Below are 142,165 nucleotides of genomic sequence, written 5' to 3' on the forward strand. Positions count from 1 at the left end.
GGTACTATTATTGTTCCCATTGGGCGGAAGGAGGAAGCAGAAGAGCAGCCAGTGCAGGGGCCCTGGAAGGTGCAATGAGCCTTGGCACCAGGCGGTGCCTGGCTGTCCCCCACCCTGCCTGACCCCAAATCCCTCCCGTGACTCGTGGTAAAACCATCACGGATGGTTCTGCAGGTCCAGAATTATACACTTATCTTCCAACTTTTCCTCATCAGCTAAAAATAAAGAAAGAAATGTGTCCAGAATCTTAAAGACTTGTGGAGCAGACCCTATGTGTGCTACCGCGGCACTCTCTCATGCCGTGTAGACGTTAGAGGAAATATGGACAAATCTCAGTCCGAGCCTTTATTGCAAGCAGTGGACAAGGGATAGAGAAGGCCTCCAAGTTGTCACCGGAGGCACCTTCCCTATGTCACACTCACCCTCTTCCCTCCTCCTTCTCCAGAACTGCGTCCCATCCTACAAGGCTCATCCCTCCTCCTACTGGACCACCATCTGGGGCTGGGGCTCTTGGAGCTTTTGGCCTCAGCACCACTCACACCTTGGATGGATAATTCTGTGTCGTAGGGACTGTCTCATGCTTACTGGGATGTTTGGCCGCTACTGACTAGAGGGTAAAATATACAGGGACCCTGGGGCAAATGCCCCTTTTGCCACTGAGAGTGTGGCATTTGGTGGGAAGCTTAACTTCTGTAAAGCTTAGTCTTATCATCTGTAAAATGGGGATGATAATGATAAGAAAGGACATGATCTAAGGAGTCCATGAGATAAAGTCTGAGAGGTGCAAACGAGCTGTTTAGCCAACACCTGACTCACATGCTTCACCAAGGAAATGGTCACAGGGAGGAAGAGATATGTCAGGAGATTAGCACCAAGGAGGAAGTCCCCAGCTTCCTCCTGACGTCTTCACCAGCTGGAAACAGCACAGGCTGAAAAGTTACCTGTGGATTTTGAGGCCTGATCCTGAAGGCGCTCGTGGTCACATTGTCAGTCCTTTATCTGAAGACCCCACATCAAGGTTTGCCTCCTTTCATTAGATCATCAGTTTCCAGCCGGGGCAGTTATCATCCCCAGAGGACAGTTGGTAATGTCCGGAGACATTTTTGATTGGTCCCAACTGAGCAGGGGAAGAGGGGGAGGTGTTCTGGTATCTAGTGGACAAAGGCTAGGGAGGTTGCTAAACATCTTACAGTGCATAGGACGCCCTCACAAGAAAGAATTATCCAGCCTAATCTGTCAATGATACCTAAGTTGAGAGACCACCTATCACATTGATTAAACACACTTGCTTTCCCTTTTGCCTTGGCTACTAGGAAGCTCAGAGCAAAGTTTGATAGTCAACTATTACACCTTCTCTCAGCCTAAGTTTCTAATTCAACACCTTCCCCCACTCCCGTAATCAATGACTTTATATATCTTTTTTAAACCTTCCTTCAATAAGCCTATAGGATGTTTGTCTCATTTTAATCATGTTTTATTGTCATAGGGAGAAGAGGGCATATAAACCGAACAAAACCTAACCTCTGTTATTTTGTAAGTGACTTTTAAAATTTTGTATGGTTTGAAGTTTCATTTATAACTTATTTCTTCCTCTCACCGGTCATAAAAAAACGAGCACCTGAGGAAACGGGCTCCGCCGGCCAGGTGACCATGTGAGTAAATAGTGAAGCGGGGACTTGCTCACGAGCTAAATGAAATGTTGAGGATGAAATAAATCACATCGATTTGGTTAGACAGGGAATAGTAACAATTCAATTCATTCTCTGAATTAACCAATTCATACTGACAGCAACCTTTTCAGAAATGACACCATTTCCTTTTTTAAAGATGAGGAAACCCAGAATCCCCAAGCAGCCTGGATGACCCACTTAGATGTCCTCATCCAAAAGCTGATCTAGTTAATTCTGTGGCCAAGTGACCCAGATGATTGACACTTGGGATGCTGTCTGCCCGTTTTCCCGGCAGCTTTCTCATCACAAAACCTCCCTCCCGTTCACCCCACCACTGCCTGATGGGAACACCAGACTCCAAATGTCGGAAGCAAGTCTGTCTATCCACACAATGGAATATCATCCAGCTCTAAAAAGGGATGGAGTCCTGATTCATGCTACAACGTGGATAAACCAGGAAAGCGATATGCTGGCTGGGGGGAGCCAGAGACGAAAGGGCACGTAGTGTATGATTCCATTTATAGGAAAGATTCAGAATAAGCAAATCTATAGAGACAGAGAGGAAATTCGTGGTTGCTTGGGGTTGGGCTCGGGGGAGGAATAGGGACTGACTGCTATGGGTTCGTGGTTTCCTTTTGGCGTGGTGAACATGTTCCAGAGCTAAGAGTCGTGATGGCTGCACAACACTGGGAAGGTACTAAAGACCACTGTTTTGTACAGTTTAAAATGGTTAAAACACGGTATGTTTTATGTATATGTATTTTACCACAAAGTTTTTAAAATGTAAAAAAGTGAAAGAAAGGAAGGGAGGGAGGGAGAGAGGAAGGAAGGGACAAAGGAAGAAAGGAAGGAAGAAAAGAAGGAAGGAAGAAAAGAAGGAAGGAAGGAAGGAAGGAAGGAAGGAAGGAAGGAAGGAAGGAAGGAAGGAAGGAAGAAAGAAAGAAAGAAAGAAAGAAAGAAAGAAAGAAAGAAAGAAAGAAAGAAAGAAAGAAAGAAAGAAAGAAAGAAAGAATGGAAAAAAAGGGTTCCTCTGGGCCCAGAGTATGTGAGCAGCTTTGTCTTTCTTTTCATTCCATCTCTCTAATATTAGGATACTGTTTGTACAACAAACCAACCAGAAGAAGAAGAAGAAAGAAAGAAAGAAACAAAGGCCCAAACCACTGGAACAGCTGACGTCTCCCTGACGGTAGTAAAAATCAACAGGTCCAAAGAGCTGATGCGATCAGTCTGTCAAAGGCTTATTTTGTCTACACGACACTGCACAGCTGGTTCGAAGTTTGGAGTTTTGTTTTCTTTTCCCTCGCTTGGACTGGGTACGTTCACTTGGAGAATAAGCAATTTGAGAATGACTGGGAAAAAATAATATTTTTATTCAAGCCCAGGTTTGCAGATTGCCCAATTAACAGAAGAGGGAACGTCCTTACTTGGAAGGATCTGGCCTCAGGCATTTGGAGCCAAAGTGAGCTTTGGTCCCACTCCAAGCTATAGGAAAATAATGCCTAGTGGGCTTCACTCTTCCCTGGGGCCGAGAGAGGAGGTTTTTACATAAAACGTGTGCTGGAGGGCTCATCAAAGCATCATTTATCCTGGCGAAGGGGAAGGAAACTACAGAAGTCTCAGTTGGGAATGGCTCATGAAACTCTACTCCACCCATACAATGGAATATTATGTAGCCATTGCACATACTGTCTGCAAACAAACAAACAAAAACTAAGGACCTGAAGGTCTATATTTGTATAGATTTGAGTAAAATGGCCCTTGAGCCCATCGTGTCATTGCAAATGTAGGGACGAGGAAAATACTGGCAGCAAATACATGAAAATGCAAGGAATGACTCCGTGGCAGGCAGTCCTTATTTTGTTCTACATACTTTCCAAAGAGTCAGTGTTGCTTTGATAAACCACAAACTTTTTTCTTTCAAATATTTTCAGGGAATATATCAAGGACCAGCCTTCCCTTTGAAATGGCTTCCAGCTTGCAAATGGCCTAAATGCTTCTTTGCTCTATGCCTGTCACTGCGGTGGGGGAAGTTCAGATCACAGGCAGAGAAGCTTGTCCTGCTGCGTGCTGCGTCTGCCCACCTCCCAAAGATGCCGCCTCGGTGGACAGCAGTGGAGAAAGCCAGCCCTCGAGAGGCAATGGGGCTTTTGGAGACACACAGCCTCCCTCTGAAAGACAGCCCTCCCCTCTCTCCGCTGCCTGGTTCCACCCAAGATGGATTTGTCTCAGAGACAGTCAGGAGCGACCTTTTAGACTTAAGTGTAGGCACTTCTCTCCCATGTCTTCTCTCTAATGCTCTGCCCTGTCGCTTCTGCCACTTAACTGGTCATGTGTCCTTGGACATATCATTTGAATCACTCACCAGAAAAGAGATGGTTGTTCCAGTGAGATTCAAATGAGCGAGTCCTCAAGGCCCTGGTCCTGCCTGGGATTTTGTGCCGGCATTTAGGACCCTCTGGTCTGATTATTCGCCTAACTGAACAACCCTCTGAGGCAGATGCAACTCTACCGAGGAGACAGAGACTCAAAGAGGTCAAGACTCCAGTCAAAGTCACACAGCTGGAAAATGGCAGGATTTGAACCCAGATCCCTGGCTGCAGGGCCCAAGCTCCTTTGAATTGTTTCTCATTTTTATGTCCACGTTGTCCCATCTGGTTCAGTAAATATTTTTGGAGAATCTGTAATAACAAACGTTTATTGTGCAATTACTCAGTGTCAGCCACTATGCTAAGTGCTTTTCATATATTACCTCGTTTAATCTTCCATCAGTTCCCTAAGAGGTAGGCATTGTTATTATCCCCTTCTACAGATGAAGAGATGAAGGCACAGAAAGGTAAGTTGAGTCACCCAACAACACACAGCTGGAGAGTCAAGGGATCTGAAGTCCACAGTGTCAGACGTGTGGAAAGTTAAGATTACTACCTCTATGGCTCGGGAATTATTAGCGCTATAGCTCTGTATCAGACCGGGGGAATGGATTGTAAACTGACTGTTTGCCTTGGGCAGATTCAGGCACTGGAAATCATGATCCTGGCTCCAGCGTATCGCTGGGCAGCAATGTCCTGGGCCTAGAACCGTTGCGACCCTGAGTGTCCCTTTACTAGGCAGAGAATGTGGGAGCAGTGAACGGCGGCCAGAATGTGGGAGCAGTGAACGGCGGCCAGCTGTGGACTGGTGTACATCGTGACTCAGCCGTAGGTCAGAGGACATTACTCAGCTGAAAGAGACAAAGCAAGACGCTCTTTTCCTTGCAGACCAGGGATGTGGCCCACTGAGAAAGTATAGGTGCTCACTTCCCGACCTCTTATACATCATGGCATTTGGGATAAACAGACAAGACCACGTGCAGTGGGAGGCAACTGGCTCCGCCCCACACACCCCTGCACTCCTACCCCAGAGGGCAACTGGCTCAGCCCTCTAGACCCCTGCACTCCCACCCCAGGTTTCAGGGGATCCAAATCTTGACACACAAAGTAGAAGGCTTGGCTCAGGTGGATCTCTCCACTGCCTCCCACCCCAACCCTCTAGGATTTACTTTTTTTTTTTTTTTTTTTAAAGATTTTATTGGGGAAGGGGAACAGGACTTTATTGGGGAACAGTGTGTACTTCTAAGACTTTTTTCCAAGTCAAGTTGTCGTTTCAATTTTAGTTGTGGAGGGTGCCATTCAGCTTCCAGTTGTCCTTTCAGTCTTAGTTGTGGAGGGCACAGCTCAGCTCCAGGTTTAGTTGCTGTTGCTAGTTGCAGGGGGCGCAGCCCACCATCCCTTGCGGGAGTCGAACCGGCAACCTTGTGGTTGAGAGGACACGCTCCAACCAATAGAGCCATCCGGGAGCTCAGCGGCAGCTCAACTCAAGGTGCCGTGTTCAATTTTAGTTGCAGGGGTCGCTGCCCACCATCCCTTGTGGGAGTCGAGGAATTGAACTGGCAACCTTATGGTTGAGAGCCCACTGGCCCATGTGGGAATCGAACCAGCAGCCTTCGGAGTTAGGAGCACGGAGCTCCAACTGCTTGAGCCACCGGCCGGCCCTCTAGGATTTACTTTACACTTAAAGGGAGAATAAAGATTTTTACCTCTGAAGGACTCCCTTCATTTAAAGGAAGCTCTGCTTTAATGCAGATTCCTGGCTTGACTGTAAAGCCATCAGAGTCCACGAGTCCACGGGAAACACTTGCCTTTCCAGTGAGTACATTGGAATGGCACATACTTTGCCTTTTGCAGCAACCTCTGCGAATGTATCAGTCAACACATTTTTGTTAATATATCCTTCTGGGAATGAAGGAAACGGAAATCTGCTCTTTTCATATGCATCCGTCTGCATCTTCCTTTCTATGGACTTCAGCCTTTAGGGCACAGACACCCACGTGTGCACACACGCACACACATACAACACACACACACACACATGGTCTCCTACAACTCCATGGATTTCTTCCCTAAAATTTATCAATATATGAAATACACCTCCATGAACCTCCTCAACATGCCCAGCTCTGGAAATTCATAACAGAAGAAAATTTCCAGGTTTGAAATGATGAATATAGGCTTAGGGACCATCTGAGCCCATAATTAAACAGAGAAGTACAGAGTCCACAGGGGAAGTGACTGGCCCAAGGTCATACAATGACTCCGTGCTGGAGCCTAAGTGGGGACCCAGGCCCCCTGGCTCCCAGTCCAGTACTGCCCAGAGTGGCACAGGAATAGAGGTCATTGTCTAAATTGCAAGGCGGCAAATACAACTGCTCCATCCCCAAGGAGAGCCCATGAAGGAAATCTTTGCAAGCACAATTGCGACAAAAAGTTTCAAAGCCTTTCCTAACCTAATATATGTAAAGAAATCTTTGGAGAGTCATTCCCCATTAATCAGCTGTCAGCAGCATTCTGAGAGTGGGGAGGCCAGTGGAGAATGGAGACGACGAACTCATTTCCCAGAGTCTGTCTTCAGGGTTTCAAAAAAATGAGTTTCGGGGTGGCCCGTGAGCTCAGTTGATAAGAGCGTGGTTTGATCCCCTCATGGGTCACTGTGAGCTGTGCCCTCCTTAAAAAAATATATAAAAATAAAAAACCCACGAGTTTAGCGGAGCCAGTCACTTTTGGGGGTGTTGTAGAAAATGAGAAATACCTCTCACCCTCAAATACTCTAAACCTGCACGATGGTCCCTCCAATTTAGTGCCTCTCCCACTTGATCGAGTATCAGAAATCAGCGGGAAGGCTTATTAAAGATTGCTGCCCCTCCCCTCAGGGTTTCTGATTCAGCAGGTCTGCGATGGGGCCCGAGAAGTTGCATGTCTAATACACCCCAGGAGATGCTGAAAATGGCTGGTGCACACTTGGAAAATCAGCATCTTACGCCATCGAAGCTACCTGGATGTTTCAGACAAAGGGGTGAAAAGACAACTTTATTCATCTGGGAGCAGAAGAATGTGGCAGATGAGCTCAGGACTCAAAGTCATGCAGAGAGGGTTGGCACCCGACCTCTACCATGAACTCCAGGAGTGCTGGCCCGGTCCTGCTGTTCCCTGGGACTGGTATGTGGGCGTCCCATGAATGCGTGTTTCTGCAGCTCTCTTTGTTATTGGACGGAGGTAAATCCCACCAGTGCTTCCCCACTCCCCACTCAGTGGAAAGGAAGGGAGACATGGCAGAGTCTACAGGAAGGAACCTGAGGACGGACCCCTGAGTCTTACTGCTTTGCCTTGGTGCTGGGTTGGGGCTAATTAGGGTCTGAGGCACAAACATGAGTCCCAGGTCAGTATCCTTCCATTGTAATAACTTCTACTTGGATGTCCTTATTTTTTTTAAAGTTAGAATTGTCATTATAAAAAGTTTAGAAGATGGCTGGAGGTGAAAAAGAAGAAAATACATATCATCCATAATCTCACGTCTTAGTAGTATCACTCATCATTTGGGTACACCTTCTTCTGGGGTTTTTGCTACACCTCTCTCTCTCTCTCTCTCTCTCTCTCTCTCTCTCTCGCTCTATTTTTTTTTTTTTTTTTTTTAAGTAGGATCTGCTGTTTTGGAAGCTACCTTTTTTCATGAACGTTTTGCCAGGTCATTAAAAATTCTTAGGGACTATAGTTCAGTTAAGAACACAGACTCTGGAGCCAAACTATCTGGGTTCACATGGGTTCGTGCCACTTTCTAAGTAACGGACCGTGGACCAATTACTCAACCTCTCCACGCCTCAGTTTTCCACCAATACAACGGAAATGATAATACTAGTAGTTACTTCCAACAGTTGTCATGACGATTAAGTGAGCTAATGTATGTAAAGCATTTAGGATGACTGCCAGCATGGAGAGAAAGAAACATTACACAAGTGTTACCTCTTATTATGTATCTGTGTGATGGTTCCAGAGTATTCCATTCTAGGGACGTTTCATAATATATTTGTCAATATCCTCTTGGTAGAGGTTTTTTTCAGTTTTCCCTATTATAAAAAAATTGTGATGAACATATATATATCTTTGCACATAAATTCCTAGAAGGACAAAGTGATATCGCAAGGTTGGTTTTAAGCATTTTAGAGCTTTTGAAACATACATTCCAAGTTGCCCTTCAGAAAGCTAGTTCCAATTTACTTTTTCATAAACAGTATATGAGAGTCCCATCTTCCAGAAATGTCAGCAACCCTGGCTATAATTTCCCTTCTCACATCTGCCACTTGGATGGGTGAGTATGGTATCTCATTGTTTTAATTTGCTTTTCTCAGGTACCTGCTAAGACTGACAATTTTTCACATGCTTCTAGCTTTCAGAGCTATCTTTTGTAAATTGCCTGTCCATATCTTTGCTTGGGGGTTGTTCATCATCCTTATTGATTTGCAAGAGCTCTTTATATAGTACAGACATTAACCCTCTGCAACACAGATGTTGAAAATATATTCTCCAGTTTGTCATTGACTTCTCAATTTTATTTTTGGGGGTTTTTCCCCCCTGGTGTGTTATTTTGTTGCCCTCAGATTCATTTGGTAACCAGCCAGAGGAGCCACAGCTTCCTGCCCTATCAGCATCTTCCCTGCCAAGTTCCATCAGCCTGGGGCCCTTTTAAGTTGGTAGCCTGGAGCAGTCCCTTTGATTTACTGCCTCCTACATAATGAAAAACCCCAGATTGGAAAGTGGTCAATCAGGTCTTTCCAGAAGTCCTAGATGACCCCAAATCTGCTGGGTTCCTACCCCTGCTGACTGTATAGGTCACAGGTCATCACGCCCCAATGACCCCCAAAAAGGGATAACTCAAGCCTCCTGGTGATAACAGTTGATGCCAGCCAACTGGTTTGGCTGCTTGTAATTTTGGGTGGAATGTAGGTTATAGCCCAGGACTGCAATAGGGAAAATAATACTCAATTGAGGATAAGTGATAAAAAGTGCTCCTGACTGAGCCCTGCTAAGTGTCAGCTGCTGGTCACGTGCTATCTCTCCAGCAATAACCCACAGCTAAGTGTTCCTGCGCTCATTTCTTAAATGAGCAAATGGAATTTCGGAGAGGTGAAGTAACTTGCCCCAGGAAGCCCAGCTCGTGAGGACTGAAACCAAAATTAAGATGTTGTTCACCAGGTTTCAGCCTGTCCTATCGCAGAGCACCACTCACTGGACCCACCTGCCTTTGACCCCCAGCTTTGCCAGCTGCTTACTCTGTGACACCAGGAAAACCACTTCCCCACCCTAGCGCCCATCTTCCTTCATCTGGGGATAATAGCCTGCTTTATACCACTCACCATTGGGGTGAGACTCAAGGATTTAAAACACAGGCATGGAAACGCTATAAACTGTCAAAGTGTTCAGCAACGATTCCAGTGGCACCTTCTAGACAAATTCACGGAACGTGACCATGTATCCTCTCACGACCTTACAATTTATTTCAACTTATATCAGCTTGTATCAATCATACATAGCCAGATGCTTACAGTCACAAGATAGATCACCAATCCCTTCCCACCTGCACAATCCCACTCATTCTTTCATTCAACCACTAGTCACTGTTTTCCAGGTCCTGAGGGGAAAGGCAGGCTGTGTCTGTGATCTCAAGGAGTTCACACTAATGTGCACACGTACGCACATGGCAAGCACCAAGCACACACGCGCACGCACACACACACACACACACACACACTTGTCTCCATTTGAGTGTCTTTCTCTTCCATGGCTTTGAACCCTTGATTTTCCAAGGTCTCAGAGATATGGAAGCCTGAGTTCCCTGGAAACCAGATCCCCACACCTTCCCCCATGGAGCCCAGCCTTCGCAACGTGTGGCAAATCTGTGTTCTCCTGACTCCCCACACCTGGGAGTGCTGGGAGCGCAAGTGTGGCTCCTTTCAGAACCTGGCAGCCAGAGGCACCTCAACTTCTACCCAGAAGAATATTCTGCAGAGGCAAAATTAGGCCATTCAAGACCCAACTGCATCTGCGTGGCAGGTTAGATTCTTTTTCTTTTTGCCTTTAAACCAACACTACCCATGTCAATAAAGATAAACCTCAAAAACCTTACATTGGGCAAGAAAAGCAAGTTTCCGAATGAAACCCACAGTACATCAACTATATATATATATATATATATATATATATATATATATATCCACAGTATATATACTATATACTTTAATGTAAATATGTATTAGATTGGTGCAAAAGTACTCGTGGTGTTTGCCATTATTAATATTTTTTAACCTTTTAAACTGCAATCATTTTTGCACCAACTTAATAGTACAATTATAAAAGCATATGTATTAGTTTCCTGTGGCTGCTATAAGAAACTACAAACCCGGTAACTGAAAACAACAGAAACGTATTCTCTCACAGTTTTGGAGGTCAGAAATCCTAAGTCACACCATCACTGGGCCAAAATCAAGGTGACAGGGTGTGCTCTCTCCGGAGGCTCTGTGGGACAATCTGTTCCTTCTTCGAGCTCCTGGTGACGGTCAGCCTTGCTTGGCTTACTCGTGTGGCCACCTCACTCCAATCTCTGCATCCGCGGTCACAGCACCTTCTCCTCCTTTGTTAAATTGTTCGTTTCTTCTCTCTGATAATGACACCTGGGATGGCATTTCAAACCCACCCAGATAATCCAGGATAGTCTCCCCATCGCAAGATGCTTAACTTAGTCCCATCTCCAAAGATCCTTTTACATTTTCAGATAACATTCACAGGTTCCAAACATTAGGGCCTGATACCTTTGGAGGTCGTCATGTAGCCGACTACGGCATGTATAGAAATAATACACACCAAATTTGTGATGGTGGTTTCTTGTGGGAGAAAAGAAAGCAAATGAGGCAGGGAAGGGTGTGCCCTGTAAGTGCCCTGCGTCTGTAAGTGCCCGTTCTATTATAATGTCTGTGGGAAATATTTACTAATATTTTTTTTAATTGTGAGTCCTGCCACCTCCTGGCTGTGTGACCCTGGGCAATTTATTTCACATTTCTAGACTTTTGTCTTCTCCTCTGTAATATGAAGATACCTGTAGCTACTTCATGGATGTATGAGAATTTAACAATACGATGTAGGTAAAGTGCCTACTAAGTGTCTGGCTCGTCGTAAGTACTGACTCACCACTGTTATTATTATTATTATTACTGTCGTTGTTGTCTTCCTGAAACTGAGGAAGATTTTCTATAGTGTACACACACACACACACACACACACACACACACACACACACACACCTCTTCCCAAGCAAGAGAAATAAGTTTTTCTGCTCCAAGCCCTGGTTTCTGAAACTCAGCATTGGTGGGAGTGGGGCGGACAGGCGAGCTGAAAATTACAATGGTAGAAGCGGGGTGGGGGGAGACAGGGGGTGGAGGGGAGCCCCTTCGCAAAGGCACTTTTTGATCTGCTGTAACTGCCACTATAGAAAATTAGATGGAATTCATTTTTATGATGAAGGAATTAATGGTTATGGAAAGAATCGGGTTCAGGTGGAAGACTTGAATCCAAAGAAGGGAATAAAGCCTTGAAATTCAAATGAAAAATTATTATATAAGCATAAAGGAAACCTATTTTACACCTGTAAGACTAAATGTATAAATATGAACCAACTGCTCCCTCTGGGAAATGGGGATTGTGCTTTTAATTCACCTAGACAAATATGCAGTGCAGCTTTCCCTCCACCTATACATTTCAATGAAGACCTGGCACCCCCCACACTGGCCACCTCCTCCCTTGGGCTAGACACTTTCTGACCAGGCAAAAGCCCTTCTGGCTTCTCCACAGCCCCTAGGAGGGAGGTGGGCTCCAGGAGCTGGAAACTCCTTGCACAAGGTCATCTAGAAGGCTCCCTCTCAGCTCTCGTATTCTCTGGCCCTGCAGCTCCCCAGCCCCACCACCGGTGGACTCCCTTGTCATCCGACAGCCATTAGAATGTTTCAGCTTCATTTATTCCATCAATGGCACCTTTTGAGCCCCTGCTATGTGACCATCTCTGTGCTCAGTGCTGGAATCATCTGGTTTACAAAAGGGGAACTGAGACAACAAGAAAAGAAATGGGAGCAAGAAAGAGGGCCGACTCTAGACTCAAGGAGGCCTAAGTTAAAATCCCTTCCCTACCACCTCATATTCTTTGACCTTGAACCCGTCTCAGTTTGACCTTGGACCTCCCTGAGTCTCACTTTCCCCCTCTGTAAAACAGAGATGCTGGTATCAACTGTGTGAGGTGGCATTGAGATTAAACAGTCTTGCTGTTAGATGCCAGGCACCGGGTGGGCATTCAAAAAGGCTAGTTAGCAATGTTGGTGCCCGAGGTCAAAGAGTAATATGATCATTCAACTTAGCTCTTTTCTTTTTTAACTTTTATTTATTTTAAGAGTGTTTTTCCAGGACCCATGAGCTCCAAGTCAAGTAGTTGTTTCAATCTAGTTGTGGAGGGCGCAGCTCACAGTGGCCCATGTGGGGATCGAACCGGCAACCTTGTTGTTAAGAGCACTGCGCTCTAACCAACTGAGCTAACCGGCCACCCCTCAACTTAGCTTTTAATTCAGTCATCTTTGTGTTCTTTAGTCTTAGAATTGCAGAAATGAATGCAGAAAGGTCCCAACTCAGAGGAAGCAGGAAGCAAGGGGGCCTACATTCATTGAGTGCTGCCTGCAGACCAAGCACTAGGCTAGATGTTTTCACCCAGCTTATCACTGCTCCTTAAGACAGTCCAGACTGTCCGTGTTTTGCATTCCATTTGAGCATCTTTCATTATATGTGTATGCGCTACATGTAGCACAGCAAAGGTTCAACATCATGCCAAATCGCTGGGCTCACAAGATTCTAGCCCAGGTCTCCCAGCCTTTTCCCAAGGCGAGATATCCTGCTTGTGCCAGAGTCATTCATTCATTCATTCATTCATCCAATGAATATTTATTGAGCATCTATTAGGGAACTTTGGCTGCAGCAGTGACCACACAGAACAAGTACTTCTTTCCAGAAGAGGAAAGACCCTTCCCTACTGAGTGGGCCATGATAGGGAAGGGGGTTTCCCAAGGAGAGGAAAAAGGAAGCGCCCTGGGGACCAAAGGTACCCAATTCCATCAGTTTCCCCTTAGCAACAAGCCCATGTGAGATGGGGACCAGACAACGTTTGATCTTTTCATTCTCATTCCTGTCCCACCTCACCCCCAAAAAATCTGGGGGTCTGGAGGGAAAGTTGTTAGTCTGGGCTTGTGGGCTTCCCTGGAACTCGTTTGTGTATAACCAGAGCTCCAGGCCAGCCAGCGCTGGGCGCCGCTACCCCCCCCACCCCCCTACCCCCCACCCCCGATTTATTTAATGAAAATGTTTTGCTGGTTCTATAGATGCTTGGCTGTGATAAGATAATTGTCCAAGGGCACAGTCGACAACCATTAACGCTGGACTCAGTGCAAATTGAACTTGGAGAAGTGCAATCCAACACTTGGTCTTTTGTTCAGGCAGCTGGGAGCTGGAGCGGAAACTTCCAGTGGTTCCAGGAAACAGGAATTCCCATTGCACACACACCTCCACATTTCTGTGTGTATGCACACGCATCCTGTGTGCACACGTGCATATATGAGCACGTGTACGTATACAGGCACACTCACATGCTCATATACTCTCACACAGGTGCACACGTGCTCTCAGCCTCACGTATTCCTACGTGCACATGCCAGTACACACACAGTCACCTTCATCCCACTGCATTCCCTTTATGACACTGGCATCAGATGGTAGGGACATTCTCCTATTGGGGGGGCATTTTTCCCACCTCAGAAATGGAAAGGAAAGAGGGATTACTAGGCAGAGGAAAAGTTTTTCCAGATATTGGAGAACACACTGTAAAGCCGGCCTTGACTGTATTTCTGAAAGCCAGTGGGAAAGCAGTTAGCAAGAGAGGAAAGTCAAGAGGAGGTACCTCAGCGGTCGGTCACCGTGGCAAGGTGGGCAAGCAAGGAATCTTGGCATCTCCTGGGCCTCCATCTAAGCTTCAGCCTCACGGTGTTTATTTCCAGAACTTCAGGAGGTCAGAGGCTCCCAGGACCAGCCTGTGGAGGGGGAGGGAAAGGAAAAGGAGAGGGGAAAATGAGAAGGAGTAAGAAGAGAGGGAGAAAGAAGGAAAAGGAGGAAGGAGAGGGAGGAGGAAGCAGGGCCAGGAAGAAGGAAAGGAGGAGGTTCACGGAGACCCCATTTAGCAGTGGGCCTGGGAGAAGCTGGATTATTATTACTGTCCTTGTTCTTTACCTTGAGAACTGGAATCCAAGGCACACTATTTTATTTTTCTGGGGAAAAGAAATATGTCAAGCAAGAAAACATTGCAGTTTCCCTTGCCTTTGTATTCAGGTTTGGGCAGATATTTCAATGTCACTCTTGGAAGAGGGCTACTTCTTAAGAGAAAAATAATCATAATAAATTGGGAAAGTGGGGGAAAGGTGTTGTTTTTCAAGGGTGCCTCTTCAAAGGCAGCACTGAGGAATTCTGGCATCCGGAACCTGGAGTGAACCTCCACAGGGTCCTTTGTTCATGGATATTCCATTTCTCTCCCCACCCCCACGCCCACCCCTTCCTCTTTCATTATCAAACATTTGAAGACTGAATAATTCCATTTGTCGATCTCGTTGGCTTGAGCCTCTGAAAATGCAAAAGGCCCCGCCAAAATCAAACCCCCGGGTTTTCAAGGTGGATTTATCACCCTTTAAAGGAAGATTTATTGGGCAATCATTTTCAAAAAAGTGCTCATTGCACGGGGATCTGGAATAAAGAGTGTCCTCTTCCTTGGGCAGGCAGGAGGGACTGCTGGGCCTGTGGGGGCAGGGAAAAGGAGCCCTGGTTGTGGCTGTAAGTTGTCTCACACTTTCCATCGTTCACCATCATCTGGGGTGGAAGTAACCAGAGAAAGGCCAGCTTCTAGAGTTGATGTCAATCTGGGATCTTACTCCTGATCCCTGGGCTTACGTCTTTCTGTCCCGTTTTAATTGAGTTTGCAGGGTTCAGTTTGGGAACTTGGGAGGAAGAATTCCCATTAACAATTGTTGTTGCCTAACAAAAGAACAAGACAAACAAATAAGAAACAAAAACTCATAGTCACAGACAATAGTTTAGTGGTTACCAGAGGGTAAGGGGGGTGGGGGGTGGGAGATGAGGGTAAAGGGGATCAAATATATGGTGATGGAAGGAGAACTGACTCTGGGTGGTGAACACACAAAGGGATTTATAGATGATGTGATACAGAATTGTACACCTGAAACCTATGTAATTTTACTAACAATTGTCACCCCAATAAACTTTAATTTAAAAAACAAAAACAAAAAAAACACAACACATTGTTACCTTTAAAAAGGAGCACGTGGGGGGGGGAACTCAGTCCAGACAGGGAGAGGTGGAGGTAGGGGACAGTTATCCAATCAGAGAGCACCAGGACAGGAGTGATGGGGGGGGGCACTGGAATCCGGTTGGGCTGGGCCTGGAGAAGCCCCTCAAGAGAGACACCCGAGGGAAATGCAAAGTGGGGGGGGGCCTCTCGAAGGTCTTTGCCCCACCCCTTGGGGACCAAAGGGCTCTCCCAGGGATTCAGATCTGAGTTACAGCCCAGAGAGCAACGGGGCCCTGTACATACCTCAGGAAACCATGGAGATGGGGGAGGTGGTGGACGAGATGTACAGACTCAGAGAGGGAAACCGCTGGGAGAAGACAGAAAGGCAAGGAAGGAAGAGAGAGAGAGACAAAAAGAGAGATGGAGGCGCCTATGAGACAGGCTGTGGAGGCACAGAGAGAGGAAAAGTGTGTGTGTGTGTGTGTGTGTGTGAGAGAGAGAGAGAGAGAGAGAGAGAAGAGAGAAGAGAGACTGACAGACACAGAGACAGAGAGAGGAGAGGGAGGAAGGAAGAAGCAGAAAGAGAGACAGATTAGGGTGAGGGGCTGAGACGAAACCTTGCCAGGCCAAGCCCAACCCAACACCCACATGCAGAGGGAGACCCCTTGGCCATTGGAGATCTTAGGTGTTCATTAATGTCTCTAGGGGGAGTGGATTTGGGCAAGGAGGTGAGCAAGGGGAACTGAGAGGAAGGGGAAAGATTTCCCCCTCCCACCTCCAGTTGCAGCCGCCCCAGTTCCCAGGTGAACCCCCCTTTCCTCTGCTGGATGTGAAATCGCCATTTCACCCCGCCACACTTCTTAATTGTTGCAAAACTCATTTGTGAAATTGGTCTCCAACAGGCAAGAACGGCCACGCTCATTCCGACAAACACCCCCCTTCCTCCCCCTCCGCCTGCCCCGCGGGAGCCCACGGAATCCCCAAGCTGCGAAAACGCAGGGTTGGCGTCGCCAGCGCGGGCTTTGGGGGAGCCTGCTCGGGGTCTCCCTTGCGACTGGACCCACCGCTCCGAGTCTGCTGTCAGAGAGGTCAGGAACCCTGCCAGGGGTTAAGTAGCTCCCGCGCGGGACGCTTGCGGTTCCAATGTGCCCAGTAGCAGCCAATTGGTGGACCCTGAACTGAGGGGGCCGGCTGTGCTCTCGCCCCACTCGGTTTGGGAGCCTCGCGGTCTGCAAAGTCCGAGAAGAGGTACGGAGTCTTCCAGCATCCGTGGCCAGATGCGCTCCAACGAGTCTTTTCTCGCCCAGGGGGGATTGACCAAAACACGTACTTGCACCTTCTCGATGGCGCTTGGAGCTATGCTTGGGCAACATGGAAGAGATTCCAAAACACAGACACAGACCCTCACTTAGAAACACTCAGACTGGACCACACTCCGCAGCAGACCTACACACAAACCCACCTTCACCTAGACATACACAGACATGCTGGCGTTCCACCCACAAAGAAGAGGTGTCTTACATTCTTCCAAACCAGGAGGGAAATTGGTGAGGAATGAATGAATGAAATGTATATGTACATATGTATGTATATTATATACATATATCTGTATGTGTGTATCTGCATAATGTACGTGCACTTGAAATATATAGCCACCTCTGGAGGTCAAGGTAGGCCAGACCCTCTAGCAAGAGGAGATGTAAAGGAGACTCAAGTCTAACCCATCTTCCCCAGGCACACACACTGTGGCTTAAAACTTCATTTCCCAATCTCTCCTGGGGGCACTGGATATAGTGGGGTGACACCTCCAATGAAGAAAGGGGCCCCAAAACCGCTATAACTGGCAGCCTGGCATGGCACCCTCGTCTGGCCAAGGCACCCTGGTGTCCCCCTTTTCAATTCCAAAGGTACTTGGCCTCCCCCTCCTCAATTCTGGGGCCACTGGAGGGGTGGGGGTAACAGATTTTCCATAGGCCCTCATTCCCAGGGGTTCCTCCCCCCCAAGAACTGGATGAGCCCCTCCCGCTGGGAGAGAAGGGTGGGGAGGGAATGTGTCCCATGCTGAGAGGGCAAAGGTCACAGGTGAGGAAAAGGGGAGGGGAGAGGGCACAGTGGGGCCAGCCTGAGGAGAGCCCCCAGGCCAAGACGTGGCTGACCCCAGCATCGGGAGAGGGCAGTCAGGGGGCGGGCTGGGAGGATTGGGGGCGAGTTTAAGGGCTGCGTTTATTTTATTGTATTTTGCCTCCAGCTTTGGGGTGGAGACACTCTTTCCCGGGGGAGACAAAAGGCCTGCAGTCTTGGCGTCCTGCCCCGCTGGGAGGGCGTTTTGCCCCTAGGACTCAGTGTCCCAGGCAGGGGCGTCTAGTCACTCTGGTCCGGGAAAGCCCAGTATTACAGACCTCTGATCAACCCACCGCAACTCTCCACTGTTTAATCGGGGCATCGCCCCCTCCAAATTCTGAGCGGAGGAGCTCAGAATTGATAAGCTCAGAGTGGTACCACGTCCTGACCCGCTCCCACCTGCCATCCTTTTGTACCCCCAGACCTGGACACCCACTTGCTATTCAGCCTCAGGGAACTGGACTATCTGCTGGAAAGGGGTTCTGGATGTGGCCTGGGAACCCGAAGAGGAGGACGGGTTTAAACCGGCTGGAGATGAGCAGGATAGGAAAGAAGAGACAAGTCCCTAACACTTGGCAGACCCAGTTTTCCAAGCACTGGAACTCCCGCAGGGTCCACTTTGGGCTTCTCAGAGCTGCGGGAGGTCAGGCAAGAACCGGACACGGGCTCAGACATTATTTCAGAGAAAGTCATAAATCGCTCCCTTGAAGTCACCCCCGGCCATTACCCCCTGGGCCTCACTAACGAAAATTCTAGTGTGTGAGTGAGATGAGGGAGAAGATGTGAAGTACAGCGGACTCTGACTCTGGGAGGCCAGAGAAAAGGCCGGAATCCAGAGGAACCACAAGCCGGAGGCAGACGTTCCCATGCAGCCCGACCGCGGAGAGGGGCCGTGGACGACAGGGGGCCGGGCACTCCGCGGATCTGGCCCATTCGTCAAAAGAAGACACTTGGACAAAGTTGGCCCCCTGCTCTTGCCCCGCTTCCCCAACCCCCGGCCTCTGCTCCCTCTGTTTTAACGGGCAGTTCAAATTCTCCCCCAAAAACCAGGTCGAGCCGGGACTAAAAGAGAAAAAAATATTCGTTGGCGATTTCTTTTCGTTATTGGTCCTCGGCTCCCTTCCGCCCTGGCCCCCTTCCCTCCTCATGAATAAAAGAAAAGTCCGAACCTATCAGATCTCGTTCGCTGCCTCCTCCTCCTCCTTCTCCTCCTCGCACTCCAGTTGAGCACTTTTGCACAACTTACCCAGAGGATCACTCGCCCCCTCGCTTTCCCCGTCACCTCCTGTCGCCTCCCCTCAAGCCCCGAAACCCGAGAGGCACCTTCTTCCCTCCCCAAGCGTTCGGAGGGCGGGGGTGTGAAAGCTAGTGTGTAAGGGAGTAGCGAGTGTTGTCTGCAGAAAGGCGTGGAGAGGAGTGCAGGGGGGTCGGGAGGGAGGGAAAGCGAGAGAATAAATATATAAATAAATACGAAACAGAACCCACTCCGTAGCCTCTCGGCTGGGAAACTTTGGCCCGGAGCGCGAGAGCGCAGCGCTCGCCAGTCCCAGGCTGGGGGCCCTGAACTCGGGCCGCGTTCCCCGGGCTCGGCTCCACCACCCGGCCTCGCCTCCCGGGTCTGCCCGGCGCCTCCGCCCGCACAACTTCTAGCCGAGTGGAGCGGGCAGAAGCGGACTTGGGGTTGGTGTGTTTGTTTGTTTGAACTTCCTCGTCGCCACCTTCCCTCCTCCCAACCTCCGCCCCCACCGCACCCCCCTCCCCAGCTTCTGGAAGCGTAGACTGCAGCCGGGGTTGGGGGGGGGGGGGTTAGGCAGAGAGTGGGGAGGGGAGGGAGAAGAGGTTAAAAAAAGAAGAAGAAAGAAAGAGATCGCAGCAGGGGTGAAGGGAGCGGACTGGAAGCGATTTTTGCCGACTCCGGATTCGTCCCCGGCGCGCGCGAGAATGGCGGCCCTTCCCGGCACCGTTCCGAGGATGATGCGGCCGGCGCCTGGGCAGAACTACCCCCGCACTGGGTTTCCTCTGGAAGGTAAGAGCTCCAGGCTTGCCTCGCCTCACTCCTCCGCCGGGAGCTCGAGGTCCCCCGAGAGGCGGCCATCCCAGGGGGTGGCGGCGGCGCCAGCGATCGCATGCGGTACCCTTCTCTTCTAGGTCCAAGTACGCGCGCGGGACCCAGGAAGTTTCTAGGATCCGCACTTGTCGGGTTTTGCATGGGTTTCACTGACCCAGCGGCCTCAGTTTCATGGGTCTCGGGCTCTGGCCTTTACCCGCAGCGCTGAACTGCGCGTAGATTTCGGCTCCTACTACATTTCAGGTCCTAGTGAATTTCACTGCTTTCAGATACTTTTTCCCAGATACTTTCTCGGCTTTCTTCGTTCCCCGGCTATGGGCTTTCTATTCTTGTTTCGAATTGTTCTTTTCACCTAGGATGATTTTCCAGTCTCTTTTATTTCGAAATACCAACCTGTGATATTTTACATGTCTAAATGAGGAAGGCTATCCGCTTCTTTCAAAGCAACACTCAGAGAAACTCCTGCTGTTTGGTGTGGAAACAAACTAATATGAAAGAATAAATAGTAACGAATTTCCCCCCAAAAAAACTTCTTGCTTGGGTTTGGAACTCTGAAAATCTCCCGGGAGAGAACGTCAAGACGGCGAGAGGGCACCGAAATGTCCAGAGAAGGGGCAAGTGTTCATTTTGTAATGTGTCCTCCCTAAATACCCAGTACCGGGTGAAGAGAGAGGACGGGCGGTGAACGGGTTCCCGGCTGGGCAAAGGGCTGGGAGCACGCTTTCGAGACCCTTTCCTGCGTTTTTGTCTTGTTTTCGTTTTAAACTAATGGAAGGTCTTCGACCTGTCAACTGGGAGGTCATTCAGTTCCTGGGGTTAGGTCGTCCAGGGTGTCACAGAGAAGTGGTTCGAGATAGGTGCGACTTTTATTTTTTAATTACTCTTCTTGTGATTTGTACGAGCCCTTGGTGCGTGAGGCGGGGGGAGAGAAGGCAGGGAGGGGATGGGCGGGCAGGCAGCCTGCGCTCTGGGGAGGGAGGGTCCCTCCGGCAGCGAGACGGCGCGGGTCCCTGAATTAGACAGAGGCAAGGAGAGCGGCTCCGTGATCAAGTGCGCGCGAGCAGCCACGCAGGCGGGAGAGCGCACACGCCCGGGGATTTGCCGTAGCACTCTCCTGTAGCGAATGCAAGTAAAACAGGCGGCCGAGGACGCGCAGCGGATTAGAACAATATTTGCCCAACATGACGGAGAATACTGAGGAGAGCCGAGTGCCGGTCGCTAAAGAGGCTCTTGAATATAAAGTTGGGGGCTCGAGAGCTCTCGAGTGCTAATGGCATATCCCGCCACGGAGACCGAGTGACTCTGACTCGGCGACGCACGATTTCTGATTAAATCCGAGGGTGGCTTCAGATACCTACTTTTACAAAGAGAGGTGGGGAGACCGGGAGAGCAAGGGAGGAGGTGATAGGAACGGCTCAGCAGCCGGCAGCCTCTTCTCGCCTCCTCCCTTCCAATTATACCGGCGGCTCCCTCCACTCGGCGGCTGTGAAATTGTTCTAATCTGCCAGATCTCCGCAGCCGCCGAGTGCTCAAATTGGGGGGATGGAGGCCGGATTAGTGCACCCGGTGTCCCCCAACCTTCTGTGAGCAAATTGTGTAGACTTTGCATCAGGCTTCCAAGGCTGTCCCCTCCCCAGCACACACGGGGGTGCCTGTCTATCGGGTTCCCAAAGTCTCCCACACCCAGGGACCCTGGCCCATCTGTGTACCAGCCTCTCAGAGCCCGCAGGGACAGTTCATGGATTTCTGAGGCCAAGCAGGTATTTGATTTAGGAGACTGCTGACAATGAAGCATGTTGCAAAATCATCCCAAAACGAAATTAGAACTTTGAAAGGGGTTGGACGCAAGGGGAGTCCCTCAAGGGACAGCCAGGTGTCCCCAGAGCCAGCAGCCAACAGCATTATGGGACCCTCAGCTGTGCCTGGGCTGTTCAATTGTGGCTCGAACAGTTCTGCTGTCCAGGCCAGGGCTGTGGATAGTAGTAATCAACCAGCCCCTCTGGTCCCCAACAAAATCAATCAGTCTTGACCATGTAGGGCTCATCCAGTACTGGCCTCTCTTAAGAGGCAGACAGACCTGCAGCCCACGCTGCATCCTGGGTGACAGAAAGCCATTGGACCCGGAGCCTCCAGTTTCCACGAGCCTCATGGCTCTGCCTCTATCTTTCTCCCTTTCTTTCTCAGAGGTATTCAGATCCCCCTGGTATGTCCTCATTCCCCTGAGTGTGGCAGGACCGGGGATATGACGCACCTGGGAAGACTCTAGCAGCCAGCTGTGACCCTTCTCTCAATCCTGCAGGACTCCCTCAGCTTCGTGACAGTGTTTCCTCGCCTCTGAACTGCTGCAGCTCCGAATGTGGGGAACTTGGAGCTGTTGGGGCTCATAAAACACTGGAGGCAAGGGGTATACGCACGCAGTGTCTCTTCCCCATCCTCACCGTGTGCTTCTCTCCTTCATCTCCCTTCCTTTCTCCAGTGTCCACCCCGCTTGGTCAAGGCCGGGTCAATCAGCTTGGTGGGGTCTTCATCAATGGGCGGCCCCTGCCTAACCACATCCGCCACAAGATAGTGGAGATGGCCCACCATGGCATTCGGCCCTGTGTCATCTCCCGCCAGCTGCGTGTCTCCCATGGCTGTGTTTCCAAGATTCTCTGCCGCTACCAGGAGACCGGGTCCATCAGACCTGGGGCCATCGGTGGCAGCAAGCCCAGAGTGAGTGTCTTTGCTGCAGAGCTGGCAGTCAGCCTTCCCATGGCTGGGGGATCCTTTCACTACTATCCTGTGTCATCCAGTAGCGTGACTATATGCTTCCTATGGAAAGTACAGTGGGAGAGTGTCCTCACCTCGATATCCCCCATGGGTCGCCTTTTTCAGGGATGAGGATAACTGAGGTCCAGGTTGTCCAAGACTTTGAGGTGAATAAGTTATTCCTGGGGCTGCACCTACTGTCCTGATCCCCTATCAGCATCCCAGACCAGGGGAAGTCTTCCCTCAGTCTTGCATGAAATAGTGAGGAAGAAGATCCTGGGGGTCCTAATTAGGTTTCTATTTTATGACCTATCACTATCCTATCCCCCTACCCACACCGGCTGCCTTCCTGCGAGACAGGAACAGGTTTCTTGAAAGGGGAAAGCCCATCTCAGAAGGAGGCGGGGGGCTTGGTGACCAGAGCCAGCAGCTTGGCCTGGGGCTCTTGGGCGGTTGATATTAAAAGTATTTCCCTCCCTCCACCCCATCTTTCCACTCCTACTCTCCCACCTCCACCTCTGAAGCAGGTGGCTACTCCGGATGTGGAGAAAAAGATCGAGGAATACAAAAGAGAAAACCCTGGCATGTTCAGCTGGGAGATCCGAGACCGGCTGCTGAAGGATGGGCACTGCGACCGCAGCACCGTGCCCTCAGGTGAGAAGGCAGCTGAGCCAGCAGCGCTTGCCCGAGTCTGGCCAGGGCTCCAGGTGTGCGCGGCTGGGCGTGGGGGAGGAGGGGACATGGTGAATGGCAGGGAACTCAGGGAAAAGTTGAGGGGAGAAAAGAGTGAGGGAACAGGAGGGAAGGGAAACCAAAAGGAAGATGGAAGGAGGGAAGAAGGAAAGAAAAAAGAGGAAGTTAGGAGAGGAGAAGAGAGAAGGAAGAAGGAGAGGAGGAAGGGATAGAGGGGGAGGGAGGAATGAAGGAAGGAAGGAAGGGAGGGAGGAAGGGGCAAAAAGTTAACCTATGAGATTTGGTAATAAGAGAAACTCACTAGGCGCTTTCTCAGGGAGGTGGCCTTGAGGGGGGGGTCTGTCCCCAGGAGGGTTGATCTCCGTGGGCTCCCTGCACCCTCTTCTCCTAGTCACCGTTTCTGTTCTGCTGCTGCCACCAACCACCAGTGGGTCCCATGTGTGGAGGCCCTGAACCATGCTGCCTGAGAGAGGGAAAGTGGCCTGGGGGGTGTATGTGTACATGTGTACGTGGGCATTCAGGCATGCAGTGCTGGGACGCACTTGTGTGTGGGATCGCAGCAACAGGGGCTGCAGGGCCTGCTGTCAAGGAGGACTTGGGGAAGTGGGTTTGGGTGGCAGAGCACCCAGGGCACAGAATAGTGTCAGGCACAAATGTGTGCAGCGATGTGGATAGGCCTGCACAGGTGGGTGCCTCTGCCACAGTCTTACCCCCTGTGAGTGCCCCAGGTGTGAGGCAGGCGTCTCTAGTGGGCGGCTGTACTCCTGCCTCCAAGTCGGTGTGAACACTTAAATGTGGGTGTGACTACCCTTGCAGCGTGTTAGGGGTAAAGGCTCAGGGACTTTCTCCCAGGGGCCCAGGGGCCATAGGCTCCCTTGCCCCAATAACTTATACTTGCTCTTTTGCCTTTGAATTTCTGAGGTTTAGTGAGTTCGATTAGCCGCGTGCTCAGAATCAAGTTCGGGAAGAAAGAGGAGGACGACGAAACGGATAAGAAGGAGGACGACGGTGAGAAGAAAGCCAAACATAGCATCGACGGCATCCTGGGCGACAAAGGTAGGGAACCGTCCCGGGACACGCGACGCCGGAGCCCGCGGTTTCCCACGCCCGAGTGTGCGGGCCATTGGTTCGCTTCCGCCGCTCACACTGGCGGACAAAATTTTAGCGGGAGGACTCGCAGCCCTGGGGCAGACAGCAGCCTCTCGGGATTTGCGGAGGGTGCCCCGGGGTGCGCCCCGGGGCCGAGCAGGGAGCGGAGCCAGGCGCAGACGGCCCCTGCGCCTCCCGGGAGCCCGGCTGCACGTTAGTGGACCGTGCGCCGCTGACCGCGCGCCGACTCTAGCGGACGACGGCGGCCCGTGTGTCCTCCCGGGCTGGCGTTTTGGCTGCAGGTCCCAGTGTCCATCTATTATTTATAGGAAACTTGGGCAAGGAGGCGGGGGGCGAGGAAGGAGGAGCCGGCCGCGGCTCCCTAAATGAATTTGTTAACCAGACCCGCACAAGCTCTCTAAACGGTCCCTTGAAACCCCGCCTGACAGTTGACCGACCGCTGCAATCAATAAAAATTAGCGAGGGCGGCGTGGGCCGCCGCCTAACTCAGTTCCGCGTTGCCAGGGCCCGAACCGCGACAGTAGCGGAGGGGGAGGCAGATGGGTGAGCTAATAAGGTGGTCTCCTCCGGCTGCGCCAGGAGTTGAGGCGAAGTTCCCAGATGCCCGGGTAGCAGGGTCCCAGGGGAGGAGACACCGGGGGCTCTACACGCCCTCTCCCCACTTTCGGCGCGGCTGCCGCGCGGGCTGGAGTCTGAGCCCAGCGCTCTGATTTTTCTCGCGAACAGCTGGGCCAGCGGTTTGTCTTTCAAGCGCCTGCACGCCCGGGAAAGGGGATTGTGTTTTCGTTTATTGGCGCGGGAAGTTTCAGGAGAAGGGAAAGTCCTTCCTCTGTACCCGCAGCCCTCGCAGTTGTCTCTGACACTTGGTAAGTGTGCATTAAGTCAGGACGTGGGGAGAAATAGAAATGGAAACCCAGAGTTAGGACGACTAACCCGGGGAAAGAAGCACGTCCCCAAACACACGCACGGAAGCAGCAGGCAGCAGGAAAGACAGTGGCCATGCGAACCTGCAAAACGGTGGCTTGGGGAAAAGTGGGGGGAAATTGTAAAGAGCACGTTATGTTCGAGTTTCCTTCTAGAGGTTTCTCAAGGACCCCCTCTCCTTGCTTCAAGTGAACTCCTAGCCCAGGTCTCTCCCAACCTTGAAGATGAACTTCACAGACAAAGCCCACTTCAAAGACAACGCCCAGTGAAGCCCAGCCCCCACAGGCCTGGTCCGAGCGGGAAGGGTGGAGGGGGGCAGGGACAGTCCGGTGTGAGCAGCTTGGAGCTGGGGAAGGGGCGGGCTATTGACATTCAGGTCCCCAAGTAGAGCCCAGTCCCGCCGGGGACAAAAGGGAGAGGGAAGAAAGGAATCGAGCTGTGCCTGGCACCCTGCTGTGCCGGGCCAGCCGAGGGGCCTCAGGTCTGCAGCCGCAGGGGCCCTGTGCTGCCAAGCAGCTCCTAGCGTGGCTGAGGCAGCCCAGAGCCCTGGCACCCCTTGGGGGAGACCCAGTCCTTATTTCAGTTCATATTGGAAAGGGACTTTATTGGACTTCTTTTCTTGTAGGGTGGGAGGACCTAAAACTAATCTTTCCCAGCCAAATACTGCACAGCAGATACTGCTTCTGAGCCGTGTCCCTGAGGAAGTGGAAGGAGATTTCATTTTATTTGGAGAGACTTTAGGGGTGTGTGTGTGTGTGGCAGGGGTATGTCCAATTCAGTCTGTGAGGAAGCACAATAGATGAATTTCTTTTGAGAAAGAAGGAAATGACGAGGATGGAAAGGTTGTGTGGTTTGGGGAATCCCTTTGACTCAAGGGAGTTCGGGCCTTCTGGTGCTGGTCTGGGCTTGTAAAACCTGCTAACAGGCGACTTCGCTGGATGGAGGTTTTTCCTGCAACAGAACCAGGAAGCTTCAAGTCTCCAGGGATGAATGAGGAGCCTGGCAGTTCAGATGGGGAAGTTAGGAGTGTAGGTGCTGAGTCTGTGGGAGGAGTTGCAGGAATGAAATGAAAGCAGCAGGCCTGGTGTCGGGAAAGTCCCACGGTTTTTGAATGACAGGGGGCACGTTGGGCATTGTGACTGTGAGTGAAATGGCTGCAGAGGTGCTCGTGTTTCTCAGTGTGACTGTTTGCCCATGGGCCTCTGGATTGGATTGCGTGGTTGTGTTCTGAGCAAGTGTGGGTGTGCAGTGTGATTGTAGATGGGTGTGAATGGACAAATCCTATCAGCTCCCGATGTGGTACCTGGGCCAGTTTGCGGGCACCCGGTGAACTGCCCAGTTGGAAGGTCTCCTCTCTCTCCCAGGCCCCAGACAAGAGTTTCACGGCCAAGTTAAAGATGAAAAGGCCTCTCCACCCCCCAACGTGGCCAGGTGGGGAAAGGCAGAGAGATCCCATGAGCAGAGCAGGGGGAGAGGTGTACATCCACAAACTTTGTTTTGGCTCCTTGCTCTTGACAAATGCTTTCTCTGGGGGTTGCCCCTCTCATGGCGGGAAGCCTCGGAAGAAGGGGTTTAAGAGCTCTCCTCTTTAAGCGCTAAAGAGAGATCCCTCCCTGAGTCCGTTTTTTCCTATCGTCCGCTTGGCATTTAATAATGTTAAGACTTATTAGAGCTGGTAATGAAAACTGGGACTGCTGAATGGGAAACTGTGTAGGAGAGGGGTGTAATAGCTTCCAGGCATGGTAAGAAACTATTTATCCGCAATCAGTCCTCACTCTCAGAGTTTGAAGCACAAACGTTAAGTTGAAGGGTTTTAAAGCAGATTAAATTGAGCTTTTATTTCTGTGCACTTTCATCTCTGAACAGCTCACTCCTGTTCCCCTTGGGCTGATATTCATGAGGCTGTTCATATCTTTTTTTTTTGCTCTTATCCTCGTTAAGACTGAGTTATTAGGATTGTTGGTTGTGAGAATTCGCAGACTGCGGCGGATAGGAACTCCAGGGCTCCAGCCGTGCTCCGCTCACCTGGAGAGGGAAGTGGACAGTTCCTTGCCCTCATCTACTTGGACTCTCTCCTCCTCACCCCTTCTCGGAGGATTAGGGGAGAGACCAGCCAGGGACCCAATGGGAAAGGGTTTGAGGAGGGACGGGAAAGAACAAGATTTTCCCAACCTGAACCCAGGGAGACTCTTGTAGGAAATTTGATAGGGGTTTGAACAGAGTCAAACCATTCTTCTGAGGGAGTGAGTGTGAAGAAATCAGCAATAACAACAACAACAACAATAATAATAATAATAGTAGAAATAACAACAGTAACTAACAATAAGAACACCAAAACCTCATGCATCTGACGAGGCACAAACTTAGGCTGAAGCTGACCAGATCAGACATGGGGCTCCACTTGGTCTCTAGGATAGAAAGCCCACTGGGGTCTCAATTAATATGAAATAAGGGGGGGAAGTCACAAGTTTAAAAAGAAGAGGGGGTTAGTTCAATTGGTTAGAGAATGGTACTGGTAAGCACCAAGGTTGCCGGTTCGATCCCCGCCTGGGCCACTGTGAGTTGCGCCCTCCTTAAAATGAATGAATGAATGAATGAATGAATAAAAAGAAGAATGTTCATTTCCCTTTCAGGGATAAAGTGCCAGTGCGACTGTCCACCCGAGAATGTGCTGACTTCTCTGGTATGAAAGACCCTCTGAGGAGGGGGCGGAAGGGGTGTGTGAGGGATGCAGACTGGTGTTTCTTTGTATTTTTCCTTAATTTATTTTTAAAGCAGCAAACTTATACAGGTGTGGAGTGGGAAATGACGGAGAAGATTCGGAAAGGAGGGAGAGCCCGGAGTGTCGGTTTTAGACACTTGTAAAAGGAGGTGGGAAACAATTTAATTTGGCAGCAGCGATAACTGCTAATGCGGTTTTCGGTCGTTTGCTACACTGGAGGAAGCTGTTTTGATTGTGTGTACAAGGCCCTGCCAAATTTAATTAGGCTCCGGGGGAGCGAATGAATAGGGAAAGGGGGGCACGACTCCCCTCTGCCCACGTCGGTTTTTTTTTTTTTTCCAGCTTCACACCTGGAAGGGGCATTGTTTACCGGATAGGCTGGAACTGGAAAGGGAAGAGGAGGAGGGGGCGCAGAGGGAGAGGGGCCTTGGAAGAGGGAGCAAGGGAGGGGACCAAGATCGTCCATTTATCAAGAAACAATCTGCATTGATTTAAACCAACAAGTTCCCTCCTCTGTAAATGTGTGTTTAGAGAAAGGTAATTGACACTCCACCAAATCAAAGGATTACCCCGGGTTGGCAATCTAATCAAACAGAGTCCAGGCGGGATTTGAAGCTGTTCAAAGTGGGATCAGCTTCGCATAATGGGGGCTCGGAGGAAGATGGGAGGTTGTCAGGCAATTCCCCGGCTTTAGGCAGCGCTCGGCGGTGGATATTCAGTGAGACCGGGGGGGGGGGGGGGGGGGGGGGCGGGGGCGGGGGCGGGGGCTCCGCGGGGCCGGGGGAGGGGGTGGGGGGAGCCTAGAGCGGAGGTGCTTGGGGTGAATATCCCGGGGGCGGGGGCTCCTGGCGCGCCCACACAGGGCACACAAGACTCCCCCTTTCTTCCCTCCATCTGCCCCCCAACCGAGGAGGAGAGAGTGGGAGGAGGGCGCTGAGACTACCGGGGAACAACAATGAGAACTATTACAAAGGGCGAACACTGGCGCTCGCTCGCTCGCAGCCCCAGAACCCGCGGTAAATAAACAAAGTCGGCAAACTGTTTGCCAGATAAACTCGTGCCTAAATCGAGTGTGACGGGCCAGGAGAGAAGAGACAGAAGGAGATAAGGTTGGAGGGGGAATGAACGAACATAATAATCTAATAGAATACATTTAGAGAACAAACTTGAAACAAGGGAGAACAGGCGAGCAGAGGGTAATTATCCGCCCCAGAGAGCCAGGAAAGCCGTTGGAGTGCTGGGGGTGGGGTGGCGGGACCAGAGCCACCGAAACGCTGCGTGTTGGGAGTGGGGGTGCCATTAGTACTCTACAGGGAACCAGGAGAGGGTCCCAGGGGCGCACAAGGGAAGGGCTCGGCTCCCAGATTGAGGTTCCCGCGAAGCCCCTCTCACCATCGCATTGCTAAACAGGGTGGGGTCCCCCGCTGCCAGGGCTTGCGGGTTTTATGTTCACCTCTGGGCACGCACTGCCACACACACTGGCTGTTTCCAGGCGTTTATACCTAAAATACCCCCGTGCATGGCACAGCCGTGAAAGGAATTAGATATTTACCAGTTTGAAATAAGCCTGGCTAAGAAGAAGAGAGAAGAGAGAGAGACCTTGAAAAGATGAGACTGAGGGAGGACTTCAAACGAATTCATCATTTGGAATGGTGGACGGGAGATTTACCAGACAGTATTGGGAAGTTATTTAGATATTAATAACACATTTTCCTGAGGCGCGACCACGGCAGCCATCTGCGCTGCTCTCCGAGCTGTTTGGCTGGGTGAAATATGGGCGTCTCAAATGTTGGGAAGAGATAACGCAATCAGGCTAACCCTGGTCCTAAGACGGCATCGCAGCGTTAAACCCGGATTAACCTCTCCCCCTCCCCGCCGCCCCCTCCCCTTTCACAGCTTTCCAAAATTTTCAGTGGAATTTACATGGAAGGATTTAAAAGCACATATAACAGCAGCCTTAAAGCAGTAAGGTGATTATTTGGGCTTTCTTTTTTTCTTTTTAGTGTCTTCCAGAAAATGAGAGTTGTTACATATTACATTATATATAAATAATATTACTATAGAAAAACATGTTTTGATATAGGGAGAGAGGGCTGAGCAAATGAGATTTCCTTCCAGGTGGCCTCGTTAGAGTTCCTATTTGCCATCATGCAGCAAAGTTGAAGAGGCTTCATTCCTAATGGGAACCTAAGGATATAAATGTGAAAAGTACCAGACCTCAGGCTCTGGCCCTGGAAGGTCTGATCTCAAGCCAAACAACTCACAGCCCAGAACAGACAGAGCGGGCTGCCGGGAGCACAGAATAGAAACCCAAAGGGAGGTTCTCCAGGGGCTTTGGAGCCTTGAAGGCCAGGACAAAGGGGGGCACATTCCAGGAATTCCAGAAAAAAATAGCTCATCTCCCTCTCCCACTCCAGACTAATGAGGTAATTTGGAAACTCAGTTGGGGATGGGGACGGGAGGGAAAATGGAAGGTTGGGGTGCTCCCCTCAGTTTTTGCTGTCCTAAGCCTTCCCTTCCCCCAACTCTGGCTGAAAAGAGGAAAAGGTGGAAATGGGGTCAGCGCTTTCTGACCTGCTCCAGAGCGATTGGCCCCGGCTGGGGTCGGGCAGGGGGAGGGAGGGAACTTGCCTTCCCAAATCGAATCAAGGCAGAACGGTGACCTAAGGGGGAAACTTCGCCATTAGTAGATAGATCTCTCCAAAACTTCAAACAAAGTGGGGTGGGGGGGTGGGGAGGCGAGGCGAGGCAAGGAAGGAGTCCGGAGAGAGCGCTGGGTGGGTGGGTGGGGGGCTAAGAGCATGAGAAGGGGAGGGGCCTGAAGGAGGAAGAGAAGGGGTCGAGGGCAAAGGGGAAGTGGGGGCCAAAGGAAGGGGTGTCGGGACGGGAATGCCAAAGGGGGGTCGGCTGCACTTGGAACTTCAGCTCTGGGGGAGAGAAAAAGTATTGGGGGCCGCAGCAGTCTCGGGTGGGTTGAGGGGAAGTTGTGTGCGCCTCAAATCACGCTGGGAAGAGGCCCCGAGAGCCCTCCCGGGTGCTTTGGGGGCTCGCCTGCTCCTCTGTTGGTCAGCGGAGAGAGGGTGGGTCGCAAAGGGCCGCGGACCTCTGCAAACTTGCTGCGGATGAATTGGTTCGATTTCCCCGAGACTCCTGGCCATCTAATGGCTCTTTCCAGACTTGGTCGCCTGGGCCCTGGGGGTCCGCTGAGTCCAGGTGGAGACCAAGAGAAGGATAGGCAGAGAACAAGGAGACACAGAGCCACAGAGATGGGACGAGAAAGAGTCAGAAAGGAGGAGGAGAGCGTTGGAGGTGGGGGGGGAGCGGGGGGAGGAAGAGGGGAGACAGAGAGAGAGAGAGAGAGACAGAGAGAGAGAGAGAGAGAGAGAGAGAGACAGAGAGACAGAGAGAGAGAGAGAGAGACAGAGAGAGAGAGAGAGAATTCAGAGCGAGAAAGAGCGCGGGAGAAGAGAACCTGCCTAGAGCGTTTGAGACGCTGAAAAATGCAGACGGACCAAGGGAGGCTCCGGGCGTCAGGAAGAAAGACAAAGAGACACAGAGTCACCGAAAGGCTGGCCCTTGGACAGACAGATCTTGAGAGACCGCGGGACCCTGAGACAGCCCGCGGGAGAGCGCGGGCGGAGAGGACGAGCGAGCAAAGCCGGGCTGCGGCAGGAGGCGGGCGAGCCGCTGTCGTCCTTTTGATCCTCCGCGGCTTCTCCTTATCAGAAGCGCTTTCGGTGACACTGGCATAAAGGCAGTTCATCATATTACAGGGCGGCCCGGCGGCTCGCCGCGATCCCGCCGCTTAATTAGAGGCGAGCTAGTCGGGCCGGCAGGCGGGAGGGAGGCCGACCCTTAGGCGGGGGCCCGGGCTCTGGGCGCTGAGAAGGGGCTGGCCCGCGCCCCAGGCCGAGTCCGCACTCGGAGCTAGTGGGGCGGGAACCCCTTTTTTTCGAGAGTCGCTAAACAAACAAGCCAGTGAGAGAGTTTCACTGCCAGGAGAGTGAGGCTCGCCGCCTTCCGGTTTTTAGCAACCGTCCCTCCTAAGTTCTCAGTTTCGGCAGGGATGGCGCACAGGCCAGCAGCCTCACTCCATTGCTTGGGACGCTGCAGACTGGAGGGTGAATAAGGGTGAAGTTACTAGAGGGCCAGCTGAAGGCTTCCTGCTGCTCTGGGTCCAGTTCACAGCCACTAATTCCCAGCGATTGTTAGATTCCCTGTTCCGATGGCCGGCTCTACCTACCTCCATTTAAACCCAGCTGTCCAAAGTAGAAGGGATGGGCAGAAGCTAAATGCATCGTGGTGGGCCCAGGAAGAAGGGTTCTACTGCCCATCCTGCCCCCATCTCACTAGCAATGTAATCTGGGACTCACTCACCCTCTCTGGGTCTCAGTTTCCTCCCGTGAAAAACCAGAGACTTGTACTGAGACAAAGATTCCTATCCTTTTGCGGGAGCCTGAGCCCCTGTGAGAATCGGATCAAACCTAAGAAACTGGTCATTCACACGCTGTTCATACAGGCAGAATTGTGCAGCCAGTAGACAAGGGTTTCTGGGCCTCTGTGGGCCACACCTCATTAAGAGCTCCACATGTGCACGTTTTTGGTGACTCCAGTAATCTTGAGGGAGTTTCTGACTCCAGAAGCAGGAGCCCAGGATGAGGAAATGGATGGTGTGGAGGGGAGGGGCTGTGGGGGGGTGAGGCTGAGAGCCTGCCCTCAGCCTGGTTCTTGCGGCTTCCTCACCTTTCGGAAAAGATAGCACAGTCTAACCCTCCCCATTTGGTTTTTGGAAGGGTCCTTTCTGAGGTTGTTATATGCAGACATAAGCACAAATACTGAGCTCCCCCGTTTGTCCCAAGGGAGGAAGAAAGGAGGGAGGGGGAAAGGAATGCAGGAAGGAGGAGAGAAAAGAAGGAAGGAAGGAAATTTCCTCTTGGGGGGTGAATGTCTTCATTCTGTAACAATTTGTTGAGCACCTACTACGTGTCAGGCATTGTGTTAAATGCCTGAGACAAGAAAGAAGATACCTGCCTTCTGAGTCAGGTGGTTCTGAGTCAGGTGGTTGAGACAGAAAATGAACAAGCCCACGATAAACACACCTGCCTCAGTGCCTGTGTTTGGTGTTTACCTGTATCTCCAAGTGCGCAAGCCTCCTGGCCAGGTTGTCTGTGTCTGTGATTAGTGTGTGTGTGTGTGTGTGTGTGTGTGTGTGTGTGTGTGTGTGCAGCTCTGTGAGCACATCAGGATGTGTTTGGGGCCCGGGCTGAATTTGGCAGACAGCCCCCAACCCGACGTAGGGAGTCGCAGGCGTCAGCCAGGACCTCGCAGCTCCGCGGGTTCGAGCGAGCAAGAGGAGGAGGGAGTACCGGCTGAACCGCGGGTCTCCGGAGCCTCCCGCCTTCACTGCGCTCTTTGTCTGAAGCCGAAAAACTACCGAAGATCAAAGAGGCCCCGGACCCGACAGAAAAAGGGGTGGAGCGTCAGGCGAAAGAAGTAGCTTGGAAAACTCCACCCTGAATATTTCTGGGATCCTTTCGGTGGGACCTAGACCCAGAGGAGCCCCCAAAAGAGTGGGCGGCCACTTTCCGCGGGGCCCTCTCCACGGTCCCAAGCCTCAGCGCGGTGGAGAGGGACCACTATGGTTGTGGGTCTCTAGGTGACTGGGGAAGGTGGAGAGAAGGCAACATTTGCAGGAAGTTTTGTAGGTGTACGAATGTCTGCGAGGTGTGTGGTGTATACTTTGCCGTGGGAATTGTGGGTCTGGGATCAAGTCCTGGAAACTTGTCCTAGAAGCCCACCCTGTATTTATCTGTGCTGCATAAACACGAAAAGCAGGTTCAAGCTCGAGTTCGTCCTCAGAGCGAGAACTTCGGGGTTGGTAGGGGTCCGGGGGAGTCCTAAGGAACCTCCTGGAACTCTCTCGTTCCCCGTGGAAGCCTGCAGAAGCGCCTCATCTCCCGCGCTCTCTTGTGACCACTGACACCACAAACGCCGCTGGTCCAGAGGCAGGACGCAGATCCTGGCGCTTTCCCCTGACTTGGCACTAAGGCCCCACTCCCGCGCTCCTCCTGCTTGCAATTTTCCTCCTGGCCTGCACTTCTAGAGCTTGGATTCACCATAACGAGGGTCCAAAAGTCCGATGATAAAATAAATTCCAACGGACGCGTGTGGGAGAAGAGCGCAGCCAGGAGAAACCCTTTCCCTCTGCTTTTTGCCGGGGCCCCAGTCTATACCCCTTCTTCCATTCTCCTCCCTCCAGCAACCTGAAAATACCAACATTCAAAATAGCTGCCCGCACCCTCCCGTCTTTGGTGGTGGGGAAGATTCTTAATTATTGTGCTGGCATTTACTGGAGGTGCTGGGAGTGAACCTAAGAAAAGAGGCTCTGGAACTTTCTTTAATGAATTCACCTCCTTCGGGGGTCAAATTGTGTCAGGGTTGGGACTTTCCCTTCCTTGGCCTGTACAGGCGACTATCAAGTTTAGCTGGTGCATTCATTTGTGCACCGCGAGCGATTACCACTGTAAATACCCCCTTTTACGGTTCCCCCCTTGAAAACAGAAAAACGAAACACTTTTCCCCTCCAGGCTGCGTGGTAGATGTGAATCCCGGGAGTCCATCTTCTGATGTGGAGCCTTAAGTGACTTCCAGTGCCGGAGCCTCAGTTTCCCCATCTGCTTAGTGGGGATAAGGCCTCCTCCGGTCCCAGCGCAGGAGGAAATAAGGGCCGGGAAGGCACTTTGGAAACTGGTCAGCGGGTCCCAAGAGAGGGAGGGAGGCTCCAAGAGTTTCTCCTCCTCCCCCTGGCCGCCCTCCTCCCTGCCGCTCTCCCGGCGCAGTCCCCGCTCGCGCCTCAATGGCCACTTTAGAAATACAAACAACTTTAGAAATAAAGTAACCAAACCCCCGAAAGAGGCTTTGAAGGGGCGAATGCCTGGTGGCGCTTTACTATGCTGTGGGCCGAGGCCCCGGCCTAATCCTGCTTTCATTTTCACCGACGGCCGCGGGGGGAAGCGCTCCCGGCCTCCCGGCCCCTCAGGAGGCTGATTAGGCCACAAAGAGTCCCCATTATCCCGAAAAGAAAACCGGGGGGCGGCGCGGGGCGGGGGGAGCGGGCCCGCCCGCGCCCGGGCTATTGACTTAGTGGATGAAGTCGAGAGGGGCGCGCTGGGAGCTCCGGGGGGGAGGGCACGGGGGGAGGGGCGGGGCTGGCCCTGCGCGGGAAGGGGCGGGGAGACCGAACAAAACACGACGCACAAAACCCCACAACAAAACCCAGCTCCGGGCGAGGGGAAGCCAGGCCTGTCAGAGGGCTTCGTCTGCTGAGCTTCTGCTGGGTCAGCTGCCCCGGCGGCCCGCCTTTGGGGTAGGGGGGCAGAGGACGCTAGGGTCGCTTCCAGGCTGCCTTGAGTCGGTGGCTTTCTTGGGAGGGGGTGATGGAGGAAAAGGTTACAGCCATGGAAACCGGAGTATCTATTGCTTAGTGCTGTGTGACTTGGGAGCTGCACTCTAGCTCTCAGGCTTTCTCTTCCTCCTCTGTGGACCTGAGGGGTTGGATCCAAAGGTCTCTAAAAGTCATCGCAGCTGTGGCCCCCTGCGGGTCTGTGATCAGTGATGTCTGGTGGGCAGAGGCCACTCCTCTGAGATCCTCTAGAGGAGGTGCCTGGGTGGGTGGCAGAGAGGGGCGATGAAGGAGAAAAAGGAGCCCCACCTCTAGCCTGAAAGATCTGGGTAACTTTGAGTGAGGTGCCCTGAGAGCACAATAGTGTCCCTGTAGTCCCGTGGATGACAAGTCCAAAGTGCTTTGGGAAGAGTCAACAATATAATTACATCAAGTGCAGGGCTAATTGGGAGGCTGGATAAATTTTACTCTCCAATCCCTTCCACCTCCTCTTCTCCCCCAAGGCTACTTTCAATCTAGAGGCCACTCTCCTATGACTTGAGAAATAATGGGGGCTGTAAGTCTGCTGGTGGGGTGGAATGGGGACAGGTACTCAGCCATATGCAAATGAAAAGCATCCTTCCCTGTCTAAAAGAAATAAGTGGCCCCTATGGGCAGCTCCTCATTCAACAGAAGGCCGGGGGAAGAAGGCAGAAACAAACAGAGCTGGTTCTCCTCGACCAACAGCCACTGTTAGACAAGTTCTGTCCCCACCCCGGTAGAAACTGAGCAGCTTTGGTGAGCAGGGTGGGAGGGCAGGGCTGAGCACTATGTGGTGATTGAAGGAGATGGTGGAAACATCTTCCAGGTGTAAAGGAGGCAGGTGAGGGGCCGTGACACAGCCCAGTCACATCCATCCCCTCCCCAGCCATAGCTGTCCTCATCCCCTTGAAATAGGGCAGTTCTCAGCCCTGATGGGATGACTAGGAAGTGCTTTGAAGGTATCTGGTTCTTCATCTGTTCACCCCACAACTGTTTATTAAGCCCTACGTGTGTGGGCTGTGCTGGGGTGATACTGCTGGAGTCCAGGTCATGGCTCTTCTAGGCTGAGTTAAGGAGTTATGATTGATTCCAAGGGCAGTGGGGAGCCAGAGGAGGGGATTTAGGTCAGGGAGTGATGGACTGAGCAGAGAATGCAATGAAAGGTGTGGAGAGACCAGCCAGGAGGTTAATGCTATAACCAGGAGTGAGAGGGGTGCAGAGGGGATAGAAAGCAGAGGATGTGGAGAGAGGTGTAAGGAGAGGGTGACCCCGGCCTGAGATAGAAGGAGGAAGGGGAGTGGCTGTGCCCAGACTCCTCTAAGCCGATGACCAGGTGTGCAAAGCCTCTGGCTGGCTAGGAGGTCAATTAAAGGGACCTTGAATTCCTTTCCAGGCTGAGATCCCAAAGGATGAGTCAGAGTGGAACAAACCTTAGGGGTCATCTGGTCATTTGGCAGATGGAAAAGCTGAGGTCCAGAGGGCATGGCATGAGTGAGCCCAAAGGAGGGAAACGTTGTGTTGCAGAGGAGCAAAATAAGCTGGTTGAAGTCTTGCTTCCAGGAATTCAAAGGCTTGGGGTGAGGGCCGCTTCCCGTCCCTGCAGTCCAGCACCCTTTGTCTTTAATGTGATAATGTTTTTAAGTTTCATTTCACAGAGGGGGAAACTGAGGCACAGAGATTAGCCCAAGGATATAGCGGGAGGAGGGGCCTCTCCTAATAGGGTCTACAGGACTCTGACGCCTTTACCCTAAGTGGCCTGAAGGGCACAAATCCAGCTGCTCTCCTTGCCCCATCTGGACAATTGCAGCCCTGGCACCCTCCCCTGTTCTTCATGAACCCTAGATCCGCAGGCCCAGGGGAGACTGGCTCAAGCCCGTACCACCCACTAACACCCACACTCCCAGCACCCGTGAGCCCTTCCTGGGATCTGGAGAGTTGACAGATGCCACAGAGGAGACCCTTTGAAGGGTTTGTTCATCTCCTGGGAAAAGTCCTTTTAGGAGCAAGAAAAAGAAAGCCCCGAGGGAAAAGAACTGCAGTATGATGACTAGGGCTGGAATTCAGACCTTCCCGTGAATGGCCCTGGCTTTAGCACTAGCTGCTGTGTAACTCTGGACAAGCCACTTAATTTCTCTTGTCCTTGCCCCTTTGTCTGAACAATGGCAAGGCATGAGGAGTCCAGTGGTTTCCAAACTGTGTCCCATGGCACCTTGGGGCTCTGAGCAGGTGGCAATGTGGCAGGTGAGGAAGCTTGGAGCTCTCATCTCAAGGCATGTATGCACTGGCGGAGGAGGAGTCAAAAACCAGCGTGCTCTCCTTTGATAGAGGAGACTCTGGTGAGACAGCGCTTTGTCCTAGGGAGGAGCAGGGACCACCTCCTATCTGAGGCCGCTCTGGAGGAAGGCGAGGAGAGAGCCCTCTGTGGGCGCCTGGAATCAGAGCCCCAGGCTGTGGTTATTGGTCTTCAGAGATAAGCTGATATTGCTTATCTGGTGACAAATGATTCCCCTCCTCATCTGTTTCCCTGATTAGAGAACTTTCTCTCCTGGCTGGGAGGTCTTTTTCGATAATAGGCATGGCTGGTGTCCAGACACTGGGGTCTACCTGCCCAGCTTGCTCTGTGACCAGAGGAAGCACTTAAGCAATCTGTGCTGCAGTGGGGCACTAGTGGTGTGGCTGGATGCTGTGCCATCCTGGCACGGTCCTGAAGGGGGATTCAATGCAGCGTGTGGGAGATGGAGAGACCCATGAGCCAGGAGGGCAGAAGGATGCGCCCGAGTCACTCAGGTGCTTTTGCAAAGCATGCACACCTGGACACTCTCTTGATTTGGGACACCTGAGGGGAGTGGCTTTGGGATAAGCTGCCTCGGTTGAGAGCCACTGGTCTAGTGTAACATCCTGTTTTACAGATGGAGAAACTGAGGCCCAGAGAGGGAAAGGGGCTTGTTCCTTGTTGCACAGCAAACTGAGAGCAGAATCAGAACAAGGACCTGGTCTCCAGACTGGCAAACCAGGCACCATGAATGGAGCATTCTTCCAAAGTCACTGGGTCCCTCACCTTTGATTATTGTCACCTGCCCCGTTGAGGGTCTGATCTGCAAGGGCACCAAGCTAGAAACACGGGACCCCGACAGGGCAAGACCCCCACCTGCCCTGCTACCCCCAACACCTGCCTACACCCTGGGGTTGGCCCCCCCAACAGTCACTTTCATCTCAGCCCTGGGCACTCAGCCCTTCATTCAAAGGGAGCCTCAGGGCCACGAAAAGAGCACTGGGCTCGGAATCAGCGAGACCAGGTACAGCCTCCCTGCTGCGGGTCCCCTGAACAAGTCGCTTTACCTCTCCGAGCCTTAGTTTTGTCATCCATCCAATGCGGATAAAAATCACAAAAGGAGCAAATGAGTTAAAACACAGAAAAGGTGGCTGGCACCTAGGAAGTGCCTGATTAAACTGAGAGAAAAGACCTGAAAGTAATTTGTGAAGAATAGATGATCCCCAGAAGTTTCTAATCTGACAATTCCCCAAGGCAAATGCACACTGTTCGATCAGGGGCTCTAAAACATATATGCATATAGTTTTATCCTATGTCTTTGAAAGATTTATTCCAAAAGGAATATGTCCTTATAAAATTGCAAATCACAAAAAAAATATAATGCTAGAATTGAGAATCCTTCTTCCCCAGAGGTCATCTTGCTGAGTGTGGGAGTATATCTGTCTAGATTTATATATCTCGATCTCTATATCTATTCATTCATCCATGTATCTAGATATAAATATAGATTTAAAGGAAAGTGGCTTCATATCAACTTAACCTGGGGTTGATAGAGGCTTCAGGGGTGAACATGAAGCCTAGGAGTGGAATTCTTAACCATGCATATGTGTAAAGCTGTGTGCATTTCCCTGGGCAGGGATCCTTGGCTTTTCCTGGGTCTCCTAGGACGGGGGTCCCCAAAAGGTTAAGCATCCCATGTCAGGGGATTTGCAGGTGTTTGTCCTCTCTGCGGAGGGGCAGCAGAAGCCCCCTTCCCCCTCCCCCTGGGACTCTCAGTACCCACCCCTTTCCCTCTTGCACCTGCTGGGCTTCCGGCCTCCTCTGCTTCAAAGCGCAGGCTGGGCTTTACCTGCCTCGCCTCTGAGAAAAGCAGCAGGTTTGAAAGGGGAAGTGGCATTTCAGGCACTTAATTAGACCCAGGACAAGAATGGAGGCTGGCTCTAGGGTCAGGCCAGGGGGGATTGTTGGGGGATTAACACCCAGGTAAACCCATCAAGGTTCACCCGCCCCTTGGCAGGAGGCAGGGAGAGAATCCGGGCCACAGTGGAAAGGCTGGTCAACAGCTTGGACTCACATTCCCGAGGGGTGGGTGTGTGTGCAGGGAGGGCAGAGGCAGGAGAAGGGAGGGCCCCTCCACCTGCCACCTCCCTGCCGCCACCAGTGCCTCAGGAAGGTAGAGCTAGAACTTCCACTTTATTCTCACAATATGTGCCAGGCAGTGTTCCAGGGGCTGGGAGTACAGCTGCGAACTGCACAAGGCCCTGGTTTCATGGAGCTTACACACACACACACACACACACACACACACACACACACGGCAGGTGGGCAATGAGCATGTCCACAAATAAGATACTTTCAGAAGGTAGACAACGATTTGAAGAAGACAGAGAATGACTGACCTGGGAAACTGGTAGATGGGTTATCAGGGAGGCCAGCCCATGGGAGGTGATATTTCACCTGAGAATTGGATGGCAGGAAAGAGGAAGTCATTTATTGAATATCTCCTTAGGAGAATAGCCTGTTGAGAGCTGGCTGCATTGGGTTAAGCACTTTACAGGAATGAGTTCATGAAAGCCTCCCAAGAGCACCTTGAAAGAGGGATTATTAAGGTGCTCATTTATAGATACAGAAACTAAGGCATAAGCTCATGCCTCCACCCTCTGAGCACAGACAGGCAGGTACGTCTCATTGGAAGCCTGTGCTCAACTTGGCACCTCTTGCTACGTGTCAGGAACTGTGCCAGGTGCTTTATATGCCTCATCTCACTTAACCTTCCCCCAGCCCTGCCTCTGGGTATCTATTATCCCAATTTTGCAGATGAAAGCGGAGCTCAGAGAGGTTTGCTCAGCTCCCTAGAATCACACAGCCTTCAAGTGTCAGAGCCAGTAATCAAATCCAGGTGCCACAAACTCTTCCTGCTGCTCCGTATACCCCAGCTTTGTGGCCAGTCTCTGACTTTGGAATGCCCTCCACTAATTCATAGGGGTCTGTGCCCCTAGGGAGTGGCTTCCCCTGTCTCTAGAGCCAGGGGCTTGTCCTTCACAGAAGATTCATCAAGAGGACCTACTGATTTGTTTTCTTTCATGGGGTGTTGTGCCCACATGTTTGACTTGCGCCTGGAATTATGAACTGAGAAATCCCAGTAGGCCTTGGGAGTGTGTTGGAAGATAGATATTGGGATATCTGTTAAGGGAACATTCTTTTTTGTGAGTATTTTGTTGTTGCCACTGTACAGTATACACATGGTTGCTGATGAAGCATATACTGGGAGTTAGGAAGGAAGTAGTGGATCCTGGTTATATCAGGTGGTGAGTTTTGTCTTTGGGGGCTGGTGTTTGGGTTTGTCCTTGTGATACCAAGTGTGGATATGTTTAGGGGTGTGTGGTTGTATCAATATGGGTGTGCTTCTGTTGGTGCTAAGGGGTGGATGTCCCTGTGTGTTGCTGGAGAATAAGGGATACGTGCACCAGCCATGTCCATTCCACTATGCATAGGTGAAGGTCAGCGCGTTTGTCTGTGATCTAAATGTAACTGCCCCCATTTTACAGAGAAGAAACTGAAGCTTAGAGAGGTCAAGTCGTTTGCCTGAAGTCACTTAGCCAGTAAGTGGCTGGCTGAGCCAGCAAGGGAAAACAAGGCTGCCTTCAGTATCCAGCCTCTTTTCCCTGCTCCCCAGGAAAGGTTTTAAGTGACAACAAAAGGTTTAAACGCGCCAGCGAGCGGCAATGCCGCCTTTGGTCAGGGGCCTGGCGGACGTGTGTGCGGTCACATGCTCCCCATTCTGGCGTCTCAGCCTCGGTCCATTTCCCCAGCCCCTAGTCCAGCCCTGTCGCACGAGGGCCTTTCTTTCTGGGGATTGCAAATACGCCAAAGATTAACGCCCGCAGCTGGCTGCAGCCTTGAACAATGGCAAGACCTAGGAAGTGAAGAAATCGCCAGAGAGGCACAGCAGCTCTGTCCAGAGAGGCGGGTCACAGGGTCTACGCGCTTGACTCGGAGTGACCCGTCCCCTTCCTGCCCTTGTCTACTCCTGCCCCCTGCCATGCTCAGAGCTAGAAGGGGAAACAGTCTGTAAAGAAATTCTCACTAGAAAGAACACGTCTCACAAGTCCACCGCCTTACACCCGAGATTAGGGGAAAGTTACAGAAGAGGAAGGGGGCACCCCAGTGGCAAATATCCAATACATAATTGAGAGAGAGAGAGAGAGAGAGAGAGAGAGAGAGAGCGCGCAAGCGCTGGGTGGGGGGGGGGGGCTTGAAATCCCAGCTGGACGCTGTGACCCAGCCTAAGATGTCTCCAACTCTGTTCTCCTTAATGGATGACAAAACACGACCTAATAAGGCAAACCAAGGCCCAGCGATGCAATGCCTTTCCCCTTCCCCAATCTCCACTCACCCACTTCCTCCTGGTGAGCGGCAGGGATGGCAGCTGTGAGCTGAAAACATCACGGACTACCCTGGCTAGTGGAGAGAAAAGATGAACCACTTTGGGTGGACTGGAAGATCGCTTATGCTGATCTGCAAGGCTGTAATGATTAGAGAGATCGTACTCGTTTCCAGCTGGGATGCAGCTCTCAGAGCAAACTTGGGATTGTGGAGGACCTACTGTGTGCTGGGCACAGCCCCTTAGGCCTCACAAGACTGGGCACATCACAGGTTTTACTCATCCCATTTCACAGGTGAGGCCCAGGGAGGTTAAATCACTTGCCCACGACCAGGGCTAGAGAAAGAGGCAGAAGGAGTTTGAATGCGAGCCTCTCTGGCTTTGGGTCCAAGACTCAGGTCAGCACCCAGGTGGCTCAAGAGGGGCCAAAGGGAGAGTTAATCTTGCTTTGCTTGTGTCTGCCATGCCACAGGGACATGAGCTTCTAGGCCAGAGCACATATATTCCTTTTTGGGGGGACATAATGATTATGCTTTTAATTTTAACTCTGCCGTTTCATCTGGATGGTCAGGTTTGTGCAAGCTCCTTCCCAATTCATCTTGTTACTGCAAAAAATAAATAACAGTATTTTAAACGAACACGCATGAACCTCCCTGTTGGCAGCCGGAAGCCAGTCTCTTTGGATTCCAGTTTGTACGGTCAGAAACGAGGGCTGTGGCCAGTCCCAGCCCATGACTGGGAAGCTTAGAAATGCAGGTGGCGCGTCCCCTCCGCAGATGAAGCCACTTAATTACCACTTAATCAATATGCAAACAAGTGCCAAACTGGGTTTGAATCAAATTTCTCATTGGGGACCCAGTGGGGGAGGAGAGTCCAGCAGAAGAGGAGCCCACCAGGGGTGGACTGGTAGGACGGGGGGCTGCAGGATGAAGAGATGGGTTTCAAATGGGACCCAGGTACCCCAGGGGCTGCACAGAGGCCCCGGCAGCCCCCCTCCCCTGTGTCTGGCGTGGGGCCCAGCTCCCATTGAGGGGAGCCGGGGTCCGTGGCTCAAGGCTGCAGTCAGCGGGAGGGTTTCCAGGCCTGTCAGCTGAAGTCTGGCGGCCTCCACTAATTCATTTGACTCGGAAATCTCAACTTGACCAGGTCCCCCCTCCCGTCTTTAAAACAAACTCATTAAACTTGTCAACACTCATTAGGCCTGTAAAACATTGAACTAGAGCCACTGGGGAGAGTTGGAGAGGGTGTGTGTGTGTGTGTGTGTGTGTGTGTCTGGAAGTGTGCACTGCAAAGCTGAACCAGGCCCCTGGGAGACCCACCTCTGAGGCTTGGCAGGGGCAGAAGTCAGATTGGTTTGTTCATCGACTTCCTTCTGTATCTGCTTTTCATTGAAGGCAGAACAGTGTGGGGGATGAGGCCAAGCCTCACCGTCAGACTTGAGTTAGAATCTGACTTTGCTCTCCTGCCTCTCTGACGTGGGCCAGTTCCTTCTCGTCTGTGCCTCAGTTACCCCATCTGCAATATGGGTATTCTAATAGTGGGACCCATCTCATTCTGCTGTTGAGAAAACAATGTGCATAAAGCCCTTATAACAATGCCTGGCATATTTTAAGAGTTCAACTACTGGTAGCTATTATTATCTATTATTAATAACTTAAAATGTAAGAGGCAGTTTAGGTTAGAACTTAAAAATTTGCATTTGATGAGACTCAAGTTTGGACCTCAGCTCTTCCTGCTATGAGACTCTGAATCAGGTATCATTTCTCTGAGCCTCAGTTTCCCCAAGTAAAATGAGTACAATAAAATGCGTGTGAAAAAATAGGGTTGTAGTGAGAAGTGAGTTAACACAGAGTCAAAACTAGTGTGATCTCTGGCACTGTAAGAATACGAGGGGTATCCTTGCTTCTGTGTCCCTTCCCCAATTCAACTAGCTCCCCCTAACTTCGTCATGCAGTATAGAAGGCAGTGGGTAGGGGCATGTCTAGCTCTCACTCTTTGGTGAGGAGGTGGGGGTCCTTTCCTACAACCTAAAGCAAAGCTGAAGAGAATATAGGCTTCTGGGAGAGGGGCTGGGGCTTGAAACCCCACCACAGCCTGAGGGTGGAGGTTCCCAAGGTCTTAGAAGCAGAAGTCTCAATTAGAGAAGAAAAACTGCTTAGAGGAGAAAACCAGGCCCCTCTCCTCAATTTAAATAAAACAACACACTTCTAGTTTTTGAAACCATCTGATGGGAAGGAAACCAAAGGACCCCAAATCGAAAAGAGAAGCTGGAGGGAGAGCTCCTGTCTGCTTCCAACGTGTTTCCCTAAAAAGAAGACCTAGCCGCACCATCAGCTCTAATGCGTCTTTTGGAGCAAAAATTAATATAAGACCCGGTGTTATATTATATTGTTATAGTATAGTATAGTATAGTATAGTATAGTATAGTATAGTATATAAGACCGGGTCTTATTTTACTATAAGACCCCGTCTTATATTAATTTTTGCTCCAAAAGACGCATTAGAGCTGATGGTGCGGCTAGGTCTTATTTTCAGGGAAACACAGTAAGCCACACTTTCCTCCTAAAAAATGCTACCTCTCTCCCCTGACTCCCTGCAGCTACCAACTCAACCTTCTGTAACCCCTGCCAAGGGGACCAGCTCCAGTGGCCCAGGGACACTCAGATGACAGCGGACTTCAGGCTCCATGAATAGCGGTTTTGTCTGGGCTCCCATTTAGGATTTGTGGCTGTAGTTGTGATGTGTTCTTTTTCCCTTTAAAGTGGGGTGTCTACGGGCTTTCTCCCTCTCTCCCAGTCCCCTTCTTATTGAGAATGCCTCCAAAAAAAAAAAAAAAAAAAAAGAACCCACGCCGGCCTTCTGCTATTTTTCTTCTCTGAAAATGAGAACATCAGCTATTGAAGCGGATTGATGAACTCTTCCCAAAAGTTTATTAAGGGAAGGTTAGACAAAGGCCCCAAGGCCCGGCAAGCAACTGAGCAGTCAGTATATATACTGGGCCCTTTTGTCCCCCCAGGCCCGACGCATGAATACCTCTCAATGGCCCTCTTTAGAGTGACAAGATCAAGCCAGACAACGGCTTGTTAAAAAGGACTGCGGGCGTTTTCTCTTTCCCCAGCCCGAAGCTCCGCCCCCCACCTCGCCTGCATTAATGTACATCTGCAGCAGGAGGAATAATCAGCTGGAATTCTGTCGGTTTTGTGTGGGTTTTTCTTTTTTCCTAAATACACCCTTCCCGCCTCCTCCTGGTCCCTACCCCCACCTGCCCTCCACACCACCCCCCACCGTCCTTCCCGTCCCCTCCCCCAGAGGCCCTGCAGCCATATGTTGCTGAGCCCAGTCCGCTTGTGCCTTTGAGGGACCCTAGGGTGGGTATTTCTGGAGGAGTGAATGGGGTTCACACCCCTGTCTCTTCCTGTCTGTCCTTAACGTGGCCACCACCTTTACTGAGCACTTACTATGTACAGGGGCTGCAGGAGGAACTTCTGTATGTCATCACTCCTGTGAGCTTTTACATCAAGGTAGGGGTGACTTCCCCCCAAGTTATAGATGGGAAAATGAGGTAAGGAAGGAGAAGTATCTTTCTCAGGGAAGTTTTGAGCAGGGATGGGACTCCAGGCCTGGCTGACTCGAGCCTCACCCTGGTTTTCAGCTCCTGCACTCAGGATGGGTTGAGGTGCAAAGCAAACCTTATCTCTGCTTCTATGCCGGCTGCAACTCGGTCAGCTGAGAGAGAAAGTGTTCAAGAGGCCTGAACCCCAGAACACGGGGCTGGGCGGGGTCGTGTGAGATCTGACTGGCGTGCTGGGACGTGGCCTGGGGAGAATTCTCTCTTGGTGATCACTGCTGCAGGAGAAGGCGCTGGGGCTCAGACAAGCCACAGTAGGTGGGTGGGGGGGGACCCAAAATTCCCTCCAACTGGGATGGGGAGTGTGTGTACATATGTATGTGTGTGCACGTGTAGAAGTGTGCATGCATGCACGTGTGTGCTTGTGTGTATGTGTATACGCGTATGTGTGTAGTGTGTGCATATGTGTATGAGTATGCCTGTGCGTATGTAGTGTGTGGTGTGTGTGTTCGTGTGTGCATGTGGAGTGTGTAGGGGGTGCATGTGTGTGTACGGGTCTGTGTTCTGCAGATTCCCTGTCCTAGTGAGTTTCATTCTGTGCTTCCAGCTCCTGTGCCAGATTAGAACTTTCTTGGAGGCCAAGGACTAGTTATTCGATCTTGATCCCTTCCACTCAGTGTCAGTACAATGCTGTATGCAGATTAGGTACTCACTACATGCTCTCTAAATCTAGAACTTTCCTGAGCAGTGTAGGGGAGAGGGGCAACCAGGCCTCTGCTGAAGGCTCACGCTACCCCTCCCTCCCCTCCTCTTCGCCTTCCCTCCCTCTCTCCCATCCCACACTCCTCTTCATTTGGGTGCTGCAGGAGTCTGAAAAGGGAGTGTCTCTAAAGATCACGGGCTAGAGAATTGGACCTGTATCATTGACCTTCACCTTTAGAACAGCTTTCCTCCGGTACCTGCCGGGTGTGTGTCGGGGGTTGTTAGTGCTTTCCTCCCGGGTGGTTTTTCCCTGGGGCGAAGGGCAGGGAAGGGGGCTTAGGCAAGTAGCAGGTGGAAGAAAATCGCTCCTGCCTTTCTTCCCTGGTGGACGACTCACTGGGACTGTCCTGGTTTTAGCACAGAGTCCCATGTCCCAGAAAACCCTCTGTCCCAGGATGGTTGATTACCCTAATCCCTGGGGCGCAGGGACAAGTCTCTCTGCCCCCTTCCCAGTGAGACATGGGTATGGCATCCTTCAATGGGGTCCTGGACTGGGTGGGAAGGGAAAAGGGGCCACAAAAGGACGTTGAAAAGTACGGCGGGCTCTGCTTTTGCGAGGCTTTTCCTTGGGGAGGACTCTTGGACATCAGCGCTTTGTGCTGGGTGGCTGAATGGGACGTCCTCTCATGGGTGCCTGGAGAACCCATCCTTCCCATGAAGCCTCTGTTGGGGGAGGGGCCCAGGTTCTGATTTTGGGGTGGGCGCTTGGCCCTTTGCTTTAGACTGCCTGGAGTTCCAATCCTGGCTGGGTGGTTTTGGGGAAATCATCACCCTGCCTGTGAAACGGCGGTGATACCACTCAAATCCAAATCTGCTCAGAACAAAGCAGGCCTCCACCAAATGTTCAACTCCTCCCTTCATGTCTGCTCTGCTTGTCCCCCAGACCCCTTAATTTTTTCTGGCTTAAGGACAGAGTTGGAAGACAACGGGAAATCCAGATGCCAAATACATCCAGAGAGACCAAGGTGGGGGTTGGGGAGTGGGGTTTGGGGAGGCGGGGAAGTGCCTGAAGAATCATTATAACTGAGAAATCTGCCTCCTCCCCTCCCCCTGAGATAAGAGTCCCTATTTCATGGGAGATTCCAGTCGAACTTCCCTCCAGAAAGGCCTGTGACCCCTGACTCCTATAACCTGTATTTAGCACCTTCAAAAGCTCCCACTAACCCCAGAGAGGTGACCTGAGCTGGGACCAAGGCAACAGAGCAGGCAGAGCTATAAACAAGCTGGCTCCTTGGGCTCAGGAATCCTGAGTGAAAAAACAGAAGGGCACTCTGAGGTGGGCCGTCCTGGACTGCAAGCACGTGGCTGAGGGGGGATGGGCAGGGGTGGGAGGATGCTCAGGAGGTGGAAAGAGTCAGGGGAGAAGAAGTGGGCAGCCCACCCCGCCATGAGGGTGTATTGCCTCTCTCTGATCCTCAGTTTTCTCACCTGTAAAATGGAGCAAAGCATACCGTCCTCAGGGGTTTTTTTGTAAGGATTTAGTGAAATAATGTAGGTAAAAGCAGCTCCCATGAGCCTGGAACGTAGTAGGGTCTCAACCGTGCTCCAGGGGGACAAGGAAAAGGAAACTGTGCTAAAGCAGGAGGCACAGAATGGGGGATGATAGGGATTTTAAAGAGTTGACATTCTGATATCAGTCCGTCAATGTCTTTGTTGAGCACTAACTAAATGCCAGGCCCTGGGTGACACACAGAACTAAGTGGGAGTGTCCCTGCCCTCAGGACCCCCTTGTTTGGTGGGGGAGACAGACAGGCAAGCAGATCCCCCCCATTCAGTGTGAGAGGTCCCTGGGCTGTGGGGGCACGGGCTGTAGGAGATGCAGGCTCTGGGTGTCATGAGACAGAAACGAATTTGACTTTATTTTTGCAAATCCATTTCCTGTGCATCTTTCCAGACACTTTGTGATCTCTGCTCCCACCACTACCATGGCCCCCCCAAACCTGCGGTGGTGCGCCCACATCTCTTGCACTGACTGCAATTCTCCCCCATCTTCTTGCTGGGAAAGAAGAGGCTCTCCTTCCAGGTCTTCTGGAAGTCTGCATGGAGCTGAATTGTGTCAGTGTAACCCTGTCCCTTGCTCTGTAGCCTCAGGCAAGACATGGCCTCTCTGAGCCTCAGTCTACTCATCTGTAAAGTAGGGTGAATGATACCCACCTCACATTGTTGGAAAAAGCCAAGTGTCTGGTGATGTGTCTGGTCCTCAGAGTGTGGGCACTGGTGCCAGAGGCAGGCCTGCTGCCATGTTGGCTTCCGGCTGCACACAGGGACCAGAGCTCAGGCTCCTGGGGCCCAGCCTGGCCTTTGAAACTCAGTGCAGATCCTTATTACCGCAGTTAATTCCCTGGGACAATGGTGCTCAGGCCTGCCCTCTGTCCGGGCCTTCTAATGGCAGTGGGTAGGCGGAGGGCGGTGTCCAGGATGGGGGTGGTTAAGTGCTGCCTGTTTGTTTATGGGCATAGGAAGCTTTATTGGTTTTACACTGTTTTGAAAACAAAGAACATTTCCAGGGAGGGGTGGAAGCCAGCCTCCTGGAGCTTAGAGAATGGCAATATTTATTTTTTGGTTTTTGATTGAACACAGCCTGGTCTCTGCCTGCTTCTGTGTCTTCAGAGGTCTGCTCTGGGGCTGGACAACAGGATGGCAATTTACTGGGGAGAGGGTGGGCACTTAGGGGCTAGGGCAAACGCTTCTCTTCCGTGAGCTGCTATGGGCTGGACGGATCCCGAGTGTGGGGAGAGGGAGCTGTGGTTTCCCAAAGCCTCAAGTGAGCAAGTCTGAAGCCTGTGACGACAGGGGGCCTGGCAAGCCACTCGTCCTCTCTGGGCTTTGCTGAGCTTGTCTTCAAACCGAGCCTAAAGATGATGAACCCACCCTAGCCACCCTGCAGGATGGGCTAAGTAACAGTCGTGTGAGGACATGAGGCATCCTTTCTGAAGTCATGCAGTTGGCTCCTTTGTTCCTTCGTTAGTTCATTCATTCATTCACTCATTCAATCACTTATTCTCTTGCCCTGTGAGACAGAATGCAGCTTCAGGTCAGACTTCTGCTTGGAATTAGAAAAATAAAAAGGAAAAAAAAAACACAAAAACCCTGGTTTTTAACATCCAAAAACATTTTATTAGCTCTTTATCACACAAGAATGACAGCTTGTTGGGGAAAAAAATAGTCAAATGCTAGAAGAGTATAGAAAGTATTACTAAAAAGTTTGCCATCCCCTCCTTTCTACCCTCCAGAGTTCAATACTGTGAATAACATGGGACGTACATTTCCATACACATGTTTATTTTGACAAACTTCGCTTGTGCAATATGCCTGTTCTAGACTTAAACAGTTAATGTGTCAAGGAAGTCATTTTCTGAAAGCTGATAGAGACTGCTCCCTCCTTGATGCCTCACCAGTGATGGATTGTATCAGCTGTTTTGTCACCTTGATCGGGCAGGTGAGAACTGATAGGCCTGATATACCTGTGCCTGTCACTTTCATCTGTTAGCCCAAGGAGCCACTGCTGACCCTACTTTACAGATGATAAAAACCAAGGACCAGGGAAGTAGAAGGTTCCTTCAGGCCTCCCGCTAGCAAGTCGCTGAGCTGGAATTGGAAGTTGGGTTTTTCCAACTCTTAAGTCCTCTGGAATATTCTTGGGTGTGCGGAGGAATTGGCCCCATCCTAAAATACAACGACTCAATTCGGAAGACAGACTCCAGATAAGAACGCAGCCTGGCCCTGTGGTGAAGGATAAGCAGGGCTGACATCGTCCCGACAGGCCAGCACCTTAACGTGGCCCTGAAGTGAAGGCCAGCTGCTACCAGCCCATCCAAGATTGCTCCCGAGTACCACAGCCTTTCCTTTTCCCTCCTAGTGAGAGAGAAAGGAGAAGAAAGGGAGGCCAAGGAAACCTGCCCCTCATCCCCTGGCATTAAGAATATGGGATCTTGAGGCTGCAATTCCCTTTCCCAATCTAGGGTCCTAAAACTCCCACCGACTCATTGTACTAAGACTGGGACTTAGGGCTGGAAAAAACTTCTGCTACATCAGGCCCTCCTCATATGTCAGCTCTGGAAGCATCTAGTCTGACCCGCTCACTTTCACAGATAGAGGGGCAGAGACCTCAGAAAGGTTAAGTGACTTGCCCAAGGTCACACAGCTAATTAGCGACAGGGCCAGGACAGATTCCATCTTGCTGGAAAGATGATCTCATCCCTCTGAGGCAGTGGTGACCTCTCTCCTGGCCCCCACACAGCCTGTAGCCACATCTGGGTTTCCCCTTCCCAACTGTTGAGTTTTCCAAACCCGGAGGAGGCCAGCAGGCATAACAAATGGGGAGCTAGTGACCTGGAAAAGGGAAGACAAAGCCTGGCATGAGGGAGGGCAGAGGACAGGAGCTGTTCCCAGGGATGAGGGTGAGGCAGCCATACTGGACGTCCGTTACAAAGGTATCGCGGCCCTCTCCTTGGGTCAGCGCTTTACAGTTTACAAAGTTCTTCCGAGGCTGTGATCCTCACCCTTTGCGAAGGAGCTTTGTCACCCCTATTTTACACATGGGGAAATTGAGGCCCAAAGGGTGACAGCAGTAGCTCAGAGTCAAACAGGAAGTGATAGTGGCAGACCTGGGTCAGGGAGAGCTTTGGGCCCATCTAGTTCTCTGCCCCTGTCTTATAGATGAGGAAGATGAGGTCCAAAGGGGGAGAGGCCAGGAGCTCCCTATTCTGGGACCTGTGCCCCTAGACGTATGCTGTCCTCTAAGACGTATGACAGGGGAACCCCAGATCCTGAGGAGAAATAGGATAATGTTTCCTTTCCCAGGGAACATGCCAACCTTTTGACGAGGCCTCGCCGGAGATGCCACCCTTTGTTTCCAGTTATTCTAAACATGACAGTGTCTGGTGCTGGTGGAGCTTCCAGGCTCCAGAGCCTAGAACTTCTAGGCTCCTAGAGCTTCTAGGCTCTAGGTCAGCTGGATCCGATCCCAGTCCTGACTCTGCTGTGTGTCCTTGGGAAAACTACCGCATCTCTCTGGGCCTCAGTTTCCTCACACACAATGTGGAATTCCATTATAGATAGAGTGGGTTTGATGACATAAGGCACACACACAGCTTAGCAGAGAGACTGGTCACAGTGCTCAGCACATGCGGGTGGCTGGTTATTTTTCTCAACAGGGCGGACTGAGAGGGGTTGAGATTAGCCCTGCTCTCAACCCCAGTGGCTGGACAACACACCTGTGACACGTGTCCTTCAGAGGTCTCAGGCCAACGCAGAAGCCCAAGGGACAAGGTGTCCTGTGCCTGGAGTTAGACAGACATGGGTGTGGGCAGGCTCAGTGGCGTTTCAGCCGCAGAAATGGTGACGTTTCCTATAAAAGAAAGAAAGGAGGTGGTTATTTGCACCTTCTCTCCACAGAGACTGTGCCAACTCAACTTATCCTGTCTCAAAATAATAATGTAATTTGGAGGGGGACAAACCCAGCTCTACGGTTCAGGGTTGAAGACCGACTCCAAACCTCTGGCCTGTCCCCACCGCCTCTATACAACAGTGTCCTGGTTGCTGTCTGGGGGAGACCCTGAGTGCCCTCTGGCCTGTGGGGACCTCATGGGCTCTCCAGAGAAGTTGTTGGGTGGGGCGTGGTGTACTCTCTGACCTGCAAGTGCCACATTCTCTCTAATAGCTGCCCAGTATATCCTCAGGACTACGAGGGGGCCTGCACTGCCATCTCAGCCCCAATCTGAGTCAACTCCACGCAAGCCCTGACTGTGGGGAAGGCTGTCGGGTGGGGAAGGGGTTAGTGGGGCCTAGAGTTGGCTACGGGAGGCACCCGGCCAATCATGAAGCCCGGACACCTCCCCATTCATTCCCTGGCAAAGTCCTTGGAGGCTCAGCCCTTCACCCAGGTGGTGCGTGGCAGCATTCCACCTGCAGACAGGCTTTGAAAGTCAGTGATTTGAAACCAGGGAAACCAAGGCCTCATGGGCCTCTCAGAGCAAACAAACTTTTGGCAAGTTCAGAGAAAAGCAAACTGGATCAAATTTCCCCTCCGACTCACCTGGGGAAGAATTCAGACCGCTTGGTGGTGGCATCTGGAAGCTTGGCTCCAGTGGTTGGCTTTTAGGGGTCAGGGGTCACCAAGAAAGACTACTGAGACATTCTACAGCTTCCCCATAGCAGCTGGTTCTAGGACTCAGGACGACTAAAGTTGGGCAGTTCTTCCTTTAGTCTGCCTTCATTTCCACGTGGTGCATGCAGATCAAAAGATGGCAAGACTTCAACCGCTTGCCACAGTTCAGCAGCGGAATGAGGAGTTGCGTTTGAGTCCTGACCCTACCGCAGCTAGCCATCTGTGCTGTGGGGCAAGCTGCCTTATTGCTCCGTGTCTGTTCCCCGCCTGTAAACTGGGGAGAGTGAAAATACTCACTCTGCGGCTCTTGATGAAGTATAAAATCCCACAGAAAGGGGAGGGGTGGGGAGAGGCTTGCTCTGTGGCTGGGCTTCACCAGCATCTTTCCGAGCGTTGCAGGGGAGGGGAGGATGCTTCAGTCGGCACATCCCCTGACTTCGCAGCGGCCTCATAAAGGGAACCCTTTTCCCAGGAAGCCAGACCCTCACGTAATGGAGCACACGGAGGACAAATTCAGCAGATTGATTCTGGAGAATGCAGTTGGAGGGACTGAGATTAGACTTAAGGAATTGTACACCTGTTAGTCTCTACAAGTCATGAGGTCCTGGGGGTGAGGAGGAAGATGAGCTGGGTGGGTGAGAATGTGGTAGAGGCAGGGGGATAGTGTAAATGGCCTCCCCAGCCCAATCCCAGGAGCTCCTGCCCACCTGTCAGCTTCAGCTGGGACCCTGCCCACTAACCCAGCACCAGGAGTGGGGGAGGGTCCAGTCTTTGCTCTTCTCTCCTCCCCTTACCCACCCCCCAAGGCTGATGGGACACATGCCCCTTCCTGTGGTTCCCAATTCTCCCCTTCCCTTAGAAATCGCCAGGACTCCTCCTCCCCCCACCCCGTCTCTTAACTAGCCAGCCTCAGGGGCTGACTAGGAGATGGGAAAATGCAGAGCAAAACCTGGGAGGGCTAGGACTGTTGGTTCTCAGCACTGGCTGCATAGGAGATTCACAGTGGGAAGCTTTTAAAAATCCCAGTGGTCAGCCCCATCCCAGACCATTACATCAGAATGGAGGACAGCATGTCTTAAGGCTCTCCAGGTGATTCTAGTGAGTGGCGCAGGTTGAGAACCCCTGGTCGGAGTTAGAGCTGTGGATGTTCCAGCAGCGCACAGAGGCCTGAGCCACGCCCGTCCGCCTTCAAAATCCTCACCTGCAAAAACCAGGACCGTCAGAACCCTCTCACAGAGCTGTAAGGCAGAGGAGAAGGGAGACCTGTCAGAAAGCCTTGGAACCTAGTAGGTGCTCATTCAATGCTCGTTAAAATTATAATGGCTCCCATTCATGGAGCAGCGGCGCCTTGCCAGCTGTTTTGCATGCATTTGCATAATCTTTTCTCTGGACCTGGAGGATTCCTGGACTGGCACATCTTTCAGGAGGAGGGTTGCCTTTGTCTTGGGTTTGAGCAGGGCGGGTGTGTCTGGACGCCCTGGAGGAGGACCCTGCCTGGTTCTTGTTTGGACACATCTTAGGTAACCTTCGGCAAACAGTGACTGAGCTGTAGCCAAGTCCCGTCCCAGGCTGGCCCAGCTTCAAGTTTCTTCCTGCAACAAGTCAGGGCCCACGAGGATGTGGCAAGCGCCTGTGTCAGTTTTCCTTGGGGGCCCTTGAGAAGGATCAGGGGCCCAGGAACCGGGGTCTCTCCTTTGCCTCCCCTTCCTCAGACCCTCGCTTTACCTGAGCACCCACCTGCCTCTTCTGGGACTCAGAAAGGCTAAGTGATTAGCCTGAGCTCATCCGGGATCCAACCCCCCAGTTCTTGGTCTCCAAGGGCCATATCTTGCTGGTGGCCTGTAGTTCTGCGTCAGGGACAAAGGAATGATGCTTGTGGATACCCAGCCTGGCCAGATACCACTCAGTTTTTGGCATTTGGCCTCATTCTCCTTTCTCCTTTTCCCTCCTCCCAGGGCTGGAGCACCCTCAGCTGGGGCTGGCAGCCATATTGCTTCTAGGCTTGCAGGAGAAGGGCCAGGAGGGATCCAGGGCATCATTACAGTTCCAGAGCTGTATCCTGAGTCAGTGGCCCCAGGACTTAGCTAAAACAGTAGCCGCACTGGCAACACCCTCAGGGGATCCCTGCCTGTGGAGACCTCTTGTCACTACCCTCCACCATTTGCTAATCTATCCTGAGGGTGTCTGCCATGTCTCTGGGACTAGAGAGGGGGGCTGACTCCAGTCCCAGCTCTCCCCCTAACCTGCTGTGTGACCTCTGGCCAGTCACATCCCCTCTCTGGGCTGAGTTTTCATCTAAGACAGTGAGTTGGGACTAAATTCTCTCAGGTTGCTCCAGCTTGAATGGACTGACTCTCGTGACACAGAAGGTCTCAGACATTAGGGACCAAGTCCATTTGGGGAAGCTGTCCTAAACAGGGAGGCTGGTGATCAACCCCACACTCTGTCTCTCTGAGCCTTGGTTTCCTTATCTGTAAATGGAATGAGAGTCACAATATCGATTAAATGAGCTAATCCACAAAAAGCTCACTTTGTAGCAGTGCCTGGCACAGAGGAAGCACTCCTGGGGAGTTGCGCTGGTCGTGGTAACGGGTCCCTGCTCTCCAGAGCCCTTATCTATAATGTGGGGGTAATAGAGCCCACCCAGTGGTGGTATTGCCAGGATTAAATGAGATAATAAATGCCCAGACCTTGGTACCTGGCAAATGGTCCCAGTTATTGTAAAATCAATAATGTGCACAGGTGTGGCTGAGTCTCCCATTTCCAAACCCCACAATGGGAGCAGAGGCAGTAGGAGCTGGGAAGTGGGGTCCGGGTGGGAGCAGGGTGGGGTGGCTTTTGGTTGCCGTGCTGAGGGTGCCTGTCACGCAGGGTGTCAGGCAGGGTCTCTGGTCCCTCTCCCCACACAAGAACGCAGGATATGGTGAGGCCCAAAAGGAACACTCACGGAGCTATAGATAGGGGAGTCATATCACTATATTCTCGCTGGCGGCTGGGTTGGAGACACAGGAGGCAGGAGCCACACGATCTGATCCGCAACCCGCAGTCCACCGTGCTAACTGCAATCCGCTCTTGGTAGCTCAGCCACCATCTTCTTGCTAGCCCCCATTTTCTGCCAGCGTAGCCACGGCAGTTATATTAGTGGCCAATGGCTCACTGGTTACAGCTGACGGCCAACTAGCCACAGCTGATGGCCATCCAATCACAGTTGATGGCCATTTACTACCTGAGCCAGCACCTTTCCACGTGAGGCCGAGAGCCTGGAAACTGCACTCCTGGCTCTGTCCCCACAACCAGAATTTAAGAGCCTGGAAACTGCACTCCTGGCTCTGTCCCCACAGTGCCAAAGATACTCTGTCCCACATACCCTGAGCACCCAGGCCCAGAGACCTGCAGCTCCCCTCCCCACCCTCTTAACCCATGGCAGGGAGCAAGCCAGCCGCCCCCTCTGCCCAGCCCTGGCCCAAGCGTTGTTCTCCACCAAGTACGCCCTCCACCCTCTTACTTCCCCTTGGGCCAGAGCTCTCAAACCCTAATTCATGAAACCTGCTAACGCAGAAGCCAGGTCTGCAGTCCCTTGGGGCCTCTGTCTGTCCATTGGTCCATCCATCACACGTCATCTCTGGTCTGGCTCCAGGGCCTAAAGAGTGGGTGCCAGCCGGCCGGTGAGTGCTGCAAGCCGTTTAAATGACAGCCCAGGCCTATGTGACACTACCCACCTGGCTCCTTGTCCCATCAGGCACCACTTAAGGGGATGTACCCTTAAATGTGGAGGGTGAAGGCAGGGCTGGAGATGCCTTCAGAAATGGAAATTGGACCCATTTGTTTATGATTTACTCCCTGATACTTAACGGGAACCTGATGGGTCCAATAAAGGCTCTGCACTCACCCAGCTCCTACCTCAAAAGTGCTGGAGCCAGTCCACTTCTCTGGAGGCAAATGCATCTCAAAGTGGGGCAAACCGCTCTGCGCCCCCACTGCCTGCCGCCCTCCCTCCTGCCGCTTACCAGCCAAGCTTGTGCAAGACTCCTCACTCTTCCCAAGATCGTTGGGGCTGCCAGCCTTTCCAAGCTGTGGGGTAGGAAGGCTGTGGTCGGGGCGGGCGAGGGTGGAGTTTTGCTTTTGAGGTAGAGAAGGGCCAAAGAGGCAATTTGGGAATGGACTAGAATATTCTGGGCACAAAATACGCAAAGGGGGGGGGGCATTGATGGAGGAGAACTCCAGTTTTCAATTTTCCTCAAGAGAAAAATGAGCACATGGGAGACAGAATAATTTTCCAGTGTGTAGACCATAAGTAAAACCTCCTTGAGACATTGTGAGTTATTAAAGAGGAGGAAAGAAAAGAAATTGTAAAATCAGTTTGCCTTTAGCAGAACTGTACAATGCATTCTTATTTCCAGGGGAATCTAATTAGAGGGCAGGCAGCCGAGCCTGTGAGGGGATGAAAGCTGGAGATTGGGGCTGGGAGGCCCCACGGGCTCTGTGGGAGGATGGCTGGGAGGGTAAAGTTGGGCTTTGGGAGGCATCATGGAAGCCGCAGGTGGCTTGGATTCGAATTCTGAATCTTGGCTCTGTCTTGTGTCTTTGAGTTGGTGGCTTAATCCGAGCATCTGTTTCTTCATTTAAAAATGGGAATAATAAAATTCCTTGTTGGTATAGTTGTCAGGATGAAATGAAGGACTGTATGAGCAGGGGTGGACACACACTGGGCACTGAATATTTGTTGATTTCTATCCTTGTTTATCCACTGCGGTTACCAGCTTCCACGTCTCTCGGAACCCTTGATCACTTCCGTCACTTTCAGAACCTCCCCTCACCATCTCCCCTCTCTTTCACCACTGACCTTCTGAATCTAGCCACCGGGTCCCCTCGCCTCCTGGTATTACGTGTCTAGCTCAGCCTCTGAGACCACCAAGCCATCCTCCCTCTACTCTCCTCCCCTCGACCACTTGCAGGATACTTAAGGTTCTTTTAGTAAAAGAGCAACTCTTTTGTTCAGAAGTATATAACAGAGAGTGAAAGTGCCCGGAACTGTAAGCACACACACACACACACACACACACGTGCACACACCCAGCAGGAGCATGGCTAACCGAAGATGTGTGTCTTTCTACGTCTACCTCACGGGGCGTAGGATCCAGCACCGTCCCCCCATGTCCATCCATAGCTCAAGTGCTGCATCCTCTCCTACCAACTGCAGCCCCCGGCCACAGAGCACTGGGCTGTTCAGCAGTCCCTGTCAGGGCTATTTGGAGGAAGCACAATATGGCATTGGAGGAAGAGAAGGAAAGGTGGCAAAGGGGGATAGAAAAAGAAGCATTGGCAAGTGAACATTTGGCAATTTCCAAGGCCTTTTCACTGTCCTCATTTAGAAAAAGGGAGGTGGAGTGGCAAAGTGGTCTGTATACAATTTCAGACTTCTGATGGACCTGGGTTCAAGTCCTGGCACAGCCACATATAGCTGTGTGACCTTGGGTACATTCCTGCCCCTCTCTGAGCCTCATCCTTAGAATTGCTTTAATGTCAGTTAAACCTGTTTGCCAGGTCTGAGTGTTGTGTGATGCCCCAATTATGCCAAGCACAGTATCTGGTATCAGGTAAGTGTGTCACCAATGCCGTTATCACGGTTTTATCACCCTCTGGTCCTTAAATGAGAACATTTCACTCACTCCGAAACACCTAGAAGCATGATTTGCCCTCTGAGAACCAGTATGTTTTCAGAGTCCACCCCATCCCTGCTAGTTTAATGTAATTAACCTCGGGCTGGCCACATTTGGGGACAAGAACATTATTTATTCTATCAAGATTCAGCAAACTGGGCCCAGAACAATAATTGCCCCAGGGTGCGAGTAAAAGATTTCATTTTTATTGATCAAAAAAATTTTTTTTTTTTATCAAAAACACATCGAACTAGAAAAGGCGTAAGCAGCAGGAGCAAATTGAATTTTAACTCCTTTCAAAACTGGTTCCCTCCAGTAACCCATTTCCAAAGATGTCTGACTCCTTGTGGTGAGATGCACACAGTCCAGGGGCCTGAGCGATTCCAAGGGCAGTGTAGGCTGTTATACCGCTCTCATTAAGACACCACATCTGCATTTGGGCCGCCTCTGAGTGGACCAAACATCTGAGGGCAGACCGGGGAATCCAGTGGACTACCTGTGTGGTGGTTTACAGAGCATCGATCCTCTAGACCTCTTAGAACTGCTCAGCTGGCTAGCTGGGGCTTTCCACATGGGGCAGGTGTCTGGTGTTGCATCAATGCATTTTTAATGAGATGATGGTGCAGGGTGATCCTTACGTACTTACCAATAATCACATTGGCTTGAAGAGCAAACCACTATAGGCATCTGTCGGAACATTGCAAGTTATTGCACAGATCTGGGCGTCTAGGAGGAGGCCATGTATTCATTCAATAAATGCGCCTTCATTCACTCGGTCCTTCATTCGGTACCTGTGTGTTGAGCTCTTCCCCTGGGCCGAGCCCTCTTCTGGGCCTTGGGCATAAAGCAATGAACAGAACAGATCAAGATGCTTATCCTCCTGGAGAGGAAATGTTGCCCCTCCAAGTAAGTCAAGATGGGCGGCTGGAAGATGGGCCATGGGGAAGACAGGTGTCAGACGTGGGGCTTGACGTCAGCCTTTTAAAGGTCATTCTCCTGAGACTGTGACACCTCTTTCCCCTTGTGATGCCTGTGACACATCCGATTGCTGAATGCAAAGGGAAAGATGGTGGGGGAAAGGAAAGAGGACTTAAGTAGGAACCAGGAGGAGAGAAGGGGTAGAAAGAGGTGAGTTCGGAGGCTGGGGGAAGGGCAGGGAACAGGCTGGGTCCTGGTCAGGGATCTACGCCTTCCCAAACATGGTCTGTCAACAATCTGATGACCCAGCCACCATGGAAAGTTGCGAGAGCAGGGAGCAGAGAGGAGCAAATTCACCGGCCAAGCTGCACACCCCTTGGGCCAAGTGTCTTCCCTTCACTCCTCCAGTGTGAAAAAGACCCATAGTTTCAGAGTCATGTGAGGGTGAGCGCTTGGTACTCTCTTTCAGGCCCTCGATTTTCATCTGATATTGGGGGAGAAGCCCTACGGTTCCCTCTTTTCATGGGGCAGCATGGTTTTATTTGGTAGCTGTTGCTTTTTCCCTCCGAGTTCTATAGCACAGCGGCTCCCAGCAGCAGCAGCAGCAGCACTTGGGAACTTGCGGGAAGTCAACTTCTTAGACTCCACCCTCTGATTCGGAAAGTCTCACAGGGGCCCAGCCATCTGTGTTCACCAAGCTCTCCAGGGGATTCTGCTGCCCAGAAGCTTGAGAGCTGCTAGTCTAGAAGATGCTGGGGAGGCCCCTTGATTTACTTAAAACACGTTCATTGGCTTTGGCACTGGACTCACCTGGCTTTGAAGGGAGGCTTTGCCACTTAGCATCTGAGCAAGTCTGCGCACCTTTCTGAGCATACTCCAAAGAGCACCGGCCCGAGACGATTGTGAGGGTACGGTGAAGGACATGACCCCTGTTGAGTCCCTGGCACACAGTAGGCCCACAACAAGCTCTGACTTCTTCCTTCTGTTACTGTATTCCACGGCCCTTTGAAAGCAGACTTAAGTGTTCAAGAGGACAAGTGCCTGAGGAGCTTTGAAAAATCAACCTCACCAACTCCGAGAGCAAGAAAAATCCTAGAACCATAAGATGTTAGACCCAAAAGGGGACTATTTAGTCCCACCCCCTTTTTTTACGGGTGAAGAAATAGAGGCTCATTGAAGCCGTGTACCTGGTGCGGGGTACACGGCACATCAGAACCATCCCTCTTCTGCGCCCCGGTTGTGTAGGTGGTTTCAACTACACAACTACCTCCCTCCGCTTCTGTCTTGCCCTCTGAGTTGTGCAGAGACTCATGGCGAGGAAGCCCCAGATGAGCCTTTAGGTGCCTTTTGCAAATATTTCTTGAAGCTGGACATCACGTCTGTTTCTTTCTCTGCTTTGTCAGCCATAGCTAGCTCAGAACTGACACATGTTCATTACTATGTGTTGAGTGGATGAAGCCATAGTTTGAAGGTGTGGCTCTAAGTTCAAGCCTTTCTTTGTCTGCTTCTCATGGAGGTTTCTCTGGGGTCAGGAGCCTGGGGAGGAGGAAAGGGTAACAGGCCCAGGGGTGGGGTTCCCTGCCCTGGATGAGTGCAGGTGATGACCCCCCTGTTGGCCCAGCACATCTCGGCACCGGGACCTGGCTGCAGCCTGTGTGTGCTTCAGGACCAAGTTTTCCAGGGCTGGGCATCCGCCTGACATAATACGTAACAGTAATTAAGAAATAAGCCGCCTTGCCCAGCTTCACAGTGATCATTTGGCTAAGTAACTACCATGGTCCAGTGCCTCAAAAATCACCATTAGAGTACGCTCCTTATGGCCATAAAATTTCTCGTTTTCTGCCTTTCATCAGCCTCCCCCTGCAATCTTCGCCTTGCTTTATTTATACATTCGTCCTCAAACAATGGCAATAAACTCTTTCCCAGAGTGTTGCAAATCAGAAATTTGTCCACATTTTTCCACCACCTTCCACTGTGGACCTGCTCTGCCTGGGAACGGCCCAGCCAGGCCAGCTGGAGAGACTGGGTTGCAGTAGATTGATGGGGGCACGACAGGAAGGGGTTGCTGGGGAGAGAGGCTGGGGAGGGGGCAGCGGGAGAATGTACCATGAAAGGCCTCTGGCTGCCCAGCGACCAGCCTGAGACATAAGGGGCTGCGCTGGCTGGGAGAGGGGAGGGGAAGGGAGGAGAAGGGAGGGTTAAATATTCCCCACTCCCTTCCCTTAAGAGAGGAGGGGCCTGGGACGATGGGGAAGCGGACTTGGCCCCAGACAGAATATAAGGGTGATAAAATCCCTCCTTCCTGCCCCTACAGGAATCAGATGATCTCAGGGTGTCCTGTAGTCCACACTGCACCCCTAATTGAGAATTCCAGTCCCCTCTGGAGCACTTCACTACTCCCATCGATCAGTCATTCTTTCCTCCGGCCACAGGCGTTTCCTGAAAGCCCTACTGTGTGCCAGGAACTGTACTGGGCTCTGCAGTGTGAAGGAACGAATAAATCAGGTACAACCCAAGCCTCCTTCTCAGGGTTGTTCTTGTCCAGGAGGACCTCTAAAATGGGGCCCAGAGAGGCGTTTAGACTTGCCAAAGGTTGCACAGCAAGTTGGAGGCAAAGTCAGAGGCAAACTTTAGCATTCCAACCTGGAGCCCCTTAGTCTTTCCCACCAGCCCCCAGGTTCCCTGGGGACCCCTCTCTGGGCAAGGTGATAGTCCCATCATCTGGCTGGAGTGCTGGGTGCCTGTAACCAGTTTCTGGGCACTTGGCAGTGACCATTTGCATGTTAATCCGAAATTTCTGGAAGTAACCAAAAGGGGAGAAGTAACTCACGTTGATGGCTTTGGTGTTGGGCTACAGAAGGGAAGACTGCTCTGCTGGGTGTTTCCAGGTAAAGCTTTGCATTTCTAAGGAGGGAGGCTGATCTATCTTCAAGCCACTTGCCTCTGTGGCAGGAAGGTCCGGCTTGCTTTTCCAATGATCCTGCTGTCACCTCCGTGCTCTAGGATCAGCCTGCAGCTGTGCCCCGCTTTAGGAGAGTGGTTGTGTTTTAAAGGGGCAGTGTCTGAGCTATGTGTTCATTTCCGTTGTGGCCGACAGGAATTGCTGTAGCTTTTATCAGTGTGAGTCTGTGGGGCTCCCACTAGGTGCTTAGTCAATCCCTGTTGGGCACACATTTCTCTGTGCACCTTGACCTGCAACACAATATTAGGTTTGGTTTCGGAGTTTTCTGTTTAAAGAGAGATGGAGGTGGGGATAGATGGAAGTTGGATGGACAGAAGTGACCCCCGAGGGAAAGAAGTCAGTGCAGAGTCCTGAGAGAGATGATGACTTTGGGAAAGCTTGAGTCGGTTCTCCTTGTGGTGTCTGTATGACAAGGTCCATGGTTTCTTTGTTTGACTGGTGTCTGCAGTTCCTAGTAGAGATTGTTATTAAGAACACTCTAGAATGAAAACCACAGAGCTGTTCCCAGTCATCCTGCCCTGGGGTAATAACCGGTTGTAATAGAAAAAATATAGTTTTTATCTTCAAGAAACTCCCAGTCTCATTGTAAAGGCACCATTGCTACACTAGGGCGTCCTCAGTTTGATGCGGCAAACCAAGTTCCCACACTCAAGAAGTTCAAGTATAGCTTTTGCCACCTGGATGATAAGGTGCATTTTGTAACAGCATCTGCTTTAAAAGTTAATCTCCAGGGTGGCCGGTTAGCTCAGTTGGTTAGAGCGTGCTGCTGGTAGCACCGAGCTTGTGGGTTGCTTGTGGATTCGATCCCCGCAGGGGCCACTGTGAACTGTGCCCTCAAAAAAAAAAAAAAAGAAAAAATGTGAATCGCTAGTCTCTAGCAGGAGTCTATGCCAAGTGCTGGGAGGGTGGCCCAGGGGGCCAATGCCACAGGGATTCAAGGAGAGCTTGAATCTGGGTGTGGCAGCCTTGGAAAGCTTTGGGGACTAGGTGGACCTCAAGTTCAGATTTGAAGAGTGAGGGAAGTGAGACAGGAGGAAGTAATGTGAAGGCCTCATCCCAAGCCACAGCAGGGAGAAAGGCCTGGAAGTGGCCTGCTGGGAGAGGCACGTTGCGCCAGGGCCAGGAAGGCTTTGAATGCCAGGCTCACAGGTGTCACCGTGGTGATTCAGGGGCCCTCTGGGGCCAGTTGCCTGGGTTTCACTATCACTCCGCCATGGAATTAGTTAACCCCTTTTAGCCTCAGTTTCCTCATCTGTAAAATGTGGCTAATAATACTAATAATAATAATAACAGTACTTACCTCTTAGGGTTATGGTGGGATTACATGACCTGCTATAGGAAAGGCGCATAGTAAGCTCAAAATGCGTCAGCAGCTGTTTTTGTGTATTCCCCAGTGGCCTTCGTGCCCAGTGCTGCTGTATGAGAAAGTGTGTGATCACAGAGTTCAGTCTTTGGGGTACAGCAAGCGCCAGGTTGAAGCCCTTCCCTCAGGGCTGAGCCCAGAGGCAGGGGATTTGCTGGCAGGAAGGAGGCAGGAGCCAGGGGTTCAGAGGCTACTTTCCGTCCTGCCTCCTTTGACAACTTTCCAACTGGCTGCAACCCCCCTGTCTCCCAGGGCTCCAGCACTGAGGAGGGGGCAGAGGGGTTGGGGAGGGGAAGAAGGAGGGTCCGGGCAGGCTTGACTTCTCAGGCATATGGTCCTTTCACAGTGGCTTTGTGGGGCGCTGACGGGTGGCCGAGCTGCCTTTTCCTCGCCAGGCCCGGTGGCTTCATCTGGCCACTGGGGCCCCAGCTGCTGCTGTTTCCCCTTCGCTGATTTTGAGGCCTCACCTCAGGTCTCCCCCAGCCCAGCTTCCTGAGGGTCTGTCTCCCTTTATGGACTCTTAGCATCTGCCAACATTTGTACGCCAGCCACAGACGTACCTGAGACCCCGCACCCTCTCCTGTCCGTGGGCACCATTTGCACCTGGAATGGCTTCCCCTAGGGATGGGATGGAGTGTGGGGTCTGTGGGCGTGGCTGGAATTGTGCAGAGCCCCCACCATAGCAGAGTAAGGAAGGGATGACAAACAGGTATTCATTCGTTTAATCATCTGTTCATTCATTTATTCATACATCCCTTGCCTCTGTTTTGTGCCAGGCAAAAATGAGCTTGCATCTTGGGGATACAGAGGTAAATTAAGTTCTCATTGTGTGCAGGCACCAATCACAACAGCAATGACAATACTAATAGCTAACATCTATTGAGCACCTCCCGTGTACCCGGCACTGTGGTAAGCCCCTGTCTTGCAGTAATTCATTTAATCTTCGTGCGTGACAACTCTATGAGGCGGGCATATTTCCCTCATTTTACAGGTGAGGAAATTGCAGTCTAGAGGAGTGCAGTAACTGAGTTAGTGTGGCAAGCAGGCTGTGATAATTGCATCAAAGTGACCCCTCGGCGTTTTTTGAGGTTCCCATCTATGCAGCCACACTAATACCCTGAGAAGTAGGTGGATGGAAATTCTTATTCCCAGTGGGTGGATAGGGAAATGGAGATTCCAAGAGGACAAGTGATAGGCTCAAGGTCACAGAAAGTCAGGGACTGAGCCTGGAACGCCAGCTCCCCTCCTACTGGGCTTCTGTCTGAGTGAGAGGAGAGATGAGGTCCAGGAGTCAATCTGAGTGCCCTGGCACCCACAGCTCTCGGAGCTCAGCCTCCGGACACAGCTTTCTGCTCTTCTCTTTCTCCCTCTTGGCTCCCATCAGTGTCTGGGTTTTAAAAATGGAGGGAATGAGGCTCGGGAGTTTGAAAACACACCCAGCATTTATAGCTCTGAATTCAGATCCAGAATTCACACGACTTGTAGGTCCATCTGACCCCACAGCTTGTCTTCCCACCTCCCCCCAGTGTCTAACTGTGGCTGCCTGGGCCACACTCCATAAAACATGATCCAGGTGGCAAGCTCCCTTCAGGAACGGACACAGCGAGCTCTGCCATCTGCCAGTAGCCCACTGAAGAAGTGAAGGGAAACGGACTGTTTTCAAGATTGTCTTACAGTCACAGGCAGAATGTAAAAGGAGATGGTGAGCTGAGTTCCTCTTATAGTGGGCTTGCTCCAGCCTCCAAGGGGTCTGCTTAAAATGTCCTGCCATCTTCCCTCTCCAATCCACACCTGCTGTCCCCTTGCAAACCTCCACATTTACGGCATATGATGCCGGCAGGTTAAAGAGACCGGGTTGGAAGCTCCCTCACGACCTTTTCAGCTTCAGCCTCTTGCGGTCAGGGCAGGTGAACCTTAGCTCTGAACTCGGCACTCAGGAAGCCTTCCCTGACTGCGTGCCCTGCCTCCGATGGTTCCAGCCCTCTACACACCCTCTCTTCTCTCCCACTAGTGACTTGTGCTTGATTCACGGTTCGGTGCCAAAAAAGTTCTGGATCCAACATAAGAAAGCTTGGCTCTGAATTCTGGCAATACAACTGCACAGCACCACTTTAAGCAGTACTACTTCCTTCTTCCTAGATCTGCCCCTTCCTGGAAGGAATGTATAAAGAGTGCCCTCTAGTGCTTGAGAACAGTTTTATGCTGTTAGCATCGAAGCCATGATCAGGCCCCACAGTTTGTAATGCAAATTATTCCTGTGGTTCAGAGTAAAACAAACAAACAAAAAAGTTAGCCTGATGGGGTTAGACCTGCCGTCCTGGAGAAGGAAAAGTTTTGTTAAATTGAGGTTGTAAGCAAAGTAAGAGTTCCACGCCGGCTTTCTAAAGACGCTTTCCTCCCCTCCCACCTTTCCTTGGGTTGGGAGAGTGAAGTTGGGTCTGTTGACTGATCTCAGTCACTGAGAAATAGCATAGGATTTGGAGTCAGACAGAACCTATTTGGATCCCCACCTTGCAAGTGACTCCACCACCCTGGGAGGCCTCTCGGAGAGCAGAACTGAAATGAATCAAATGAATCAAACTGTAGTTTTACTGAGTTCTAGCAATGCAGACACCTCAGAGCCAGATGGAGGAGGGTACCCGTGGGGAAGGCTTCCTGGAGGGGTGATACTAAGCTGAGTCAGAAAGGATGAGGATTAATGGAAGAGCCAAGAAATCCAAAGAAGCTGAGACTTGGAAGGTCAGCAACAGAAGAATTAAGAAAGATCACTAAGAGCAAAGATGTGTCATTAGAGACCAAGGCTTTGCTCTTCCACACTCTCGTATTCCTTTGTACGTGATTACTACATACAGATGAGAAAGCTGGACAGTGAAGAAAGCTGATAGGAAAAAAAATGGATTCATTTGAAGTATGGTGTTGGAGGGGAGTTTCTACACATACCCTAGACCGCCAGAGATAAACACATGGGTCCTAGAGAAAAGGGAACTTGAAACATCACTGGAGGCAAAAATGAAAAAACTGAAGTTGTCCTACTTCGGGCACATTATGAGAAAGCAGGGTTTTTTTTTTTTTTTTTTTTTTTTTTTTTGGAAAAGACAATAATGCTGGGAAAATGGAAGGCAGGAGAAAAGAGGAAGACCAAATATGAGATGGACTGACTCCATAAAAGAAGCCATGACGTGAGTCTCCAGGAACTGAGCAGGGCTGTTGAGGACAGGACACTGTTGTCGTCACTCATTCGTAGCGTTTCCAGGAGTTGGAGCTGACTCAATAGCACGTAACACACATACACACTTGATGAACACTCACTTGTCCCTGGCACTGTTTCATGGGTGTAAATATAGTCACTCATACGTTCATTCATTCAACAACTATTTGGGTATCCACTTTGTGCCCAGCATTGGAGATTCAGCAGTGAACAAACAAGACAAAAACACCTACCCTCAGGAAGCTTGTGCTCTAGCGATGGCCAGGACATGGGGGGCCGGGCGTTGAGAACAGTCAATAAAATAGAATATTTAGCATGCCTGACTGCGATCTGCACTGTAGAAAAAATACAAAGCAAGGAGGGTGGGCAGGTGTGTGTGTGTGTATGCTAATATTACCCATACTTTACACACGTGTGGAATCCATAGAACCCAGGCAAACTGCATCAGGAGCCTGTGCTTTTAAAGGCCCCACTCTGCTTCTTCGCCTGGCCAGCTGCAGACTGCAGACCAGGAAGGGTGTGGGGAGGGTACTTCAAGCAGAGGGCACAGCCTATGCAAAGGCCTGCAGTAGCTGGGGTTGCTGGAGACCAGGGAGAGGTGGAGAGGACAGACTCCGGGGCAGGGCCATGGCTGGGGGTCTGGGGTAGGTTCGGAGCTAACAGGTTCTGAATCTCCCAGCTTTGGTGCTGGGCTGGTTGTGTGTGAGGTGTTAAGGGAGAAGGTGGAAAGGGGTCTTAAGGATGAGTGCCAGGTCTGCCATATGGATGCTTGGGTGGGGGTACTGAGATGGGCCCCCAAGAGAAGTTTGGGCAGAAGTCTGGGTGAGTGTCGCTTCCAGGGAGGTTTGACTTGGGGTCCAAGCCCCACCTGTTCATCTGACCCCCTGTTGCCTGGCCCTTGTGTGCTGCTGGCTCCTGCAGACATTTCCTAGATGCACACACCATGCCCTGGTTACAGCTGAGCGGTTCCAGCAGAGGGGCAGGGAGGGTGCTGCCATGGCCCTGGTTCTCTGGGCCCCCAGCTGAGCTGTAAATGACTTTTCCATTTTCTGAGACCTGCGCCCAGGCCTGTTTGGTATTCAGGGATGCTGGGCCCATACTCGCCAGCTCCCAGCTCTGCCCGAATTACTTGATTAAAACGCATATCAACTATTATGTGATTCGTTTCTGTGCCGCAGCTCCTAGCCGTCCTATGTTAAACTGTAATAAAGGTTAGGTTGGGAGGCAGTGGGACGGGAGCCCAGAACAGGAGTGGGAGGGCGTCTCTGCGGAGGTGGGGGTCTAAGAGAAGGACCCCACACCTCAAGGCCACTGCTGGTTTCCCCTCATCTAGAATGGCAAGGATTTGGAGATGGGTCAGCTCCCTCCTGTAGGTCCAGAAATTGTGGCCATCTCATTTGAAGGCTTTTCCTTTGGCAAAAGGGAGAGCAGGGAAGGTTTGGGGGGTGGGGATGGAGAGAACAAGCCATCTTCGTTTTCATGATCAGAAATGGAATTCTCCATCCCCCGGGAATTCACTGTAGCAAAGTTGGCTCTGACGGGGCTGGGAGTCCTGAGTCCTGGGTTTTCTTCCCAGGCTCGCAGCCCTGGGACTCCACTGAACATCTGTAAAATGGGTCTATTACTGCCTGCGTGGCTCCCCAGGGTTATTGGGAGGAACTGTGTTAGAACAATGAATGGGCTTGTAAACTGTAGCGTGCTGTGCACAAGTTTAGACTATTGCAGTGTGTCAGGGTTCAGAAGGAGCTTTGTAATCAGCCTACTAAGCCCTGTTCATCTAAGAAGCCTTTATTGAGCACCTGCTGTGTGCCAGGCATAGTCCCTGTTGCACCCCAGGATCTCCTGGTCCAGTGGGATCCAGAGATCCATGAACAGGCAAGTTTGGTGTCTCCTGATAAGCTCTGAGAGCCCCGAGGATGGGCACTGAAACCAGCCTGGATGGGCCCAGGAAGCCTTGCTGGAGGACACAGCCATGAGCTGGGTTCTGCTGGATGAGCAGGAGTGTACTCAGTGGAAGGGGCAGGGGGTGTTCCAAGCAGAGGAGCCACCCGTTCAAAGGCAAGGAGGTGTAAGATAGCCTGGCTGGGTCACTTAAGGAAGCCGAGGGCTAAACCAGGAACCACATGGAGCGGTTGGCTGAATCTGACATGTGGGCAGGGCCGATGGTGGCGCGGCCTCACTGGCTTAGCTGAGCTTCCCGAGTCAGCAGCTGTGAGAGCAGGCGAGCTTTGAAGGAGGGGGCAAGGCTGGGGTGGAGGCTGTGAGAGCTCTCCCCCCACCCCCAGCAATATTCTGTCCACCTCCATCAGCCTGGCTTGAGCTGGACTCAGCCCTGCGCAGACCTCATTCCTGCCCACTCGGAAGCTCTGACAAACCAAATGGCTTCTGTCACCCTTCCCACCCCTCATTCTATGCTCAGGCTGCTGTCTGGCTCTTTCAAGTCATGCGTTTTCCTCCTCCCCTGGCCCCAGTTTATCTGGAAGCAGTGTTTCCTCCATCGGACTGGGAACTCCCCAGAACAGGGGCGATCTCCTCCATCTAACGGGGAGCGTCCTAAGACGGAGGATGTTTGTTCCTCATAAGGTTAGGAGGGCCCCAAGGCGGGGCTGGGATTCTTCCTTGCTCTGTATTGGATTCCCCACATCCCTAAGCAGAGTGAGGATCCAGGAACCCAGAGACAGGGTCCCTCTCTCGGGGCTATTTCCAGACCAGCACCAGCTCTGTCGCACCCCCACCCTTGGGACCTTTCCATCTCACAGCTGCTTGAGAGCAGGATGGCAGGAGGCTACCCCACCACTGCCACCCCGATCCAGCCTCTGTTTAATGAATGCGCTCCCGTATCCATTCTCCCCACATGTACCCCTCCCTGTGCCAGCTGCTCAGGCTTTCGATGCATGGATGACTCGGCCCCAGCCAGCAGGGCCTCTCTGTGGCCAAGCCCACATAATCCTGTTGATTAATTAAACTCTGAGACTAAAGGGTTCCAGAGGGGGAGGGGAGGGCGTCAGTGGGGAAAGCGCAAGGAGGGAAAGGTGGTGGCATCGGGGTTCTTTGTGAATGAGCCCCCTCGCTCACGCTGCTTTGGTCCTGCACCCCCCACCCTCTTCCCTCTTCTGTCATCATCGTTATCATCAATCTTATCGTCCCTCATGTGCCCTTTACAGGTTCCAGGTCACTCCCACAGCCTTTATTTCATTCCATTCTTAAAGCATTTCAGGGAGGCATGAGAGGGATGTATCATCATCTCCATTTTTACAGGGGAGAAAACAGTTCCAGAGAGGACAATTGACTTGTCCGTGGCCACACAGGGAGGGAGGGACAGAGCCCAGAACCCAGGTGTCAGGCCTCCCAGACCAGGACTCTTGACTAGACCAGAGCTGCCCCAGAGGGCCCCCAAATTCCCTCCCAATCTGTCCTTCCTCCCCACCCCTACCCAGGAATGAGCATAGGCTTACTGGCTGTGTGGCCTCCATCAAGTTACACAACCTCTCTGAGCCTTGTTTTCCTTATTTGTAAAAGAGCCAATAGCCCCAGACCTGTTGTGAGGCTGGCTCAGACCTAGAAGGATCTCTTCCCCTGGACTGGATCGGGGAGGAGGAGAGAGATCTTTTTCAGAGGACTAAAGTTACACACAGACTATAGTCCAGTTTTCTTGCGATCTCTCTCGATCTCCCGGCTAGTGGGACAGAGCCTTGCTCTCCCCACTTAGCATCCAGAGGGTTGTTATGGCAACTGCCAACATCCTAGAGAGGTCATTCCAGATCCTTTCAAACAAAGAACTGTGGGCTCTGACTTGCCTTTTTCACTCCGGGTTTTGGTCTGGGCATCTCTCTGGGCCCAGAGTTCCCAGATCCATGCTGAGTACAGGAGGGACAGAGAGACGAGGAAGAAATAGACTCAGAACTCCACGATGAGTCTAGAAAGCTGCACATCATTTGGAGGGCAAGGGCATCGGAAGCATATGGGGCCTGAGTGGGCATTGAGGCTGGGCGGGGCAGGATCAGATGCACCTTGACTATCTCACGGTCAGTCAGCTGCTAACTGCACTCATGCTTTCGGTTATAGTCCCGTAGTCTGTCCTATTGTTTCCTTAATATTTTACTTTATACATAAAACCGAACTCAAGGAAGCTCTTGTAAATGGAAAATCAGTGTCATGTCCTATAAATAGATGGGAACCATAAAAACAAACAAGGTTTGTTGTTAAATCTACCTGGAGACTATTGCGTGCAGAAAGCTCTGAGCTTGAGGCCGGGCGTCTCCTTGTGAGAAAGGCAGAAGAGGAGTGTTAAAGATACGCTGTCCTGTGTGCTAGCTGCCGGCCGCGTGGGGCTATGTACGTTTCAATTCAAATGAAATAACATGAGAAACTCAGCTCTTCCGTTGCACTGGCCCATTTCAAGTGCTTGTTGCCCCATGGGGCTGATACTACCACACAGAACCACACGGATCTAGAACATTTCCATCACCACAGAAAGTTCTGTTGGACACCCCTGTTGTGGACTGAACTGGGACTTAATGAGAGGGGTTTCTCCCAGGATGGGCTGTATCTTCTCCCCAGTCTGACCTCCCAGCTCTGAGCACAGTCTCTGCCCATAGGTTTTGCCCCCGACAACCCTGATCCCCATTCACTCAGCTCTTGTGTGAACTCGGGGGTCCCCACTGGAGGACCGGAGCCTGGCGTTTCGTTCCCTGTCTGTGGGCTGGCCTCCCTTCCTGCCTGCAGGTGCTGCTGCCTCTTTCTGAGACCCCAAGGGCTCGCTGTCCTTGTCACTGTCAGAAAACTGAGGTTAGGCGGTGAGTTTCAGGAGGTGAATCCTTGACGATTACTCGTCCTTGGCTCTGAGCCCCAGACATGTTGAGGAAGGTGCCCCAGGATGCCAGCTGTGCCCACTGTGGCCCGCTATCAGTGACAGGTTGCTAGGCAGCCAGGAGAGGCTGGATGAGGGGGTTGGATCCAACCCCAGTCTCTGCTCTTAGGGAAGAGGCAGCAACGATGAAGGGCAGTCTCTCGTGCCTCCGGTTCCCTTGTCGTGTGCTGTCACAATCAGGGGCAGCCTGGCAATGACCAATAAAAAGCAGGAACGACTGCCTACTGGCCAAGGCAGCAGGTTGGAGGGAAGGGGACCCAGGACGGAGGGACATTGCCCGTGACTGGCTGACCTCCCAGCTGTGGCTGCAGCCTCACGATGACATGACACATCATGCCCTTTGACACTCATAACATTAGGAGGGCCCCAAGGTGGGGCTGGGATTTGTACATGCTCTTCCCCCTTCCCAGAATGCCTTTCCCTTCATCTCCACTTGACATCTAAGAGGATATTAGGTTATTGGGGGTGGGGGTGGGAAGGTTGTCCCTTGTGAAAGGGGCCTAGCTAGACCTGTTTATGTAACAAACATTTGAAGCAATTGAGTAAAAACAGGGGTCGGGACAGGACACTATTGCATTCCCTCCCTCCATCCCTTTCTTCCTCCCTTCATTTCTTCTTGCCTTCCTCCTTTCCTTAGTTTTTGTAATATATTTTCCCCAAATGCAATTGTGTTGTTCTTTAAATGGTCATCATTTAAAAAATATGAAACAATAAACAAGTATAAAGAAGAAAACAAAATTCCTATCATCCTGGAGGTTAGCATTTGTTAACGTTTGACTGTAATGTTCGTACTGTGTCATACACACTTTTTCCAAAAGTGGGATTGCTCTTTGTACCCTGGTTCGTACCTTGCCCTTTTCTTAAAATATGGTTTATTGAAGTTTAGTTAATATATGGTAAAATTCTCCCTTTTTTGGAGAATATAGTTCTAGGAATTTTGACAAACGTATTTCATCATGAAACCACCCCTGGGTCCTACGTTATGGACATCCGTCTGTGTCAGTGGAAATAACCTAAATGCCCAAATGGAGGGGATTTTTTTATATATTGGAGGTGCCAAAAAATGTGTACAAATGGATACTTCAGTTAACGTTACTCAAGCCATAGTTTGCCGTCATCAGAAGTGTCTGGACACTGATGGGAACCACTTCGAGCACCTCTTGTAATTGCAGAAGTCAAATGTGACTTGTATTCATCTTTTGTTATCGGTATGTATTGAGTATTACAATTTTAATACAGTTTTCCTTTCTTAAAATGTGTATACATTTTTTTGGCACCTTCTGTATATATAAAGGAATGGTAACATCATAAGGCATTTAACCAATCCCCTAGGACTAGGCATGGAGGTTGCTTCCCACCTTTCCCTTTGATAAACGATGCTGTGGGAGCATCCTTCTCCTTGCGTTCAAGGAGGGATCTGATCTCAGTGCAGTGATGGGCCTGGCGGTGGGCACAAAGCACCCCTCCCTCTCACCAGGCCCTGTCCTCTTCCTGCCTCTCACCTGGCTGTAGGGAACCGGCTGGACGAGGGCTCAGATGTGGAGTCGGAACCCGACCTCCCTCTGAAACGTAAGCAGCGCCGCAGTCGGACCACGTTCACAGCCGAGCAGCTGGAGGAGCTGGAGAAGGCCTTCGAGAGGACACACTACCCAGACATCTACACCCGCGAGGAGCTGGCGCAGAGGACCAAGCTGACGGAGGCCCGCGTCCAGGTACGGAGGCGTTTCAGGTGTTCACACGGCAGGCATAACCCACCGACTGGGATTGAGAAGGTGTGGGTGGCCAGGGTCTGAGGGTTCAGTGGACCTCCAGGGGCTTCTGCAGCAGGTGGTTGGGGACCCTAGACAAGTAATGCCACGGGCACTTGATGCAGAGTGAGTAGCAAATGTTGGTTGACTGACTGACTGACGGACTGGTGGAGCAGTGGACAGCCTCATGGAAGCCAGGAGCTGTCATGAGGACTGTTGGTTTGCGTTCACCTCTCCAGGAAACAAGTACTTCAGGAAAAAGAGGGAAGGAGGGATTGAGGGAGAGAAGAAAAGAGCAAGAGAGGGAGGGAGGAAAAAGGAGAGACGGAGGAAGGGCACTAGTTCAGCCAGAAGAGAGGGCCTAGGGAGTATACTGTGTTTCCCCGAAAATCAGACCCAGCCGGGCCATCAGCTCTAATGCGTCTTTTGGAGCAAAAATTAATGTATACCCGGTCTTATATTAATTTTTGCTCCAAAAGACGCATTAGAGCTGATGGCCCGGCTGGTCTGATTTTCAGGGAAACACAGTAAAAGTCTCCAAATCTCTGATGAGGGGAGGAAGTAGTCAGGAGGAAATTTTCTGAACAGTCCGAGCTTCCCAAGATAGGCAATGAGTTTCCTGTTATGAGAAGCATGCAAGAAGACTGAGCAGGCATGTTCCTGGTGGATTAGAAGCATCAGAGGGAGGGTGGGCAGACCTTGAGCAGGCCCTCTACCCCCTCAAGTGTGTAGTTCTTAAGCAGCAGGGCTGGGGGAAGGGAGAGTGCAGAAAGAGCAGAGCCCCGTGTGGAGTTCACGGCCTGCCGTGGGGGAGGGACTGGCCTCCTCTCCCCAGGCTGAGCTCTCAGATTCCAAGGCCTGCAGTTCTTTTCCAAGTGCAGAGAGAGTCTCTGGGGGCCAGGCTGGGAAGGGCTCAGGCTGGGTGGTGAAAGAGGAAGGTCATGATGAATAGCTCCTGTGGGAACCCATTCCTGGTCTGTCGTCTTCTTGAATGGAGGAGGCAGGTCTGCAGAGGGACCCCCCCCAAACGGCTCCCTGAGGGTACTTCCATCCAAGGGGAACTAGCCTTTGCTGGGCACCCATCTTGGACCAGTCACAGGGCTTGAGGCTTCTCCTACATGAGCTGAAGGAATCTCAGACCACCTTGTGAGGTCAGTATGGTGACACCCCATGAGCCACAGGTGCAGAAACTGAGGCTTAGAGAAGTGATGTGCCCAGGGGCACAGAGCCCAACAGGGGCTGAGCTGGGTGGGCCTATGCCAAAGCCCAGGTTCTTTACTATGTCCGGGAGAAAGACGTTGACTCAGAGCCTGGAATTTGAAAGCAAAAGGGAAAATTCTAGAAGCAAAGTGGCATTAAAGCACTCCAGGAACCAGTGCACCTCCCTCCGCCGTTCCCACCCCCACTCCTGGAGTGGGGGGCCCTTGGCTGCCTTTGAGGGAGACCCCAAGGGGCAGGGGGCAGGCAGCAGCAGCCAGCTCATCTCACTCCCTCCCTCCTTTCCAGGGTGATATCTGAGCCTGCCCCCAGCTCGGGCCTCCCTCCCCTCTGATCCTCCTGCAGCTGTTCTCCTGGGCACATTCCTGGGTGCTTTCTCATTCCCATGTCTGGGGGCCAGGCTGCTTCCCACCACCTTGAAGCCTAACTGCTCCTTGTAAAATTTCCTGGCTGTCAGGGCAGTGCTTTTATTGGCCCAGGGGACCCAAAAACAGGTGTCACTCAAGGTCCAAGGAGGGAGGGGGGCTGGGAATAGTGGGAATGGCCAGAGCCCAGGCAAAGCCACAGCGAGGGGGCCAAAGCAGACATCCTCCACATGCTGACTCCCCTGTCAGACTCTGGGCCCCCTCAGCTCAGGGCTGGTTCTTCCCACTGACTGTGGGCTTCCCAGAGCAGTGCTAGGTCTTCCCTCCTTAGCCCGAGAGCTTTCTCTGCAGAGGAGGGAACAATAAATGTTGATTTTTTAAACAAGAATGAACAAAAGCTAACCAAAATAATTGAGACAGGAATGATATAACTTGCGGCCTGCAGAACAGGAGACTTGGGGGACATGGCTGTTCTGAGAGGCTCCAGAGGTTGGGACCAGGGCCAACAGGGAAATGTCCTAAGTCCCATATAAAGGTCTGTGGGGTGAGAGCACAGGACTCAGAGCCCCAAGTCTGGGTTCTCATCGGTCCCTGACTCTGATCAGCTCTGTCACCTTCAAAAGCTCAGATTCCTTTCATGAGACTTAATTTCCCATCTATAAATAAAGGGATCAAACTAAATGGTCACTAAGGCCCCTTAAAGCTCTAGAATCCTTACTTATGACAGTCAGGGCTACCTCCTGAGGTGATGAGATCCCTGTTACCAGAAGCATTCAAGCAAAAGTCCAAAGTCCAGCTGGTCAGAGACCCTGGTGAGAGCGTTCCTGCTGTGGACAGTGTGGCAGGGACCTCGAAGCCCCCGAAGTACTGTTTATTAGATTTTATGGCTCTAGACCTTTGAGGTCCTCACCTCTGGTTCTAAGAGTTCATGGTTAAGGGATTTTGCAGTCCTATACCATCTCATCTCGGTGGCCCTGGGAAATGGGTGGGATAGTGGAGTGGTTCAGCGTAGTCTCAAAGCCAGATGCCTCGGTATGAATTCCGGAGCCATCACTTACCCCTCAACCCTCAGTTTCTTCATCTGCGAAATGGAGATGACAACAGGGTCTGCCTCGTTCTGAAGATTAAATGATGACATGGAAACACACATACGCACAAAGTTAGGAAGTGGCTGGCATACAAAAGCGCCGTAAGTGGGGGAAGGGGGTTGTTCTTATTAAAACTCCACCTGTTCTTGGTGGTTCCAATGCTGGCCATCTTGAAACTCCAGGTTCATTCATCGGGCACTCATTTATTGAGCACCACCTGTGTGCCAGACACTGTTCTAGGTACCCGGGATTCAGCAGACAGAAATCTCTGCTGTCGTGGAGTTGATGTTCAAATAAACAAGTCAGCAGGTAAACATATGTCAGGTGGGGTTCTAGTAACGCAAGTGTGTTACCTCCCTCTGGTTCCCCTCCAGCCCTGCTTTTGAAGCCTGCAGGGTGTTCTATAGCACCCCTGATGTCTGTCAGAGACACCCCTGTCTCAGCCTACAGAAAGCCCAGGCCACCCTGAAGGGCAACAAAATGGGCAGGAAGCAGACTAATAACTTTCTCTGGAGGAAATCTTCATTTCTAAACAGCTGGAGGCTGACCCCAACCTTGCATACCTCTTCCTTGGACGTAAACAAATCCATTGTGTCGCAATGCCAAGATCCCTGAGCCTGCGTTTCTTCTAGAAACAGAGGCCACTTTGAACGGAATCCCCTTTCGGAGGCACTAGAGGGACTCACTAATTAGCAACTTAAACCAAATCTGTTTGTAACACTAGGTAACGTGTATAGTGCACTTCTTATAGGTCAGGCACGATGCTCAACACTTTACATACATTATCTTTATCACCCTCACCATGATCCCAGGAGGTAGGTACAATTAGTCTCTCCATTTTGCAGGTGAGAAATCTGAGATTTAGCAAGAGAAGTAACTTCCTAGAGACACAGTTCATAAGCAACTGTGCTGGGACTTGAGCTCCAGTCTGTCGGTCGTGTTCTTTTCCTCTGTGTTGCATTGAAAAAAGGGCCAGGTGAAATAGTCTGTTTCCAGTACTAGGTGTGGAGGGAAGGATCAAAAATGAAGAATAAAACTCAGCCTCTGTTTTCAAAGACCTCAACCCTGATCAGGGATTCTGCGTGGGGTGCCAGGCTGCCACTGTCCCTTGTGGAGCCCCCATTTCCCCACCTGTAGCTGGGTAGCCTGCACCGGCTGCTGGCTAAGAGCCCTCCCAACTCAGCCATCGGAGAGTTTCCGGTGGAATATTAGTTGTCGATACTGTTCTAAGCACTTTGCCTGTGTTAACTCATTCGAGGTCCAGAACCACTTGGGAGGTGAGTGCTGTTATTAGCCACACTTTATGAAGAGACAGGCACAGAATGACAATGGAATTTCTCCATCTTAGCTAGGAGTCAAAGGCAGGATTCAAACCCAGGCAGTCGGGCTCCAGAGTCACTGCTCTTCACCATCGTGTTGCACTTTGTGAGGAGGGAGTTGCCTGCTGGGGTAGAGGCAGCCCTGGGGAAACAGGACAATGAAGGTGAAAAGAGATGAGAGAATTGAGAGCAAAGGGCATGTCCTCTCCTCCAGGAAGCCCTCCTGGATTCTGAGAGGTGAAGTTGGAAGCCCCTCCTCAGACCTCCTTAGAGCACCTTGCATGCCACCCCATCACTGCACTGAAAAGCAACTGTTCTTTGATGTGACTGTTGTGTGCCCAGGCAGAGGGTAGCTTGCTAGTGCTGTGTCCTGTTCCTCTCTCTCTCTTTCCTTAGTGTCTTGCTTGGCATAGCTCAGAGTCCCAGTAAAGGTTCAAGCTGAGAAGGAGGGAAGTAAGGAAGGCAAGAAGGGGAAGGAACGAAGGGAAAGGAGGAAAGGGGGAAGAATGTCTCCAACTTTATTTAGTACTCTTCATTTGAGGAAGAGATGACCCACCCCGAAGGAACAGTTGCCACGTAACAAAGTAAAGCAGAACATCCCACACTTCAGTGATTCTCTGACCAGCATGAAGATTTTTGCCACATTTGCATTTTCCATATTGTTATTTACTTTTTTTTTAAATATCAATATCTTTTTACATAAAAGTGCATCTCAGTCTCATAAAAGGAAGGCAATTGGAAACACACACACACACACAAGGAAAACAAAAGAATATAATAAAAATCCTGCAGGAAAAGGTCAACTGCAAAGGCTCCTCTCAGTGTGTTAAAAAGGAAGCTTAGCAAGTGCTAGGAAGGCAGGAAGGAGCACTGGAGGAGAAATAAAGCGGCTCAGAGTTATTTAATGTCTGTGTCACACCATCTGGGACATCTCCCCAACGTGGGCAACAGGAGTCCCACCCTTTGAGAAACGCGGAATTAAAACAAAACTGTTCTCCACACCTTCCCGAAGCAGGGAGCAGGAGACACTGCCCACTCCTTCCAGCTTTCAGGCAGCCTCCGTCTGACTGGCAGGCATCCATCCCATCCCAGGACCCCCCCGGGGAAGCCCTGTGTGCCCTGGGGAGGTAGGAAAAAGTCAGGACTTGAATTTTACTTCTGCGCCAGTTTTCCCTCCTGACTGGCTGCCTTTTCCTGTGAATCGTAAAGGCGCCAAAGCTGGCGGTTCTGTTCATCCAGCTTGGATGTTATTTTTCCACGGAACACCGTTTCTCTCTTGGGAGAAAAGACAAATGATATCACGGACACATAAGCACCCTCCACCCAGTTGCGACTCCCCTCCCGCATGTCAGCGGAGAAGATCTAGAGGTGTGGGGGTCTTAAGTGAGCCCATGCCAGGGAAGGGCGGGGTCTTCACCCCACCAGGAGGGGCTGCCAACTGAGCCTTGTGGCCCCTGCTCCAGCAAGACACACCAGCGCCATCTCTGCCTTCCCTGGTTCATTCATTCACTCATTCATTCATTCACTCAAAAAGCATTGGTTGAGAAGCTATGGAGCAGTGAGCAGTGAGCAAAGCAGGCAGGGCCTCTGCCCACGGGGCCTGGAGTCTGAAGGGAGGACAAAGAGAAGCATCACCAAGAAACAAGTAAATAGAATGACGGCTCCTGTGAGGAAGTGTGTGTACACATACTACCTGAGAGAAGGCGGGGACCTGCCTGAACGTACTTCCAAGCAGTGATTAGGGAATCGGAGCAGGAGGACGCATTTCAGCTGAGTCTACAAGCCAACTAGCCAGCTGCAAGGAAGAGTGTTCCAGTTAGAGGGAACAGCATATGCAAAGCCTGAAGGTGGAAAAGAGCCCCCTCAGAGCAGCCCCTGTTTCACACAGTTATTCTCTTTCTGTGGCCCATCCCAGAACTTGTTGCAAATCCAGATAAGTGGACTCTAAAAAGTCAGACTGACTTACGTTTGAACCTCAGATCTAGTACAGACAGCTGTGTGGCCTTGGGCAAGTTACTTGACCTCTGTGAGCCTTGGTTTCCCCATCTGTAAAGTGGGAATGGAAAGGTCTACCCATGGACAGACATGTGAAGCGGCAGCACAGGGCTTGAAGGGAAGGGAAACTCAAAGATGTTAGGTTAGTTGTCCACTGATACTTAACAAACCTCTGTGTCTGTGGGAGGTGGGCTTTCCTAATCAAGGGGGGCTGTGCTGGACAAGCAAAGGAGGGCCTCAGGCTCCAGACAAAGAACTAGCTTTCATATCAGAGTCTGGCAGGTGGGTCTTATTCAGGTGGGTTCTGGATGTGTGGTTTCCTCCTTGCGGGCTTCCTGGAGGAGGTGGGCTGGGTGTGTGTGTTGGAACAAGGACAGTCACCTATTGACATCCCTTGGGGAAGGAACAGCGACAGTGGAAAGAGCACTGGACCAAGAGTCAAACAGCCTGTCATGCGGGCAAGTCAGCCTCTCTCTGGGTCTCAGTATGTTCATCTGTAAAATGGGGATAATGATGATAACCTCCTCACTGGGTCATGGTGAGGACAGAATGGAACCATGCCTATTCAAGTGCTCGGCAAACACTCCAGAGCTGCATGAAGGTGGGGATGTCCTCCTGTCGGGGAAGATGCTGGCTGGGTGGAAGGTGATGGCTGGGGGCCGGGTTCCAGCTGAGTCTCAGCTCTCCTCCAGGAGCCGGGCCGAGGGCTCTCCATTCTCTGTTCTCGATCCCCCAGGTCTGGTTCAGTAACCGCCGTGCCCGTTGGCGTAAGCAAGCAGGAGCCAACCAGCTGGCAGCGTTCAACCACCTCCTGCCAGGGGGCTTCCCACCCACTGGCATGCCCACGCTGCCCCCTTACCAGCTGCCGGACTCCACCTACCCCACCACCACCATCTCCCAAGGTGAGCCCCCGAGCCCCTCCCTGGTATCTCAGCTGTGCCCTTTTGTCCCTTTCCCCTTGCCCCATCCAAGGGTTGTATATTTATGACCATTTGTCTGCTTTTGTGTGGACAGATTAGTAAGACCAAAAAGGTGAGGTCCTGCCTTTGAACTTCTTGGCTTTGCCAAGAGGCCACAGAGCAGCCAGGTGAGGCTCAGCAGGGTCGTCTCCATGGCCATGTTTAGCATAGAGCTCCGCAAACTGTAAAGTCCCGTGAATCTCCTGGGCTCTTATTAAAATGCAGAGGAGATGGTGAGCGTTGGACGGGGAGAAGGCTTTCTCCTGCCCTCCCTCCTGGATCCTGTTTCCGGTTCTGCCCTCTCCCTTCTCTTCCCGCCCCCTTGCCCCCCACAGCACACACCAGGAATCCTGCTACTTGGTATCTGCCTCATGAAGCCCCAATGCCCCCTTTTAAAGGACTGGCAGGCTGGAGCTCTGGAAACTGAGGAGAAGGGCGAGGGCCACTCCCTGGGATACTTGACGAGAAATGGAACCTTTGCCAGCGATGATGTTCCCATCAGCTAAAAGGCTGCATAGAAGGGTCTTGACAGACTGGAATAGCAGCCGAGCAGCTAGGAGCAGATGCAGCTGTTCAACCCCTGGTCCTGTCACTCACTAGCCTTGTCACCTCACACAAGTGCCCCAACCCTTCCAGCCTCAGTCTCTTCATCTATAAAATAGAAACCATATTCTTGCTTCATACCCTTAGATGGTATTTGTGAAAGACCCTGGCCTGTGATCAGTGCTCACAAAATGCTATGCGGACAGGTCTGGGTAGATTAACAGAGTCCCCGAGGATGTCTGAGTTTCAGTCCAGGTAACATTTATTGAGCACCTACTGTGTGCCAAACACTGAGCAACAGGGCCAGCTTGTAGTTGCCTGGAGGTTATCTGGCATGTTAGTTGGCTGTCAAGATTTGGCCAGTCCCTAGTGCCCTGCCCAGAAGCCAGATTGTCCCATCTCAAGTAGGGAGAGAAGGGGGTCCCTTCCCTCTACTGGAAGGGGATTGGGAGAAGGAGGTTCGTGGCTTGCCTTTCAAACGGGAGGTTCTTTCCCTGCCCCAGGAGGCCCGCCCTCCAAGGTGAGGCCCATTGCTCAGGCCGTCTCCTGGGTTTCTCCACAGATGGGAGTAGCACCGTGCACCGACCCCAACCCCTCCCGCCATCCACCATGCACCAGGGGGGGCTAGCGGCTGCCGCTGCAGCCGCTGACACCAGCTCTGCCTATGGAGCCCGCCACAGCTTCTCCAGCTACTCAGACAGTTTCATGAACCCAGCGGCACCCTCCAACCACATGAACCCCGTCAGCAACGGCCTGTCTCCTCAGGTAGGTGGCCTCATGCCCCTGCCCAGAGTCCCATCGCCAGATGCCCACCAGCCCAGCCAACAAGGGCGGGTGACACAGGTTGGCTCTCTTGGGGAAGAAGTTACTGGTCTCCGTGAAACCTCTGGCTGTTGGGTACCATGAGAGAGTTTAAATACCTTCACTCGTCAATATTCTGCGATCCTTCACCCTGGGTTTATGTTCTCAAGCTGTAGACCTGGGTGACCCAGTTGGGGGAAGCACAGAAAACGTTCCCATAACAGGTTTCTGTACTTCTTGCCACCCAGAAACACGTATTGTATTACAGACTGGCTCCTGACCCAACAGTCACCTAGAGTTTGTGAAACTGGCCTACCACCCACCTCATGGCTCTTCCGTCCATAAAAATCAGGCATTTTTTCAGACAGCGCATTGGTGGAAGGCTTGTGCCATTTCCTGGGGGATACTGACTGTGGTTGGGGCTTTGTTCTAGAACCAGGAGTCCTTCCTGGATTCCATCCTGTGCTCCATCTCCCGCCTTTCATTAGGAGTGGCCAATGAGTGGCTGGAGTTCTAGACTGGGAATTCTACTTCCATTGGGTCTTGGACCTCTGTTCACTCATGTGTGATTGGTTGCTGGTTAATCGCTCTTTGCCTGGTGGTGCGGTTAGAAGTCCTGGGACCTTCTATAGATGAAGTCAGAAAGACAATGCTGAGGCTGATGGTGGTTGCTGGTGGGTTTGGAGAACAGGCCTTAGTGATGCTGGATATTCTTGTGAATTTGAGGAACTGGTGAATTCATTTTTGGAGCTACCACAGGCTCTCAAATATCCACAGGAGAAGGAATTAAATCCAAGGCTGGTTTTACCCTGCCTCCCACCTTTGGAGACACCTTTCTCTTGTCTGTGCTGAGAATACACATGATACAAACTTATCTGAACAGCTGTAGTGTGCTGGACAGGTGAAGGCTTGAAGGGGGTTTAGATCCCACCTCCACTGCTCGGATAGATATTAGGCAAGGTAGCATCCCTGAGCCTCAGTTTATCCCCCATTAAACAAGAGTGATTAAACAAACAGTGTCACTAACCTCCTAAGAAAAGTGTTCTCTGCATTCATGTGCTAGCAGATCAAAGCACCAAGCACAGAGTGGCACAAAGTAGGGGCCAAGTAAACATTATGTCCCCTGACTCTTGCCAAGCCGATATAATGAGGATAGAAACCTGTTGCCTGAAGCAAAAATAGGGGCCAAAGAGGAGATCAGCTACGTCCCCAGGGCCATGTCCGTCCAGCTACCTGTGTTTGTAAATAAAGTTTTATTGGCACACAGCCATGCCCATTCGTGTATATATTTATGGCTGCTTTTGTGCTAAACAGCGGAGTTGAGTGGTTTCAAAAGAGACCATATGGCCCACAAGGCCTAAAATATTTACCATTTGGCCATTACAGAAAAAAATCGCCACCCCGTGGTCTAAAACATTTCCAAGAATGTTAATTTTCTACATGTTGGGTTCATTCCTCTTGGCCTCTGTTAAAGTGTATAGCTGAGAGCTAATTGGATTTCTATTCCATCCTTTACTCCTGGGTAAGTTCCCTTCCCCTCTCTATACCTCGGTTTCCTCTTCCATGAAATGGGGATGATACTAACACCTACCTCTTAGGGTTGTTGAGCGTTGAATGAGATGATCCCCATAAAGCCCTGAGCCTTATCCCTGTAGAGCTGAGTACCCAGTAAACATAGGCAGCTGAATGCAGAATCCCTAACGGTGATGCACCAAATCCCCTTAGGTCCCACATTATGGGGGGGTGATGCAGCCTGCAGACCGGAATGTTTTCCCACTGGAACCCAGGGGAGCCTCTTTGGGGTTCAAGGTCATGACCTCTGTCTCATTAGTGCTGAGGACTAACTGGCCGAGCTAACCTTCCAGAGCCAGGAGATAGACACAACACGGTCCCAGAGCCAGCTGGGGGAGGATGGCCGCAGAGGCCCGAGGTGTCCACACCTCAGAATGTGGTCCAGGCCTGGCCTTAGGGTACAAAACCAGCTGGAGGAGCATTACTTGGAAATCTGAGGAGGGACACTGAGGTTATGGGCGCCAGCCGTCTTACTTTACAGATGGAGGGTTCAGGACATACTGGCCAGGCCAGGGCTGAGTCCAAGGCACCAGGCTCCTTAACTACTGCTTTTCCCAGCTCACCCATCCAGATGTGGGCTGAGGTTTATCCCCAAAGCAGCACTTCTGTCACAGGGCAGAGGAGAAACTAGTAAATCAGGGGCCCCTGGCTTCTGGAGTGTGGTTCCGCGAGAGGGTTAAAGAATGAGGCTGTTCCATGCACTGTTTGGGCCCAGAAATGAACCTCCGGGAAGGAGGGAAGAAGAAGAGAAACTGACCTACTGATGTGAGCAGCACAACTTTCTCTCCACCCGAGCTGGACCCTCACCCCTCCTGCCAGAGACCCTGAGCAGCTTCCTTCCCATTCCTCCGGGAGGAGAGGCTGTGTGGCCATGACGGATTGGGAGAACTTCGGAGACTTGCCCACAGGTTCCCACCAAAGGTGTGAAGACAGATGGAGGGTCTGACAGGGGCAGAGGGGACCAGAAGGTGAACAGCTGCTGGAGTGGGGGGAGGGGGCTGCGTGCAGGGTGGACACGAGGGCAGACTGTGTGTGCTTCTGTGCGTGTGACCCTCGGGGGTTAAGCTGCAAACACTTCCTGAAGGAAGGGGGCATTGAGGGGGGCATGTGGGTCTCGTACAAAAGTTCCAGGCATTTCTGAGCTCCGACACCCGGCACGCTCCCTCCTCTGTCTGAGCAGGCCCACTGGACACCCCTGTGGTCTAGGGAGGCGGGCAGTTCCCCCAGACAGAGCTGCTTCCATGTCCTAGCTCCCCAAAAGGAGGGGTTTCTCTGTAGCTCACCTGGGGAGCAGGGAGAGAATGGGCCCCGTCTCGGATGGGGCTTCCACCTGGCCTGTGGGGCAGGCCATTCACCCAGAATTGCTGTCCCTGCCACTGTCGCCCAGATAGCTTTGGCCCTTGTTCTTACAAAAGCCTGAGGGGATTACGTTGGGGGATGACCTTGGGGCTCTGCTGAGCCCCTGCTTGTCACACTGGCCAGCTTGCTGCTGCCTGGGGAAGATGTGCCCCCTCCAGGTGGTTGATCCCATCTTTGTCACAGACCCAGCCTGGGAAGCTGGTGCTTTGAGCCTCAGGGACTCCTCGGAGAGACTACCTGGCAGAATTTCACCAAAAAGCCATTTAGTCATCTCAGCACCATGCCTGAACTGACCCCTGACTCTAAGATAACAAATAGTTATGGAGTGCCTGCTGTGTGCCAGGCACAGTTCTAGGCATCCCCTAGTGAACCTAAGGGATGAAGACCCCTGCCCATGTGCAGCTGGCAGTGTAACAGGGCAGACAGACAGCAAACATCATAAAAGAGCAAGTCGTACAATATGTTTCATGCCGATGTTGACAAAGACAGCTATACTTTCTGAGCCCCTATGACGCAGACCCTCTTCTGAGTGTTTCCTATATTCTAATCTGCGTAAGAGGCAGAGCCAGGATTCAACCCTCGTCTCTAGAGTCTGAGCTCTTAACCACTCACATTGCCCTCCTGCCTCAGAAATGCCCACATTTGCTCTTTTTAATGGAGATTTGTTGGCAGTAAAAGAAACAATCTCAGGAGGCCCGTCCTTTCAGCTTGGTGGAGGGGAAAGCTTATTCAACCCATGTCATGGATGAGAAAGCTGAGGCCAGGACCACAGGTTAGAGACCAATGGGCAGGGCTGAGTCAAACAGGTACAAGCCTTCCTAGACATTTGGTTTCCCGGTAGCCTAGCGCTTACCCACCCAAAAAGCCCAGCCTTCTAGGATCAGGCACTCAGCACTTGGATGTCCCCAGCTTTGTTCACTGAGTCCTTCTGAAGAATTTAGAGGAACACAGCTACTGTGAGAACTCTCTCTGATGGCTTGTCGAGGGCTGGGACTTGAAGACCCCCAGCCTATTCTTTCTCCTTCGCTGTAGGCTGAGGGTCAGTTCCTTGGAAAACAATGCAGGGCAGCTTAGGACAAAGGAAACCTTTTATGACCTGAGTGACTTTGAGTGATCTGATATCTGCAGACTGTTCACTTCACATCAGCCCTTGTCTAGGAATCACCAGCAGGACACGCACCCTTTGAGGGGGAGTAAGCAGAGATATAAAGGGACACCTAGGCCTGTCTTCAGGAATTCTCCAGTCTGACGGGGGAGACACAGCCCCCTCCCTGAGGAGCTCCTGGTCTGAGAGGAGGGACCCAGCTCCTGTGTCAGGAGCTCAGAGTCTGATAGAAGAGAAAATCCCCTTGTCTTTAGATGCCCTAGTCTGATGGTAGAAGCACAGCCCTCTCTTGGAGAGTTCCCAGCATGACGGGGGAGGCAGACATCAGGAGATCATAGCTGCAGCGCTTACCAGTCAGAGCTCCCAAGCAAAGAATCAGGAGCCAAGTTCTGCCATTTGGAGGGTCATTTGGACTGGAGGCCACAGGCAGGGTGCCCGGGGCTTGGAGATCCTTCAGGACGTATGTGGGTGTGTCCCCAGGGTGCAGACCTTAGCTGGGGCATCCTTCTCCCCTGAGCTGTTTAAGATGCAGACTCTACCAGGGTTGCAAGTGGAAACTGAGGCCCAGAGAAGAGGAGAAAATTGCCCCAAATCACACGAGCACACTGTCAGTTAGCAGCTGAGCCCCAGGTGCAGCCCAGGGCTCCTACCACTGCCCCCTGGAAAGGGGGCATTTCTGTCTTGCCACCACCACTCGTTTTGCTCCTTCAAAATGTCCCACATTCGTCGTCCTCCTTTCTCCTCTCTGGAGCTTAACATGGAGGAACCTGCCAAAGGCATTTATATATTTACCACCCCCTCCCCAGTACTAATGAAAAATATTCCTGAAGTGTACGGTTCATCACCTGGCCACGATCACAGTAAACCAAGCCTTCTTGTCCTTGATTTTCTTTTCTCCTTTCCCTCCTGTGCTCGTAATAATGACAGTGGCAGCCAGCCTGGAGTGCACACGTACAGTGCGAGGGGCTAAATGCCGTCCTGCTTTCACTTATTAAATCTTGGCAGTTATCTTATGACCTTCATTTTACAGATGAGGAAACTGACATGTCCAGGGCCACCCATCCATCCTGGGCCACAACTATTTATGAGGCCGCTACCATAGGCCAGGCCCTGAGGAAGTGGCAGAGCTAGGATTCAAACAGTCTGGCTCCAGAGCCCTCGATGCTATTCTGTTGCATCTGCCCGGGAAGGTTGGTCCTGTGATCCATTCGGGAAGCTGAGGTTTGCAGCCACAAGGACATAGCCAGGTTCAGAGCTTCCCCCTCCTTCTGAAACCAGCAAATAAGGCTCAAGGCTTGATTTTTATTTCTCGGTGAATGGGATCTCCTGAATGCCGCTCAGCAGCAGATGCCCACTGATGCCCTCCTGGCATCACTCGAAGGCTCCAGGGGAGTCGATCCAGCAAGGAAAGATACTCCATCAGCTATAGGATGCCAGACCCCATGGAAGCACTTTGTGAAGTCGTTCAAACCCCACAGAAACCCTACACGTGGGGAGACAGGCTCAGAGAGGTTAAGTAACTTGCTTACTTAAGAGAGGTTAAGGCCACAGAACAGGTTAGTGGCGGAGACTGAATTTTAAGGCCGGTCTGCCTAACCAGTGTACTGGACCTTCCCGGGACCCTCAGCCGGGTTAAGTTCAAGTTCACTTACGCTGGGCCGCTGAGCTATGCCCCTCACGCGGTGGGCACTGGAAACTCCTTTGCCTCTGTCTCCTCTCACTTCCTCTTTGTGTTCCCCCCACCCTTTATTGGTGACACTGCGTTTATAATAAGCATTTAAAATGAGTCTTGCTGGACCAGGGATGAGAAAGGAGGCGGGAGTGAGAGATTTGTAGGCAGGAAGACGGGGAGGGGGATTGTAGGGTGTTAAATAGCCCAGAATTTTTAAAAAACTGATGCAAATCACTGGTAGGAGAGAAAATTATGTGCAATTATGTCCCGATATTGGAAGGTTTTGCCTAGCCCAGGCAGCAAGATCTCATTAACAAGCAGAAAATAAGATTGAAATGGTGTGTAAAAGAGCTGAAAAATGAATTTGAATGCTGCGTTTGTCCACAATTACCCCCTCCTTCACACATATTTTATTGCAATTTTTTTATTATTCTTAATCTCTCCGTTCCTCAAAGCAGATTGGGGACATCCTGGCATTACTGGGGCGTCGGGAGGAGGTGTGGAGGATTTCCTGCTCCCCTGAAAGGAGACCCTTCTCGCGCACATTTTCCAAGGTTGGGTTTTGGAGGGATCAGAATTCATTTCTCCGGCTTAGCAGGTTGTAGGAACAAGGGGCTTTAACCCCCCCGCCTAGCACTCCTCTGGGCCCCGCCCAGCCCTTCCTTCTTTCCCTGTGGCTCTTCTGTCTCCATCTTCCTTCCCTTTCCCTTCTCAGGGTCTCTACCTAGCTTTCCCTTCTCCTGGAGGCCTCTCCCACAGGCCCCCAGGGCAACAGAAACTGCAGGGCCTCTGCTAAGGAGCAGCCCTGGGTTGGAACTTACCAAGTTGCTGTGTGGCCCTGGGGCAGCTTGCATAACCTCTCTGGGCTTCATTTTCCTCATCTGAAAATGGGAGCGACAATCCCTACCTCCCCAGGGTGCTGTGAGGACTAAGAGAGAATTTGGATAAAGTGCCTGGCACATAGTAGGTGCTTAATAAATGTGCATTCTCACCCCCACCCCACTCCCATCTATGCCCTGTTCTCCGGTAACCCTGCCTTACCCCCAGCCCATCTATTTGGTCTCTTTTCCCACTTCCCTTCCCTTCTCTTCCCTTTCCTTCTCTTCATTCCCTTCAGTCGGTTGGAAAATGATTGAGTTGGTTTCTAATCCAGAACAAGACTGGGTTCTACTGACCCCAGTCTTGAGAAGAGAGGATGTCGGGGTACAGGTAGCACCCCTGTCTGCAGAAAGCACAGGAAAGGCTGTCGCCCCCTCCCACCTACGGCTCCGGGGAGAGATGAGCTGGAATGGAGGGATTTGCTAACTCACACTGGAAGGTGCTGGCTCGGAGTGTTTTTTCCCAGGATTTAGGGGAAAACTGAGTCACCCCACCCACCCACCCATTTCTCACCATTTTCCACCATGACCAGTGGTGATGATGCCAGGTCAGAGATCAGCTGTGGGAAGGGCCAAGAGTCTGTGGTCAGATTTTCTTGGACCTGAAGCCAAATGACATTTTACAGTGTCTGTCCTCGCCATACCCAGTGACAGCCCAGCTCCAAGAGACACCAGCCATATCTGCCAGGCCCTCCTCACAGCCCTGACGAGAGCACCAACTGGGGGCCGTGGGGACTGTCCACTCGCCTCCTCAGGCATCCCCCACACCCTGAGCGCCCCTTCCCCTTGACTCTGGCCAGGCCAGCGATAGGTCTCAGAGAATTGGCCACAGGGCCCTGGGTATCCTTGAGTCCTTCCAGCCCCTGGGGAGATAGATCCTGCCAAGATTCTGCTCTCACATCCAGTTCTGCCTTTGTCCACGGTTAACCTACCTCAGTGGGAAAAGCTGAGTTATTTCCCTCTCGTGGCTCCTCGCCAAACAAAACCACCTGCTCATGTCAATCAGACGCCCGGCTCTAGCCCACAGGGAGAGGCCTGGACAGAGCCTCGTCTCCTGTGAAAACAGACCCGTGTTTATGTCTCTGCCTCTCTCACCCCTTCTTCCTGGGTGGAGGGAAACAAGTGGGTGGGAGAGAGAAAGACGAGACTGGGATCAGGAAATTTTGGGTTGGTCATGCCGAGGCACAGGTCCTGCTAGGAACTGGGGAGCCTGGCTTATTGCCTGGCTTCTGGGTGAGTTTGGGGACTTTTTTAATCATTGAAGGAGAAGCAGGAGGGCAACCCTGGCCTTTTCTCCTTTCTTAGAGGACCGAGTGGGATTCTGGGAAGATGGTGTCTTGAGCCCACCTCCCTGAGTCTGACAAGAGATGTGAGTGGAGAGCTGCCCGCATGGGCCACTCTGGGACTCTTTTTGCCCACCACTGAAACAACTGCAGCAATCCAGACGCCAAACCTTGAGAAGGTGTGGGGAGAACTTATCTCCCCCTTCCTAAGAGCAGGGTCACAGCCCGGCTTACATAAGGCAGGGAAGGGGAGACCTAGATGCTTCCATGTATCACTTGACATCAGGGACCATGGTCTTCAGTAGGACCACGGGCGAGGCAGTGAGAGCAGGTGCATGATGGTCCGCGTGGTAACGCACAGAACTCAGTGTCTAGCACGTAGTAGGTCTCCAGCCACAGTTGATGACCACCAGGTGTGGTGGTAGGCCTGATGACACGCAGCTGTGGTCTGTTCCCAAGAGCTTTTTGAGGCAGCTGAGCATGGAGTTTGCACTTGAATGTCATTGCATACCGTTCCCTTCCAGGTCATTTATCTAGCTCCTGTTATTAACACAGCATATATGCAGGCTCAAAAAAAAAAAAGACACACAGCTATCTCCACTCTTACTACATATATCTGGGGGGAGACAGTACTCCCCCCACCCTCCTCAAGAGCAATGAGAGAATCAGTTGTTGACAAACTGAGTGGGATTTCTGGTCAGACAGTATAGAGAGAGCAGAAGAGTTTAGAGAAGGGAGGACGTAGTCAGAGAAAGCTTTCTGGAGGAGGAGTCTCAAAGGGGAGGTAGGATTGGCTGGGGGTGGTGGGAAATAGGAAGGGATAGGAGGTTGGTGCAGACGGGACAGCAGCAAACAATATGGCAAATACTAAAACAGTGTCTCATTCAGATACATCGCGGACTCAGTGGAATGGTCATACAAACCAGGGTTCGGATCCCAGGTCCTCTCCTTACTTGCTATGTGACCACAGGCACGTTATTTTACATGAGCTCTCTGAGCCTCAGTTTCCTCATCTGTAAAATCGAGTGATACCACGCACCTTGCAGGATTATGAGAAATAAATCAGACTGTTGATGTGAAACACCTAGGACCATGCCTGGCATACAGGAAGAGCTTGATAAGGGAGTTTTTCCCTCTCTGCTTCTCCGTGCCCTGATTAGAAATTGACTTAGCAATGACCTGCTAGGTTTCTCTGCTTGGGCCATTTTTTTTTTCTGGGACTGGAGTTCCGGCTCAGCCTAGGCTAGGCCTAGTCACTGTTTGGAATGTCAGGAAATCTGAGTTCCCTCCTGGCTCTGCTTCTGACCCACTGTCCCCTCCCCTCTCTGCGCCTCAGTGTCCCTATCTGTACAAGAAAGAGATGGATGAACTGCTGGTAAAGAACCTTCCTGCTCAGAGTCTGATTTCTGTGGGCTCTTCGTGCGAGCATGTGAGTCACTCACTGCCTCCAGTTCTGCGGGAGGGGATGGCCCCCCTCTCTGTCTGAACCTTCTCCCCACCCTCCTGGGGCCTCAGCCTGGGCCTGCTGGGCTTCCTAGGAGGCTGGGGGTTTAGCGGCCAGAGCTGCCTGGTTCGGTGGGAAAGAATGCAAATAGCAGATTTGTCCTTCTTCCTGATTAGCATGGGGGCTCGGAATGAGACAGCCTCGGCAGATAGAGGGGAAGAAAATGAGGGAGATTAGCAATTAATATGGCGGGTGGACTCCGAGCTGCACAGGCCTGTCCCTGGGGTCCCCAGTGGGAGGGAGGCCGCCGGGATGGCCAGCCACTGGACCTGGGAGGCCAGGCGAGACCCCAGTAGGAGACACAGGGGTGACTTTGAGGGTCCCCTAGGGCCATGCTGTCCCCTGCCTTCAAGTCTTTGCACCTGCTGCTCCCTCCGCAGGGGTCTTCTGCATTGTGTCACCATCTCAGTCCCACTGCTACTTATCCTTTAAGACTTGGCCCCTTCCAGGGAGACTTCTTTCAACCCCTCATGGTGGGTTAGTTGTGCTTTCACTGTGAACTTACCACACTTTATCGCTATACAAAAAGTACCTGTATTACTAGACAAATATGAAAAATAATGGTTCCAGTTTTTTGAGCACTTCCCATAGGCCAGATGCTGTGCTAAGTGCATTACATGGATATCTCATGTAATCTTAATGATATCTCCTCTGGAAAGGGACGGCCTCAGTTACTTGTCTTACAAATGGGAGGACAGAGGCACCAAATAGTTTAGATAATTTGCCTAGGATGAGCTGCTAACAAGTGGCAGAGCCTGGACTTGAACCCACCTGCCTGGCCCCAGAGACCATGCTCTTACCCCGAACAGGTCATGGACATGTTTTCCACTTGCTGGTGAGATCTTTGAGGGCCAAGCGTGATGACGCTTTGATCTCAGCTATTCCCGGTGCCCTAAGAGGCAGGAGTGCAGGGGTCACAAGACAGAAGCTCTGGAATCCCCGAGCCTGAGCCCAGTCACCAGCTCTGTCACTTCTTACTTGTGTGATTCCAAACAGGTTCTTCTCTCCCTCAGTGTCCCCGTCTGTAAAGTGGGGCTAATAAGAGTTCCTATCTCATGAGTTCCTAGCTCTTACTCAGAGGTCGTCTCTGAGGAAGCATGTTGATATATGCAAAGCACGCTGGCATCTGACACAATGTGTCATTGCTATTTGCCGAGGGGGGCTCCTGAGGCCATACAATGAGTGGGTGCAGGGCTAGACCCCACACCTCCTGTTTCGGAATTAACTGTCCTCCAGCCAGCACCTTTCCGTTCCCCTACTCCTTCCTGCCTGCCTATCTGGGCGTCTGCCCTGCCCCAACCTTGCTCCCCAGCTCCCTCTCTCTCCTGGCCGTCTCCTCAGCTCTGAACATTTCTGCAGCATCTTTGAGGGTGGGGACAGGTGCTCGGAGCCACCCCAGGGAGTTCTGTTGCCCGGTGGTAGCTGATGGGGAGGAAACAGGCAGAGGAAGCTCCCCGTCTGGGGCTTCTGGGAGCATCAGAGATCTAGGCCAGTGTCCACCAGGCATCACTGGGACCTTCGGAAGGTTGGGCCTGGGGGCTACCCCAACACCTGTGCAATGTCGGCCAGTCACGCCACTCTGGGCCCCTGTTTCCTTCTGAGTGATAAAGGTGAGCTTTTCTTTGGAGAGAGGACAGCCTCTACCACGCCCCCCGTCCAGCCACGCCTGTCGCCCCACTTTCCTTCTCCTCCAGCCAGTCTTGCCTCTACATCCTGTCACTCAGCCCAGAACTTTCTCTTGGGCCCAGCTGATGGGAAATTAACCCTGATTCTTCTCTGCACACTGCCTTTGCTTCCTCTGTCTTTCTTGGCTCCATTTCCTCCCTCCAGTTCCCGGGTTCTCCCAGCCCCTTCTCTCCCTTTAGCCCCTTTCCCCCGTCTCCATTTGCACCACCCCTTGACATCCTGTCCCTGTTCCCATCATAAGCTTCCTTCCAATATCTCCCCAGACAGGAGCCTCTCTGCCCCTCCCCCACCTCCATCCCCCACCCCTCTCCCTCCTGTCTTCTTTCAGACCCCCTTTTTCTCCCTCCTTCCTTCTCTCAAATCCAACCCCCTCCCCATTCTCTTCTCCCCTAATCTCTCTCATTCTTCTGCAGCCCTTCTCTCACTTCCCGATTTGTCCCGCAAACACCTCTATTTTCTCGTCTTCACCTCCTCCCGCCTTCCTCACCCTTCCCCTCTTCCAGTGACACCCCCCTCCCATTTCTCCTTTCCCAGTTCCTCGGTCTCTTGGACCTGTCCAGGTCACCGATGCTGGCCTCAGAGGCTGGCCGGGCACAGGTTCGGGGCCCCCGGCCGACCTGGGTGGGGGTGGGGGTGGGGGCGGTGTGTGAGTGGGGGGGGGGGTGGAAGGTGGCAGGATTGGGCCGGATCCGGGCAGCCGCCCCTCCCCGCGCTGCGCTGCCGCCTGCCGCTGCTGCCGCGCCTTTGATCCATGGCCCGAGGCCGCCTGACAGTGGAAAATGCGGGGAGACAAAACCACTCAGTCAAAGTGATTCCCAACAACTGTCTCCCCGAGATAAGGACGCGCTCGGGCTGGGCGGCCTGCTTAATTCCTGCTGCCCGGCCCGGGATGGGGAGCAGCAGTGAGCCGGCCGCCCCCCGGAATGCCGAGCTGCCCGCCCGGCCAGGCGGAGCTCGGGACCTGCGGTGGCGGGTTCTACCTCCACCTTGAGGTCCCAGCGCGCTCACGTGTGCTTGGTGGCCGAGTGACAGGGTCTGCGAGGCTGAGCCAGCCACGCTGCCTGCTCTGGGAAAGAAGCAGACAGGCACTTGGTAGCACCTCCAGTGAGGGCTTTCTCCCCAGGCCCCATCAGTTCATTGGGTTCCTTCCCTTCACCAGTGTACTTGCTAGAACATTCTCACCCTCCCCTCTCTTCACTAGCCACACCCTATTCCTTTCTCTGGTCTCAGCTCAGAGGTCACTTCCTCCCAGAAGCCTTCTGTGTCCCTCCGGTCTGGGTGGCTGTCCTCCCTCCCAGGGTAGCAGTTTTGCCTCTGAATTCCAAGTTTGTGGCTACCGCCCTCCCCCCCTTAAAGCACGGACCAGGCTCTCCTGGTGGCCTGTGTTTCCCACACAAAGCCTGGCACTAGTAGGAGCCAGTAAACAGCTGAGGGCACTTTGGACACTGAGCCTCCATTCTATGCCCAGCCTGTGGCCCTTGCCTTCAACGACCTTCCAGTTAGTTCTGCAAGAGACAAGAAAGCAAACCAAGAGCCAGAGGCCTCCAGAACAGAAGACGATGCCTGAGGCCCACCTTTGCTTTCTAACCACTTTCCTTGGCAAGCTGGAGTCCAACTTGGACATTCGGGAGGTCAGATTACGTAAAGCGAGGCCAAAAGGGAACCTTCACCATCCCATTCTAACCCTCTGTGGGGCCGACTGTTGGGGACAGAGAGAGCCAGTGTGTTTGGGGTGATGACAGGAGGCAGAGGTTATGAGGAGGCAGTTCAGCTCAGGAGGAGAAAGGGCTTTCCACGGTGGCACCGGCTGCGGGTGGCAGGGGCAGCCTTGTAAAGCAGTGAGCACCCAGTCTCTGGGGAAGGGGGAGGGGTGCAAGCAGAATCTAGGTTTGTCAAGGCTGTTGGAGAATGGGTCCTTTGCAGGGTGAGGCATTAAATCAGTCAGTGATTCTCAAACTTTTGCCTCGGAATAATCTGGGAGGGGGTGGTGGGGTGGAAGCTGGTGGGGACTGGGCAGGAAAAATCTAAATTTCCAGGCTGCACCCTGACAGGCAGACACGGTAGGCCTGCTGTGGGCCTGGGTGAATCTGTATGTTAAAGAAGGCACCACCCCAGGCTATCGTCAGGCCTGGCACATCCAAGCATTGGATTAGGGGGCCTTCAGCTTGTCAACGTCGCATGAACACCTTGACCCCCTCCCCCCACTTTCTTTAGGAAGTGAGGCAGGGAAGGGTCTGTTTGAATTGAACTGAGAGCCCCTCTCCAGCCAAGCCAGAAGGCACCCTAGAAATAGTTAATCCGCGGCCTCCTTTTACAAATAGAGACACCTGCAGTAGCCTGCATGCTTTTCACTGGCCGGAAAGACTCGGGGGTCAGCAGGGCTTTGCTGAGGGCACAGTAGCTATAGCCATGGCTGGATCATTTCAGAGGGTGGGTGCACAGCTTTTCTAGTCATCTCTGCCTCTGTTCCAAGTGGCACGGACAATCCCTGCTTTGACACAAAGCCCTGGGAGGGGGACGAGGAGACCTAGTGAGGTGTATGATAGGGACCCACCCTACCCAGCTCCTGTCCCTCCATCCTGCTTGTCTTGGGGACCAGCAGAGAGTGTCAGAGGATTAAGGTCCTGTGAGGGCCCTGGCAAGTGTCTTACACAAGGGGACACATCCAGGCTGAAATGGAGACGCAATGCCCAGGGGCTGCCTTCTCTTCCCCACCATAGATAATGCCCTCCCCAACCCCGAACTCCCCAAGGGTTCTTCTCATTGCGCCTAGGGTGCTGACTCCAACTCCAGCCAATTCCATTCTCCCTCTATTAACCTCTGGGGAGAAGCAGCTGTCCCAACTGGGGTCCCACCCTGCTTTGGCCCCTGAAGAAGCAGGGCTGCTGTTCCAGCATGATTGCCATGTATATAGTGATGGCACTATCCATGATTTGTTCAGAACCTGGCAGTCAACCGGGCACTTTTATCCCATCATCTGTGTGATCCTCACTGAGTCCTCAGGGCCTGGAATCTTCGTGCCCATTTTGCAGACTCAGAGAGGTGCAGCTCAAGGTCGGCAGCAAGAGACAATGTCAAAGTCCAAAGCCCAGATCCACCTGATGCCAGAGATCAATTCAATTCTTCGTGCTGGGCTGTCAGAACAGACAGGGGCTGGACTAGACCCTTGCTACTCCAGCTCTGGTCTGCCCTTGAACAATTTCCCAGGGGACTTGTGTGCGCAGGAAAGTTTGAGAAGCACTGGCTGAAATGACCTTGTCATGCCCTCCCCAACTCCTCAGCTCTCAGATGCCCCAGAAGCTTCCTGCAGTGACTCAGGGTGGACCATCCTGGACGGCAGAGGAAAGAAAGGAAGGGGCCTGGGAGAGAAGCTGAAATCCCTCAGAGGCTCAGAGGAGGAAGCAGGGGGTCAGGCGAGGTGGGCCGAGGGTTCCTGCAGCCCTGTAGTCCTGTGCTCACAACCAGCTGGACCAGCATGCGAGCTTGGCACCCGGGCATGGTGTGTTCATCCCTGGTGCGCTAAGCTCTGAAGCTCATTCGGGAGGCGCCTCCTGCTGGGGGTATGCAGGGCAGTGGGCAGCGGGGCATGGAAGTGGACAGACAGACAGACCCATAGAAAGAATCAGAGTGTGAGTTGCTGGTGGACAGAAGGGAGGTGGGTCCAGACAGACACACAGATGGGTCAGGGAAAGGGAGGGATGGAGGAGGAGTGGAGACAGGGAGACAGGCAGGGAGAGAGAGTCCAGGAGAGAAGGGGAGCGAGGGAGAGAGAGAGCGAGACTGAGAGACAGAAACAGGGAGAGAGAGAGAGAACAAGAGAGAGCAACGCAGGTGCCTACAGGGACAGCGAGAGGAAGAGAAAGAGAGAGGAGCAGGGGAGGCCATGGATGACAGATGTGAGGAGTGGTGGAGAGTCAAAAACACAGTTGGAGGAGACTTACAGAAATGGGGCAGGGAGCCGAGACAAGAGGGAGGACCCCAAAGCTGGAGTGGAGTGGGTGCAGAGAGAGGAGGCTTGAGGGAGATTCAGACACAGTTCTGCAGTCAGACAGACCCGAGTTTGAATCCAGCCCTACCACCTCCTAGCTAGGTGCCTTGGGGAGGGAAGGAACTTGGCCTTGGGTTCCTCCGTCAACAGGAGCAACAGCCGTAGAATGGTCCCTTTATCCTTGGTCGTAACCCTTGAGAGCCCAGCTTCTCTCCGTGCTTCTTTCTCCCACCCACAGTCCAGTTCTGTGGTAGGGACTTTTTCCCAAGCAAAGGGGGCTGCCGGGCCTGAACCCCAGATGCCCTGCTCCTAGCCCTGGCCTCCTGGTGTGGCGGTGGTTGGTCCCAGAGCCCCAGGAGCCCGGGGTGAGAAGTACTGCCCTTTTGCCAAGTGTTTCCCTTTAGTTCCAGATGCCACCCTGACAGGTATTCCCCTGTGATTAATGTCCCCACCCCCTGGGCCTGGGACCAGCCCCTCCTCCCCCAACCAGAGTCCGTGGGTGGGCGTGGGACAGCACAGGGACAGAGCTTCCAGAATGCCCTCCTAGTCCTTCCCTCTTCCTGGACCTTCCCCACCCAGCAGGAGCAAAAAAGAGACCTCTCCTCAAAACCTCATGCTCAGATGAGCCAGTTTACTGTGGCTGAGTGTTCATTCAAGCCTCTGTTCTAAGTCTCCTTCTGTGTGATGGTGCTCATTGCTAACTTGGCTGCCAAGGTCAGGAGGTTGTATCAGCAACCAGAGCCCCTTGGGGCAAAGCTGAGAGGCCTCTGGGAACCTGCTGGGAGGCCACCACAGCCCTGATAAGAGTCACTGATGGTGGACGTGGGATAACTTTGGCCCTGTCAGTGACACAGGTTATATGGGGCACATAGGCTCCAGCAACTTGAAGACCCTGTGCAGAGTAGCAGGGGTGGGGACCAAAGGTAGTTAGGGGTAGAGCCAGGTGGTTTGGGGGCAGCTGTTGGGGACCATGGTTGGAGATGCGGATTGAGTTTTGGATTGGTCGTGGTCAGATTAGGGAGTTATTATCTAAGTTAGATTATAAACCGTAGATAATAGCTCTCCAGTTGGGGACTGCAGTTACCCACTGTGTGATCTTAAGCAAGTGCCTTGACCTCTCTGTGCCTTCGTTTTCTCATCTATAATACGTGGGTGACAGTAATACCTATTTCAGAGGGTGGTTGTGAGGAGTAAATGTGAGGAGTACCATGGAATGCTTCGAACACTGCTTGGCCTGGAGAAGCGCTGAAGAAGTATGAGCTGGGATGACGAATGGGGGCATTTGGAAGTGTGGTCGGCACCGGGAGCATGGAGCTGGGTTGTAATGGGAGCTGGGGACCCAGGCTGGCATTGGGGTGCATGCAGTACATGACAGAGAGGCGACTCCATTCCAGTTCCTTTCCCTACCACGCGCAACCCCTTTCCGTATGCCTGGCAGCGTCTCCCCGGCCCGAGCACCAGGGCCAGTGAGAAAGCTCCTTCCTATCTCCACCCGCATCTCTCCTTCCCCAGGGAATGAAAAGAGACGACAGCTCTCTGCGCAGTCCCCAGCCTCTTGTTTGTTTGGTACATGGGAGCCCTGGGCACGTTTTTGCTAATTTTGTGGCCGCCTTTATCAAATGGGGATTCACAGCCGCTTTATCCTCGATAAGTGGATTAGTCGGTGAGCTAAACAAGATGGTCCGGGACACGGGGACTGCTCCGGAGAAGATATTTGTTTCGCAAAGAATGAGCCTGCGATCCCTGCCCTGTGCAGGTGAGGTAGGCAGGGCTGCGAAGTAACTGGAGGGCCCTCTGTGCTCCTACCTGGAGGGGGAGCCCTGACTCCTGGGAACTGTCTATAGTGCAGGCAGAGTCGAGGGGAGCCTCAGCCCTCTAGGGAGAGAAGAGGGAAACTCTGCATTAAATCCAGCTACCTGGCATACCTGGGACCATCTGCAAAGTGTCACCTCCCTGGGCAGCAGCTACCTTCTCCCCATCTCCTACCTTCCTGTACTTTTCCCTTCCTTCCTACCCTTTCCTCCTAGCCTTTCACTTCCTTTTTGTTTTCTTTCTTCCTTCCTCAAACATCTCCAAAAGTCTTTTGCTAAGTTCTGTGAATCCAGACATGAGGAAAACATGGTCTTTGCTTTTGCAGACTAAAGCACAGAACCAAACCAACGAATTAATAGGTCTCCAAACATGGTGCAAGAGGCAATTCTGGTTGCACACCGGGCTTCAGCTTCTCTCCAAAGGACCCCTTGAGCATAGTTAAGTGTGTTCCCCCTGAGGCCCTGGGGGTGGGGTATACCACAAGCTTTCATATATTATTATCTTTAAAATGCATGCTCATTTTGTATTCTTCGCCATTATGGAGCTATATTTGTTGGTCATAATAATAAAATTAATTAGCATGGGGTCACATCGACTCTGCAGGAAGTTGTGCCATGTTTAGCTGATGATTTTGCATGGCACGTGATGTTGCAGCGTCATGGATGTTGGGACTGAGGCAGGAGGCGAAGATGACTTGGGGGTCTGGAGTCTAGGTGGCCCAAGAGGGTGATGACATCATAGACAGAAATGGGGAGTGCAGGAGGAAGGCTCGGGTCAGGAATGGACGTGTGGAGGTCAAGGCCAGGAGGGTGCCTGACCTCGGGACAGAGGTCAGGGCAGCGATGTGAATCCCAGAGGCCTCTCTCTACAGAGACCCAGAGATGGAATGAGATGCTTAGGGAAAGAGGAGCGAAAGAGACTGGAAGGATGCTGGCTCCAGATGTCCCCTGCCATGGGGACCCAAATGTTTTCTTTTCCCTTCCGTTTTACATATGAGTGGTCAGGATCTCGAGTTCCCCTCTCTGTGCTGCAGCAAGAATATGGTTGAGGGCGAGAGGGGGAGCAGAGACTCTAAAAAGGAAAGAAAAGGATGGAGCAGAGCTTTCAGGTCCCCAGCTGGTCCTTAGCAGTGTCTGTCCTCCCTAAGCTGCCTCCAGCTGAGTGTGATTTTGCTATTTATTTACATGTAATTATTGCTATGAGGTGCAGATATTAACGCTGTCAAGAGCAATTTGCTCTGACATTTTTCACTCGCTCAGTGCCCCCGCCACTCTCGATGGAGCCCAGGGCTCTCCCTGCTCTGGCTGCTGCGAGCTCGGTGGCCTGGCCGGGAACCACCCAGCCGGCAAGGAGTGGCGTCAGCGAGCTCACCCGGCTCCTCTGCAAACTCATTAAGCTTCGAAATTGAATTTGGTCCGGGAGAGGGCTGGCTGGGCCCTTCTCCACCCGGCCTAGACTGGCTCAAGGCCTCCCTGCCTCGTCTTCCTCGGAGAAAACTGGACAAGGGCTGGGCTGGTTAGGGCAGCTGGTGAAGACGATGGAATATCATTGTCAGAGAGGTGGGAGTGCACGCAGCTGCAAGGCAACCACTGCACTAAGGTAATGCATGCTAGCTGGCACCCTCTCAACCCAGTTCCCCCACGACCCCCCAAGAAAAACAAGGAGCTCTAACTTTGGGAGACATTATTGCAATTCGCTGTACCCCTCTAACAAAGATACTTTCCTAGGGAGCCATTTGAGCATCTTTGCTAGCCTGCAGTGGGTGGCAGAGGCCCTGAGCTGGCCCTGCAGTGGGTCGCAAAGGTAGACACTAGAAGGAGAACCCGCTTTGGAGTTACGCCTTCTGAATTCAAACCCCAGCCCACCACTTACTAATTGCACAGACTTCGGCAAATTATTTAGCTTCCCAGAAACTCAGTTTCCTGATTTCTAACAGAACAGCCAATACCCATATTTCACTGAATCTAAGACAATTTGGTGCTGGCCCTTTCTTGATCTTATCCGAAGGTGTCAACAAAAGCTTTGCGCGTAGCTCTGTCATCACTGCTACCTGCCAGTGACGCTGCCTGGCTGCAACCCCAGCCATAGAAAGGCTTCAGGGATGGTAAAATGCGTTCCAATTTCAGAAAGATTAAAATACGCATCCTCTGACAGCTACGGTCAGGAGTGAATGGAGGTGCTGCCTGCACATAGTAGGTGCTTAGCACCTACTAGGTGCTCAATAATGGAAGGCTATGTTTTTGGTTTTTTTTAAGCCTTTCGGGACCATTTTATAGAAGAGGAAACTGCGACTCGTTCATTCATTCCATGTAAGGGACTTTGCTCCTTGGGGAGGGCAAGCTATCATGACTACGAGTCCTTAACACATGGTGATATGTGCCGGCTTGTCTGCCCAGGTACTAACGAGGCCTCCCTGCCACCACTCACTTCCTGCCACGGCCAATCTGTGTCCTCTTCTCTGGCAATTACTGAGGGAGAGCCCCTCCCCCCAGGCCAGGGGGCTAAGAGCCTAGGCCTCCCTCCTCCTCCTCCTCCTTTCCCAACCTGGGCCTGTCGGAGTCAAGGAGGCCCCCTCCCTTCCCCTCTCAGCCCTCCTGCCTCCCCCTTCTCCCCTCAACTCAGCCAATTAGGCCCCTGACACCTGGAGCCACTGACAAACTGTTTCTGTCACTTGCTCTCTGTCTTTCATTAGGGGGCTCAGAGGAGGGGGAGCAGAAGGGGCGGGGGAGGAGATGGGATCTTTCATGCTTAGTAAGGCCAGATACATTAATTACAAAACGGCCATTTGCCGCGTGAAAGTGTACTAATTAAATTTATGCAATCATTATCTTTAAATAGTCATATCTTTCCCGGCGATCGGCCCCTTCCTTCTCCAACCCCGCCGCCGCTCTGAGCAGAGTCGCGCTAATCCCTCGTCCGCCATTATCACACCATCAGAGATGGTCTCTGAATCCCACCGCACCCCACCAGCTCCAGCAGCAGCCAGGGCCCAGGAGCCCTTGCACCCATCCTGGCACAGACACCTTCAGACTTGGGCCAACCTAGATCCTCCCGAGAAAGGGGAGGCCAAATCCAGGCCCCCTCTGGTGTTTGCAGATATTTCTAGATGTTTCCAGATATTTGGGGGCTGATATCTTGTAGACCAAACATGGGAAATTTGTGTGTGTGTGTGTGTGTCAAAGACGCTCTGTAGTTTTTGGACAATGAGTGGGAAGTCGTTCTGTCCAGCTCCTCACTTCTACATAATCTTTAGCTAAGCCTCCAAGGACCCCTGGGGTCGGGAGGGGGCTCTGAAGTCCATTGTGTCGAGGGGTGGGTGTCGAGGGCATGCCACGAGACCCTCCATTTAGTCTATTCATTCAACCAGCTCTATGCCAGGCCCTGTACTGGGGATAAGCTGATAGATTCATTCATTCATTCATTCATTCATTCATAAATTCACTCACTCAACAAATGTTTGCAGGGCACCTACCATGTCCTAGGCACTGGGAATAAGACAGCAAGTCCAAATCCAGGGCCAGAGTCAGTCTGTGCCCAGGGCAGAAGGTGGGGCCACAATAGGGCTGAAAGTTTTCTCTGGATGAGATCCAAACCGAAGACTTCACGGCCTTTTCTGGCTTAGCCTTTCGGAGTCTCCCTCCACACACTACAAGTTTCTTACCGAAGTCTTGGCGGAATCCTTTCTCCGCATAAAGTCCTCTGCAATAACACAGAGCCTGTCTCCTGAGTCTTGCCGGGTCTGGTGTGTTGAACTCCCACAGGGAAGGAAGCGATAACCTGCTAGATTTGGGGGTGGGGAGTCCCCTCCTGGTCAGAGATGGCAGTCAGTGACCAGGTACTTACCAAGTGCGCTCTGAACTTCTGAGGTCCTCAGGCCCCAGTGTGTGCCCTCTGCGAGGTGAACTAGAAAGACAAGACATGTGCCTGTGCACACGTGAAATGCATACACACACATGCACAAGCAGTACTCACACATGGCGATCACACACATGCATACACGGTGCTCTCTCATGCACACAAACTCTCACACAGGCACACACAGACTCACAAGCACACGTACAAAATTCACATATAGAATACACACGACACTCATGTGCACATGTGTGCATACACACACTAATCTCACACACGATACTGCCACAGGCACACATGCGTGCGCGCGCGCACACACACACACACACACACACACACACACACTGAGTAAAGAATGACCAAGAGTCATTTATGGTAGTGAAGACCACAGCCAGATACAGCAAGAATACCAGATTAGAAGCCAGGGGTCAGCGGTTCCTGCCCCAATGCTACTACTCATCCCCTAAGAAATTCTGGGTGAGCCCCTAAGCCTCAGTTTCCTCATCTGAAAACTGGGGGTAACAATGCTTCATAGAGTAGTTTGGAGGCCTAAAGGGAAATGCTTTGGAAAATGTAAGTTGGTGTAAGGTGGTGTTACACTTGTGTAAGAGAAGGGCAGCAGCCATGCTTACAAGAGACTTCCCAGAAGGCTACGTGGTAAAAAATGAAGGGATAACGGGAGTCAGAGGTCTGGGGCTGAGGTTGGGGTAACGGATGGGAGTTTGCTGGCCATGCCTGGACACCAGCTTTCCTGGTGGGTGGGGGGCTGCTGTATGAGATGTGCACGGTGAAGGGGGGTGGAGTGTGAGAGCCATAAGCAGAGATGGAAGGCAGAAGGGGGGACAGGGACAGGAAGATCTGCAGGAAATCTTGTTTGGAAGCTCAAAGTCAGCACCCGAAGCCCATTACCGCTGTCCACAGGGGGCAGCGAGATGGGAGGGGGCCCAGATCCTCTTAGCAGAGAATTGAGCTGGAGAGAGGAGGAGTGGGGTGGCTGGCTGCCTGGGTGGGTGATTTCTTGCTTGCACTAATCCCAGCGTGGAGCTGGGGACAGGCAGCGGGATGGGAGGGGGTGCATTTGTGTGATGCGTGTCTGGGTGTCCGTTGGAGGCTGGAGGGGGTTGAATATAGGCACACAGGCTTGCATTCGTGAGCTGGCGATTAGGGAGTTGTGAGGCCCGGTGTGCACTAACGGGAGTGCATCTTTCCCGTGTGTGCATCTGTGAAGCCGGTGGATGGCAGGTAGCCTAGCGGTGTGGGCGGGTGCAGTTTTCATGTGTATCATTCTTTGTGTGCTCGTGTTGGCCAGTCTGTCTAATGCTATGTGCATTCCAGGATGAGTGTGTGTGTGTGTGTGTGTGTGTGTGTAAGCTGTGTGTGCGCGCGTGTCTTCACCCATCTGGACGTAGATGTGTAGTTGTATTGCGTGTGTAGCAATAACAGTGATGAATTGAGAGCAGTGGTTCTCAAACTTGGCTGCACGTTAGAATGAACTGGAATGAGTTTTTAAAAATCCTGGTGCCCAGACCAACTAATCAGAATCTCTAAGCGGTGGGGTCCGGGCACCAGCATTTTAAACGACTCCCCAGGTGATTCCACTCGGCAGCCAAGGGGAAGAAGCAGTGACAACGCGGACAGACCCCAGAGGAGCAGCCCTGTCTATTCTTCTCAGCGCTTAGCCTGCCCCATGGGGTCCATCTGGACACAGAGATGGACTCCTGGCCCCTGACCCTTAGGGACCAGGGCAAGTGTGAACCGGGCGGCTCCAGCTCACCCTCCAGCCTGGGACAGTTCTTGGCCCATAGAGACATATTTCACTCAGTCCAGACAAACATTCCTTTCCATACCTGGCAAGCTGTGCCGTTGCCTTCTTTCCCCGACAGTGGGAGCAGGCTGCCCCCTAGCCATGCCCCGTCTCACCTCCTGTGGAAGTCAGAGGATGAATTTGTGAGAGAATGGATCAGGGCTGCAGTTGGGTCTGAGGCTTGGAGGTAAATATACTCAGTGCATCAAGCCAGCCCATCCTTTTTGGAGGCAAACCGGAGACTGGGCCAACAGTGGCAGTAGTGAGCTCCGGGATGGCTCCACTGCCCTTAGTTTGCAGGGACACTCTCCCTGAGGCAAGTCACTGCCCCTCCTTGAGCCCTAGTTGCCCCATCTGTGAAAATGCAGCCATCACCAAAGTGCCTCCAGGTTTCATGTGTGTATGTAGGTGTGTTTACATGTAAGTGTGGGTGCATGTAAGGTACTGATGAGTTTAAGAAAAGCAGGGGTGCACGTGTGAAGGATTTTCAGGCCAGTTTATCGGGGTTTTGATGAAAAGCTATTTGGTGATCCAGACAAGAGGCGTTTCGAGTTGTCTCACCTGGATTCAGGTGTGTGTCCCTGTGGAAGTGTGATGTGGGCAGCCCTGTATGGTGTGTGTGTTGTGTAGATATGGGAATTCTGGGCCACAGATTTGCCATCCGGGCCCTGTGACCTTTGAGGCCACCCCCCTCTCTACAGATGCACATTCAGGCCAAAGAGGGAGGGTGGCTTGTCCAAGAGGCATGCAGCTGACTCCCTTTTCAGAGTGCAAGTCCTAGCTTCTGCTTGGAGGCAGAGTGATTCTCTGTTCAGAAAGCACCCACTGTGGGCCAGGCCCCATGGGGAAGAAGAGATGAAAAAGACACAGTCCCAAATAGGGAGCAGTCCCCTGGGAGCTTGAGTGATCACTTCACCCTCAGGCCAAGTCCCCTACTTTAATGTAATTTAGAAGTCCCCTTCTAATCCAGATGGAAGAGGAGAGGGGAAGGGGGCAGAGAGGAAGAGGAGGGGGAGAGCTTGCATTTATTGAGAAAACTGATGTGCCAGGTAAGGTCTTAATGTGCATCTACTCACTTAATCCTTATAATAATCCTCTAGGTAGCTACGATGACCATTCCCATTTTACAGATGAGAAAACGGAGGCACAGAAAGTTAAAGAAATTACACAGGATCACAGCTAGTCAGAGGCAGGGCCTGGAGACTGATGCACACATCCTGGCCTCCAGGGTTGCAGGGAAGCCCCTCAGAACACTGATTGGCCCAGTGCCCTTGTAGAAATCGCATTCCCTCTGGGGCTTCAGGATCCACCTCTGGCACTACGGAGCTGGGGCCTCCTACCTGCCCGCTGGTCCGAGTGGGCTTGGGGCTCATTCTAGCCCCAGTCTCATCTCCAGGTCCACTGTCCTGACCTCCCCAGTGTTGGCCACTGCCTCTCCCTTTCCCCTCTGCATCCTGCTGACACCCCCAGCCACCCACCCAAACCCCGCCACGGAGCCCCGATGATGGCGATCACCCCTTCTAATTGCAGCCTCGCTCCCAAAGCCACGTTCGGTTATCACAGAGAGTGCACATCTCCAAGCTCGGCCTCCTTGGTCCCAGGCCCTCGGGCCAGCTCAGGAACGGAGGGAGTTAATTACATTTTTCCCATCCCCTTCTTTTAAAGTAGGGGAGCGCCGGCCTGGGGGAGGAGGTGGTGAGCAGAGGATGTGGAGGAGGGGGGGCTGGCACAGGGCTCCTCTGCCCCCACCCCCAAAACCTGCAAGCCTCTACCCAGCAGCGGAAGGGGGGTGAAGCCGCCCCTTATTGATTTAGTCTGGTGGAGGCTGGGACTGATTTAGAGCAGAGGGAGAGGAAGGGGCTGAGGGTGGGCGGGGGCCATGGCGGGCTGGGGGGAGAGGAAGGGACGGCTGTCACTCAGCCTGACGGACAGCCCAGAGATTTGCCTTCAGATAAAACCTTACAGATGTGGAGGTCGGTATTGATTTTGAGTTAGTAACGGTAACGTACCAAGAAGTAATACATTAGTGAAAGCAAGGTCACCAGGAAAAAAAGTAAAACCCACCAGGGAGAGGCCCTAGCATTCTTGGGGAGGTGGGGGTGGATTACCGCATCAGACCAGGACTTCCTCAAATTCAAAAGTTTGCAGACCCCAGACCTTGGCTGGGCCCCTAACTGTGGGTAAATGCTTCCTGCTTCTGCGGGCAAAAAGTGCCTCCCTGGGGCCCGTGGGCCAGCCAGAGGCCCAGAGGGCCATCTAGGCCTGCAGCACAGTGGGGTTGCTGAAGGCCTCTCACTCCATGCTCTCCACCACAGCCTGTGGTGTGGAAGGAGCACAGCTAGAGGTCAGGGAGACCCGGGTTCAAATCCCAGCTCTGCCATTTCCTGGCTGTGTGATCTCGGGTGCAACTTTTCACTTCCCTGTGCCTCAATTCCCACATCTGCACAATGGGGGTAATAACAGTCTACTTCCTTGAGGAGTCACTGCTCTCACCTCCCACCTCTCTTCAGTTGGGTCCTGTCCCATTAGCCTGGGAGCTGCTATGTCCAGCGGCAGGGGACTGGATGAAATGGAAGCCCTTTGGTCCACAGGCCTCTGGAGACTCTGGGAGAGAGTAAGCAGATGCCACACCTCCCCTATTCACGCCTACCCCAGGTGTGGATTTGCTTTGCTATTCCAGGGTAAATCCCATTGAACAAATCCCATTACAGCAAAAGCTCCCTGAGCCTGAGCTGAGGAGCTATCTGTGAATGTCCTAGGGTCCAAGGCCTCCTGAGCCACTGGGCAGCACACAAAGGACCCCAGGAGGCCTTGCAACGCCTGGGGTTTTCACTCTCAATGTTGCCTTTCTTGCTATTTCTTAAACCTGCTGCGTATGGGCCCGCCCCAGGGCCTTTGCACTTGCTGATTCCTCTCGCTGGAAAGCACTCTGCTGTGTTTTCTCATGGCTGCTTCTTTTTGGTCTTGCTGCATATCAGCTCTTTGGGGACATCTTACCTGACTGCTCCACATCCCCCCTTTATGTTTCCTCCATCACACTTATCAGAAATTATATTATTTATTTGTTCATTTGTTTGTTGTCCACTTCCTTCATTAAACAACAGCTCCAGGAGAGCAGTTTGTTGCTCAAGTTCACGGCTGCGTCTCAGTGCCTGGTTCAGTGTCTGGCACATAATAGGTGCTCAATACATATTAGTTAAATGAATATGCATGAATTCAACAGGATTTTTCTGAGCTCCTAGTGTGTAGCAGACACAATGTAGGCACTGGGGTTGCAAAGATGAATGAAGCACAGTTCTATCCTGTTCTCAGAGAACTCACACTCCAGCTCTATCTCCGGCCTGGCACGTGGTAGCACTCTATGAAATGTTTGTTGAGTTAATCCATGAATGAATGAAGGACGTCTTCAGGAAATGCCAGAGTGTTTGGTGTAGCTGGGCCATAAAGTACAAAGTAGGAAGGGGTGGGAGGAAGTGGGACAGGCAGGTAGCAGTCAGATCACAAGAAACCTTGCCCTGTGTATCTAGGAGGTACTGAGGAGCCCTGCTAGTTCTTCAGGGATGTGTTCAGCTTTGTGGCAGTTCCCTGTAGCTCTCTGTTTTGCAGGATGAGTTCTGGGTTTATGCACAGCTCCCAGCTCGTCCCCAAAACACCCTCATCCTCTCCCTACCTCTCCCATTTCTCTCCTCCTATCCCATCATCTCTTCTGAACTTGGCATCTTTGTGATACGCAGGAGGGAGGGATTAAACTGGGATCTTACCCGAACTGACAAACCCTCCGGACATTCTCCTGTCCCCACAAGTGTCCTTCTGAAGGAAGGGAAGTGGGCCTGTTTCCCCTGAGCCTCTGGGTCTCTTCTTGGGACCCAGGCCTCTGAGAAAAGAGCAAGGTTAGTGTTTGCATGGGGTGGGGAATGGGATAGGTGGTGATTTTCTTAATTTAGATGGAAAATGAGGTCTAGGTTGGGAACCCAACAGGCAACCTGGAAGAGAATGGGGTTTTCTAACCCCCAGGGAAGCTTCAGATTCCTGAGTTTTCCTGGAGAATTTCACCCGCCTCCCGACACACAGAAAATTTCTCCGGCCCAGGGGACCTCATCTCTATAGTCCGAAAGCAACCAACACAGCCCGATGGCATGAGACTTCCTCACCCCATTATGGGGAGATCCCTTTATGGGGTCCCTCTTGCTACCACCCCAGCACACCTGTGTGGACGCTACCAAAACAGAGGCCTCTGAAAGCGTGTTCAGTGCAGAGTGAGTTGGAGAGACCTCAGGTCCCTCAAACAGTACTACTGCCCAAAGTAGCCCAGACGTCTCCTGCCCAGACTTTCTCAGTCCTTCTCACAATCCCATGCCCGTGTGTCTTTGCCATTTCAATGGGTTGACACAATATGAAGTCCCACCTGAACCCCACCAGCTGCAGTGGAGACAAAGACCAGCCCTAGCAGGCCAGTACCCTGGCTCTACTCTGGGAAGGGGTAGAGGAGTGAAAGGACAGAGGAGGGGTGACCCTAGGCTGAGGGGGAGCACCGAGGGAAGAATGGGGGGAGGCTGTGCTCACGCCATTCAGAGGAGCCAGCCCCCAGGGGTAAGAGACCCCCACCTCCACTCACCCCCTCCAGTAGCTGCCCAGGGAGCAAATTGCGGCTGGTCCTGGAGTGAGAACCTCTAAAGGGGTCACGTGCCTAAAACGTATCTGTGAGAGTCAGTCTTGCCATTATCAGGCAAGCAGGGTCAGGCTGTGAGGAAGCGCCTGCCCTTTGTGGGCCTCAGTTTCTTCATCTGAGAAATGGGCTTCCTAACTCTGCCCCGCATGTCTCTCTAGGTCTCTGGATTGGGAGCATCACATGAGTTCATGGCTAAGAGGAGAGTTAGTCAAGGAGGCAGGGAAGGGGAGGAGTAGAGGAGCTGGGGTTGCTAATTCCTGAGCACTTCCTGTGTGCCAGGCTGGGCACAAAGCCCTTTCCATGCAGAACTCATCTCATCCTCCAGCCACCCTTTGCGTTAGGTCAATCATCATCTCTTTCCCTCAGGATGGGGTGGTCACAGAAGGCAAGGGACACCTTGAGGCTGCACAGCTAGTATATGGAGGGCCTCAGGGTCTGTCTGGCCTGAGGATGTCAGTCCCAGCATGCCCCGGTGCCCATGGCAAGGACAAGTCAAAGGTGAGAAGGTAAACGTTTGCAGAAGGTGTCTCGTTAGCCACAAGGTCACTGTTCGGATGCCGCAGCCTGCCTTCTCCCAGGAGGCGGGTCGGGGAATCAGAGAACACAGCCACGTGCCCAGCGTGGATGACAGTGTCATTCTTCAGCTTGGTGCTAGGCAGACTGTCAGCAGGCCTGACCCCGCCTGGCCCTGTGGCCTCCTTCCCGAAAGGTGGTGTTACCAGAAGGTCACCAGGGTCCTGAGCCATGTAGTTCAGGTCCACAAAGGCCTGCCTCTCCCTCCTACCTCTCCTGCTGCCTGTACCGCTCTCTCCTGGATAACTGAACAACAGGCATCCCCTCCAGAAGCTTTCCTGGACCGTATGGCTAGCTGAGTGCCCTCCTCTGGTCTCCCAAAGCCCCCTCATGAGCTAGCTCTGTCGCATCTCTCATCATTCCATATCTTGATGGTCTCTTGCTAGTCACCAACCCCCTGACCAACACATCCCCCCTGTGGAGGGTCATGACTATGGCTCTTTCTCCTCTGACGTCTCAGGGCCCAGCCGGAGGCCTGCGGCTATCGTCACCATCGATGCATGTTTGTTGAATGAATAAGCGAACATACCAGTGAACCAACACCAGGTTCTTGAAGCTGAGTTTCTAGAGACGAGCCTCACCCTGTCAGTCCCAGTTGCCAGCTCCTGTTTGCTAAACCAGGCCACACAAGGAAGTGGGTGATGCTCACAGACAAACAGGAGCTGCCAGAATTAAAGGTGCCCGGGAGGCTATTGGACAGCATTGGCCAGGCACATTGGTGTTGTAGTAGCAGAAGTTCAAAGTCAAGAGCATAGCAGGCCTAGCACAGGATGAGGGGTGAAGCCAGACAGATCCAAATCCTGTTTTAACCTTTGTGTTGGAAGATGGGGGCATCCCAGTCTGATGGGGGACGCATAGTCCCTGTCATAGGGCAGCTCCCTGTCTGATAGGAGAGAAATAATTATCTATTTCTTTCTTTCATGCATTTATTCATTCATTCATGCATGCATGCATGCACTTATGCATTCATTCATTCGGCCAGGCCTGGGAATAGAGAGGTGCACGAGGCCTTGCTCCGCCCCTAGAGCTCTTTGGTGGAGGAAGCCTCTATGGGTGAGGACCTAAGCAAGAGAAACCGCTAACCATCTCACCCACAAGGGCAAGCAGACAGGTCAACTGAGGATCTCCAGGCTGCAGGGACCTCAAAGGAGCGACTCCGGTGAAAACCTGTGCAGGGCCAGCCTGGCATCGCCCCCTTGCCCCCGCACCGCATCTGCGGGGTCCTCCGAGCCCCCACCCCTGCTGCTCAGCCCCCAGTGATGGTCTCTCCCTGCAGGTGATGAGCATTCTAAGCAACCCCAGCGCGGTGCCTCCACAGCCACAAGCCGACTTCTCCATCTCGCCGCTGCATGGCGGCCTGGACTCGGCCCCCTCCATCTCGGCCAGCTGCAGCCAGCGGGCAGACTCCATCAAGCCGGGGGACAGCCTGCCCACCTCCCAGTCGTACTGCCCTCCCACCTACAGCACCACCGGCTACAGCGTGGACCCCGTGGCTGGCTACCAGTACGGCCAGTACGGCCAGAGTGAGTGCCTGGCGACTCTCCGCGGTCCTCCTCCCCATCCCTGCCCCCTGCTCATTTGTAGAGATCGGCAAATGGTGTTGGGGTAGAAGTGCCCATTTCACAGATGAGGAAGTTGAGGTCCAGGAAGGAGAAACAGCTGTTCTAAGACGATACTGAGCGGGGCCCCTTCACTCACACTACTGTTGCCTTAGGGGACGGCTGTCCCTGCTCTCAGAATTATAACCTGAGCCACAAATGTCATTTAAAATATCTGAGTAGCCACATTTTAAAACCTAAGGAGAAATAAGTGGAATTGTTTTTACTGACATATTTTATTTAACCCAATATATCCAAAAGATGATCATTTTGATGTGTAATCCATATACAATTACTGATCAGATATTTTATAGTCTTTTCTTCATACCGTGTTTCCCCGAAAATAAGACCTAGCCATTGAAATTTCATAAAATACACACCCAAGTTGTTCCATGTATACTGAAGGGTTTCCCAACCACTAAACTAAATAAATTTCAGGTTTGAAATTTAAATTAGATAAAATGAAATTAAAATGGGAACTTCGGTTCCTCAGTCACATTAGCCACATGTGGGACAGTGTGGTGTCAGAAATCCTGCCCCTTTCTGCCCCTCCGCCCTGGGGGACAGCTGTGTTTTGAGTCCTCTCTTCTCCTCGCATCCTTAGCCTTGGTTTCCCCAAACTTGGAGCTGGTCTCACGTGCCCACCCTGACTGCCATTCCCTTGGTTCTTGGCCTGGGTCAAGGCTGGCAGGCAGGTCCTCAGATCCAAAGCTGCAAAAGTCTGGCTCAGCCACAGCCTCCAGCTGCTAGATGGGGCAGCAGCAGGGCAGGTCAAAAGGGCACAGGGAGCCGAGGTCACGGGCTGCCCTGCTTGCCTCACCTCCGGGCAAAGGCCTCACCTGCTGGTGTCAAACTAATCAGAAGGGCGTGCGGTGAGAGGGTGAGACCTCCCAGCCCAAGGGGGTTCTCTCCCCTGCCGCAGCCCTGGCCTGGCCTCACTGACCTCTGCTTCCTGTCCCCCACACCAGCCCACTCCGCATGTGGCCTTGGCCTCCACCGCTCAATGAGAACCAGCTGTGCCGGCCTCCACCTCCCAGCTGTGTCCGTGGCCCCTGTTTATGTGCGTGTTTGTGTATGATATACATGCACAGCTGTATATGCACGAGTGCGATATGAGTCACGGATTGGGACAGTTCGTGTATGTGTATTATGTGAGTATTAGTGCACACATCCTGTGTGTGGATGAGTCCATGTGTGTATGTGTGTGAGTGTGAGTGGCGTGGGGGTCTATGTGCATATGACTCTTCACTTATGTGTGAGTGTAAATGAGCACATTGTGTGCACATGGTCTGCATGTTGGTTTTCATGTGAACATATACGTGCACACATTTGGTCATGGAAGCACACATGGCTGTAACACACACACGTGTGTTTAAACGTATATTCAGCTGTGTCTATGTATGTGCCTGTGTGTTGACACATGTAATATGCATATGTTATTATGTGGACTTGTGGAATATGTGTGTATAGATATGTGAGTGTGCAAATATGTGTGACTGTACACGTGTGTGCACATGCTTGAGTGCATCTGTGTATTTAGGAGTATGCATGTGGACATGTAGGCTGTGTATGCAGTGTGTAAATATGGGTGCGTGTATACTTGCGTGTGTGCAGAGGTGTGGCTGTGTGCTCTTGTATGCAGTTGTGCATCTGTGTATAACCATGTGTGTGTTAATGTGTGTGCCTGAGGAGCAAGTGTGTGGAGGTATATAACGTGTGTGCATGTATGTTTGAGAGCAGGGTGCGCATATGTGCACGGATGTGTTTCCAGAGGGGCCCAGGGGGCGACTCCCTGGCCCAGCCCATGTGCCTGGACATGGAGTGGGACACACATGCTCTTGATAAATAGTTTAGAGCCTCGGCCTGGGGCAGGCGTTAGTCACACCCGGCCCCGTGCCCCACTCCAGGGGCGCCTGCCCAACTCGGAAATAAAATTAACCCCAGAGTCACATGGGCGGCATGGAGGGGGGATCAAAAGGGGAAGGGCTCAGGAGGCGAGAAAGAAGTGTTTGTTCCTCCTCTGCTCTGAGAAGCTGGCCAGAGCATTTCCTCCTCCCCCTCCTCCCTCATCCTTCACCCTTCCTCCCTCCTCCCACTGCCCTCTAGGTCCAGCCCTGCTCTCCTGTTTCCTCTAGGGGTAGCTCAAAGATCCTCCTGAGTCATTCTCCAGCCCAACCCGGAGGGAATCTGAGCACAGACCCCACCCGACAGAGGCTGGGAGGGACCTGAGGGAAAACCTGCCCCTCTTTCTCCATAAGAGGAAGCAAGGCACCCTGCGTATGTGAGCCTCAGTTTTGCCATCTGTGAAATGGGGACCCAGGAATTAGACTCAGTCTTCTCAAAGTATGTCCTCACCTTTGACACTCCGGGACAGCTGAGGGACACATTGTGTTCCCACTGCTCCACGCTCATGGGCAATCGAATACACCTATGACTGGGTTCCCACAGTGCATGTGCAAGAGTTGCATTTCCCAAACTGCCTCGTGTAGGCCCAGGTCCTCCTGTCATCTGCTGACATCTGTCCTGTGCATGAGTTTTAACCCATTAGGCATTTAACCCACTAGGGCGAAATGCATGTTCCTCATTTCATGTGATTCTCAAATCCCCACCCAAGGTAAATGTTATTTGTTCTCAGGCTTACAGACACAAAAACTAAAGATCAGAGAGGTTAGGAACTTTCCCAAGGTCACACAGCAGGTGATTGGGCGACTCCAGGTCTCCAAACTTTAAACCCAGTTCTCTTTGGCCAAACCATCAACTTGTGTAAGACACCCAGTAATGACACACACCTAGACCCACCTGTGCGTGACTTCACATTCACAACCTCACAACCACTTACACACTATGCCCAGTGCACACACACGGTGATTGATTTCTACGTGAGTATTCACTGATATGTGTACATACATGGCTTCAAGGTATAAATATACAAAATGCGTGTGTATCAAAGCAGGATAAATGACCACTTATGGAACATCTACTGTGGATCTGGCATTTCATCCTCACGGTCCGCTGTATAGTGTACGTGGACCTGGTTATTCCCACCAGACAGATGAGGAAATGGGATTCCAGACAGGTGGTTTGCCAGAGCTCAAACCGCAGTGTGGATCGGTGTGCACACAGCCACACCTCCAGGCCCTCCCCCGGAGACCCTCACGCATGTGTGCATGGCGTGTACACATGGGCCGGACTCTTAAACAGCAGAGTTCACCTCTTCTCCCTGGGCGTCGTGTCTTCCCAGGGCCACGTCCACACCTTTCGTTCCTGTCCCCGGCTGTTGTCCGTCCATCTGTCTGTCTCTCCTGTCCCTGGAGGGGGTCACGGTAGGGGGCAGGGACAGGGCACACGGAAGATTAATATGGCCCTGGTGTTCCCAGAGGCCAGGGCCGTGCTAATGATGGGGCTGATAGAACGCAGAAGTGTGAAAAGAATTTTAATAGATCTGACAAGTCTAATAAGAATTTGTGTCTAGAAGGGTCCTCCTCTGGGGCCGCGGGCTGACGAGATGCTGACGGCTGAGATTTGTTTACTAGTTGGCATCGCAGCCCCATCTCCTGCAAACTCCTGATTAATCTAATTTGAGATGTTTAGAGCCCAGGCGCGAGCTGGAGGCAGAAAAGGGGAGACACAGAGAGACAGAGGCACAAGGAGGGCCATTGACAGAGGCCGTAATGAGAAATGTCACAGCCCTGCCCTCACCAGTCCCCAGCTTGACCCCAGCGAGAGACAGGCTCTGCAGCGCGATGGATGCCCTTGAAGTTGGCCGGGTCAGCAGGAAAGTTTGGGTTCTTGGTGTTTCCTTGTCTACCTTGACCAAGCTTGAAGAAGCTCCTACTGTGGGACTCAGTGACCAGAGGTGCAAACTGGACACGAGAGGGTGCAAATCTGGGCTCTACCATTTCACGTGCTGCATGTGACTCTGGGCCAGCAATCTTTCTGTGCCTCAGTTTACACCTTTGGAAAATGGGAACAGAAGTATCTAAAGCATGGGGCTGTTGAAAGAATTCAATGAGATCATGTCCTCCTAGCACATAGGAAGTGCTCGTATGTGCTTTGTTGTTCTCACCATTGTTTTTCAAAGCCAGAACTTTCCATCCCACCTACAGAGCTAGCTTGGCATGATGTGAATAAGGAGGGCAGGCAAGAGCCTGACTCAGGAATGGTCCCCTGACTTGGCCATGTGCCCTTGGACAAGTCACTTACATTTCCTGCAGTGGAAAATGGGGCGATGCAGGATTTGGGGTGTGCCTCCTACTCTCTAAAGTGCTGCACACAAACCTGAGGTTATTCTAGAGGAGGTGGCTGGGTGACGCTTGTGGGGTGCTTAGGGGCTGGCATCAGACTGCCTGGGTTTGAATCCTGGCTCCACAACTTATGAGCCATGTGATCTTTCAAGGTATGCAGTCTCTCAGGGCAGGGCCTCAGTTTCATCATCTGTAAAATGGAATGATAATATCACTAGCCTCATAGAGTTGTTGTGAGGATTAAATGAGATAATGCACGAAGACTGCTTAGAGCACTGGCGCAGAGCACGCTCTCCGTAAATGTTAGCTCTGTCCTCCTTCTCCTATTTCTATTATCACTCTGAAAATTAGACTTCCTCATGTGGCAGACCCTGGAGCCCAGATAAGACTGGCTTCAAGTAGCAAAGATGGCATGGCCAAAGTTGCAGCGTCCCCCTGAGGCCAGAGATGAGAGATTCTCCCACACCCACTCAGAGTAAGGGGCAGACCCAGGCGGGCCACGCTGACTTCCACCACCTCGCCCCTACCAGCCGGGAGCCTGGTGGCTGAGTGACCTCAGGGGCATCACCCAGCGGCTCAGCTCAAGCCCTAGAGCTTAGGAAGCCGAGGAGCACAGGATCTAGACACTCAGAAACCCCAGGGCATTTGCACGTCCTTTATGAATCTAGGGGCCCTGCCCTGAGCACTCTGTGCCCAGCCTCGTAAAGCACATGATCTCATTTGATCCTCCTAATAGCCCTTCAGGAGGGTGGAATTTGTTCTTCCCATTTGATAGGCAAGAAAACCGGTCTGGAAAAGCAAAATGATTTGCCAAAGCCACATGAGCAGGAGGTAGTTGGGACTCCAAATTACCCCATTCTCTTTTTTTCTTGACCCATCAAAGGTCACATCTGCTCACAAAATCCCAATCCTCGCGGCCCAGGTCTACTGAGCTCACTGTATACCAGGCACAGTGCTAGCGAACTTCTTTGCATGCATTTCCTCATTTAATCTTCACAACAACTCTTGGACCTAGGTACTATTATTATCCCCGTTTTACAGACACGGAAACTGAGGCTTGGGTAGGCGACGTGGGATGCTCAAAATCACACACTCGAAGTTGGCAGGCACAGGATTTGAGCCTAGGTGATTTGAACCCCTAGCATATGGCCTCAATTATTGCTACCGCCCATCGCACCCCCGGGCCTCGCCCTCTGATCGTATCCATCACCTCCTGGCTCCACCCACCTGTCCTAGGCAGGAGCCTCCAACTTTGGGGAGGCATGTAGAGCGTCACAGGATCCCTCAGTGGGCAGGTGACAAAGCGGGTGTTGGGCCAAACCTCATGATTCTTAGTGTGGTACTCTTTCCATCTTCCTCTCTCCTCTGGATTTGAGAGCTCCCGGGGTGGGGGTGGGGGGCTGGATTGGCCATAACTGCAGATTCCAGCTTGGGAAGCAGCATCTCTGTGCCTCAAGAGGCCTTGGTCTCATGCCAGTCAAATCGTTTGGTCAGGGCTGATTTATGCCACAGCCTCAGGCAGGCACAATTCGTACAGTCAAGAGAACACACGCACACGCAGGCCTAGCGGTGCTACCTGCACAGACAGACACTGACACCTGTACCTGGCTTAGGTGGAACTCACCTGTACAGTGACCTGTACCTGCACAAGCATTCCCACTGTTATACAGGTGCACACAAGTCATCCACATGTGTGCACACGTGCATTTGTAAGTATTGCTCCTGTGTGAGGATTCATGTTTGTGCCCGCACTACTTCACGGAGATTCTTGTTCCCACTGTACACACACACCCACACACACACACACACATACCCTCAGACTCTCATCTTTCTCCCCTGGGTAACCAGAATTGACAAGGCTGAAGGTCTCAGCTCCCTGCATAACATGTTCCTGACTCCTCTTCCTCTGCATGGACCCCTCAGCTCACCCACAAAAGCTGCTTTGGCTTTTGAGTAAGGGGTCCTGCTTTGCCTCATACATAAGCTGGGCTCAGGGTCCAGAGAAGGCAGAAGGACCTGGGCTCCACCGGACTCACCAGACGCCCCCCCATAGAGGGGATATGCACAGGTGTGTTGGAAAGAGGAACTCATTCTATACTCAACAACGTGGACACCCTCTGGACCTCCCTAAAGAACCCATGAGAGAGCTGGGTGGTTTCTTTTTAATTAAATGTTAAGTAAATACTTGCTGAGTGCTTGGAGAGGGGGTGAGAGAAAGAGTTTCACGAAGAGATGGATGGATGGATGGATGGATGGATGGATGGATGGATGGATAGCGATAGGACAGGAGAACAGGCTACAAGAACTTTAATTTCTATGAGTTTCTTCTTTTTTTTCCCAGCTGCTGTTGATTACCTAGCCAAAAACGTGAGCCTCTCCACACAGCGTCGCATGAAGCTTGGGGAGCACTCCGCTGTGCTGGGACTCCTGCCCGTGGAAACTGGCCAGGCCTACTAGGGCCCCTGGGCCGACTTGTCCCCGCCCAAGTCCAGCTCAACCCTCACCGCTCCCTGAAACTCCCAGTCTCCGTCCCCTCATCACCCTGGGGTCCCAGGAAGCCAGGAAAGGAGCCCATTCCCTTCTCACAGCCAGCCCTCTGGAGATGTGCAGCCAGTCTATCATTCACCTGTAGTCAGGGACCTAGAGTGAGCCCCCCTGGGAGTGTGCCCTTTTACTCTCTCCCGAGGAGGGTTTCTGCTCAGCCTGCAGTCCTCTTCCAGTCAAGTCCTGTTGTGGCCTCTGTGCCATCCCGGGCACAGAGATCGAAGCTCACCTTGAATAGAGAATCATGGGCACCCAAAGGAGGATGTGTCTGGGATGAAGTCCTGGAGCCCTTGGGACCTGACTCCAGTGGGTACCTTGGCTAGAGGTGGAGGTGGAGTTCACAGGCCACTCTCAGCAGGAAGCACTGGGAACCAGTCCTCCCAGGTATGTCTCTGGCCCAGGGTGAGGACCACAGTCCATTCCACCTCTGGATGCTGGGACTCCAGTGGAGAGGGGACCCTACCCCTGAGGTTTTCCTAGAAGAATCACCTAGGAATTCTGAGGACTTCAGGACCCTCCCCACACACCTCTACTGGGTGCAAGGGGCAATCTAGCCAAGGCAGGGGCACTGGGAAGAACAGGAAGAGGCTTAACCAGGGGGCGGAGCCGTGTGGGGGTGGGGCTTGTCAGCAGTGGACTGGCCCAGGATACAAGGACCCAATAAGGGATCCAGAAGCATCCAGCTTTAAGACTGAAGCCCAAGTTACAAGTTTGCCCTCCCCATGTAGGGCCTGGGGAGCCCACAGAACCCTCCAGTTTTCTCATTCGCTGGATCAGATGGAAGGGAGATGGGATCAAGTCTTGAGGACCCGTGAGTGAAGAGGCCTGAGGCAGTCTCAGAAGGGCCTGTGTAACTGGGGTCCCTCTGTTTATGGGTGGCAAACTTTTGTTGCCAAAAGCTTCAGCTCTCAGGAGCATCAATTTCTCGCAGAGACCTAAGCCCATCCCTTGCATTCCCAACCCTCTAGGACGGGAGCCTCTATCTGTCCGGGAGTCCCTTTAAACTGTTGAGGGAGCAGAGGACTTCCCTTGGAGCTCCGGAGAGGGGTTTTGGACCGGCAGGGACTACTTGCCCCACAGACAAGACCACCGATTCCCCTTGGCACTTGGAAAGGCGAGGGCATGTCCCTGTCCCACCCAGAGTGGCACCTTTCAGGGTTGATTCATGGGAGGCCCCTCTCCTGATCCCACACAGCTGGGCGGGGCAGATGTGGCCAGTCTTCAAGCCTTCACCCCGGGCAGAGGGGGAAGCCGACAGTTCTGGAGAAGAGGGAAAAGGCGCCTTCCTGGGCCACTGCAGTGGCTTCCTCCAGCTCCCTTCCGTTTAAGAGCTGAGACCTCTGGGGAATGGTTCAAGCCCCTAACGACACCTCCCTTGGAACGTTGCCCCATCTTTACCTATTTATCAAAATGAAATGCATCTTCACCATCACCATCATTATACTCGACACTTGGATCACCTTGATCAAGTGCTGCTGGGTAAAAGGCACTTGTGACGGGAGACGCAGTACTGAATCCACAAAGACTGGACCAAATCGCTTGTCCCCATTTGGGCACAGGAGGCCACCTCTTTGCTCAACGATGCCTCTTGCCCTCAGCCAACACGACATTCCTTGAGGGAAGGGCGGCTGCTTGAGGAGTTGAGCCGAGTTCCTCCCTACTGGGGACCTGGGTTGGCAAGATGCTGGGACGCTTTCCTGCATGGACGTCACCCCTGTGACAAATGCTCACTTGTTTCTCCTGTTCAGACCCGGTAATAGCAAGCCTGCCCTGGACCATGCCAGGGTGGCTCGTGTCTCTGGTTTAGAGGAACGTATTAATAGTTGGGGACAAATAGATTCATTGGTAGCAGTGGACACCCAGACGTGTGTGGCCCATCAAGTTCAGCCAAGATTTCAACTATAGCATCCACCGCAGGAGACTTTTGGTTCTTCAAGCTCTGGACACAAAGGAAGACTGTGTTGTTCCTTGATGCCCCCATCCACGCTTTCGTAGCGATCACAGCCAAGAAGCAGCTCTTCCTTGAGATCAACTACAATCTTCATCCACATTCCTTGAATGGTTAATCCTGCCTCCTGGCGGCCTGGCTCAGGAATCACCTGAGTCTCTTTACACCCTGTGTTACCCAGGAGCAGGGATGTCAAGCATGTGCCCAGCCCCACCCCTAGGAGGTGACATTCCAATGCTAGGACCAATCCAAATCTCTGCCCCCGCTGGTGAAATGGGAATAAACCAAATGATGTCTCATTTCGTCCAACTTCTCTGGAGTTTTCCCAAGCCACCATCTTAGTAGAAATTGGGACTTATTCCCCCAGAGGCCCCACCCGCCTCAGAAAGAGACCCTGATGCGGACAGGTTTTCTCCAAAACCCCATGTATTAATGTGTTTAGCCAACTCAATCTATAAAATTCAGTCTTGTGTTGGCAGCTTGCAACTTCACTAGAGAGATGATTTGGGACAAGAGGCCTCAAGTTCTTGAGGGTTGACCACAACCTGAGCAAGAAGGCCTGAGTCCCAGTGGCGAGGCCAGCCCAGAAACAGTCCCCATCCATCCCTGTAAATAGAGTCCGTAGCGAAATAAGAGATGGTTCCTCCACTTTATCACAAGTAGCTGTTGGTCCTACCTACGGGCGGCCCCTCTTCTGAGTTCATTGTACATTAGTTGGAAATGTGGTGATGTGCTGTTCGTTTCTAGGAAGTTGACTTTTATATACACAAATATATATATACTAAAAAAGGAAAGAAAACCCCCCCAGTGCGTGTCGTGCTAGTGCCAGGGACCATCTGTAGGGATATATCTGCATATCGTGTGTTTCAGATTATACATTCCAGGCTCGATTGGGTTCTTTCATTTTTATTGCTTTGTTTTTTCATTTGGTATTTCTCTCTTGCTATGAAAAAAAAATGTGTAAGAACCAAGCTATGCTTTTATACTCTTATTTTTTACTTGATTTACCTTTGCCGTTCTTTTGCCAGAGGAACACGAAGGAGAAGAGGGAGAGGGGGACGAGAGAGAAGGGAAGAATGAAGAGAGAGGTTTGCCTAGAATTCAAATGAGAAGGTCAGATGCCCTATCTGACTATGGCTTGGGGACAGGACAGGTCCCAGACTTTGATCAATCCACCGAAATCCAATGTTGTTTTAGGTGGAGCTGGTGAAGCATTCTGAGCTTTGGATGCTGGAACTTAACGAAACTCCATGATTGCCCCCCAGAAGGCATTCTCTGGGGCCTCTCTCAGGTTGAGGTGCTGTTCCTCAAGCTCCCAAATGTGCCCTTCACTACTGGATGCTTTTTGAGGTTGACAAGGCTTCTCTCCTCCTCTCCTGCAGAGGCACCAAACCAAGACCAAATGGGGGTTCTCCAGCTGCCGTCTTGAAATGCTCAGAGACATCCACGTTGAATGCTTTCTCTGTCAACTCTAACATGGCCAATCCCCTACCTGGGAAATAGCACTCTAGATCATTCCTTCTTCCTAGTAACTGCAACTTGGTTGCTTCTGTGTTTGACTCACAGCCATTTTCCTCCATGTGGAACCGAGTGTGTGTGCATGAGAGTGTGCGTGGGGTGTGTGCATGGGCGTGTGGGCGTGAAGGTGTATGTTTAAATATAATCGCACCATAATTTATTCAGCTATATGGAGTAGTAGACTAGAAAGAGAAACTGGCATTTGCTTTAACTACCTGCTTGTAAGCGCTTCCTCTGTAACTCAGGCGTAACTGTTATACATTAAAAGAAATTAAAAGCATTTCCAAGGTTCCGTGTACTCAGTTTATCGCCATTACGTGGCTGCCCTAAAAGGGACTGAGGGGTGGTCAAGAAGCCTTTTGACCTAATTTAGAGGGTCAGGGTAGGAACTGCATTTCTCCGGGTCCCCCAGGGCCAAGCAGCTGCTAGACACATGGATACCTAATCAATATTTGATCAAAGGAGGCTGTTACCTAAGCATCTCTCTGGTGAAATCTCAGTTCTCGTCACCAGGACAAACTTTTCTTGCTGCTAAGCTTAGAACCCTCTGGCCATCTCAGTGGAACACAGAATTTGGGGGACGGGAGAGAGCTCAGAAGCTTCCATATTGTCTTAGAAGTGGAGCCTGACAGGAGGATTTTTGGCCAGGCATATTATTCAGGGAGCGCCCTCAAGAGAAGTCTGCAAGGGAATGAGGGAAGCAAGATAGGCAGGGGAAGGAGCTGAGTGAAGAAGGGGTTTTAGCTGGAGTCTACCTTCAACCTGATACTGCAGGGAGCTCCGGTGTGAATTGTAGCACAGAGTTAGTCTCACCTTGAAACCAGGGACCAGGTTTTGTTCCGCAGTATCTGTCATTCAGTGGCTATTCATTGGGGATGTGGGTGGACGGGTAAAGGCTTACATGCCCAAGTATCAGGCTCCTATAGTCTGGCCCGTTCTCCACGGAAAGGTGCTGTGCTGTGCCTTTAGCAGCAACATTCACGTCGGTTAGGGGACAAGTGCATTAACCCAATAAAGGGCATCTGGGCAAGGAGAAGCAGCGTCTACTCCACACGTGTTCCCCTGGCTCTAAACCGGGGTCCCCATGTCATTCTAGGGTGCTGGTTTCCCTGAATGATCTGAACAAGAAGGGGGCATTGGTGGGGGAGTTTCTGGGAAAAAATCGTACATGAAGGATTGGGGAGGTGTTCCTATGGACCCGGTCCGTCCAACCCAGCCAAGTGCTTCAGGGCAGGACCAAGGGAGGTTGGGCCTTCCCAGGGTCTGAGACCCTTTGGTGGGCTGCCCCAGTATCCTCCGCCACATAGAGTCGCAGCCGTGTGATGAGCTCTGTACCAGCCCCTGTGAAATCCAGGCAGCTCATGTCAGAAACAGGGCTCCCGACCACGTTCCACCCCATGTGTATCACCCCACCTCCCCCCACCCCCACCAGGAAATGATCATTCAGTAAGTCTGGACACTATTGGGGAGATGCAAGAATTAATCAAGTCTTGAGAGTATTATGCTGTGAAATCACTCAGAGAAGGACAAGAACAATGATTTCACTCATATGTGAGCTATAAAACAAAAAGCAACAAACAAACTAAACAAACAAACAAAAAACTCATGCATATAATGGTGGTTACCAGATGGGAAAGGGAGTGGGGGGGAGGACAAAAAGCAAAGGGGGTCATATATATGGTGAGGGAAGGAGACTAGACTGGGTGGTGAGCATGCAGTGGTGTATACAGAAGTCATACAATAAAGTTGACCCCCTGAAATTTATATAATGTTATTAATCACTATTATCCCAATAAATTTAATTTAGAAAATAAAAAAAATAAAAAATAAACAATTTCTAGATAATTTACAAAAAAAAAAGAATCAAGTTTTACCCTTAGACAATTTTCTGCCTCTCTCAGACCCTATTTCTGTACATTTTTAAAAGCAGGCTAGATTATCTCTAAGGATAGTCCAGGTTACCATGACAATAAAGCGAGTCAGAGGCTGGTCTTGAAGCAGCCCCGAGAGTGCCTGGATGGCTCTGAGCTGTCCGTCACCGGTGCTGGGAATACAACTCATTGTGTTGGGTGGAGATTGTATGATGCCAAGGACACAGACACGGCCCTGCCTATTGGAGTCCCCAGGGGAGCTCTCTGACCCCTGCTAAGGGAGCTTTCCTAGGAGTGCCACCCAACATTTGTTTACATCCCAAAGAAAGCTGAGGAATGTAGCCTTCTGCCCAGGCCACTAGTGCTCAGAATAAAATCCAGTGTCTGCCTCTCAGGGAAAAGGGAAGAATGGATATTGAATAGACAAGTGTATTGGTCAGCTATTGCCACAACACTGCTGCATAACGTAGTCCGTTCTTGGTCTCGTTGCTCGGGCACACCTTATGGTGGATGAGTTTCCCAGCCCTTCCCTGAGCAAAATTTACTAGCGAAGGAATGAGGCTTCTGAGAGAGAGAGAAATGGAGTCACTGAGGTGGGGAGGGACACACAGGACAGAGAGACTGGGGCTTCTGAGTATCATCCCACCTGTTGCAGAATTGAGTCTAGAATATCTCTCTGGTCCTCCAGAGAGTACAGATTCCAGAACCACTCGTCCCATTCTCCAGGCTGCTATTGACTTACCGTGAGCAGAGAATTATTTTCCTTCTCCTGGTGTGTAAACAGTTGTGGCAGCGAGTGTGGACTCATTTCCCCTCCGTGCCAGGGAGGAACGCTCAGGGCTCTAGTTACCCTTAGGTAAAGCCCCGCCCATGGTTCCAGGTACCCTCTGTGTGACATTAGGCAAGCCACTTCCCCTTCTCCTTCAAATGGAAATAAAGTCTGTCTCACTGTATCAAGTTAGAATGCAGGAAGCAACAACTCCAAATCTCATGGCTCAAAACACCAAAGGTTCAGTTTTTTTCCTCATTCATATTCATCTTCTCGAGCGTTGCTGGTCACTGGAAACAGAAGGAAAGAGAGAGGTGGTAAATCATTCATTCACTGGCTCCCAAAGCTTCCACCCAAAGGGACTCTGGACAATTCTGCTCACCTTCCATTGACCAAAGCAAGTCACACGGCCTCATTGAATGTCAAGGGAGAAGGGAAGTATAATCCATACTCTGGGAGGTGGGAGGTGAGACTATTGGGAACAGGCCTTAGGGCCACCACACCCACCTATGCAGAAGTTTTCATGAGGATAAGATGACACTAAAGGTGTGAATATGGAAACAAACATTTCCATAAGCACCTGCTCTGTGCTCCTCTCCATGAAGTGCCTTGGAGGTAGGTGGGGCAGGGAGTGGCACTAAAAGAACAGAGATGGTCCCTGCTTAGAGGGAAAGGGGACACCACCTATGGCGCTCCTGTGATGGGTCCAGGCATGTGCTTTTTGTCATATCATCGGCACAACAACCTTGTGAGGTGGAAATTTCACCCCGAATATATGGGGAAGGAATCAAGGATCAGAAAGTTAGTCACTTGCCCAAGCTCCCACAGTTTGTTTAGGCTGAGCTCTCCAAAATAAGATGACCATTGTCACATTTTAAAATCAAAGTTCTGGAGAGATGGAGCTAAGGTTGGATGCTCACTGTCTCTACCCCCTAGAAACCAGTCAGGGCTGCTTCCACAGTCTGACTCAAACAGAGAGTCCACCCAGGGTCAAAAAGCCCAGCAGGTCCCCCTGTCATCTGGTGATGAGACAACAGCCAGGCTACCCACAGGTGTCAGCAGTGGCCACTCCCAGAATTCGTACCACATTCGTTCTCTGAAGACATGGGCATTTGGTTGGCTAGAAATAAGAACTTTGTAGAGAAGAGACGCTAGCCTATATGGTGCCTACTAGGTGCCAGGTGGTCCTCATCCATTTTTTAGTTAACCCTCCCAACATCCAGGTGAGGTAGGCATTGTGGTTCCCACCATATGGTGAGAGAAGTGAAGTAACTGACTCAGGTCCCCCAAACTAGAAGGCGCAGAGTCAAACCCAGACCTATCTGGTCCCTACTTCCCCAAAGTGGCGATAGGACACTATGGGGACTGGAAGGCAACGCTTCTTGAAAAGAATTGTATCAGTCAGTCATTACCATAGTAATGCTACATAATAAGCCACTTCAAAACTGGGGCTTCTAACAAGCATTAATTCTCACCTTCACAGGTGTTTAGGCTAATCTAAATTTGGGTGGTGTGACAGGCAGCACTCTGTCATGCCCACTCAGACTCCTGCTCCCTTGTGCCCACTCCCGATATAGTCCTCTGCCCTTGAGTTTGGACAGGATCTGTGAATATGGCAGGAAACTCACTATTGCAACATGGTTACATTAGCTGGCGAAGGTGATGGGTTACATTATCTGGCAAAGATCCATCACAGCAGCCTGGAATGAGACTTTCCTGCAGCCTCTAAAAGGACAAGCTGGTATGCTGTGAGAGGGCCATTGCTAGGATGTGAGGGAACCCTCTAGGAGGTGAGGGGGACCCTTGTCCAACAGCCGGCAAGAAAGCAGGGACTCCAGTCCTACACAGGGAACTGAATTCTGACACCTTGAATGGGCTTGGAAACAAATTCCTCCCCACTCAAGCGCTCAGATGAAACCGCAGCCCCAGCCAACAATTTGGCTTCAGCCTGGTGAGATCCTGAGCAGAGGACCCTGCTATGCTGTGCCCAGATTCTGACCTACAGAAACTATAAGATAGTCAATAGGTTGTTTAAGCCACTAGGTTTAAGGTGATTGGTTATGTAGCAACAGAAATACTAATGCAGGTGTAGCTTGGCTTCAGGCTGTGTTCCATGCAGGCACAGCTTGAAGGTACTTGTGTCAGTTCCTACACGGAATTAGGGATTCCCCTTCTCCATCTCTCTCCTCTTGGAGAATTCCCCCATCTCCTCTGGTTCCCAGGGGCCCCCTTTTCTGGTCCTTCTGGCCAGGAAGATGGAGCTCTCTCAGTATTTTAGCTTCCCACACTGTCACAGTTGTATGTGACTGGACCTGCCTTCAGGGAGGAGGACACAAGAGATAAAGATAAAAAACTTTCACGACTTTTCCCACACTCTTCACAACACAGAGGTCCCTTTGCCTGGTTCCTTTACCCAGAGGGACAGATTTTTCTCTCTAGCTCTTAAGCATCTGCTTGCCACCACTGCCATCGTGTTAGTGCTCTGCCACTGGGGTTGGCCTCGGACAGGGAAGAGGTTAAAAAAAACACATAAGCAAAACCCAGAAATTTCTCTCACATTCTCCGGCTCACAAGAACCTTTTTTTCTTGGTCCCGTGGCTAGAAAGACAAGGTGTGGATCTGTCCCACCTGTAGGTAAATGGGCTCCAGGTGACGTTCCTCGGAGTTCTCCATAAACTCTCTGCCCACCAACCCCAGGCTTCTGTGCCTTATTGGGTCCCTTGTTCTGTGGGCAGTTCTAAGGCTTGGAGGTGTCACCAAAAGAAGCAGCTAAGAATAGTTTTCTCTTAATGATATATTTAACATGTGCTAGTTATTTATTGCACTGAGCATCTTGCATACTCTTTCCCTGTTCATTCTCACGATGGCCAATTTTATGATGAGAAGTGGGGGTCCCGCTCCAGGTCTCACCCCTAGGGAGAGCTGGAGCCCAAATAACCCCAGAACCTGCCCTTAACCACTGGGCTTACACCTCAAACCCACAGGCTCCCAGTACAGCCGTGGGCTGATAGGCAAGGGGATGGATCCCAGCTGTTTAAAATTTTAACTATAAAATACGACAACTTTTCTTTCTCTGTAAGTACGAGAACCGGGATCCAGGGGGAATTAGGAGCTGAATCTGGGGGTGGCTGAAAAAAAAATACGGTTGCAATGCAGGCTGAACCGAACAAGGACATGTGTGTCTCATCTGTTTGAACAATTTAAAAAGAGTTCGTCTTGAAACCTTTTCTTGGGAGGCTGGTCTATGTCAGGTCCTGTTCGAGGTGGTTCAGGAAGAGCTGAGTTGGGGAGAGACATGTCAGTGGATGTGAGAGGGGCTCCAACAGAGGGAAACCAAGGCAGGAGCACCCACCCCAGTGGTTCCTATCCCTGGAGGCTACCTGGGACCATTTAAAGGGCTAACCTGGGGGGCCAGACCCCACCCCAGCCAATTGTATTAGCATCGTGGTGGGGTAATTGTTTAAGTGTCTCCAGGTGATGCTGAGCTGCAGTCAGGACTGAGACCCCCTGACTATCTGGGAGGGGGCGTCAAGATCGATCCAGCAGTGCATCTGGGTTGAAGGGCCACTGAAGGCAGGTTGGAAACATCAGGCTCAGGAAGCAAAAGGAACTTCATCAAAATTGGTGAGTGCTGATGAGCTGGCTTGAAGTGAAGTCTGGGAAAAGGGGTCAGCACGATGAGAAGACCCTTAAGGGGACAGGACAAATCGGCTGTAGTTATGCCAGTAGTTTTATAACCTATGGTGGTTCCCATGGTTCTGTAATCTCCAATCATATGTGAATTTTCATTGTTGTTTTCATATGTTGTTTAAAATGTTCTTCATACACTACCATCCACCATGTTGAATGTAGTTCCTTGGATAGATCCTTGGTGTATGTTATGAATTTGCATAAATATTGTGGTGCTGTAGATTTGTTTCCTCTCTGAACTTCCTCCCCGTGACTATATTGGAGCACCAGCTCTCTGTGCTGTGTAACATTCCATCAGATTTCACCCCTCCGATCTCTGAATGCCGGCAGCTCCCCACTCCCACAAACAGTGCTGAATAAACATCTTTGCACCAGCCCCCTTGCAGACCCGGCCTAAACAGCCAGGCATGGGACTGTGAGGTCAGCAGGCCCTGCTTGATCACCCCATGCGGTCAAGGGGTGATCTCTAGCCATTTTCCTCATTTGTGATTTTGTCCCCAGAAGACAGATGGGTCCATGAATCACATTTTCGGGGTACACTGAGGTCCATTGTCACAGTGCCACATTCGGGTGTAGTCTTTTCATGACAAAGAAGGCAGTGTGATGTTAGGAGGGACAATCCCCAAGACCGCCCACACTTCTGACGGTCACTTCTTTCAGAGTTTGGGGGTTCCCAAGACCACCCTCAGGTTCGATAATTTGCTAGAAGTACTGCAAGAACTCACTGAAAGCTGTTTCTCCCACGGTTCTGGTGTAGGACAGCGCAAGGATACAGATGAAAATCAGCCTCAGGAAGAGATGCCTGGGTGAAATCCAGGGGGGCTCTGAACGCAGAGCCGTTGCCCTGTGCAGTCACAGACAGTGTTAACTCCTTGTGGCAACGGGGACATGACAATATACACAGAATATCGCCAACCATGGGAGCTCACCTGAGCTTTCGTGTGCCGAGATTTTCCTGGGAGACATGGCTGACCTTCAGTCCCCAGCCGCTCTGGAGGTGGAGCTGATCCTTTAGACGGGCCCTGATGTATTAGGCAGGTGAGGCTTGGCTCTGCTGCAGAGGCAGCTGGAAATGGACCGAGGACACACTAGGATGAGTTCTGTGACGAGGCTGGGTGTCCCGTCCCCTTACAGACAGCAGGACCCTGGCAGTGAGGAAAGAGGAGCGGCTATGACCTTCAAGGAGCCCTTCTCTTGGCCAGGTGCTTGCTCTGTGCAGGGACGGTCACGTGCTCTCTGTATTATCTCGTTTAATCCTCACAGTGGCCCTGCACATATCATTATCCTCACTTGATAGATGAGGACACCGAGGTCTAGAAAAAAGAAGACAATTACCCATGATGACATCAGATGTGGGGAAGCTGGGATTTGAACCCAAATAAGGAATCAAGGTCCACACTCCTCAACACATTGCGTGATAGAAAATTTCACAAGCGTGACGATCTAGCCATCACTTGGCGTCAATAATCGTCAGCTCAACGCCATGACCGTTTCATCTATAGCCTCACCCACCTCAGCCCACATCCTGGGCTACTTTGGAGCAAATCCCAGATCCCACATCATTTCATCCTTAGATCGCTCAGCATGTGTTTCTAAAAGATAAGGAAGAGTCCACATTCTTCACCACAGGGCCTGGCATGGAGTGGATGAATAACTACGTTTTGAATAAGTGAATGCTCTCTAAGCACTTGTCAAGTTGAAAGTATATGTATGAGTCTCTAAAAGGCCACCAAGAGCGGTGGGAAGACAGTGGGCTTTCCCATAAGGTTTGGGTTCAAACCCCGGCACTGCCAATTGCTGTGGCTATGGGACACCGGGTGGTCTCCTGGAAACGTCTGAGCCCCAATTCCCTCCTCTGGAATCTGGGCATCATAACACCATCATGTGCCAAGTTGCTGGGACTGACTGAGACCATGAACGTGGGCACATGCCCAGAGAGTCCGGCGGGCTATGGCCAAGTGGTCTACAGGAATAGAAGTCGGCCTGTAGACTTCTGTAGAAGTCTCACATAACTTCCTTGTGTCTCAGTCTCATCAGCTGTAAAATGGGATAATGTAATACCTACCCCAAAGGCTGCTGTGAGGACTGAGTTAGTCTATGTTGGAGGTTTCATGCTTGGCACTTAGTAGGTGCTCAACGCGAGTTACGCATCATTAGAAGCCTGCGGTGTGGGAAAGGGCTGTCCAGCATAGCAGTCAGATCCCATGAGCTAGAACAGATAAGGATCAAGTTATGCTTAAGAGTAGAGCGGTGGTTCTCAACTTGGGACAGTTTGGGCCCCCCAAAAGGCGTTTGGCAATGTCGGGAGACCTTTTCGGTTGTGAAAACTGGGCGAGTGGGTTGCCGCTGGCATGTCGTGAGTACAGGCCAGAGATGCTGCTAAACCTCCTACAGTGCCCAGGATGGGCCTGAAGACAGAAGCATCTGGCCCCAAATGTCAATAGTGCTGAGGCTGGGGAACTCGGGGTGAGGGAGTTTGCTCTGGGTCAGGAGGAAGTTCACCCCATTACTCAGAGGCTGGGAGACTGAGGCCTCGGTCATCCTACACTGTCCAGACTTACTAAATGAATGGAATTTTTCCATCTTTACCAGAGTAGCAGTCAATTTGGTTCTTTCTGGAACACAGCTAGATGTGACCGCATGCCCGTTGTCAATCAGGCACACTGTGACTTATAAAGGGTGCTCTCCGAGCTGGTGCAGCTGGTTTGGGAGGAGCCAGGTCCTGGGGCATGGAGGTTCTGCAGAATGAGGAGCCCCAGCTCCCAGCCAGAATGTAAGGTCAGGTGGGGAGTTCCAGCAGCAGCTCCATGTGCTTCTGGTCTCAAGCTGAAAACAAGGGGAGGGGTCTGGGTTGGGAGGCATATTCAGGGCAGAAGCACGAGGAACTGGTGCTCAAATTCTAGCCCTCTCAGTTACCACTGCGTGGCCTTGGCATGGGACTTAACCCCTCCAAGACTCCTTTTCTCCATCTGTAAAATGGGTGTAACAATACCCATTTCATAGGAGAACTTATCCCAACAAATATTGAGAGCAAAGGCCCAGAGAGGACAAGCGTTTGTCCAAAGTTTCAGAATAACCAGAGCTAGAGGTTATGTCTCTGAATTCTCAGACCAGGCCCTTCCTCACATGAATACTCATTCATTCATTCATTTAGTCAGTCAGTCAGTCAAGCAGTCATTCATCTGAGGTCGGAAATTGGAAGGACAAAATGGATAGGGGCCAGATAACAGAAGAGCCAGTAGCCCTGGCAAAGAGTTTGGATTCTATTTTAAGAGTGATGAAAGCCACGGGAGAGTCTTGAGTGACAATGTCTGATTTATGTTAGGAAAAGATGATCTGAGTGCTGTATGGAGAAAAGCCTGTGGGAAGGCAAGAACTGCTGCGTATGTACAGACCAGTGACAGTGGTGGCTGGGACCAGGTGGTGGCGAGGGGGTGGACAGATTCAGGGTCCATTTTGAAGAAGGAGCCAGCAGGGCTTGCTCATGAATTGGGATGCAGTGGCGGTGAGAAAAAGAGTAGGTGGAGGGTCACTCCAGGGCATTTGGCCTAATCAGTAGTTAGATATGGAGGCCATGTACTGACACAAGAAGACTGGGGAGAGCCCAGTGAAGAGTGAGGCAGAGAGTCACCAGGCCTGTTCAGCCATGAGACTTCCTAGGGGACCCCCAGGTAGGGAAGATATCACTTCACAGTGGTGTAGCTGGCGTGGAGGATGATGCTCCATGGGTGACTGTGGAAATTTGCTTGGAATTTAAAGTTTGGTTGAGATCACTTAGAGACTGAGTGAGGTAGAAAATAGAGGAGGGAGCCAAAGACTAGGCCCTGGCACTCCAGCCTTTAGAGTTCAAAAGAAAAGGAGAAGCCAGTGAAAGACTGCAAAGGGGCAGTAGGGGACAAGAGGGCAAGCAGGGGAGAACGGTGCTGGAAGCCAAGAGGAGAGGGCAGTTGACGAGGTGACACACCAGCACATAGTAGGTCCTCAACGAGTTGACATACGCTAAGCATCTAGAAACATAGTAGGCCCACAGGGATTGGTAAATATTGTTATTAACGCTTAAACATGCTTGGAAGATTGCCAAGCAAGCTGCCACCTGCAAACTCCTTGCTGCTGCACGTCCGTCCACCGTGAGTCCCTCTTCAGCAATATAAATGCTCCTGGGGGCCGTATGTAAGCACGGGGGCCCAGCTTCCAGCTCACCAGTCCCAGGATCCATTCTGGTTGCATTGTTTTGATGTTTCCAGCCTCTCGGGACTTGGCATGGAGTGTTGGGAGCCCTCCGGGATTCTGGCTGAGTTGGGAGCGAGGATGGACTGACTGGCATGTGAACTGTCCCCCGTCAGCACTGTCCCCTCCCCCGGGGCTGATGGGAAGGGATGGGATCATCTCTGCTCAGAGGGCTGCTGCTTAAGGACGGGGCCTCCACCCAACAAATATTCTGTGTGGAATCACAAAGAGTTGGGAGAGGGGTCAGGGGAGGGGTGATAAAACACACCGATATCCAGGACCCGTCCAGACCCACGAAATCGGACCCTCTGGGAATGGAGCGCAGGCATCGCTATTTTTTATCATTATTTTAGCTTCCCAGTTGATTCTGTCACACAGCCAGTATCAGCGACCAATAGGGAAACTGAGGCCCTAAAACTCTAATACTATTTCTTTCCTACCTGAAATGTGCCCCCGGGGTGCAAACAGAAGGCTGGACTTCTCTCTTCATAAAAATATGTCCAAGAAGGGTGGTGGGTGGTTAAGAGCTTGGATGTCTAGTCAGCTCAGGCTGCTGTAACAGATGATCATAGACTAGGGGCTTAAACGACAGACGTTTATTTTCTCCCAGTTCTGGAAGCTGGAAGTCCGAGATCAGCGCGCCAGCATGGTGGGTTGTGAGGAGGGCTCGCTCCCTGCCTTGCAGAGAGCCACCTTCTCACTGTATCTTCACACGGAGAGAGGGGGCTTTGGTGTCTCCTGTTCTTATAAAAGCACTAACTCCGTCATGAGGGACCCACCCTCGTGACCTCACCTAACCCTCATTACCTCCCTAGGGCTCTATCTCCATATACCGTCACACTGACGATTAGGGCTTCCACATAGGAATTCGGAGACAACATAAACAACAGTTGCATGACTAGTTACAGTTGACAAGGCATTTTGACACACACCATTCCTGAATCCTCGACCATAATCCTGTGAGGGACAGGGAAAATGTTAGCTCCATTTTCTGGCTGTGGAAACGAGGCTTAGACAGAACGTCACTCACCAGAGGACACTCAGTCTGGGTTTCAGTGCAGGTTTTCTTTCTCCTTCACCAAAGGGAGCCTGGAATTCAGAGAGACCACAATGGAGCCTGCTCTGAGACAGGGCCAGGGCCATCGGACATGCTTGGGAATTGTTGGGTTGATGAATGAATGAATGAATGAATGAATGAATGAATTGGGCTAAAAGATGGGTAGCAGGTGCTTCTAAACAGGGTCCTGCAATGAATCTAGCCCAGTGAAAGGAGAGAAAGAATTAACCATCTGGGCTGCTGCTATGTGCCAGAGACATGCTAACCCTTAACACTTGACATGGGGCACGTGCACTTGTACTTTTGCTGGAAGGAACCCATTTTCCAGGAGGGAAACTAAGGCCCAGAGTAGGTAGGTGGACAAGAGCATGTAATTTCCGATCCAGAGCCCCTTCTGCACCCCATGGTTAAAAAGAACGTTAGAGAATTTTCAAGGAAACTCTGGGTAAAGTTCCTCTGGGAAAAGAAGGCCCCCAATTCTGATTTTTGCCTCAAAGAGAAATTGTGTATCTTTGACCAGTCTGTACCAGGTATAAGCTGGGCAGATGGTAACTGTTGCATAAATACTTCCTGACACCCAAGCTTCCTTAAATGTCCCCCTGCTACCAAGAACTGATGACTTACGGCCAGCCAGACACTGGGCTAAGCACTTCACTTATGTTATTTCAGGGGTTGGCAAGCTTTTGCTACACAGGGCCAGAGTAAACATTCGAGGCTTTATGGGCCATACGGTCTCTGTCACAACTACTCAGCTCTGGTGTAGTATTAAGCAGCCATATGTAGACACGTAAGCATGTCTGTGTTCCAGGAAAACTTTCGTTATGGACACTTAAAGGTGAATTTCATATAATTTCATGTCACAATATATTGTTCCTTTGATTTATTTTTCAACCAGAAAAATAAATCAGCAAATGTAAAAGATACATGTTAAAAATGTAAAAACCACTCTTAGCTGGCAAGCTGTACAGACAGGTGGCGGGTGGATTTAGCTCGTCAGCCATAGGTTGCTGACAACAACCAGATGAGGTAGATTTTGTTGTTACACCATTCTAAAGATGAGGCACCTGAGTCCCAGAGAGGTTAAGGAATGTGTGTAAGATCACACAGCTCGCTAGTGGCAAAACCAGGATTCAGAGTCAGGCAGTCGGGTTCTGAGGCCAGGCTCTTAACTACCCTGCTGCCACGTGAGCACGGAACCTTCCGTTGGAGGAAATCAAGCTTCTGACTTTACAGATGGGAGAAACTGAGGCCCAGAGTGGGAATCAAGGCTGCGACCTCCCCAGGGGCCCACAGCAAGGTGGAGACAGAGCCCTGCCCGGCCTCCTGACCCAGTCCAGGGCTTGTGCTTCTACAACATGCAGCTTCCTCACTGGGTCCAACTAATTATCATTTGTTAAACAGATCTGAGAATGCTGACACGAGAGTCGGAGATGGAGGGCAGGAGGGGGCCGAGAAGGCAGGAGTGAGAGACGGGCAAGGGAGCCACCGCATCCACACGCATCCACACGCATCCACACTCACGCACACACAACGGCTTCCATTTCCTGAGATGTCCACCTGCTTTTATGAATATAAGTGGATTTGTAACAAGCATTGCAGCTGCATATAAGGCATTCAGACATGGAGACAATTTTACTAGATAATAGACTATCATGCAGGATACAATTTAAATTAAAAAATGCAATTTTCACCTTGAAATGAACAAATGATTACAATTTCTATACAAATTAAGGCATTCAGCCTCTCTTTCAGTAGTGGCACCAGCCCATGAAATATGACATAATTACCATGAAATACATTTTCAAATATTTTGATTTTTGTCTGCCGCTTTTTAAAAAACATAGGCCGCCTTCTAGGTCTCCGAGTGTGTGTTGGCATTTCCCACCTTCTGGGAAAAACACATTAAAAAGAAACACCAAAGTCCCCGAAGATGGACTTGGCCCCCCTGGCTGCCCTCCCCTCCTCCCATCTCCTCCCCCCTCCGAGTCCCCTGCCCTCCCCCTCCCCCTCCCTTGGCTCAGAGATAAAATTGAAAAAAGGCAGACGGAGGAGAGGGGACGCAGGCGACCAGCTCCAAAGCCTGAGATTTATCTAAATTGCTACGCTTATCTGAAGAATCGCATCTGTTGGTTATCTCAACGCCAGCCTCTCCAACCCTCCATCCCTCTCTTCTCTGGAAATCGCTTCCTCAGCCCCCAGCTCTCCCCCCTACCAATGTATCCCCCCCCCCACAACCTCCACTCTTACTTTTTTAATTATTTTTCCATTCTGTTGTCTCTTTAGGGCTGGAGACCAAAGGATGAACAGCCGCTGCCTGTGGCTTGCTCCAGCCCGGTGGGTCAGATAAAGAAACTTTGGGATTCAGAGGGAGTGGACAGGGGAGGCGGCCAGTGGGTCTTATTTCCCTGGATGAGTTCTCTGTTCACTACCCAACCCCGGTGACTTTGATGAAGGTCATTCCTATTCTAATCAGCTTTTTCTCTGTGTCTGTAAGCCCGACATCTTGAATGACCATCCCTTTGGTCTGAGCTTTGGGTGGACCTCTTGGGCCATTAGACCTGCATCCAAATCACCTGAAAGCAGACTTTCGACCTCTCCCTTAGTTCTTGGTCTTGGTTCTGAGCCTCTTGCCCTGACGCATCATCAGCTGGGCGGGCTTCACCACTCCCATCCCCCAGCTGCTGCCCGAGGATGTGGTTCCTATCTGTTGTATGGTCTCGCATAACTCAGGCCAGCTGTATTTTGCCTTTCCTTCCTGGAGGGTAATTCTGGCTCTTCCTCAACCCATCGTTGGTTAGTTGAGCCTGGCCCCCTTGAGTGTGGCTGTCTAGGATCTCTTTGAGATGTAAAAGAAAATTACATAATGTTATTAACCAATGTTATTCCAATCAATTTAATAAAACACACAGACACACACAAGAGGTCTGGGGAGAAACACTGATGATGAGATGCACCGCTTAGAGGCCCTTGCTAGCGCTTAGCATGTGTGGTTTTGTTTTCCAAGCATTTTTACTCACGTCATCTCGGTTCCATCTTGCAACTGTCCTGTGTGGAGGACCTCACTCACCAAGGGACACACTCAACATTTAACAGAGGAAGTAACCAAGTATTCTAGTCCAACACAGGAAATGATCAAAACAATTCAAGACCCATCGATCAAAGACCCATTGCCGTATCTCCCAGATGTTTGTTTAGAAAATAGTTCATGGGACTTGGTGAACTAGGACCCCTCCTTTCTCCTCTGACCCCCATCCTACCGTGTACCTCAAGCTCCTACGCCCCTCTGGACGCCAGGGGCCAGATGAAGACTGGGTATACTCCCAGCTCAGAAAGCAAAATGGGATGTCCTAGTGGAAAGAGAATGATCTGAGGATCAAGCATTCAGAGTTTCAGAATCTAACTGCCATCTCTTTCTGGCTTTCTGACCTTGGCCAAATTAATTGGTTTCTGTGCCTCAGGCTTTCTGCAGGTGTGAACTTCCCTCTTTCATGCTCTGACTCCCAGCTTGCTAAGGGATTTTGAAATATTAAAAAGAAAACAACAACAAAAAAACACTTTTAGTACATCCAAAAAAAAAAAAACAAAAGAAGAAAAGGAAAAAGAAAACCCCAAGCTCCAAAATGTCTGTCACTTAGAAACTTGTTGGTATTTAGGGATAAGTCAAGTTTCTATGCCTGAAATAGACACCACAGTATTGACAGATGAATTTGTGAGCATTCAGAGCGGGGGTGGTAGGAGTTGAGGAGAAGCAGGAAGGAAAGATCGTTATTATAAAGGATTACAAATTCTTATTCCAAATATAATGTTTTTTAAGGAGCTGCTCGCTGTTATAGGTACTGTGCAAGTTTATTTATCTCATTTAATTCTCATGACAAAATTATGAAGTTGCTATTATTAATCTCATTTAACAAATGAGTCACAGAAAGGCTATGTCATTTGCCCAAGATCACACAGCTAGGAAGTGGCAGAGCTAGCAGCTCTGGCTTTTACCAATTGCTGTACTCAAGTTTGCTAGGTAGACCAGGTGACCTTCTTTTCCCAACTATTTATTTTCTCAATAAAAAGATGTAACCATTTGAGATATGGCCTAAGCACCAAAGGCATGTCAATATCCAGTGGGTCGAGTAGGACATGTGTGCAATTCGGATTACTCCAAGGCATGATTCACTGATGCCACATGCAGGAAGCGGGGTTACCAAGCACCCCCATGGCACTCTGCTCAGACCATAACCCCGGGAGCAGCGGAGGTGGTAGGGGTGGGTGAAGGGATTGGGGATGCAGAATCAGGCAGTCAGATTCCACTTGGGGTTCTGCAAAGCCACCTATGTGACTTGGGCAGATCACTCAGTGTCCCTAAGCCTCCATATCGTCACTTGCAGAATGAAGGGACTGATCTGGTATCAATGGCCTGCACGTGTTTCCACCAGCTTCCCAAGAAAGGGAAGAGGGACTATCAGTGCTCATGCCCGGGGCACCTGGGGTGGGCAAACAACCCCAAACAGCCCACCCCAAACCAACATTTATGTAAATGATCAAACTTTTTTATCTTAACAGTGCATTCACAGTTTGCATTCTGTTCCCAAATGCATGCTGTAATATAAACATAAAAATGGTGCCAGCTCAGTTCTGAATTTCCCCCCTCAAAATGCTCTCAGAAACCACTATCCAGAAAAGTTATACTACGTTTTTTCTCTGTGGCTTCGCATGTCTACAACTTCAGCAAAAGACAAAATCCTCTTTAATAGCCCTTTCAAAGCTAAAGTTCTTCTAGGATGACGTTCTATCCATTATTATCCACACATTCTAACACTGAGTCATTTTAACATCCTAACCTTCTAACATTGTCACCCTTGGTTATGACATCATTCTAACGCTCAGGCACTGCCTCGTTCCAACATTCAATCGGCCTGATCCCCACTGAAGCCCTCTAATATTCAATTGACCTATTTCCAGTAACTAGCCGTGGACAGGAAGACGCTCAGACGCTGGTGGCCTGCTTGCTCCTGGGAGGGCAAATGAGCCCCAGGAACAAGCACTGAAAACCCTTCCTGTAGGCACCCGGGCAGGATCAGCCTCTGCCCTACCTCCACAGTCACACAAATTGAACGTAACTACTAAGGCTTTTTTGGTCATCCTGAAAATAGGATAAAATGGTTATCTTAGAAGTTATTTGAGACCCTCTTGTGCAATGTAATGATACTTTAATAATTATTATTATAGGTAACATTTGCTGGGTGCTTACGAAGCACATGCATTATATCAATGATCTTCACAATCACCTAACAGGCTGCTATCATTGTTCCCAACTTATAGATGAGAAAACAGAGTGTCCGAGAGATTCACTGACTTGTCCAAATGCCACAGCCAAGTAGAGAAAGAGGCAGGACTTCACCCTATGACTGTCTGACCCCAGCTCACTCCTCTGTTGAACACCAATGAGTACAAGTATAGAGGGCTCTGTGGCGAATGAGGATTCGAATCCAGAGCCTGACACAGCTCAATTAAAAATTTACTGAGTGAATGAAGGGTCCTCTTAGAACTGTAACAACCATAGGAAATCACCAGCCAACATTCAGATGGGCGGAGGGTGAACCCTATTTTAAAGATAACTGACAATCAGAGTGGCTAAGATATTTCAAAAGATCACATAGCTACAAAGTAACAGGGATGGAGGCAGGTGGAAGGAAATGGCTGGAGCACAGTTCTGCTGCCGGTGGCAGAGTTCTCTGCCCTCCTCCACGCTGTTTCAACAGTGAGGGGGTGTTCAGCTCCAGCAGGACCATTCTGGGTGCCTTAGAAAGCCATTTGTACCAGGTTCTGATGGTCTTGGGTTCAGACGCCTCAGAGATGCTTTAGGGAAAACAAATGTGAAATTTGTGTCACTCTGGTCAGAACCCTGTCTGTTATAAAGGCAGAATTTGCTAAGCTACATATTAAGATAAATCTGATTAGAGGTGATGGGGGCAGGGTAAATAAAGATCCTTACACATCATTAGTCATCAGGGAATTCCACCCCTGGAATCCAAGCTTCAGCGGAAAACCTATGATGGGGGCAAAGCTCTCTCCAACGGGATGCCCGTCATAGTGAAAGAAAACGAGAGCAACCCACAGGTCCATTAATAGAGGGGTGGTTAAGGAAAATTGGTATTTCCAATCAATGAGCTACTTCGCAGGCATTTCTGACAACATAGGGAAAGGTTGATAACCCAATGATGAGCCAAATAATTTAGGATAGAAAACGGACTTTATAATATCATCTGAAATATGTTAAAGTCCGGGCAAGGTAGACTGGAAGGGACAGTATGAAAGTTAATGGAAATTGCCATCGAGAATGGAATTATGGGAATTCTCTTTTTACTCTCCCAAAGGATGCTCTATGACTTCTATCACTAGATATTCATAAAATAAAACAAAGCAAAAGGCAGAAAAGGAATACATGTGGAAAGGAAGACTAGAAGAAAAATGCACTGTTCGTGGTTATCACCTCGTGTTAATGACAACTGTCCAAAAAAATAAATAAATAAAAAAGCAGAAGTTGCCCCTGCTGGAGAAAGGAAAAGCGAGGAGAGAAATTTGACAAAATCCAAAACACTTCAAGCCTGAATGTGTTCAGTGACTAAGAACGAACAAAAGGCTGCAAAAGAAAGCTCTCAACCTGTATGTCTCCATGATGCAGACGGATGACTCCTGGGCTCACTGGGGGACCCTGTGCCTCTCCCCATTGTCACATGATGGGGTGGGGTAGAAGCCCTCTCAGGACCCTTCCTGCCCAAATGTGCCAAGGCCACCATTCATGAGCCATCGGTGTGGCTTCCTCTAATCAAAAAATTCCAGTTTCAATAGGGCCAATCCTTACCCTTGCCTGAAAAAGAGGGACTAGCTAATACTACTTATTTTATAATTAAGAGTCCTTGTCATAGCAGCCACCATTTATTGAGTATCTTATGTGTAAGAACTAAGACACCAATACACGTTACCTGAGGCAGGTGCTGGGATTGCCTCCCTTTAGTGCACGCTGAGGTTCTGGTTAAGTGGATCACTCAAAGGCCATTGGCGGAGCGAGGATTCAAACCGTGGTCTCTCTGCCCTTCACCCCCAGGCTCAGCTCGCTAGGCAGGAGCCTGGTAAATATCACTGGGTCACTGCACGTAAGAAAGCATTACTCCTTTCTCTGCTGCCATCAGAAAATACATGGATGCTCTTTAGTTATTAAGCTTGGCAAGATCTGCAAGATATCCAGTTAGGTATTATTATTATAAACAATAATAATAATAAATGGAAGAACTGTATGTGTAGGGTATACCACCATTTGTGTGTGAAAGAGAGAAAAAGAACATATGTGTCCTACCTGTACGTGCATTGAAACAATCTCTGGAAGTTGCATGAGGAGCTGGTCACATGGATTACCTTGAGGAAGGGGGACCCGGAAAGATGACTTTGTCCTTTTGAATTTTGAATCCTGTGCACGTATGACTAAATCATTAAATGTAAACCATTTTGAAACATAAGGAAAGCTAACACATCGGTCTTGAAAGCACAGTTGTCCCCAGATACGCGCTCATTGGAACAGGCTCCGAACCTCTCTCCTAGCAGTTTTGGAGTGTCCCAGGATTAGGCTTGCATTTCTTGACTGCCATTGCCTGCAAAGCTTATTCACACCATCAGACAATTCTATAAGGGAGCCTGAGTTAGAGAGGGAAATTGGCAGTGAACGGTAAACATCTTTGGGAATTACATCATAGCATCTATGGACGTAGGTGTGGGGTTTTAACGAAATGTTTCTGTTGCTTTGGTTATCACGTAGCTGGTAGTCAGAGATTAAGAAACTATGTTGTGTTCAGGAGGCCCGTGTGTAAAGCAAGGTCCAGAGAAACTGTTTCCAAGTGCACTTTGCTTGAGATCATAGAGAAATATATTAGGTTGGTGCAAAAGTAATTGTGGTTTTCGCAAATTATTTTTAGCCTTTTGCACCAACCTAATAGCTAGTTAAGCACAAAGCAATGACAGCTTAAACAATAACAAAGGTCACAGATGTTTACTTTCTGCCTTTTGCTTTAAAGAGAACATCGCTGACACACACCATGAGATCTTTTACAGAATCTTGGTTCCTCAACCCAGTTAGATCACCTGAGGCTCCAAACACGATGATGTCAGGTATTATATTAATCAGACTAAGGAAAACCACTGACGCCTGGTCAAAGACTAACCAATCAGCTTCACCCATGGCCCCTAACCCCTAACCCTCAACCTTTGCCTTTAAAAACCCTTGATTAAAAACCATCAGGGAGTTCAGGTTTTCAGTGATAGCTTCCGGGGGAGAGGGGGGGCGATCTCCTGGCTCGGCACCTTGCCAATAAACGGCTCTAATTTCTCCACTGCAAAACTCAGTGTTCAGTGTTTGGTTCTGCTTGACGTCAGGTGGGCGGGCCCTCTTCCGTTTGGTAACAAGAGCTGCAGGGTGCGAAGGGCAGGGATATAGTTGATGGTTGAAATTTGAACTAGGGAAGCTTAAAAAGAAATAGAGACAAAAAGGTCAAGAACACTGGACAAAAATTAAAAACAACAACAACCACCACCGTTAAAGAGGATTTTATTCATCCAACAAACATTACATGAGCACTTACTATATCCTGACCTCAGAGAGCTTACATTCTAGTAAGAGGAGACAGATGGGAAGCAACTGAACAATCAAAGAGGGAAAATAATAATTGCAGCTGTGCTAAGCACGGCCGAGGAGCAGTGGGTTCTGACAGGTCTGCATGGGGTGCCTCTAAGGAGGCTACATTCACACAGAACCCTGACTGATGCCAAGGAAGGGGTTCCGGGCAGACGGAACACAGAAAGGCTCTGTGGTGGAGAAAGGCCTGGCATGTTCGGTTTGAGTCTGGAGCTGAGTGAGGGAAGGGTTCCATAGCAACCTTTTCCCAGGAGGACAGAACTGTGTTGTTTGTTTTTAACCAACACTTCAACTCATTCTCTCTGTAACAGTTCAAATGAGACAAGGTGGCAGAGACCCCTTCACTCACCATTGAAATGAGTCTCCCTGCCCACGTCCAGGCCTCTAGTCACTTTGTTGTTTGCTCTTCCAGATTCCTTTCCATGCATTCAATCTATGTACAGAAACACAGTTTGGGGAGGGTGAATACATGGGACCATATTGTACATATTTTTCTGCCACTTTGAAGTCTCACTTACTATATTTTGAAGATCTTTGTCAGTCTCTGTAACTCTAATTCAATATTTTTAAAAATCCACTCCTAATTTTTACTCCACAAACATTTATAAAACACCCACTAAAAGCCAGACCCAGGATACGGAGATAATAAGACCCAGACTCTGCTCTCAAGGAACTTACATCCTAGAGGAGAAGCCAGACATGAAATTAGGTATTTAAGCACCCAGGGGCTGAAGGGCTGGAGGGAGGGACCAGAGTGTGTGTGTGTGTGTGTGTGTGTGTGTGTGTGTGTGTGTGGTGGGGGGAGGAGGGTACAGGCAGCTAAGGCTGTGAATGGAGGAGTGGGGAAGGATAGAAAAGAAGGGTGGGCAACCAGGAGTTTTCCAGGTGAAGAGGAAGGAAAAGCCAGCAGGTAAATGTCACAGCATGTGCA

General features: G+C 51.3%; 1 protein-coding gene across 3 annotated transcripts; it reads left to right on the forward strand.

The window, feature by feature from the left end:
- The first annotated feature begins 19,387 nt into the window (after positions 1–19,387).
- Positions 19,388–117,757, forward strand: PAX7 (paired box 7). 3 transcript variants are annotated; one of them, XM_033115023.1, is made up of 10 exons: positions 19,476–19,560; positions 22,079–22,314; positions 22,878–23,004; positions 23,971–24,099; positions 49,237–49,242; positions 72,811–73,010; positions 79,768–79,933; positions 81,096–81,298; positions 110,368–110,614; positions 117,275–117,757. In XM_033115023.1, exons 1-10 carry the CDS (start codon positions 19,476–19,478, stop codon positions 117,388–117,390), a joined length of 1,515 nt encoding a protein of 504 aa, XP_032970914.1. In that variant the 3' UTR covers positions 117,391–117,757. The 3 variants fall into 3 exon arrangements, with proteins under 3 accessions (XP_032970912.1, XP_032970914.1, XP_032970913.1); XM_033115021.1 differs by lacking the exon at positions 49,237–49,242 and having other exon boundaries at positions 19,388–19,560; positions 22,875–23,004; positions 23,965–24,099; XM_033115022.1 differs by lacking the exon at positions 49,237–49,242 and having other exon boundaries at positions 22,875–23,004.
- The last annotated feature ends 24,408 nt before the right edge of the window (positions 117,758–142,165 follow it).

The sequence above is a fragment of the Rhinolophus ferrumequinum genome, chromosome 9, assembly GCF_004115265.2.
Source record: "Rhinolophus ferrumequinum isolate MPI-CBG mRhiFer1 chromosome 9, mRhiFer1_v1.p, whole genome shotgun sequence".
NCBI lineage: Eukaryota > Metazoa > Chordata > Mammalia > Chiroptera > Rhinolophidae > Rhinolophus > Rhinolophus ferrumequinum.

What these genes read in the sequence shown, in the direction of transcription:
- PAX7 (XM_033115021.1), top strand. Translation starts at nt 19,476, where the DNA reads ATGGCGGCCCTTCCCGGCACCGTTCCGAGGATGATGCGGCCGGCGCCT. An exon ending in CACTGGGTTTCCTCTGGAAG is followed by an intron (nt 19,561 to 22,078) that starts GTAAGAGCTCCA and finishes TCCTTTCTCCAG; the next exon opens with TGTCCACCCCGCTTGGTCAA. An exon ending in TGACGGAGGCCCGCGTCCAG is followed by an intron (nt 73,011 to 79,767) that starts GTACGGAGGCGT and finishes TCGATCCCCCAG; the next exon opens with GTCTGGTTCAGTAACCGCCG.